At 41.1% G+C, this 121,896-nt stretch overlaps 2 protein-coding genes across 4 annotated transcripts; one reads left to right on the top strand and one right to left on the bottom strand.

Moving 5' to 3' along the window:
- Positions 1–52,787: 52,787 nt before the first annotated feature.
- On the top strand, positions 52,788–95,263 carry slc24a5 (solute carrier family 24 member 5). Its single transcript, XM_059952814.1, has 9 exons — positions 52,788–52,991; positions 53,147–53,326; positions 65,950–66,033; positions 68,856–68,959; positions 71,299–71,399; positions 74,570–74,853; positions 83,755–83,961; positions 89,210–89,311; positions 91,242–95,263. The coding sequence occupies exons 1-9, from the start codon at positions 52,826–52,828 to the stop codon at positions 91,556–91,558; spliced, it is 1,545 nt and encodes a 514-aa protein (XP_059808797.1). The 5' UTR covers positions 52,788–52,825; the 3' UTR covers positions 91,559–95,263.
- Positions 95,264–95,407: 144 nt separating this feature from the next.
- myef2 (myelin expression factor 2) lies at positions 95,408–119,103 on the bottom strand. Of its 3 annotated transcripts, none has more exons than XM_059952813.1 (18): positions 118,927–119,103; positions 116,005–116,210; positions 106,872–106,924; positions 106,425–106,432; positions 104,703–104,796; positions 101,439–101,633; positions 101,201–101,354; positions 100,023–100,072; positions 99,876–99,936; positions 99,637–99,738; positions 99,496–99,546; positions 99,313–99,411; positions 99,109–99,240; positions 98,477–98,572; positions 98,254–98,367; positions 96,082–96,302; positions 95,940–95,991; positions 95,408–95,848 (listed from the first exon to the last, which is right to left on the bottom strand). In XM_059952813.1, exons 1-18 carry the CDS (start codon positions 119,010–119,012, stop codon positions 95,685–95,687), a joined length of 1,938 nt encoding a protein of 645 aa, XP_059808796.1. In that variant the 5' UTR covers positions 119,013–119,103; the 3' UTR covers positions 95,408–95,684. The 3 variants fall into 3 exon arrangements, with proteins under 3 accessions (XP_059808796.1, XP_059808794.1, XP_059808795.1); XM_059952811.1 differs by adding an exon at positions 97,337–97,420 and having other exon boundaries at positions 106,425–106,924; positions 118,927–119,097; XM_059952812.1 differs by lacking the exons at positions 116,005–116,210; positions 118,927–119,103 and adding exons at positions 97,337–97,420; positions 107,681–108,284 and having other exon boundaries at positions 106,425–106,924.
- Between the last annotated feature and the right edge of the window lie 2,793 nt (positions 119,104–121,896).

Raw genomic sequence — 121,896 nt, forward strand, 5'->3', positions numbered from 1 at the left:
AAAAGCTATCTATGAATTCACCAACAATACCACTGTTGCTGGCTGAATCTCGGGTGGTGACGAGGAGGCTTACAGGAGTGAGCTAGATCAGCTGGATGAGTGGTGTTGCAAAACAACTGTGAACTCAGCACCAGCAAGAGCAAGGAATTGATTGTGGACTTCAGGAAGGGAAGTCAGGAGAACACACACCAGCCCTCATCAAGGGGTTAATGGTAGAAGGAGTGAGCATCGTCAAGCTCCTGTGTGTCAGCATCTTAAAGGATTTATCACCTTGATGCAATCACGGAGAAGGCATGCCAGCAGCTCAATTTCATTAGAAGTTTGAGGAGATTTGTGATGCCATCAAAGACTCAAACAAATCTCCATGGATGTAGAGCAGGGACCATTCTGACTGGCTGCATCACAGATCGCTATGCAGGTGCCAATGTGCAGGGTCAAAAGAGAATACAGGGGGTTGCAGATTGGCTGAGCTCCAGCACAGCATATTTCATAGCCCCTGAGGAACCTGGAATCTTAATTGCTGGTGCTAATGTGAGAGCACCCTTCAGGAGGGCAAATCCATGGTAAAATCCTGGCATAGGTGGCATACCTGGCTGAGTAATGAAGACCTGTGTTTCAGACATCTTTAACCTCTCACTTCAGCAGGTTGCGGTACCTACCTCAATCATACCAGTGCCCAAGAAGAACGTGGTAACCGACCTCACTGACTATCATTCAGGAGCACTTACAACCACCGTGACCAAGTGCTTTTAGAGGCAGACCATAAAGCACAATCAACTTCTGACTGAGAAATGACCTGGATCTGCTCCAATTTTCCTACCATCACAAGAGGTCAACAGCAGGTGCCATTTCATTGGCCTTTCACTCAGCTCTGAACAGCTGGACAATGAAGATGTGTAGGTACCTCAAGATTCTCTTCATTGACGACAGCTCCACAGTCAACACTATCACCTTATCAAATATAATCAATAAGCTCCGATATCTGGGCCTTGGAACCTCACTGTGCAACTGGATCCTCCATTTCCTCACTGGCAGACCCCAGTCAGTCTGGATTAGCAACAACATCCTGTCCACTCTCACCATTAACATAGGGGCTATGCTGTGTGCGTAGTCCCCTGCTCTACTCACTTTATACTTACTAATGTGTATTTAAGTACATACTGAGGTTTGCTGCTGCCACCACTTTGTTCAAACTTGGCCAAATCAAAGGTGGTGGAAAAATCGGCATATAGGAGACAGATTGGAAATCTGGTCGAATGGTGCCTCCACAACAACCTCTCACTCAACGTCATCAAAACCAAGGAGTTGATTATTGGCTACGGGAGGAAGAAGCTGGAGGTCCACGAGCCAGTCTTCATTGGGGGACCGGAGATGGGGAGGGTCAATATCTTTAAATTCCTTGGGTATTAACAAATCAGAGGATTCGTCTTAGGACAAGCTCAAGAAGGCTCTACAGAGCCTCTATTTTTGTAGAGGTTCACGTATATTCAACATGTTACCAAAAACTTTGTCAAAAATCTCATTGTATCATGGCCTGATATGGAAATACCAATGCCCATCAACAGAAAAGCCTACAGAAGGTGGCGGATATGGTCCAGCCCATCACAAATAAAGCCTTCCCCACCAGACGATACACTTCCAGGGACACCTCCACAAGAACGCATCAGCCATCAAAGACCAGACATTCCAGGCCATGCTCTCTTCCTGCTGATACCATCGGGTAGGAGGTTCAGAAGCCCGAGGTCCCACACCACCAGGTTCAGGAACAGTTATTACCCCCCTCAACCAGCAGGAAGGAGGTACAGGAGCCTCAGGTCCCACACCACCAGGTTCAGGAACAGTTATTACCCTACAACTATCCGGGCATGGATAACTTCATTCACTACTATTCTGAACTCATTCTATGACCTATAAACTCACTTTACACCTCATGTTCTTAGTATTAATTTTATTTTGCACTGTTTGTCATCTTTAGCACATTGGTGTAACTTTCACTTGTTTAAATTTTCACAAGATTCGACTGTATTTCTGTAAGTGCCTGAAAGGTACGCACTTTGATAATAAAGTTGCTTTGGATGCTCCCCACCATCAGGGTCATCTTCAAGATGCAGTGTCTCAGGAAGAAGACATGCATCATTAAAGACCCTCACACTTCACGTTTTATGAACAGCTTTCTCCCTTCTGCCATAAGATTTCTGAAAGGCCCACGAATCCATAAAGCCTGCCTCATTATTCAACTTCTGCACTGCTTATAAACACGAGAATGTAACACACAAAATGCTGTAGGAACTCAGCAGGTCAGGCAGCATCTGGGGAAATGAATAAACTGTCAACGTTTTGGGCCGAGACCCTTCTTCAGGATTGAAAAGGAAGGGGGAAGATGCCAGAATAAAAAGATGGGAGGAGGGAAAGGAGGCTAGCTAGAAGGTGATAGGTGAAGGCAGGTGGGAGGGAAAGGTCAAGGGCTGGAGAAGGAGTCTGATAGGAGAGGAGAGTGGACCATGGGAGAAGGAGACCCAGGGGGAAGTTACAGGCAGGTGAGGAGAGGTAGAAGGTTAGAGTGGGGAATTGCGGGGGGGTGGGAGAGAAAGTTTTTTTACTGAAAGGAGAAGTCAATATTCATTTCATCAGGTTGGAGGTTACCCAGATGAAATAGGAGGTGTTGCTCCTCCACCCTGAGGGTGGCCTCACCTTGGCACAAGGCCGACATGGCAAAACGGGAATAGGAATTGGAATTAAAATGTTTGGTTACCCGGAAGTCCCACTTGTGGAGGGATGGTGCTGAGGTGCTCGACGAAGCGGTCCCCAAATTTACGGTAGGCCTCACCACTGGGGAGGAGGCCGCACCGGCAGCACCGGACACAATAGACGATCCCAGCAGATTCGCAAAGTGTTGCCTCACCTGGAAGGAGTGCTTGGGGCCCTGAATGGAGGTGTGAGAGGAGGGAAATCGGCAAGTGTAGCACTTTGCAGCTTGCAGGGGTAAATGTGGGGAGGGGCCAGTGGACAAGGGAATCTCAGAGGGAGTGATCACTGCAGAAAGTGAAGGTGGCGGAAGGGGGGATGGTAAAGATTCATTTAGTGGTAGGATCCTTTTGAAGATGGCAGAGGTTGTGGTGGATAATACGTTACCTCTGTTTATTTATTTCTCTAACTTATGGTCATTTTTATGTGCTGCTGCTGCTGTACCCATCCACTTCAAGGTTCGACTTGTTGTGAGCTCGAGATGCTCTTCCTCACATCATCGTTATAATGTGCGGTTATTTCAGTTACTGTCACCTTGAACCAGTCTAACCACATGAATGGCATGGCGATAGAGCTAACAGTACCATGGGAGACCCGATGCCAAGAGGCCCACGAGAGGAAGCTTGCGAGGTACGAAGACCTGGTAGCGGACTGCGGACGGCAGGGCTGGCAGACGTGGAACTTCCCTGTCAAAGTGGGGCAAGAGGGGCTTCCCGCCTTGTCATGCTGGAAGAGGATGGCAGCTGTGGAGATACAAGGGAGAACCAGGAAAAGAGCCGTTAACACCGTGGCTCACGCAGCAGAGAGAGCGTCCAGTTGGCTTTGGCTGCGAAGGGACGATAGTAGCTGGAAGTCTGGCCGTCGGGGGTAGAAGACTGATCACCTTTTGTTGTCCCGTCATCCCGAGGATGTTCCGGGTTAGGGGATGAAACATCCGGAGACGGGTGGACCTGGCTGATGCCTCGACGGTCCAGCAGCAGAAACATCACAGCTGTTTAAGGTAATGCTGATTAGATATTTGCATTAATGAGGTAATAAAGTATATATTAGTGATAATAAACCTAATTCTGAACTTTTTTTTAGTTTTTTTTTTAAAAAGCTATCTGGTTGTTCACATTCTGCTTTCACTGGAGCCTCCTATCCATTGCTGAGGCACCTGAAAAGATCTTTTACCATGCTCTTCCAAGACCCTGCAAGATCCACATAAATTAAACAAAATTTCCACAAAAAAAAAGTAGTGGATACGGCCCATCCATCACGGGTAAAGCCCTCCCCACCACTGAGCACATCCACACAGCGCCTTGTTGCAGGAAAGCAACATCCGTCAGTAGGGATCCCCACCACCCATGTAATGCCCTCTTCTCACTGCTGTCATCAAGAAGGTATGGCAGCCTCAGGACCTGCACCACCAGGTTCAGGAACAGTTATTACCCCTCAGTCATCAGACTCCTGAACCAAAGGGGATAAAATCACTCGATTTCACTTGCCCCATCACTGAAATGTTCCCAAAACCTATGGGCTCACTTTCAAGGACTCCTCATCTCATGTTCTCGATATTTAGTGTTTATTTTTTATTTTTCTAACTTTTTGTATTTCAACAGATTGTTGTCTTTCGCACACTGGTTGAACAATCACGTTGATGTGGTCTTCCATTGATTCTATTAGTTATTATTCCTTAATGGATTTATTGAGTATGCCCGCAAGAAAATTAATCTCAAGGCTGCATATGGTGACGTACATGAATTTGGTTAACAAATTTACTTTGAACTTACAAAATTTAGATAAGACAATTAAGCTTGAGAAGTCAGTGGAACAAATTAGGCTTTTAGATGTTGGGAAAGGAACCACGTTGCATTGTTTTTGGGTCCAGTTGATGGATGGCTCTCTCCAAAACTGATTAGAGATTGACAGAAACAGCCTTACTGGCCAACAACAAAGGCGTAACGTGGGACGTAGAAGAAAAGGTTTCATGATTGGAAAACAATGATTTAATTCAGATTTCAACATGCATGCTCCTTAAACAATCACTTCAGTCATTTCATTAATCTCAGCTCCAGAACTTTGGGTAGACTGGAGCTTCAATTTTGATCAGCTCAATTACTCCGACATAGAAATCCTTTCATCTGTGAGGAACGAACAGGAAAATGTCTAATTTTAACTGTTTGAAACTCATGAGCCCCATTATTGAGGTGTGTTGCCTCTAATATGAGCTGTTTTCTTTTCCCCCAAACTTGATCAGTGTGAGGCCTTTCCCAACCGTGAAGGGGTTAATCTGCAATTAACTCTTGCAGCAAAGTGGCATTAACTCTGGGAAGCAACCAGGAAATTTGCGTTGGGAAATTTAGAACAAAGCTCGGACTGTTGGGCAGCTACATACCGCCATCTGCAGGCTCCCATTCCAACTGCAATAGATTTTAAATTGATTAAACCTGGTTTAAAACTTCTATTTCCTTATTAACGCAATTAGCCTTTCAAGACTTGTGGTCAATATTTGCATCCAGCAGAAAAGGCAACATTTACCTTTCACACATTGTAAGCTTCAGGTGTGCAATGCAGGGAGATATCGGATTTACCTTCAGGTGTACAGCCTGTAGTGATTGCAAGGTACAAGGTATACAAATCTCCCCATTCATGTATCATAATACATATCCCAAGAGGTACAGAGGGGAAGAGGCAATTGGACACCAGCTTCAAAGGCAACATGAACACAATGCAACAACATAGTTTTTAGTGGCCCAACATCCACCATTTTGGTAGAAGACAACTAATTAAGACAGATAGATTTTATGCCAGAGGGAACACAAGAAGTTGGAAACATTTGCAAATGCAAGGCTGGAGCTTTGAAATTCTTCAAAAATACATTGTTATTATAAAGGCTATACCAGACAGCCAAGTTATTCATAATAATTAAACCATCATTCTAAGCCGTAGCTAAAGAAGCAATCACAAAACATTTTCAGTCTAACTCTGCCAGACATTTTTTTTATTGCATGGAACTTTGATATTCTCACCCTCGGGCCTTCATCCTATTCTCTCCTTCACAGCTATTTTTCCATCCTAGGAAACTGCTCCAATTATTCAGGAAAATTGATCCAGGATCATCATTGACCCCTTTGGTGAGAACCGATTGTTCACTTGAATAAGGTAAAGGCTAATCCCCACATTAATCCCCCTTTCTCCAAGGTATCCCCAAATTGCGTTATTTACATAAAAAGTTAAACAGTCTCAAAACTGAAAATACTCAGCTACTGAACCCTTACAGGCCTCTAGAGCAGAGAAACCCCTTGATTTTAACCTTGTGTGGCCAATCCTTGGTCTTGAGGCTGATGCTTAGTTCGAGGCCACACTGCAAGAGAAAACCATCTCTGCATCCATGCTTTCAAACTTTCTAAGCATTTAATATATTTCAATGACTCTTCCAAACCTGAAGAACATCAGCCTGTTCTATTCAATCTCTCCTCATAAGCCCCCTCTCTCTAGTGCATTTATATCAAACTCACTTTATAGGTGCAGATCCTTCCTAAAATAATCAGTCTCAGACTGAGGTTTAATATCACCGGCAAATGTCATGAAATTTGTTGTCTTCGTGGCAGCAGTACAATGCAGTACAGGTGTCCCCCGCTTTACGAATGTTCACTTTATGCCACTTCGCTTTTACAAAAGACCTACATTAGTAACCTGTTTTCGCATTAAAAAGAGGACTTCCACTTTTACGAAAATTTTTCCCATGTAAATTAATGGTTCCTCACTTTACTCCATTTTGGCTTAAGAAAAGTTTCATAGGAATGCTCTACCTTTGTAAAGGGTGTGTGTGAGTGTGTGTGTGTGTGTGTAAATTAAATTGTTAAATTAAGTAAGTGGTACAAAGTAACACTTTGGGGTTCTAATGCTTTTCTGTCAATCATTCTTTGGGGTTTCCTTCTATTTTGTGGATGATGTCTGTGAAGAATAATAATTTCAGGTTGTATACTGTATACGTTCTCTGATATTAAATGGAAACATTGAAAATAGAAATTCAAAAGTAGTGAGGCAGTGTTCCTGGGACAAAAGAAACTATAGACAGCAGATCTATAGTCTCACTAAGTCCCATTTAATTAAGAGGCATAATTTTAAGCTGATTGGAGAGAAGCATAGGGATGCCAGAGGTAAGTTTTGCTTTATGCAGAGAGTGGTGCAAATGTGGAACATACTACCAGGGGTGATGGAAGAGGTCTAGTTTTGGTCTAGTTTTGTTATCTTGGCAAACATATATAAACCTTTGCAAACCTCAGCTCTCAATAAAAGCAAAAGGCAAGGAATTTGTTACTCCCAGAGACAAATCACATGGAGGAAAAAATGGAGGGTTATGCAGGGAGCAAAGGGTTTTAGAGTAGGTTAAAAGATCAGAACAACATAGTGAGCAGAAGGGCCTGAACTGTGCTGTTATATTCTTAATTACAACAGGGCTTCTACATTTTACAAAGGCTTGCAATGACAATTAACATTGTACTGACCTTCCTAATTGTCCTCTGTATAGACATGTCAACTTTGTAATTTATTGTCAAGACATCTGATGCTCTCTAAACAAAATATTTCCTCCCTTCCAAAGGGGGATACCTCCACAATTCCATGTGTCCAGTTACTTAAGCTCTCTATTACTCCTCAACCTCTGTGGTTTCCTCACTGCGTTATTTCCTGGTCTAGTTTTGTAATCTTGGCAAACCCCAGTCCTCAAGCCAAACAAAAGGCAAGGAATCTGTCACTCTAAGAGACGAATCACACATTATGAAGATTCCGTTACATAGAGCAGAGGAGTTATCCCTGGTGTCCTTACCATTATTTATACTTCATCCGACACTAAAACAGATTTTTATCATTGTGGGTCCTTGCCACGCAAAAATCCCTGCATTAAAACCGTGACTACATTTCAGATTGGTATAAAGTGGACTGGGGCATCCCAAAAAGCAGTGCAAAGTGCACCATAATGAAGGTCTTTGTTTCTGTATCACAGCTGACAGAGTGATCAATTTGCAGGCTGCTTTGTTTATTGACGTGAACAGCCAAGTTCCTAACATACATGATTCCTGCATCAGGTGCAGACTATTAGTCAAAACTCAATTTCAAACCATTTCCAGAGGTCAAAGGGCTGAGTCGCAGACACTCACTTCCATTAGTGTGGATTGACCCCACTATTTAAATTTAATTATTTAGACACACGTTGTAACTTTCTCCCCTTGGTGTTGCTTCCACAGGCTTTTAGCTGCGCTGTGTTAATGCAGGACATCCACTTGTGTATTGCCTTCTCTCTTGGCTATATTTCCATTTGAACTGATCATTCCGGGCAAACTAACCACACTGTACAAATTTTATATACATTAGGATTATAGAAACATTCAACAATATATACTCAGCTTGCTTATCTACAAAATTGTATTCCTTTAAACCACAAAGTTTCTTTTTTTTTCTTTTTAATTATAAGCAGATGGTGCTTTGATTGTAAAACAGCTACAGTGAGATCAGTAAAGATATTTGCATTGACGATCATGGTGCATCCAGGAACAGAGGCCTGGAGCTATAGACACCGGTCAGAACGTATCTAATTTGCAAAAATATTGCCACGGTTGTTAAAACTCTTTTATAAGTGGTAACATCCCTTGATAAAAAAAAACTTGAAATTACCTGCTACACTCTTTAACTAATGGCCCGAGTCACAAGACATAGATACAGGCAGCTTTGAAATCGATCATTTCTGTTGGTATAATTTCAATCGCAGGTCATTAAGCACAAAGAAGAGCAAGCAGCCTCCTGTTTACGGTTAAAAGAGGAATTTCACTCCAAGTAATCATCTTTGATCATTGGCAGATGCTTTGTTTGTTCATTTGGCTGATGACTTTATTTAATTTCCCTGCTTGCAGCTGAAGAACTTCAGAAAATAAAATTTTTAAATGGTAAATCTACAGAGGGAACAATTAAATCTGAAAATCTGATCAAAACCTCATCAGCATTCCTTGTAAATTAGCCGTTTATACAATACGTGGCTATATTTTAAATTTGCTTTAGTTTTGGAAAGTCCAAAATAATTATATCTCTTAGTGTATCAGAAAAAGATGATGGATCAGAAAGCTGTAAATCAATATCTGCACGGGATTATATTCTTTAATTACATTACTCCTGGATGAATCATAAAATTGTGATTAGCTTAAAAGCCCACTGTATATTGAATGATAATATTGCTTAGAAATTCAATTCTAGGTTTATTTGTTCTGTGCTTTAAAAAGGACATCATCTTGACAAAGTTTGAGGCATTTTGGCTTTCAAACATGAAAATTTATGGGCTCAAACCCCCATTTCAGGACCTGAACAGTTAGCCTAGGCAATCATTTCTGTGCATCAGTGGGGGATTTCTGCACTATTCAGAACTGAGATGAGATGAAGTAAGTGGCCTGTATAATAACAATGATGTATTTTACTATGAAATAACATGGATAGCAAAACAATTGCACAGAAATTGCTGAGCAATTTAGCCCTGCTCCCTTTGTGAGTTTTTTTTTTCCTTGACACCCAATCGTGACCTTCAACAGCAGAACACAGAAAGGACATGAATTGCAGACCTTCCCCCATGGTTACCAACTAAAAATACTAGAAACACGGAACATTCATGCCAAACTGAATTTTAAAAACGCTTAAGTCCAAATTCAGATAACAGACTTTTATAAGGTGTCACTCTAGTAGCTTTTAATTATTTATCATTTTTAAATAATACAAGAGCACAAATAAATGGCTGCAGGAGTAAATCAGCTGGCCCGTCAAGCCTGCCCCATTATTTGGCATAATCATGGCTGGCGGATCTGTGGAATTCATTGCCACAGATGGTTGTGGAAGCCACATCATTGGACATATCTAATGCAATGGCTGATGGGCTCTTGATTAATAAGGGCATCACAGGTGCCAAGGAGAATGGGGTTGAGAGGGATGATAAATCAGCCAATGTGGAATGGTGGAACACATTTGATGGGCAAATAGACTAATTCAACTCCCGTATCTCATGGCAGAGCTATGTTGGCTTCAGCTCTTCAGTGGCAGTTACCCATAATCTTCAATTTCTCAATATTTGAAATATCTATTCATCTCTACCTCGAATATATCTATTGATCTAGCCTCCATCCCCTTTAGAATTAGAGAATTCCAGAGATTCACTCCACTCAGAGCACCAGAGTTTCAAATGTCCACCAGTGAGGACATCCCAACATCTATCCTGTCATCACCTTTAGCTCTTAGATGCTTGAATAAGGTCACCTATAATTCTTTGAAAGCCCAAGGAATACAAACACAAAGTTGTGAACCTCTTTTGGTAGGACAATCCTCTCTTTCCAAGAATAGCCTGGTGAATCTCCTTTGGACTGCCTCATATCTTTTTTCCTCAAGCAAGCAGACCTGAACCGTGCACAGTTTTCCAGGCGTGACCTCACCGACACGCTATAAAACTGTAACAACAAAATCAAAAATTAATTGCATCGTCATGTGAACAAAGATGCAATGAAAAACGTACTTGCACCATCACATGCACATAGCATCAACAATGCAGTCACAAGAAAAGATAAATAACACAGGAATTTTTTTTAACAAAAAAGAACATAATTAGAACGAAAGAAGTCCATTGTAGTCAAAGTGGTCGCAGTGTTGCTATGCTTACTGATTAAGTTCCAGCCCTTTGGCAATAATGACCAAATGCAGTTTGCTTTCTTTATTGGCAACTTGGAAACCTTACATTTCACTCCCTCATTCCAAACGCTAATGGAAGTAATGAATGATTAAGGGCCAAGTATCAATCCCAGAGGAACTGCACAAGTTGCATCCCTCCAGACCTGCAGAGGACCTATTTACTCGTGCTCTGTTTTCTATGTGACAATCAGGCTAGCACACATCCCCCCCCCCGTACCTTGGGCTCCTAGCTTATGCACCAGATTCCTGTGTGGCATCTTATAAAAATAATCCTTTGGAAATCTAAAGACATCCACGGACTCCATTCCATCAACTGTTCACCACATCCTTAAGGAATTCAAGAAAATTTGTCGAGCAGGACTTGCTTTCAAAAAAAATAATGTTGACTCAGTTTATGTCCAGCTTTCTGATATGACTAGTTATTTCCTCCTCGATTATTGTTTCTAGCATGTTGCCAACATTGGATGTTAAATGGCTTATCGTTTCCTGCCTTCTGTCTCCTTTCTCTTTGAGCAAGGAAGTGACATTGGCTGATTTCCCAATCATCTGGTACCCGGCCAGAATTTAACAAGTTTTAAAAAAAATCTTCAACCAATTGATGTGATATCTCTGCAGCCACTTCCTTTTGAAGAAAGAACTTTGGGTGCAGGCCACTGGATCCAGCAATTTGTCCAGTGTTGAAACACGCTCACCCCTGAGAGTCTTTCTGATACTTTATCCCTCATGTTTGGAATTTTTACAATTTCCTCCCTGTTATTTGAAATTAGCCCATCTGTTATCTTAGGGATATTTGTAGTGAACTCTACACTGATGACTGATGCAGTAAATCGATCCAGCGTTGTTTTGCTTTCTGTTATTAACCCACTGGCTTCATTCTCTTGATGTCCAAGACCTAAAAACTAACTCCTTTCTACACCTACCAGTTTGGTTAGACAGTCAATATGCTCTGCAGATTAAAAACTCCTGAGATTATTTCAATTCCCTTGAAACACACCTTAGATATTACCCCTTTCAAGGTCACATTTTGAGGGCATATACTCTACTATAACCCATGTCATCTTTCCCCAGTTGTGTGTGATTTCAACCCAGACTGATTCTGCATTCCTATCCATTGCCCCTGTAATCATCACTTAACATTTTTCTAATACCTTCTTTGACTAATGTAAGGTTACCGCTCACTCATCCCATTCCCCACCTCTGTATTGGCATATTCTTGGAATATCATGTAATCTAGAAGACTGCGCACCCAATCCTCGTCGTATTGGTATAATCACTATTAATAGATCACCCTCACAATTTGCATCTACGCTGACAGCACGTCAACAGTATTGAAAGTATTATGAACGTTCAAATAAAGACTAGTAAAGCTTTGATTTTTTTAACAACTTTCAGTAACTTTGATTTTCTCCATAGTTTCCTTTATATTTTCTGTTAAGCAATCTTTTCTTTTTTTAAAAAAAAATCACACAATTACAATGTTATTCCCTTCTCTTTTGACTTCTGCACACAATTCTCTATTGAATCTTCAACTGGCTTCCAGGTATTTATGCTCACTGATTGCATGAATAGGCCAACTCCTATTTTGCCCACTCAAGCCCCAGACTGTCTAAAAGATTAAATGGATATCTAATTACCAAAGGCATGAAAAGCATTGTTCCTTTCCTGCTGACTGCAAAGTCTGGGTCAATACTTTGAAACTCCAGCTGGCTGTCCCAAAAGACATTAAAAATTCTATGTCAATACCATACAGGTCTGAGGAATCCCATTTCAAAGTTCAAAGTAAATTTATTATCAAAGTTCCATGCCCTACCTTGAGACTCATTTCCTTACAGGCATTCACAGTTGAACGAGAAGTACAATAGAATCAACAAAACGCTACACACAAAATCTTACAAACCACCGAAGTGCAAAATAAGACAAACTGTGCGAATAAAAATAAATAAATAATACGGAGGAAACAAGCTGCAGAATCCTTGAAAGTGAGCCCATCAGTTGTGGAATCAGTTATCCACACTGGTTCAGGAGCCAGAAGGTTGGAGAGTAATAGCTGTTCCTGAAATGTTCCTCATCCTCCTTCCCAATGGCGACCGTGAGACGAGATTGTGGCTTGGATGATGGAGGTCCGTGATGACGGATGCTGTTTTCTTGTGGCAATGTTCTTCGTAGATGTGCTCAGTGAGGGGAAGAGCTTTTCCTGTCACAATCAAGAGAAAGTCCGCAGAGGCTGGAAACCTGTGATGGACTGGGCTGTGTCCACTCCATCTGATAGGCTTTTCTATTCATGGGCATTGGTGCCTCCATACCAAGTCAAGTCAAGTTTTGTCATTTAACCATTACATTACATGTATACCACCAAAAGTGTTTCTCTGGACCAGGGTGCAAAGCACAGTAGTGCACATAACACACATTAACTTAGGAATGTAAGAATTAAATCTACAGATGAATTATACATAAAGTATATAAATTAAATATTGGGTGTATAGTACAATATTAAATGGTTGTACTGGCACCTGCATACAACCCTCCCTCAGCTGATATCTTCCAGATAGACCACAAAACTGATTATTTAATTTCTTTTATGTCTGTTTGTCATCTTAGATGTGTTTCTGGAACTGTTAGAGCCTGTGATTTACAGTTTGCTGTCTCCAACCAGATTCCAGAAAGCAAGCACAAGCTCGAGCTCGATCCCTTGAGGAATCGAGACAGAGAAACTTCGAGATAGGGCTTGAACTGCTTCAACTCCATTTTGCCGATTAAGGGGTTGAGGAAGATTGAAACATCAAAGCTAATGCGATAGGCGAGCAAGGGTTCACGCCAACTGCGTGCTCTTTGATCGCGGATGGGATCCCTCTGCTGCCTAAGAAGGAGCCTGTGTGGCCAATCGTTGTGCCTGGAAGGTAGGCCTCTGCATTCGAGCGGTGTCTCTCTCTTCTTTCAATGATGTCAGAGGATGATACTGAAGTTCTGCACTTATTCATTCGGACTACGGTCTACTTCAAGCTTATTGTTTTGACACTCGGTGTTTTTGTCTGTTCTTTCTCGTTTTTTTGCTTGTGGGGAGGAATTTTTGTGGGCGATGTTCTTGTTGCATTTTGTGAGGCGGGGTGACATTCTTGTTGCATTTTGTGCGGGGTGAGGGGTCTTTGAGGGTTTGACGACGGACGGTGTTGCCGTTCTCCTTGTGTGGCTGGTGGGCTTGTTGTTTCTCTTTGAACTGACTTCCATGGTTTTCTCTGTTTTGTGGCTATCTGAAGAAGCCAGATCTCTGAGTTGTATATGGCACACATACTTTAATAATAAATGGAAGCTTGAACCTTTGAAACTTTACGCATTGGAATCTCCTGTCTGATGGTAAAATGTCAAAGAGGATGCTGGATAATGATACGATCTTGATAAAACTAGGGGCCCTGTATATGCTGTGCTCATGATAAAGGTCTCTGATGGATGGTAGGGAGGCCCCTATGATGCTCTTAGCCATTCTCAGTCCTTTGTAGGGACTTCCGGTCGATGCTCTGTTGCTCCCTACCGGATGGAGAAGCAGCTTGGCGGGTTGCTCTCAATGGTGCTCCTGTAAAATTCATTTATGATGAGGGGGTGGGACTGGAGCCCCACTTGCCTCAGTCTCCTGAGGAAGTGGAGGTGCTGTTGTGCCTTCTTGTTCAGGGAGGTGATACTGAGGGGCCAGGTGAGGTAGTCTGCAAAGTGAACTCCCAGGAACATGGTGTACTTAACTCTCTCTATGGAGAAGCCATGTAGGCGCATCTGCACCTTCCTAAAGTCCAGAACCATTTCCTTGGGCTGTTGTTCTCACACCAATCCACTTCTTCTCTGTACTCTGAATCATCATTGTTGTCGATAAGGCCAGCCACTGTTCTGCGCATCAAACTGGGCGTAAAAGACATTCAGCCTGTTGGGGAGTGAGGTGTCCTGATTGCTGATGGTCAGGACAGACTTGTAGTCTGTAGACCGTGATGCAACCAGTCAGGATACCCTCCACCGTGCATCTACAGACGCATATCAAAGTTTTGGCATAGCCAAAATATTTTCCTCTCAATCAGTTCCATCAAAAACAATTGTATTTTTGTTGCACATTGTAAGGAAGGATTGGATAGGCTAGGTCTTTATTCCCTGCAACACAGATTGCTGGGAGATTTGATAGAGCTGAACAAAATTATGAGGCGTATAGATAAGGAAATGCAAGCAGGCTTTTTCCACTGAGGTTGAGCAGGACTATAAAGTAGAGGTCATAGGTTAAGGGTAAAAGGTAAAAATTTACAGAGAACATGAGGGGAATCTTCTTCACTCAGGGGGTCGTGAGAGTGTGGAATGAGTGGCTAGCATAAGTGGTGCATGCGAGCTCGATTTCAATGTTTAAGAGAAATTTAGATAGGTTCATGGATGATCGGGGTATGGAGGGCTATGGTCCCAGAGCAGGTTGATGGAAGGGGGCAATTTAAATGGTTTGGCACAGGTTAGATGGACTGAAGGGCCTTTTTCTGAGCTTTGCTTTGCTATGAATCTATAACTCTATTTCCCTTCTAAAAAAAATAATTCCCTGGACTATTCAGTGCATCCAAAAGGCACCCCACACATGTTTGGGCAAATCGGAGTAGTCCTCTCAACCCCGTCAGTAGCTTGCTAAGTCTGTTCTGAGCTGATTTCACTTCTGCCCATGCTCCTTGAACTTGAGGCTTGAAGGCAGCAACGATCCCTATAGTGATGAACAGAATGGGAGGGGACGTAGGCTGTTCCAGGAACAAGGACATTAACTGTGGAATGGCTCTGTCAATCAATAGCAGAATGTGTATTGCGGTGAATGGAGGCCCAAAAGGTTGGCATATTGAAAAGCCATCTGTAAATGATTTGAGGGGGAAATGTTCTTATTTCTCCCCAAGGACTACACAACATAAATTATATTTATACATTCCATGGAAGTAGAATTATTAATATGGAGACAGTTGAAGGATTACTGAGTACTTAGCACACACTGATTACAAATAACTTTATCATGATAAAGGATTTTTCATTTCAGAAAATGAATTATTAAATACTCCTCTGCTCAACAAAGTAGATTAACATATCTTATGAACTACGAACAGTTTAAGGAAGAACATACAACACCTACACAGAGCTGCTTCTTTCAATATAATGCTTTGTTATTTTCCCCGAGTTATTTCCAGTCCTTCATGTACACTCAGTGGCCACTTTATTAGATACACCTTCACACCAGCTTGCCAATGCAAATATCTAATCAGCCAATCATGTGGCAGCCATTCAATTCATAAAAACATGCAGGAATTGTCAAGAGGTTCGGTTACCATTCAGACCAAACATCAGAATGGGGAAGAAATGTGATCTAAGTGACTTTGACTGTAGAATGTTTATTGGTGCCAGATGGGGTGGTTTGAGTATCTCAGAAACTGCTGATCTCTTGAGATTTTCATAAACAACAATCTCTGGAGCTTACAGAGAATGGTGCAAAAAAACAAAAAAAAAACAATTAAGTTCTGTGGGCAAAAACACCTTGTTAATGAGAGAGGTCAGAGGAGAATGGCCAGACTGGTTCAAGCTGACAGGAATGGAACAGTGACTCAAATAACCACATTTTACAACAGTGGTGCACAGAAGAGCATTTCTGAATGCACTACATGTCAAACCTTGAAGTAAGTGAGCTACAGCAGCAGAAGACCATGAACGTACACCAAATGGCCACCATATTAGATACAGGAGGACCCTAATAAAAAGGGCAGTGAATGTTCAATTGACCTGTTAAGTACAATCATTATAGTTGAATCAAATATGATAGGCATTTGGTGTCAGCAATACTAGGTGTCACTGGGTGGAACACTCAGAATTCTATTTCAAAGCAGTGCATAACGTACATAAGCCAGAGCAGCAGAATTAGGCCATTTGGCCCACCGAGTCTGTTCAAGTCATCACAGTAACCAATCAATGCCACCTCCAATATGCAGGAATTTCTCATGATGTCCTACTGGCCTCTTAACCTAGGTTATGCATTTAATTTTAATTAAAGTTGGCATATCCCAGAGGACCGCTGGAATAAGATATGGAAAGTCGTATTCCGAATGCATTCACATGTAGAACAAAATAACTCAACAGACAGTGAAAAAATTTATAAAAAACTGATTATAAAAAGGAACTTGAAACCACTGGGTGGCACAGTAACGTAGTGGTTGGCACAACAGTGCCAACAATCACCTTATTCAATCCCTGTCGCTGTCTGTAAGGAGTTTGTATGTTTGCACTGTGACCGTGTGGGTTTCCTCCGGGTGATTCAGTTTCCTCCCACATTTCAAAGACCTCCAGGTTTGGGTTACTAAGTCGTGAGGATGTTATGTGGTGTAGTGACACCTGCCCCCAGCACAATCCTTGGGCTGCATTCGTTATTGACACAAATGACCCATTTCTCCGAGCTGTTTCAATGTATATGTGACAAGTAAAGCTCACCTAGAATTTATGAGTTAATTTAGAATTGTTCAGAAATAATACTTGATTTTAATATGACCCATTAAGAAAGTTAAGGTTACTACAGTACTATGTAAAATTCTTAGGCACTTATGTATAGCTAGGGTGCTTAAGACTTTTGCAGAGTAGTGTACTTATTACTATGGAGTGAAGAGTGAATTTATAAATCTGGTGGGAATAAAGGATGTTGGGAATGCCACGGGAGGGATTTGGGAAGTGTGGCAGAGGAGGAGTTTCAGGGTCAGGGAGTGGCGCAGGTGCAGACTCACCCAGACCTGAGACTCCAGGCAAGGTCACTTGATTCCAAACAACTGGTTTATCGATCATTACAAAATGTCTCTCTGCTGCTTCCCTCTCCCTAAACATGGTTCCCCTCTCCCTGCCCCCTTCCCACTCTCAGTCCATAACAGAGACCCATATCAGAATCAGGTCTATCATCACTCACGTAAGTCATGAAATTTGTTTTTTTTTGTGGTAGTAGTATAGTGCAATACATAAAATTACTACAGTACTGAGCAAAAATCTGAGATGCCCGAGCTAAATATAGTGCCTATAAAAATTATTCACTCCCTTGGAAGCTTTCATGTTTTATTGTTTTACAACATTGAATCACAGTGGATTTAACTTGGCCGTTTTGACACTGATCAACAGAAAAAGACTATTTCGTGTCAAAGCGAAAACAGATCTCCACAAAGCAAACTAAATGAAATACAAATATAAAACAAAAAATAATTGATTGCATTAAGTATTCACCTCCTTTAATATGACATACCAAATTATCACTGGTGCAGCCAATTGTCTTTAGAAGTCATATAATTAGTTAGAGATCTGTTCTTGGATACCTGTGTGCAGTCAAGGTGTTTTAATTGATTGTAGTAAAAATACACCTGTATCTGGAAGGTCCAACTGCTGGTGAGTCAGTATCCTGGCAAAAACTACACCATGAAGACAAAAGAACACTCCAAGCAACTCCGCAACAAGATTATTGAAAAGCACAAGTCAGGAGATGGATACAAGAACATTTCCAAGTCACTGAATATCCCTTGGAGTACAGTTAAATCAGTCATCAAGAAATGGAAAGATTATGCCACAACTGCAAATCTGCCTAGAGCAGGCCATCCTCAAAAACTCAGTGACCCTACAAGAAGGGACTAGTGAGAGAGGCCACCAAGAGACCTATGACAGCTCTGGAGGAGTTGCAAGCTTCAGTGGTTGAAATGGTAGAGACTGCACGTACAACTGTTGCCCAGGTGCTTCACCAGTCACAGCTTTATAGGAGGGTGGCAAAGAGAAAGCCACTGTTGAAAAAAACTCATATGGAATGTCAGCTAGAGTTTGCCAGAAGGCATGTGGGAGAATCTGAAGTCAGCTGAAAGAAGGTTTCATGGTTTGGTGAAAACAAAACTGAGATCCTAGGCTATCTGACTAAATGCTATGCTTGGTGTAAGCCGAATACCGCACATCAAAAACACACCATCCCTAACATGAAGCATGGTGGTGGCTGCATTGTGCTGGGGGATGCTTCACTGCAGCAGGCCCTGGAAGGCCTGTGAAGGTGGAGGGTAAAACAAACACAACAAAGTACAGGGAAATCCTGGAGGAAAATCTGATGCAGTCTGCAAGAGAACTGCGACAACAAATCTGATGTCCTGAAGTGGCCAAGTCAGAGTCCAGGCCTCAATTCAATTGAGAATTTGTGATTGGACTTGAAAATAGCTGTTCACTCACAATCCCCAAGCAATTTGGCTGAGCTTGAGCCGTTTTGTAAAGAAGAATGGGGAAAAACTTCAGTGTCCATGTGTGCAAAGTTGATAGAGATCTATCCACACCCTACCAAAGGTGCATCTACTAAATACTGACTTGAATGGGGGGGGGGGGGAATGTTTAGGTAATGAATTATTTTGTGTCTTATATTTGTAATTAATCTAGATCATTTTGTAGAGATCTGTTTTCACTTTGACACGAAGAAATCTTTTTCTATTGATCAGTGTCAAAAAATCCAAATTAAGTCCACTGTGATACAATGTTGTAAAACAATAAAACATAAAAACTTCCAAGGGGGGATGAATACTTTTTATAGGCACTATATATGTGCCTAAGATTTTTGCACAGTACCATATGAGACTTATTGGAAACATTGATACTTTTTCATGTAAATCTGTCAACCTATTGCTGCGACAGAATATCCAATTTTCAGCGGACCATTCCAAGTAAAATGGAAGTATTCCTGATCGAAGAGTGGAGATAAAGTTAGCTAGTCATCCCATACACACTGACCATCTTGTGACCCATGTTAGAAGTAACTTTGTATGATGCTATTCCAGTGTGTTGAATTTATATTTGTAGTGCTCAATTAACGTTAGCAGACAATTAAGCCAAACATGACTAATAATGTGAGAATTTCAACCACATTATTTCTTCTTGTTTCTACCTGATATTAACCTCTCCAACATGATACACTTGATAGATAAAAGAACTAACCAAAGAATGAAACAAAAATCAAAAGATAGTCAGTGGGTCTGACACCTTTCCCCTTCCTTTCCAGTCCTGAACAAGGGTCTCGGCCCTAAATGTTGACTGTTCATTTCCATAGATGCTGCCTGACCTGCAGAGTTCCTCCAGCATTTTGTGCGTGTTGCTCTGAATTTCCAGCATCTGCAGACTTTCTCATGTTTATTGAAAGATATAGAATACAATTTTCTGTACAGTTTTCTTATTTCCCAATAGATCCATTCCTAAACAGAAAACTCATAAAACTCCCTCCTTAAAAGTAAGTTAATTACTGGGGCACAGATATCTAACCTGTATGTCGACCCATCCAATTACCCAACAGGAAATGATATGCGTAGGCCCGTAAATCAAAGAGTTTATAATGCTAGTCACATCTGAAAAGGGTTGACTAAACAGGAAAGCCCGTACACGAGCCCAATGACTCTAACGTCCCACAACAATTCAGGAAGCATGGCCCAAAGGTCCAATTTGCTCACCAGTCTGAGATGGATCTGATTAGCATCAGTACCCCTGGGTTAAGAAAACTTGGCCATTCTGCATTATTTTCCATGCTTCTGATTAAGTGTGCATGCACGAACATCAGGTTCATTACTGACCCGTTTTTAAAGCTCCCCTCACATTTTCTCCTCGTTCGGTTCTGATGCATGTGGTCAGGGCCAGACATCCGAGGAACCAAAAGCAACTGACGCGCAAGGAGTCAAGGGTGAGACAGGCAAGATAAAGCAGATGCTCAAAACTTTGGAACGACAAGCACAAAGTGCTGGAGGAACCCTGCAAGTCATGCGCCGTTGATGGCAGGGATTAAACAGCTGACATTGCGGGCTGAGACCCTTCATCAAGGGTGGTAAGGAAGGGGGGTAGAAGGTAGAATATGAAGGTGGGGGAGGGGAAGGAGTGTAAGCTGGCAGGTGATAGATGAAACCACGTGAGGGGGAAGGTGGGTGGAGCGGAGAGGTAGTGGTCATGAGGTAGAGAGAAGAGGAAATTATTAAGGTCACCATTGATTTTCTCTACTGCTTGAACAATGACATACATATGTATGAATATGTCCAGTTTTAGCTTTACGTAATGAGCACCGCAATTCTAACCTTCTGCTGCAGGTCTACACTGAAAGTACTGGGAATGAACATCCTGCACCCAGCCAACAACAGGAACATATTGAATACTTGTCAATAAGGGCACCATGGTAACCTGGCAGTTAGCACAACGCTATTACAGCTCAGGGTGTCAGAGTTCAGAGTTCAATCCAGCACCATCTGTAAGGTGCCTCTGTACGTCCTCCCTGTGGAATGCGTGGGCTTACACTGGGTGGTCTGGTTTCCTTTCACTGCCCAAAGGCGTGCCAGGTAGGTTGTAAATGAAAGGTGAGGGTTAGATGAGGTTGACAGAGTGCTAGGACCATACACGCTTTTTCACTAAATCAGTGCATGCACGCGTACACAGCAACGTTTGAGGGTCATCATAGAGAGACAGACTGAGCCAGCTCCATCATGAGACCAACACTTTCCACCGCTGAGGGAGTCTTCAACAGGCATTACTTCAAGAAGGTGGCATCCTTCATTAAGGACCCAGGACATCCCCTATTCTCATTACTGCCATCAACAATGCAATCTAGATTCAATCTGCATATCAACTAACCAGTGAGCTCAAGACCCTGGCTTTGTTGTGTTTGGTTTTTCATGGATTCTATTGCATTTCTTTGTTTTGTGGGTGTCTGCAAGAAGTTTAGTCTCAAAGTTGTATCTAGTATACATACTCTGATAATAAGTTTGAACATTGAACTCTGAACTCCATACTCAATGCTTTAGGAACAGCTTTTTCTCCTCCACCATCAGATTTCTGAATGACCCTTGAATACTATCTTGTTATTATCATTTTGCACCATTTTTTGTAACTTATATTTTCTTAAGCCTTACACTGCACAGCTGTCAAAGTGTTGCAAGGACATGACAGTGAAAACATACCCAAGTGCAGAACACAAGCATGGAGACAGAGTCAGGAGGCATTATTAACATAGCGAGCGTGGAGTCAGAATCCAGGAGCGATGCTTGACCTAGAACTGGGGTTACTCACACCAGGATCAACAAACAAACTGGCAGCTCCTTGTTGTGCTCACAGGGTTCTTATCCTGCATTTGCTGATGGAAAGCAGGTGTTTGTAGTTAGTGGAACCTGAGAATGATTGGGAACTAAACGAGGTGATTGAGGCCCAACTCCTGAGGTAAACAGCCAGGTGGGTGATTGCCAGAAGGGACCACAACAAAAAGAACAATATCATGACATATGCCGGTGATAATAAAGCTGATTCTGATAATCCTTCCAAAATCACCTCATGAATACAGTGGGTTCTGGTTAATTGGGACACATCCGGACCAGTACATTCTGGCTCAATTAAGCAGCTGGTTTTGAGGAAACAGTTAAAAAATGACTACTGAGTAAAAAATTAGAACATTATCAATACTACTACACTGCTATAAAACTGTATATTCATTCCTAACAGTAATCAATGGAGGAATAATGCCGCCGTATTCTTTTGATTGGCTGTACATTAACAAAATTGGCTCAGACACCTAGTGCAGATAATGGACAGCCTTCATGCAATGGTTTTGATGATTGTATCTTCCAAAACTTTGTTTTCATCATAACTTTCAAGATGATTGTCGATACCTTCAAGTCCTTCGTAGTGCCTAACTTGCTGAAATGGTGAAATTGTTTCATTTTCACTTCTGGCCATTTGAGGCAACTCTGAGCCCGAATGCTTGTAAGTGCAGTGAGGAAAAAAGTTCTGAATTGTCTTACTGTTTATTTAATTGCTGACTTATTTAACAATACATCTCAAAATATATCCTTCCAGCCCTTTGAGCCATGCTGCCCCAACAACCCCACAACCTTGAATAACCCTAACCTAATGATGAGACAATTTGAAATGACCAACCTACCCAGTATGTATTTGGACTGTGAGAGGAAACCTGAGCACTTGGGGAAAACCACACATTCCACAGGGAGGACATACAGAGACTCCTTACAGAACAGCGCTAGAACTGAACTCCGAACTCCAGAACTCCCTGAGCTGTAACAGCATCGCACTAACTGCTACGCCACCATGGTATTTTTGATCACAAGCACACACAACTGATGGTATTTAAAAACTGCTCACTTTAAGCACAATGTAGTGGCTAACGGCCGCACAAGTGCACAACCACTGCTAGGTAGAAACTGTTCGGCAACAGTCTCCTATCCCAATTGAGCGGCATAGTCCCGAACAAAATGAAAGGAATCCTGGCTATTCTCTTGATTAATTTTTGTTCCCAAAGAGATGTCCCAGATAAGTGGTTGCTCCAATTAACCAATGGCCCAATTAACCAGAATCTGCTGTATTTTATATTTGGTAAGAAGTTTCTCAAATTACACACGATGACCTGGATAAACCTGCAAAAACTGCTTAATTGATCTACAGATTGAATTCAGATTGTATCATAATTAACTTAGTTTCTTATGTGTATTCCTACCTCCTTGCCTGAGCTTATGCAGATCATAATCCCAGCAACGTAGACCATTTCTGGCACAGTTCTATAAGAAAAGATCCTTCTCACAGTTACAGGAGAGATTGAACAAGGTAAAGCAATATACAGCTTTAAAGAAAGCCCTGATGATTATGATAATTCTCCCGCAATCCAACTACAATGGAGGAATCAACAACAGCTGACAATCTTACCCACCGGCACGCCTTTGGGTTGTGGAAGGAAACTCGTGTGGTCAAAGGGAGAACTTGCAAGCTCCACATAGACATCACCAGAAGTCAGCAGTGAACCTGGATCACTGGAGCGGTGGGAAAGAAACTGTCACTGTTCTACCTTTGTAATCGCCATCTAATCACTATCGCCATAGACAAAGATGGTTTAGAGGGGATACAATAGTGGAATAGAGGAGAGTTCTGCTGATAGCTGTTATAAGATTACACACACAGTGTGCTGGAGGAGCTCAGCAGGTCAGGCAGTATCTATGGATGGGAATAACCAGTCAATGTTTCAAGCCAGGACTATTCATCAGCCCTGTCCTGCTGAGTTTCTTCAGCACACTGTGCGTATTGCTCCAGATCTCCAGCATCCGCAGCACCACTTGTGTGTGTGTGTCATAAGACTATGCCCTCCCAATGGAACATTGCAAGCACTGTCCTAAAGTATTACAAATTCCACTTTGTGTTTTTTTCTTCTTTCCTCTCTCTGAAACTGGTCTTGTTTTCTGATGCAGCTGTGAAAGATGCACTCAGTGGCCATTTTATAAAGTACAGTAATAAAGTGGCCTGAGTTATTTCTGTATGTTTGCCATCTTCCACTGACGTAGGTCACCCACTGCAAGGTTTGACATGGTGTGTGTTCAGAGATGCTCCTTGCATACCACTTTGTAATGTGTAATTATTTGAATTACTGTCGCCTTCCTGTCAGCTTCCTGGCCATTCTCCTCTGACCTCTCTCAATTAACAAGGCATTTTGACCCACAGAACAGCCACTCAATGAATTTTTATTTTGTTTTTCACACCATTCTCTATAAACTCTGGAGACTGTTGTGCAGGAGATCAACAGTTTCTGAGATACTCAAACCACCCTGTCTGGCACCAACAATCATTCCACAGTCAAAGTCATTTAGATCACATTTCTTCCCCATTCAGATGTTTGGTCTGAACAACTGAACCCCTTGACCATGTCTGTATACGTTTATGCATTGAATTGCTGCCACATGATTGGATATTTGCATTAATGAGCAGGTGTACCTAATAAGGGGCCACTGAGCATATTTATCCATCCCAACAATAATTTTTAATTATTCATAGATGTATGGTTCTGCTTATGTACAATGTTCCCAATATCTGGTACCAAAGATAAAACACCTTAACATGTAAAATGGTTATTTCAGCTGAAGCAGATTTTTAACAACCTTATGGACATAAAGTGAATTTGTACTGATAAAGACCAATTCCAAGCACAAGAGTCAATTATACAGAACACAACACATCTTCCTTAAAAAGTGAAGTCACTCCAACAAATTGCATTAAACAATGCACTGAAATACAGAAGCAAAATAACGATTCTTAAATCATGACATCATATTCACTGATGTTTTTCCTAACACTTATAACCAAATCCAATTTTAAATGACATTATGCAGTTTCTGATATTTAGCCACCAAGGACAATTTTTTTTAAACAGTAGGCTGATGTGTTCTAGCTTTGTACTGAAATTTACTCTACCACTCTTCTTGGCATGCAGAATGGTAACTGACAAGCTTTTTCCTGAAGCAATGACATGACACATAGCTCCCAGATGTAAACACTCACACAACATGACAAGATAAAATGGAGAATCAAGAGAGACTGCAGGAGCTGGAAATCTGGAGCAGCGCACACACGCACATGGACACACAACACTGGAAGAACTCAGCAGGTCAAGCAACATCTATGGAACAAAAAAAATGAGCAGTCACGATGAAGGGTCTCGGCTGAAACATCAACTGCAAGCTTCCCTCCAAAGTCGCTGCCTGACCTGCAATGTTCACAAAGCGTTTCGCGTGCATTGATGACAAGATAAAATACTTAACAAAGGAAAAGAGCAAGCAATGATAGAATCATACCCAGTTCAACCTAATACAGTCTCGGTGACATGTTCCTGTCCATAGAAGAATGGCTGTGAAGATTCAGGTCATTAACAATTTTATATTTAACCAAGGTATAAACCCTCAATTCCATGGATGTCTAAAAATCTACAGGTATTATTTAATATCTTCAGTATCTCAGCACCTGCTGTTCTTTGGAATTTATTATTTTAATGAATCAATCCTCTGATGAAAAAATTTCTCCTCATTTGATTCAATTTCTCACCTTTTTCCTGTGATGATTGTTACTGAGTATATTTGAAGCAGAGGATGACCGAATAGAAGGGTGTTTCTTTAAGACAGAGATGAGGAGGAATTTTATTTGCCAGAGGGTGGTGGATCTGTGGAATTCATTGCCACAGATGACTGTGGAGGTCAAGTCATTGGGTATATTTAAAGCAGAGGTTGGTAGCTTCTTTATTATTAAGGACATTGTACGTTATGAGAAGACAGGAGAATGGGGTTGAAAGGGAAAATAAATCAGCCACGATACAATGATGGAGTAGACATGATAGGACAAATGACCTAACCCTGCTCCTGCGTCTTATGGTGACCCTCAGTTATGAATGCTTCACTAGCACAAAAGCCTCAGCACCTTCCTCGACAAGCCAAAAAAACAGAAAGCGCCATTAGCTAATTCAAGTTAGCACATCCTGTTATTGAAACACTGTGTCCCTACATGTACAATTCAGACCAGGCACATTAGGTTGATGCCTGGGAGAAGGGGTTGAGTTACGAAGAATAGTTGGCCTTGTTGGGTGTACAACCACTGGAGATTAGAAGAATGAGATCCAATCTTAGCACAGAGCAAAAGGTTGAAGGGAATTGAGGAGATGGATGTTGAGAGAGTCTCAATGGAACTGAGAGGGCTGGAATTTAGACTCAAGGAGTACTGTTTCAGAATAAGTGACTTAGACAGGAGAATGTTTTCACCCGCTCAAAATCTGGTGACTATTTGAAGTTCTGTGCCCCCTCCCCCGAGGAGATGTGGATGTTGAATCACTGAAAAGATTGAGATTTGAGATGGACGGTTTTGGATTGTAGAAGATTCAAGGCTTCTGCGGATTGGGTAGGAGAGTGGAAATGAGGCCCAGATCGAACCAGCATTCATCCCATTGCATAGCAGAGCAGACCTGGGGGGAACACATGGCCTACTCCAGCTCCTGTTTCTTAAGATCAATGCGAATCTACACAAATGGAAGACACCTGAACAACCAGATGATAGAGTAAAAGACTGACTGCATCAGAATTTTCCAGGTGCACATAGAACCTTCAAAAAAGTGTCACGTATGTCATCCTGAAGCCAGATTCTTACAAGTAAATCACCATCTGACTGGAGAAATTACAAAGACCTTTTATTTAATATAATCACACAAAGCTTTAAATTCGATGCGTTAGCAGCTGAGCATTGAAAAACCACTCAGACTCTAGACTATCAACGGGTATCACGAGTGACCTAATATAGCGAAAATAAATTCAAAATACCACAAACGAGAGCCGTCATCATCATGATGTGGGCGATCATGGTCTTTCCATGACCACGGCTGTTCTTGCCAAATTTTTCTACAGAAGTGGCTTGCCACTGCCTTCTTCTGGGCAGAGCCCTAACAAGATGGCTGACTGCAGCCATTATCTCTTCGGAGACTGTCTGCCTGGTGTCAGTGGGTTCGGGTATTTGATCCTCCACAATATTCCACATGGGAGTTAAACCGGAGGTAGCGGTGCTGTTGTTTTATGAGGTCGAGTTGTGAGCTCGACATCAACCCGGCACGGATGGAGAGCGCGCTCGCGAGCGGTCTGTCACTGGATCGAACTCGGGAACCTCCGTTCTCGAGCCCGGCGCTGATCTCACTGCGCCACCAGCCGACCATTCTATCGTGGTAGCATAACCAGGACCCGTGATACGCACCAGCTGCCCATACGACCATCCACCACCTTCTCCCGTGGCTTCACGTGACCCTGATTTGCGGGGTGGGTGGTGCTAAGCAGGTGCTTCACCTTGCCCAGGGTGGCCTGCAGGCTGGCAGAGCAAAGGATCACCTTACACCTCCTTTAGTAGAGATGTATCTCAATCCCGCCTACCAAAGGCAAGAGCAGTGTCACAAAATAATACAGTACAATCCAGATCCAAACTAAATACATTTACTGATAAGATATGCATTCCTCTAGTTTCCTCCTGCATTCCAAAGACACATGGTTAGGATCAGTGAGTCGTGGGCATGCTCTGCTGGCGCTGCATACTAAACGGTTCTTGCGGGCTGCCCAGTACAACACTCCCCGCTTTGTTTTGACTCAAAAACGATGCATTTTGCTGCATGTTTCAAAGTATGTGACGAATATAGATGGCACTAGCGAGCATTGCGACCAAGGGCGACATCCTCCAGACGGTTCATGAAATACTTCTTTCAATCTTTGACAAATAAAGCTAATCTTTATCTTTTGCAGCCAGCTTATGTCCCAATATTGGGTCTAACAGTTGAACAGCTGAAGCACAGGGGTTGCAGACAAGAATTCTAAAATACTTGCAGCAAATTGATACTTCATTCATCACTCCTTTGTGCTGATTCTATGATCTAAAGACTCAACTTCAAGGACTTTTTACAACTCGTTCTCGGTATTATTTTCATCTGCGCACTTTTTTCTTCTTTAGTACATTAGTGCTTGTCAGTCTTCGTCCATAGTTTTTAATAAAATGCTTTAGTATTTTTATTTTTCTGTAAATGCCTGCAAGGTAATCAAATCTCAAGGTAGTATATGGCCACATATATGTGCTTTGATAATAAATTTACTTTGAACATTTAAGCTGACACAGAGTGGAGCTGAACCTAGTATTTCAGAATAACTCATCAATTTTACATATACACTAGGATATTAAGTGCTGAAGTTTCAATAGAGTGTGGCTGTGAGCCACCAACAGGTTTGCTACTGTGAAGCAAGTGGGATGTGGATATAATGGAACAGTCTGAGGATTCAACAGGAGGGGAGACAGAGGATTAAAAGCCTCTTTAGTTCTGGATACCATCCACCTACAGTACTGTGAGAAGTCTTAGGCACATATATATATAGCCAGGGTGCCTAAGACTTTTGCACATTACTGTATTCATCAATGTGGAGTGGAGAATGAGTCTGTAAATCTGCCGGGTGCAAAGGATGTAGTGAATGTGAGGGTAGAGTGCCACAGTAGGGTTGTGAGGCAGGTGGCACAGAAGGAGTGCCAGGGGCGGGGTGTGGGGGGGGGGGGGGTGCGGGTGCAGACACACCCAGGCCCGAGACACCAGGCAAGGTCACGTGACTCCAAACAATTGGTTTGTTCATCATTACAGAGTGCCTCTCTGATGCTTTTAGCTCCTTCCTCTTCTCCTTCTCCTTTCCCCAACTGTGATTCCCTCTCCCCCTGCCTCCTTCCCACTCTCAGTCCACAATAGAAACCCGTATCAGAATCAGATTTATCGTCACTCTCATATGTCAAACTTGTTTTAATTCTGTAGCAGCAGTATAGTGCAATACATAAAGTTACTACAGTATTGTGCAAGCGTCTTAGGCACCATATATATATATCTAAAACTTTTGCACAGTACTGCACTGTATTTACAGTATTTGTGTTTGTTTATTGAGATACTGTATGGAGTGAGCCATCCGGCCCTTTGAGTTGCGTTGCCACCAATCCCCTGATTTATTGCTAGCCTAATCTCAGGACAATTTACAATGACCAATTAACCTACCAATTGGTATGTCTTTGAACTGTGTGAGGGAACCAGAGCACCCGGAGGAAACCCACACAGTCACGAAGAGAACGTACAAACTCCTTACAGGCAGTGGCGGGAATTGCATGCGGGCTGCCTGCACCGTAAAGCGTCGCGCTAACCGTGCCACCTGATCAGATGTGGCAGTAGACAACTATGAAACAGCGGTGGCGTAGCAACTCGGGTAACACTATTACAGCGCTAGCTGTGAGATTGGGATTCGGTTCCTGCTGCTGCCTGTAAGGAGTTTGCTTCCCTGTGGGCTTCCTCCGGGTGATCCAGTTCCCTCCGACAGTCCAAAGACATATGGTTAGGGTTCATGAGTGGTGGGCTTAATACAGCAACACTTGCAGGCTGCACCCAGCAAAATCCTCACTGATTTGATGCAAATGGCACATTTCACTCTTCGTGTCATAGTACGCATGACAAATATAACTAATCCTTATCTTTTATCTTGATCAGGAGCCCCAAATTAGGCAAACACGAGAAAATCTACCAATGCTGGAAATCCAAAGCAACACGCTCAAATTCTCTGTAACTTCTGCCATGTCCAACGGGAACCCACCACCAAGCACATCTTTCCCTCTCCCCCACTTTCTGCAGGGATCACTCCCTACGCGACTCCCTTGTCCACTTGTCGGTCCCCACTGAGCTTGCTCCTGGCACTTACCCTTGCAAGCAGAACAAATGCCAAGCCTGCTCCTGCACCTCCTCCCTCACTACCATTAAGGTCCCCAAACAATCCTTCCACATGAGGCAACACTTCACCTGTGAGTCCATTGGGGGTCATCTGTTATATCTGGCGCTCCTGGCGTGACTTCCTGTATATTGGTGAGACCCGTCGTAGATTGGGAGACCGCGTCGCCGAGCAACTACACTCCATCCACCTCAAAAAGTGGGATCTCCCAGATGCCCCCGCCCCCCATTTCAATTCTACTTCCCATTCCCATTTTAATATGTCAGTCCATGGCCTCTTCTACTGCTGCAATGAGGCCACACTCAGTTTGGAGGAGCAGCAACTTATATTCCATAACTTATATTCCATCTGGGTAGCCTCCAAACTGATGACATGAACATCAATATCTTGAACTTCCTGTAATGGCTACCCACCCCCCCCCCCTCACCATCGTCCATTCCTATTTCCCTCCCTCACCATATCTCCTTACCTCCCCATCACCTCCCTCTGGTGCTCCCCCACTCTCATCCTTTTCTTCCATGGTTTTCCATTGTAGTGTAGCAAAATTTGCTGATGACACTAAACTGAGTGGAAAAGCAAATTGTACAGAGGATATGGAGAGTCTGCAGAGGGATATAGATAGGTTAACTAATTGGGCCAAGGTCTGGCAGATGGAATACAATGCTGGTAAATGCGAGATCATCCACTTTGGAAGGAATAATAGAAGAGCAGATTATTATTTAAATGGTGAAAGATTTAAGAATGCTGTTGTGCAGAGGGACTTGGGAGTGTTTGTGCATAAATCGCAAAAAGTTGGCTTGCAGGTGCAACAGGTTATTAAGAAGGCAAACGGAATGTTGGCCTTCATGGCTAAAGGGATTGAATTCAAGAGCAGGGAGGTCAGGCAGCAACTATACAGGGTATTGGTGAGGCCGCACCTGGAGTACAGTGGGCAGTTCTGGTCTCCATACTTGAGGAAGGATATACTGGCTTTGGAGGCAATGCAGAGGAGGTTCACCAGGTTGATTCCAGAGATGAAGGGGTTAACCTATGAGGAGAGTTTGGGTCACCTGGGACTATACTCTCTGGAATTCAGAAGAATGAGAGGGGATCTTATAGAAACATACAAAACTTTGAAAGGGATAGATAAGACTGAAGTAGGAAAGTTGTTTCCATTGGTAGGTGAGACTAGAACTAGAGGACATTGCTTCAGGATTCAGGGGAGAAGATTTAGGATGGAGATGAGGAGAAACTGTTTTTCCCAGTGAGTGGTGAATCTGTGGAATTCTCAGCCCAGGGAAGCAGTTGAGGCTTCTTCACTAAGTATATTTAAGACACAGTTAGATAGATTTTTTACATAGTAGGGGAATTAAGGGTTACAGGGAAAAGGCAAGTAAATGGAGCTGAGTTTATGGACAGATCAGCCATGATTTTATTGAATGGTGGGGCAGGTTCGATAGGCCAGATGGCCTACTCCTGCTCCTATTTCTTATGTTCTGACCTCTTCTATCAGACTCCCCTTCTCCAGCCCTTTATCTCTTTCACCAGTGAATTTCCCAGCTCTTTGTTTTACCCCCTTCCCCTCTCTCATCTAAAACCTGCCACCTTGTAGTTCTTCCTCCCCTCTCCCACCTTCTTAGTCTGACTTCTCTCTTTCCCTTCCAGTCCTGATGAAGGGACTCGGCCCAAAATGTCAACTGTTTATTCATTTCCATAGATGCTGCCTGGCCTGCTGAGTTCTTCCAGCATTTTGTATGTGTTGCTCCAAATTAGGCAAGATTGATAAGCATATCTCATTCGATTTCATCTCCTTCGTTTATGTTTCTTACAACTGAGGCTATTTGGCCCATTGAATCTGTGCCAGCATTCCGAGCAGCCCCGTTCCCTGTTTATTTCCTGATCATCTCCAGTCGAGTTTATCCTACCTAATTGCACATCTTGCGGATGTGGGCACAAGTCAAAATGCCCAGAGAAAACCTGTATGGCCTCAGAGAGAAGGTACAACCCCCACATGGAGAGTGGTGAATGTCTCATTAAAATTCAGGCCTTTGGAGCTATGAAGCGACAATTGCGCCACCCCGTCGCAAAAGTAAGCCCAAAAGCTGCAAAAATGTGAAAAATCTGTGTAAAGGTTGCAAACGGTAGGGCAGCAATAACATCTCATAAGATACTGGTGGAACCCAACAGGTCAGGCAGCATCTTGGGAGAGAAGCATTTTGGGTCATCTAGAGTACTGTGTAAAACTTGGGCATATATTTTAAAAATTCTGTAAAGTGAAGATGCTTTCAAAAATACTGAAATGAAAAGTTTCTAAATATCAAAAAAAAAGCTATAGAGAAGTAAACAGTAAAAAAACTAAATAAAAATTTGTATGACCATCTTTGCCTTTAAATCTGCATCAATTCTCCTTGGTACACTGTTGTGCAGTTTTAACAGAAAGTCAGCTGATAGGTTGTTCCAAGCATCTTGGGGAACTTGCCACTGTTCTTCTGCAGACTTTGGCTGTCTCACTTGCTTCTGTCTTTCTAGGTAATCCCAGGCAGCTTTGATGATGGTGAGGTCTGGGCTCTACGGAGGCCAAACCACCTGAAACCATATAAAAAACCTAGTGTGCCTGGAAGTTCGGCACAGCACTGCCGATCAATTGTCCAGATGAAGGGTTTTGACTCAAAATGTTGACTGTCCATTTGCCTGCTGGTTTCCCCTGACGTCTTGTGTGTTGCTCCAGATTCCAGAGGGATCATGTGATCTCTCAAAAATTGAAGAGATTTGGAAGATGCTGAAAATACAGAGTGACACACACAAAATGCTGTCTGACCTGCTGAGTTCCTAAGGCACTTATGGGCAGGGATAAAGAGTCAACATTTTGGGCCAAAATCTGCAGTCTCCCGTGTCAGCAATAACATTCCAGATCTTTTACTTCTTTACTAGAACTCCAGATAACTGAACACCGGAAAAAGAAGAATTGTCCAGGAGGTGTATGACATCTTGCCCAACCTGCATAGCTGGGGGAAGGTTGATGCCCCTGACTGTCTGTTGTATTCCAGGAGAGGAACCTTGGAGCACATCCTGAACTGCTGCCTGAAAGTGCTTTTTGGAGAGAGCCAATACCACTGAAGACATGAACAGGTATTGAAGACCTTCGCAGAAGCAATCTTCTTAAGAAGCAGTAAAAAAACAAAAGAGCTCAACCCTGCAGCTGAACCAACACCTTTGGGAGAGCTGGAGGGCAATCAGAAGCATGAGTAAAGCCACCCAGAGGGGTTCTGGCACCCGGCTCACAACTGGCAGATCAGGACTGAACCTGGAGAAGCAGTTAGAGTTCCCACAAGCACATTGAGAAGACCACCTCGAGAGTAGACGTCCTCCTGGTCGCAGAGGCAGCAAAGTACGTCATCCTGCTTGATGCACCATCAATAACTCTCTGAGACGTGAAGGCGAGATATCGGCTTTTATCGACTGGAAGAAAGTTGACCACCATACTACATCCTGGAAACTGAGGGCCAGGCTCAGGCCTCAATCGCCTTTATACCGGGGTCAGTGGGAGGGGCCACAGGAGCAGTCAGCGGGGGTGGGGGGGCGTATCCAGACAGGTATATGTAGTTCACCACACTGCTGGAGCTGATAGTGCCGTGGGAGGAGGGCCATGAGAGGAAGTTTGCCAGATACGTGGCAGGGATGAAAGGCAAAGTACATGCCCGCTGAAGTAGGCTGCTGGGGATTCATTGAACAGTCTCTTCACAGAGCCCTCAGCACATTGGGTACCGCTGGTACAAGGAGAGAGAGCAGCATTGGTAGCGTCGCCAAGGCAGCAGAGAAAGCCAAAAAGGTAGATGAAGAGAGCAAGTTCATGGGGATCTGCAGCAAATGCTGACAGAACACAGGTCATGGATTGATCAACTGAGTGAGGGTGCCTGATGTTGAAAGACCTGAAACACCTGATGACCCCAGGTTACGTCACTGATGATGTGTTCAGAGCATTGTGAGATGGCTTCCTCAAAAAAAACCTTTGCAAAGGTGTTAGCATTGAACCAGCCAAGAAATGACTAAACTTAACATATAAATGGGAACAAAAAAAATCTACATTTGAAAGCTTATGGGAGAGGAAAACAAATATATCAAAAGACACACTTTACAAAGCCATTAACTTTTCCATTTAACTCTGCGAAGGAATGGAAGTAGCAATTATTCAAATCGTAGCTCACAGCCACAACAAACCTCACCGGTTGGCTTCTAATTTACAAAAAGAAAACGATACTGAATCACTTCAGCTATTTTTATAAGTACAAGCAATAACCCATGAGGAGAAGTTCTAGCGCTATTCTGGAAAGAAATGATTACTCATGCAACTCAGCAAACTTGAGTCGTTGCATTCAACAATGGATGGCCTTTCAGTAAGGTAGCAACCAAATGAATGGTTACAAATCATTAGTTCATTCAGAGATTGCACCTCTATAAATTAAATGACCCAGTTGCATCATTGTAAATTCTGTATAACAGCACAGGGCTTTTTTCCCTGACACACACAAGCTGGAGCAAGTACAAGAGTTGACTCAAAACTCTTGCCCTACGTACTAAAGCTGTGCTGGAGCCACGTAAAAAAAGTATCTGACCAGTGCTCCCGCTGGACACCTCGTGATTAATTAGATCATTCACACAGATGTGGAAGGCAAGCTGTAGGAAGGAGGGTGGTTCACTGGATCGTTGTCAGGGACACAACTAAAGACAGCTGTCATTCACAGATCATCAGGACAAGTATAAAATTAGATTATGGTCGGTCATCACATGCCATTATTTATCCCCCAAGGCCCACATCCTTTGAAAATACATCCTGAGCACTGATATTTAATTTTGCAAAGGTATTCTAAATAAACCAGTCGCACTGATGAAGAGTCTCAGCTCGAAACGTCGACTGTTCACTCTTTTCCATAGATGCTACCTGGCCTGCCCATTTTTCTCCTGCATTTTGTGTGTGTTGCAAGAGGTAAACCCTTTAAATATTGGTCAATATAGTAGAAGAACTACTCTGCTCATTTTCAAAGGTTGTCATGGGATTGCTTACATTTCAATTCAGTATCTCGTCTAAAAATCAGCGCAATCAGCAGAAGAACACCTCTGAATGCTACATGGATGGTTTAACCATGACTACGCCCTCATACTCTGGAGATAAGCTCAAATCCCATAAACATTAGACTTAGAGACAGTTTTCTCTACCACTGTTACCACTGCTAGCACTTTCCCTAATGTACATCATGATGCACTCTTAATCTAATTAATTGCAGGAATATTTCCATTAATCATTATTTGACCTGGTAAGTAAATCACAGAGAATATGATTTCAAACATTATTCGAGCATAGTGGATTAACTGCTGCCTCAAGATTCACTAATCAATGAGGTTGCTGTTTCAGCACACCCTTATCCATACCATTAGGTCTTTTAACCATCAATGAGCGCTGAACCTCAAGTGAGAAATGCAAGTCAGATGTTTTCTGGATTTCATCCAAGACCCTGTCCCAGTGTTAACAGCTTAAACCTTTCAATGCAGGCACAGTAAGGTCATGTGCATATTTTAATGGACTCTTTTGTCTAGCTAATTTGTCTTTGTGTATTATAACACTGTTATAAACCAAACCATCAAATGATTCAAAGTACATTTATTATCAAATTATGTATGCAGTATACAGCCCTGAGATTTGTCTTCCCCACAGACAGCCACAAAACCAAGAAAACTACGGAATGCGTTCACAGAAGAAAACATCAATCCTCAGCACAAAAGAAAAGCAGGACGCACAAATGGCAATGAGAAAGGCTGAGCAAAACCACAAAGTCTAAACAGTCCAGGTTCCATTCAGCTCAGCATTCGTCTTCTGCAGGCCCGATTCGACCCGATTCAAAGTTGCCCAAAATAACAAAATCACAACAGAAAAAGGAGCAAATAAGATCCAATCCACAAACTGCAGACCCGGACCTTTGACCTGGACAGCGTCGAGGGTGAGGGAGAGAGACCATTTGAAAGCCAGGGCCTTCCCGCGGGAGCAGTGAGCGAGAGGGAGAGAGAGTCCGTCACACACAGATACCTTCCTTTGCAGATCGCAAGGAAGTAAACATCATTGGGAACTGGGCTAGGGTTTGATGATGCTCAAAGTTCAAAGCACATTTATTGTCAAAGTACATACAACATTGAGATTCATCTCCTCACAGGCAGCAACAAAACAACGAACCCATTAAAACAAAACGAACCCATGAAACCTCGTGTTTGAGGATGTTTATGCTACTGAAGGCATGCCTTCTTCAAACCACTTTAGCTTTGCTTCATATTTTTCCTTATCTTTCCAATTTCTGGACTCTGATCTGCTTTCAAAAGTCTATTTATTCTTCATCTTGATCTCGCATTCATCTGTTATCCACTTTTATTAATACGCTCGGTATTTCTACGTGACACCACACAGATTTTAAGGCAGATTTAAAATCTGCAGCATCAAGCAGAAATATTGATGTGCAGATTATAAGGGAAATGTAATTTTCAGCTTATATACTGATGCAGATCATTCTAATTAAACTCTGCAAGACAGAGTGAGCATTTGGATCAGCCTTGTTGAAAGTGGGCCTGTCATTTTTCCACACTGCATATTGCTTCATGTCGTGCTAATAGCTATTTTAAAAGATGAGAACGCTTTCCTAAAAAAAAAGAACCTGCTTCTCGCTGCTCTATGTACATGAGATGAGGTAAAGGAACCTGCGAGAAGCTCTTAATGCAAAAGCCCCCAGCTGCATCAAATTGTGCTGCCATATTTGTTTTAATGGAAAGATGATATTAGTCACATATCACCATTGTTTAGACATATAGCATTGCTACAGGTGAGGGTTTAAAGATTAGTTTTATTTGTACATCAAAACATGCGGGAAATAGGTCATTTCCATCAACAACCAACACGATCAGAGTATGAGCTGCGGGCAGCTCGCAAGTGCTGGCACGCTTCCAGCGCCAACAGAACACGCTCTCAGCTCACAAATCCTAACCCATGTATCTTTGTGACTGATCATTCAAATTCTATAGCCTTTACTTTCTCCCCATGTCCTGCTAATTAAACATCCAACATCATTTTAAATAGTCTTAATGATTTGACTTCAGCTGTTTGGTGTGATGGAGAAGTCCACAGATTCACCAACTGGAGAAGCTAACAGCTTAGCATGGACTAGATGGACCAAAGTTTCTGTGTTGTGGAGCTCTCCAGCTCTACTCTGGGAGAAGGATATTTCTCCGCTTTTCAGTTGTAAGTAGCTCATCTGTTATTCTTACAGTGCAACCTTTGGTCTGGATGCCCCAAGAAATGGGAATATCCTTTCAACATTTACTCTTTCTGTGACTCCCCAGGCCACTCATCTCTCCTCAATTGTTCCTCCCTGGTCCCTATACCTCTTGCATCACAGTGGCCTAAACAGTCCCTTGAGTGAGGTAGAGGTTCCGGTGCACATCCTCCAACCTGGTCTACTGCCCACACGGCCCCCTCTACATCGCCAAAACCAAGCACGAGGTTAGCTATTTCAGAGGACCTATGCTCAGTCTGCAATGGCCATCTCGAGCTCCCAGCTTCATTCCATCTCAACTCCCCTTCCAATTCACACACTGGCCTGTCCATCTCGCTGATGAAGAGTCAACTGTTTATTCCTCTCCAGAGCTGCTGCCTTACCTACTGAGCTCTTCCAGCATTCTGTGTGTGTTGCTTTAGATTTCCAATCTAAAAAAGATGGTGGTTTAGCTTTACCTAACTTTAGATTTTACTATTGGGTGAATAATATTTGTAACTTAATGTATTGGAAATTAGATTTGGATTCACCACTGTGCCCGCAGTGGGTAAATTTGGAATGTAACGAGGTAAAGGGATATTCTCTATTCTCTGTTCTTGGTTCTTTTCTTCCTGCTGATTTAGTTAAATTCAATAAACAGATATCTAATCCTGTTATCAAACATACATTACAAATTTGGTTTCAATTTCTTAAGTTTTTTACTCTGAAAAACTTAGTTCTTGATAGCCCTATCTTACTTAATTTTTTTTTCAAACCTTCCTGGACAGATCAAGCTTTTAGCATATGGAAAAGGAAAGGTATAAAATGTTTTCGTGATCTTTTTTTTGAAGGTACTTTGATGTCCTTTGACCAACTTTCCAACAAATTTAAATTACCTAAATCTAATTTTTTCAGATATCTAAATTTTTTACATAAAGTTCTACCATCTTTTCCCAATTCAACTTCAGTAGATTTCTCAGATTTGATTTTTACCTTAAACCCTTGTCAGAAGGGATTAGTAGCTTTTATTTATAATATGATTATGAAGATACAACCAGAAATATCAGATAGAATTAAACAAGAATGGGAAAAAGAACTTCGATATAATATTTCAACAGATAAATGGGAAAAAATTTTACAGATGGTTAATTCCTCTTCTATATGTGCTAAACATGCTTTAATACAATTTAAAATTGTACATAGAGCTTATATGTCTAAAGATAAGCTTGCTCGATTCTACTCTTATATTAACCCTCAATGTGACAGGTGTCATCTAGAAGTGGCTTCATTGACCCACATGTTTTGGTCATGTCCCACTTTACATAACTATTGGAAGGACATATTTGTTACCATTTCCTCAATTTGGAATATCAATTTACAACCTCATTTTATTACTGCAATTTTTGGTATACCAAATGAGGATGGTATTCAGTTTTCCCCTTCAATCAGACGAATGATTGCTTTTGTAACATTAATGGCCAGAAGGTCCATATTACAAAACTGGAAAGAAGTAAATCCTCCTACCACGTCTCAGTGGCTTTCCCAAACTATTTCATATCTAAGTTTGGAAAAAATCAGAAGCACTATTTTTGACTCATCAGTCAAATTTGAAGAAACTTGGGGACCGTTTATTCGACATTTTCATATGAATTAATCTGACCTTTTCCAGACCTTCTTTCTGCTTATTCTTGTTCAGGTATGGAGTTCCGGAGTTTTTTTTGACACTATCACATACCTATAAACTGTTATTATTGCCCATGTTAGTTTAGTTTAGTGTTTTTTTTTCAATATACATTTTCTTTTACTTATTTTCAATTTTTTTTTCTTTTTTGATGATTATTTTTGTTTTTTTTTCATATATTGTTATACAGACTTGATTGATTAATGTACTTTTTTCTGTTGATGTTTAATAGGATATTATTATCTTATTACCAATGTAATTTCAAGTCTATTGTATTCATAACCTATTCATTATTATGTTATGTTTTTCTTTATATATATATGAAACTCAATAAAAAGATTGAAAAAGAAAAAAAAGAAAAAGATTTCCAGCATCTACACAATCATTTGTATTTATCTCATGTTCCACATGGGCAGTCAACTAGCCAATAGCATGAACATTGAGTTTTCCACTTTTAGATAATCCTCTCCTCCATTGGCTTGTTACCCCTGCCCCACCCTCCTCTCTCCTTATTCTTCCATTTTTGTCCCTAATCCCTAAAAATGGACTCTACACCCCCTCAACCCCTATCACCAATCATCATCCACCACTTCCTCCTCGATCCATCAACCCATTGTACGAACGTAGTTCATGAATCCAGTTCCAACGGCCAACCACCTCTCCTTTAATGGTTCCCATTCTCTCCTCCTTTACTTAAGAGTCCAGCACTTCCTGCCTACCTCCTTCCAGTGGCACTCTGCCTCTCCCCCCTTCCTTCACCCACCCCAATCTATCAGTCACCCGACTCCATCGCACTCCCCTCCCCTACCTGGCATACCTGTCTGACAGCCCTCCTCGGTCTCACCATTCTCCTTCTCCTCCTTACACAGGCCACTTCGTTTCTCCACACTCAACCCTGAGGCATAGTTTCAACCCGAAACATCAAACATTCCTTCACTCTTTCCCACTCCCTCCAACCCTCAGAAGCGCTGTGCGATCTGCTGAGTTCTTCCAGCAGATTGTAAGCCAACATTATTGCTTTGACATGCAGACATCATTAATTTAAATGAATATATTATTGAAAATGCTTACCTGACACAACTTCTGAGGGTTGATTGATAAGTTTGTGGCCTAAGGTAGAATGAGTCAATTGTAGAAAACCTAGCACATTTATTTTTCAGTATTGTCCCCTCCCACATGGACACACTTCATCCAGTGGTCGTGGAGCATACTGATCCCTCCTTTGCTGAAGTGGTCCACAGCAGGAGTGATTGATAAGTTCATGGCCTAAGGTAGAGGGAGATATTAACTTCAAATTTTCTGCATTATCACTCAAAGAGTTGAACTGCACGTGCATGTAACGAGAGCGTCTTGGACCTCCAGGTGGTTCACAGCAGGGGTGATTGATAATTTCATGGCCTAAGGTAGAAAGAGATGAGTTATACAGCTCTCGTTACATGCACGTGCCGTTCAACTCTTTGAGTGAAAATGCAGGAAGTTTGAAGTTAATAACTCATCTCCTTCTACCTTAGGCCATGAACTAATCAATCACCCCTGCTCTGGACCACTTCTGGAGGTCCAAGATGCCAACTTCTACAAAGAAGGGATCCGTATGCTCCACGACCGCTGGACTAAGTGTGTAAATGTAGGAGGGGACTATGTTGAAAAATAAATGTGCTAGGTTTTCTAAAATTGACTCCTTCTACCTTAGGCCACGAACTTACCAGTCACCCCTCGTACTGAGAGTCTGATGCTTCTGATGGCACAAGCAGACCATGGAACTAAAAATGTGTGTTTTTGCTGGAGTTCATTATCAGGCGATGACAGAAAGAACAACCAGAACATACATTCTCTGATTAATTACCTTATTACCTGAATTCAGAGAGAAAACGGCCCTTTTAAGTGGCTCCATTGAGGCTTAAAATTTTCCAGTTGTTGAATAATCCAGGGGGCAAGCGATCTCACACAGGAAAGTCCTCAGCTCAGGAAGGGAATGTCCTTTTGGCATAAGAAATGTCTAAATAGGCTGCAAGGAAGAAATTATATAACAGAATTATGTCACATTGTCTTCACAAAGGGCAATTTCACAGAAATAAATCGCAACGCTGAAGCAGATAAAAGAGGACTGAAGCTTGAAATGGATTACTACAGGCTGTTCTGAAGTTTTTAAATATATTTTTATTGTACAATTTGATATTTTGCAGCATTGCACCGTGTGAATAGTTGTAGCATTAATAAGTTAACTAGTGATTTGTTACATCTTTCAACAGACAATACATTTTCAGGGTTTATTTATATCTAGGTTGCAAAGCCATTCATTGTCCTGATAAGGTAGGACTTCATTCTTAATTATTGCCTTTACAGTGCCAAGGGTCAATCACTTAGTGTGGAACTGTGTCGTGGATCAGTTAAGGGTTGACAGATTTCCTTCTCCAAGAAAAAGTGAGCATGTTGGAAGCTCACAATGATCCATGCTGTAAGAAGAAGTCAACAAGCAAATAGATCCAGAAGATTCTGGCTTCAAAAGTCGCAACAGCTAAATATATATATTTATTTTATTTAAAGATGCAGGGCAGAACAGGCCCTTCAAGCCCAATGAACAGCATCACCTAGCAACCCATCTATCTGTGTGTGTGTGTGACATCCGTCGGTCTCCAGAGGCCGTGGATCTGCGCCTGGGGAGTTTTGATTCAGCTGCTGATGGCGGCGCAGCGTCTGTTGTGGCTGTACCGGCCCACACGGGAGCGACAGCCCCGGTCGCAGCGATTGCATTTGAAGACGCTCTCCTCCAAAGTTGCCGTGTTGTTGTCTTTTCGGCGAGCGCGCTCTTCCTCGGCGGCGAGCCTCAGTTTCTCTTCTCCTCGCACCAGCCCTCTGTGTAGTTCTCGTCTCCAGCGTGAGCGATCGTTCGCGACGTCCAGGTCCATTGACCTCATGTCCCTTTTGCAGACGTCTTTGAAACGAAGTTGAGGACGTCCTCGTGCTCTCCTGCCAGTGGTCAGTTCCCCGTACAGTAGGTCTTTCGGAATCCTGCATGCGATGTACGTGTCCCAGCCAGCGGAGGCGGCGTTGTTGTTGAAGGGTGAAGAGGCTGGGTAACTGGGCGCGGGTAAGGACTTCGGTGTTGCTGACCCGGTCGGTCCATTTGATGCCCAGAACGCGTCTCGGGCTGTGAAGGTGGAAGGCGTTGAGACGTCGCTCCCGCCTGGAGTAGAGGCTCTGGGTCTCGCTGCCGTAGGGCGGTGTGCTGAGGACGCATGCCCTGTAGACCGCAATTCTGGTGTTCGTAATTAGCTTTCTGTTCTCCCAGACTCTCTTGGTCAGCCTGGCGAATGTGGTGGCTGCTCGTCCGATCCGCCTGTTGATCTCGGAGTCCAGGGAGAGGCTGTCAGTGATGGTGGAGCCCAGGTGTGTGAATTTGTGGACTACCTCCAGCTCGTAATTGTTGATGTTGATGACGGGGGGGGGTTGTTCAACGCCTTGGCCCATCACGTTGGTCTTCTTCAGACTGATGGTTAGGCTGTATTCCTGGCAGGCTCTTGAGAGGTTGTCCATAAGTCGCTGCAGTTGCTCTTCAGAGTGTGTTGCCAACACTGCGTCGTCTGCAAACAGCATGTCTCTGACAACTACTTCACAGACCTTGGATTTTGTCCTCAGCCGGGACAGACTGAACAGCCTTCCGTCCGATCTGGTATGATGGTAAACTCCATCGGCTGAAGCTCCAAACGCATGTTTCAGCACGATTGCGAAGAAGATGCCAAATAGGGTGGGAGCAAGCACACAGCCCTGCTTCACACCGCTGCGGATGTTGAAAGCCTCCGAAGAAGAGACAACCAATCCTGGCGATTTTAAACAAGCCGTCTCTACTAACAAGGTCGAATGCCTTTGTGACGTCGATGAAAGCGACGTAGAGTGGCTTGTCTTTGCTCTCGGCATTTCTCTTGCAGCCGTCGAAGAGAGAAGATCATGTCGATTGTGGAACGTTCCGACCTGAAACCGCTCTGAGATTCGGGGTATACCCTTTCAGCGATTTTCTGTAGTCTGCCCAGGACCAAGCGGGCGAAGACCTTCCCAACGATGTTCAGCAGCGAGATTCCTCTGTAGTTGTTACAATCGCTTCTGTCCCCCTTGTTCTTATAGAGGGTGACAATGTTGCAGTCTCTCATGTCTTGCCGCACCGTTCCCTCCTCCCAGCACTGACAGAGTAGTTCCAGCCGGTGGTTGAGCAGAACTCCCTTTGCACACTTGATGACCTCTGGTGGGATGTCATCCAACCCTGGATGGCAACATTCTGGTGTAATGTCTATTGTCTATTTGTAGTGCAATAATTGTGTTTGCCACTGTTTTGTATATATTGTATAGCACCGATATTTGTAATAAAGGATTTTGTAATAAAAAAAAGGTGCCTTTCCAGTGTCGATGGCTCTGCTCAGCTCTTCAGCAGTCGACAGTATGTCCAGCTCCTCCACGACCGGTAGGCATTCCACGGTGGCTAACGCGTTGTCCGAGATATCATTTTCCCTGGAGTAGAGTTTGGAGTAGTGCTCCACCCATCTCTCCATCTGCTTGCTTTTGTCTTTGATGACCTCGCCTGTCCTGGATTTCAGTGGAGCTGTCTTGCTCTGGGTTGGACCGATGGCTTTCTTGATCCCCTCATACATTCCGCGAATGTTGCCTGTGTCGACTGATAACTGGATGCTTTTGCATAGTTGTAGCCAGTAGCCATTTGCACAGCGTCTGGCTGTCTTCTGTGCGTTGTTCCTAGCTGTCCTCAACGCTTGCAACGCTGCCTGAGCGGGTTGGTGTTTGTGCTTCAACAGTGTAACGCGCTTCTCCTCGATGGCCGCATAGAGCTCATTCGCGCTTGCCTCGAACCAATCCTGTGTCTTGCTCCGTTTCCTCCCGAAGGTCTTCAACGCAGTGCTGTGGATGGTGTCCCTGAGAGAATCCCATCTCTGATGAACAGCCCCTCCTGGAGGGTCTGCAAGGAGGGCATCCTCCAGTGACTTGATGAATACCTCCGCTTTGGTTAAGTTTTGGATCGTAGTGGCATTGATACGCTGTTTGCCTAGAGGCTTGGCGCAGTGCACCTTCTTCGGTTGAAGTCTGAGTTTGCAGCAAAGGGTCCCCGATTCTGGAAGCCATGTCTCTTGGAGCACTGCGGTGTCCACTTGAAGACGAAGCAGTTCGTTGTTAATCGCTGCTGTTTTGCGGGTGTCAGTGATCTCGCGAAGTTCGTCTGATAGACCGGTTGTCATAGTCCGTACGTTCCAACATCCGAGTCTGAATGCTGGCTTCTTGCCTTGTTTCCTTGTTCTTTTGCTTGGTGCAGTGTTTACAGACCACGATTCAGGATACTTGTATCCCTAAGCCCCACGCACCCAGTGAAGCGGGCGGACTGTGGCGGGACAGCACCTTATTGACTGGGGGCTGCCCAGCTTGAGGCGGGCGGTAGCTGTTCAGTGAGGCACGATGGCCTCTCCCTCCGTCGAAAGCAACCCCTGGCGTCTTGTTCTACGCTGATCGAGCGCAAGCTTATAACCGGTAGACTGCTGCTTTCCGTGTTTTGCCGCTGCAGTGAGGCGACGCTGGAGTGTCTTCCCCAGGTTACAGGCCTGGGCAAGGTTTTATGAGAGATCAGCAGTTGCCCATGCAGCAAGTCTCCCCTCTCCACACCACCGATGCTGTCCAAGGGAGGGGCAGGGGCCGATACAGCTTGACACCGACGTCATCACAGGAATTGCCAGAACGAGGTTGAATGTAGCATCGGACTGCCTTAGGGACTCTGGCTCTGTATTTATCCTCAGGGCTTACTCCTGAAGCCTTTCCCATGAGTGGGTATGGCCGCAAGGCAGCAGAGGTTTAAAATCAGAGTTTTCCTTCTCTTAGATGGACTGCCCTCCCAGGCTGACGAGATCCATCTACCCGAAACCCATCTATCTGACGCTGGTCTAAACACAGGACAATTGACAATGAACATTAACCTAAGAACAGGGGTGCCTTTAGACTGTGGGAGGAAAACTACAGGTGTGTAGTTGTGGAGAGAAAGTACAAACTCCTTACAGATGGTGCAGGAATTGAACTCTGAACTCTGACACCCCAAATTATAATGGCATCACACTTGGAATGACTTCAGTTTGCTAATCCGTTACCTTAATCATTACACTACCACAGACCCTCATTTAAGGCACTACACTCACCAGGGTACCACTAACAATAAACCCAACCAAGGGACAGTTTATCAAAACCACAACAGATTGGGTTATTTGAGAGATATCTGACATTCACTGTTGAAAGAAGAATGATTCCACAGAAGGATGAAGTCTACAATTCGTCAATCGTTTTAGTATACGAGTCAGCATGATTCTTTAGTCAAAGTAAAATGTATTATAAATTTTGCTGCCTCAAAATTCAATTTATTGCAGACATTTACCGGAAAATAAAGTAATACAATAGAATTTATGAAAAACTGTACATAAACAAAGACTGACTATCAGCGAGCAGAAGACAAGTGGCACACATTTTAAGAATAATACAGGCTGTGTAGTCCTTATCTGAAGTGCTGGGGGCTGGAAGTGTCAAATGTCTTTAAAATTTCATTGAACGTAGAAAGCTTTGCGGTTAATTTACTCTCCAGTTTTCCAAGTCTGTCGTTCATAAGATTCGCAATTGCTTCTAAAGTTACCGGTTCTTTCACTGTTTCGATTCCTTTGCTTTAGACATTTCAGGGAGTTGAAAATGATTCAAACGGTTGAAAAAAATTTCATATGTTTAAACCCCTTTAGAATAGGCATAAAAAGATCAATTAGGGGGTGTTTGGAGGTGAAAAAAAAGTAAAAGGATTGGAGCAAAGCCTAAAACCGCTTCACTCCATAAGCACCATCTTGAGATCCCTGGAAATGCCTTAGTGTCCAGTGAGGGCATACCTTATTCTGACTGTCGAATGCCGCTTCCATTGTGATTGGTTAGTTTAGAAGTTGTAGCTGCTTTTCCCATTGGACAGCTGCCTGGTGTCCAGTTTGAAATACCTTGGCTATATAAAAATAGCAGGTGGAAGGGGCTTGACTTCTTCACGTAATGGTTGGGAAAGATGCACATGATGATTGAGAAGGTATACTCTACGTTCACTTTTAACCAAGCATGTTTATTGAATATTCAGATTTGTAATGTCTGTAACTTGGGGAACATGAATGTTAGGTCAAATTTTTACCGTTTGTAAATAAACTATTAATATACCTACTCAAAGTTAGTGCATTTCCTATCTCACTTGCCAGACCCCCAAACATGATAGAACATTACACTTAATTTTTTTTTCAGATTTTGGAATATATAATGAGATATCTTGGGATTATCATCAGTTTTTGTACTACTGAGTTTTTGTCTTGTGCTTGTTCATCACACAAATGTACTTAACGGTAAAAATTATTGCATACCTTTAATACAGTGAGAATATAATGTGTGCAGGGTAACAAAAGCAACATCAGGAGAATATCTGCTGTTGAACAGCAACAAACAACTGCAGGTTTTCAGTCTCCACCCACGATGACATGTTTTGATCAAACCGTTACATTACATGGTATTTGTATTTTACTTTCTTTTAGGCTTATGTACAGTATAAATACAATCAGCATTGTTTATCTGCTCTGTTTTCATCAGTGGTGCCTTAAAAATGTAATGCCATTATGTAAGGTCTATTAAAAAAAGACTATCAGCATTGTAGACTTGTTCTGGTGTTAGACTTGTTCTGGTGTTGGACTTTCATGATCAGCAGACACTTCAAAAAATTAATGCAAGCCTTTTCTTAAGTTTTGGCAACCAGTGCCTGCTGAATATTCACAATTACCTTCAATTTTCAGTCCGTCATGACAGATCTTTGTTTCATGATCAGCATACCATTAAGCGACAAATTGATGATACATGATCAAAATCTTTATTTTTCCCCTTATTCAGTGTTTTCTTCTATTTTTCACTAACTTCTGTTCATTACGTATGTGAGGCCACATCTCAGAACTGTCTGCAGTGTGCGGAGACCTGTGCATCGCCTGGGAACCTTCCCGGCATCTTGTGGAATTTTCCATTTGCGACATCACGTCAGTGCTCAGAGGAAGAAAATTCGGATTTTGGAAATTCAGATAATTCTGAGAGTGAGAAAGTAATTGCAGAAGAACATCTGAAATGATTATGAAGGCTGTTTCCAGTGATCAATATCCACATTTTTGTAATGATTGCTTTCCCCTCTACCCAATCCCAGTACATATTTATTCAATAATAATCAGTTGGACAGGACAAGACAAATTATTTCATTGCTCTGTTATTATTTTGTGTTAATTCTGGGTAAAAAGAAAATTGGAAGGCATTTGGATTTGGACAAGGATTGAGATGGGATCATTGTCAGCAAAAAGAGCCAGAAATGCCTCACGCCAGCCACACCTCGCGAGTTTCCATTCACACCCAGTGCTGCAGCTGTGCATCAGCCTGGCTTGGTTTTACGTGCACATGTGTTATCCACAGGACCTGAGTGGAAGCCAGAATGGTAGAAAGCAAGAGAAACTGACACTGGAAAAATTAAGAGACGTGGGAACTAGGCAGGGAAAGAGATGGGGAAAACAGAAGCTAGGCTGGGCAAGTAGGAAAAGAGGCAACCAAAGCAGGTTAGGAGGCGTGAGTTGAGAGATGAGTGGATAACAAAGGATAAAGAGATTTTTAAGATATTATATTTATATGTCACATGTATATCAAAAATACAGTAAAATACAGGATTTTGCATCAATGTTCAACACAGTCTGAGATGTGCAAGTGTTGCTATGCATCCAGCTACATAACATGCCCATAACTTGTTAACCCTAACTCATATGTCTTTGGAAAGTAGGAGGAAACCTATGTGTTCTTGAGAAGTATTTACATCCTCCTTACAGAGAGGAGCAGGAATCCATCCTTGATCTTACCACTGCTGCTGTAAAGCATTACATTGACTGTGCTGAACCGCTGACGGCAAAGCCTGGGAGCCATGAATTGGAGGGGGACTTGGAAACAGATCAGCAGAAATGTAAAATAGGATAAGGAGGAGGGAGAGGAACTCAGAACAGGTGAGAGTGGGTGGGGAAAATCAAGGAGAGATGTTCAGCAATCTTCTAGATATTGGCAGTGCTGAGGCCCATTCTCTAGGAAGTTCACATCCCAAAGGCACATGGGAGGGGTGGGTTCACTGCTTGGAGTGTGGCTGGATCGCCCAATACCTTCATTGTCAATCAAATGAAGACTGTGCTAATGCACTGTAAGTGTGGTAAATTCTTCAAGGTCCATCCTGCTGAGAGGTTGCTTCTCAGATACCAAAGTGAGACATGTTTTCCAGGGTTTCACCATAGACTGTGGGCCAAGGGCCTGTTCCTGTGGTAGGACCATGTCCAAAACTGGGTCTGTAACCTTCTATAACAGTGATTCCAGAGCTTCCAATACTTCTTAAATGTTCCAATTATCCCTCCTCCACCAACCCCTAGTATCTCATGTTTGGGATTCCAACCAACCTTCAGGTTAGTAAAAAAAAACCTTTCAGATCCCTCAAACACAAGAGATTCTGCAGATGCTGGAAATCCAGAGCAACACGCAAAAAATGCTGGGGGAGATCAGCAGGTCAGGCAACTTCTACAGAAATAAATAAACGGTCAACACTTTGGTCCAAGACCCTTCTTCAGGAACTGTTCAGGACTCCTTTTAAACCTTTTACCCCTTACTTTAAATCTACACCCTCTGGTTTAAGAGTCATAGTCATACAACATGGAAACAGACCCCTCATTATGCATAAGTACCAGGGATTCCCAACTTTTTTTATGCCAGGGAGCAATACCATTAACCAATGGGTCCATAGACCCCAGGTTAGGAATCCCAAAAACTATTCTCTCTACATTCCCATCTACTTCACCCACAATCTATTGGTCACTGATCCCATGAGGGCTAACTGACCAACCAACACACACATCTTTGGGAGGTGAGGGGAAACTCAAGCATCTGGAGCTAACCTACACTGTCAGAAAGAACTCCATACTGAAGTTTATTAGTAGGCATTTTTTTGCCTGATTCAGTGAGAGTCTCAATGATGCTTTGAAGTTCATTCACACAGTCAGAAGGTAGTTGCAAACTGTAGTTTATTGATGGAGATTGAAGAGGTTCTGCATCTAGAGTAGAAATACGTTAAGTTTTAACCTCCCGTCAAGACGGTGTGGAGCTGCGATGTCCATCAATGCCATGGCTCAAAGTTAGCTGTTTTTTTTTAGGTTTGTAGGGATGGTTTTGGGACTAACACGGGAAGATAGGAGACAGGTTAGGGTTTATGGATGGGGACGAAGGGGTGTTTAAGGTTAGGGGCCTAGCAGTTCGGAATGCTACCCTGTCGATAGATGCCGAGTCAGCAGATGTTGAAGAGGAAGACCAGCGATCGTTGTGGTCAATCACTGAAATCAGCGGACCCTGTGGATGTGGGCTAGTGACATCCTCTCCCTGTGTCAGTCATGGCCGAGGCCCTGGCAAGTCCAGAGATCAAGGCCCGAAGGTCAAAAGTTCCATGAATGGTGAGCCCTGGGGTCACTACCGCGAGGTCAGCAAATTGCAGAGTTTGAAGTCCAGGGATCGGCTTCTCTGGAGATTGGTGCTTGAAGCCCAAAGAGTGAAGGCAGTAAGTCAGATGGTCAAGGCCGGAGCACTTAAGCCCTGGGTCAATGTGTCTAGAGGTCAAGGTTTGCAAGTCTGAGATAGGGACTGAAGGTAAGCCCAGTGTCAGCAAGTCTGAGACTGCGGGGGCAGAGGCAGTGGTGGTACTGGAGGCCCAGAGGCTGCCTATCCTGAGGTTAGAGGACCGTCTATGTGTGGGTTGTGGGTGACTGGGTGGACAGATGGAAAAGAAGGGCTTATGTTGTCCTGCCGAACACAGTGAGGTTGCTGTGTTGGTGCTGGCAACACTTGTGGACTTCTCCCAGCACATTCTCTGGTTGTGCAGTTGTGTTGGTTGTCATTGCAAATGATGCACTTCACTGTATGTTTCAATGTACATGTGATAAATAAATTAATCGGAAATGAAGGTTGAACAGGTCCTTGTTCTTTCAGAAGTGGAAGGACAAGTGGGCTAGTGTCAGTGCCCTCTCCCAGGTCAATATCAAACCTTTGATCACATCCAACCTGCCCCAGAGGGCAGCCCATTGCCCAGCACAAGGCTCCTGAAACAAGGACACAATTCAAGCTGCACTATGGAAACCAATTTCTAAGAGGACAAGAAATATGCTTAAAGTTTCCTTGAAAATAGAACTGTCTTCAACTCGTGTCACAGCACAATGTGGAAAGGTAACATTTGGAACTCTCAACTCTCCACCACACAAAACTGGGAAGACCATTCACAAATAACATGGCACAACATCAAACCTACTCACCCAAGCCATCAATCATGACCTGTAGGGGTCTGTGGATCCTGCAGAAAAGTCTTCAATCACCTGAGAACCCACAGAACTGGAATGGGAGTCAACCACCCTCAACGAGGATGTCCAAGGAGGTAATTATTGATGGCCAAGTCACTGGCAATGCTCACAGCAAAGGTATGGTGTTCATAATAACATGATTATTAGCAACTGGAAGAGGTAGTGTTATAAATTTCTCAAATTTTAATTTTCAAAAACACAAGAGATTCTGTAGATGCTAGAAACACAGCGCAACCCACACAAAATGCTGGAAGATCTCAGGCAGGTAAGGCAGCATCTATGGAGATGAATTCACAGTCAATGTATCTGGCTGAGACCTTTCCTAATGAATGGTCTCAACTTAAATGTTTCAAATACTTTGCCAGGATTGAGAGAAAACAGTGCTTTTCTTAAGTGGGATGAATGTTACAGCAACATTCCGTTTTTATTTCTAGAAAATAATGTTAATTATGTATAATTTATAATAAATTATTGCATTGTTTTATTAATGTAAATACTGTATTTAGCATTGCAAATTCTAGTTTGTCTTTATTATACTGCAATTTATATACCAATAAACAATAATAATGGTCCAGTTACTCTTTCAATAGTAATGTTAAAGAATTGTTACAGAATATTAGGGGGAAATTATTTAAAAACCCAATTGTAGAAATTAGATTCCTCCCCTAATCAAATATACCACATGGAAACATGCATGAAATGCTGGAGCAACTCAGCAGGTCAGGCAGCAACTAAGGAAATAAAGAAGCAGTCCACATTTTGGGCTGGGATCCTTCTTTGGGACAGGAAAGGAAAGGGGAAGATGGCAACAGTGTGGGGTGAGGGGAAGGAGGCTAACTGGAAGATGATAGGTCAAGCCGTGGATTGGAAGAGTAAAGGGCTGGAGAAGAAGGAATCTGATAGGACCGGAGAGTGGACCAAAAGAGAAAGAGAAGAGGAAGGGAACCCCGGGAGGTGATAAGCAGTTCAGAAGAGTGGGGAATAGAAGAAGAGAAGGGGAGGTGTGATTTTTTTTTTGTTACACAAAGGAGAAATCGATGCATACCATCAGGTTGGAGGCCGTCCAGATAGAATACAAGGTGTTGCTCCTCCAGCCCAAGGGTGGCCTCACTGTGGCACAAGAGGAGGCCACGGACAAATGTGTCAGAACAGGAATGGGAATCGGAATCCAAATGTTTGGCCTCCGGGAAATTCTGCTTTACACAGATTGAGCAGAAGGTCCTCGATGAACGGGTTGCCCAATTTACGACGGACCTCACTAACGTAAAGGAGGCTGCATTGGGAGCCCTGGATACAATGGATGACCCCAGCAGATTCTCAGGTGAAGTGTTGCTTCAGCTGGAAGGACTGTCTGGGGCCTGGAATGGAGGTGAGGGAGAAAGTGAATGGGCAGGTGTAGCACTTTGGCCGCTTGCAGGAATAAAAAGTTGCAGATAAGGATGTGTTGGATGCAGAGGCTCCTGAAGTGGTAGTTAAGGACAGGAGAAACTATCACTGTTAAGGAAGTTGGAAGATGGGGGTGAGTGCCCATTTTTGGGAAATAGAGGGAGATGCGGGTGAAGGCAGTTTCAATGGGAAACCCCATTCTCTGAAGAAGGAGGACATCTCTGATGTCCTGGAAAGGAAAGAGGCATCCTGGGACAGATGCAGTGAAGACAAAGGAACTGAGAAAAAGGAATAGCATTGTTACGTGGGAGAGGGTGGGAAGAGGTATGGTCAAGATAACGATGGATGTTGGTTGGTTTATATAATATGTCAGTGGACAGTTTGACTTCAGAGAAGGAGACAGAGAGGTGGAGATAGCAGTGGAAGGTGTCAGAAATGGGCCAAGTGAATTTGGAAGTTGGAGGCAAAGATGTTGAAATTGACCGGCTCATCGTGGGTACATTCAGCAGCACGGAGGCAAGAGTCAATGTAGCGGAGGAAGGGGCTGGGGAGGCTTGGAACTTGGACTGTTCCACGTAGCCGTCAAAAAGGCGGGCCGGTGACCATGGCTACTCCCAGAGTCTTGAGAAAGTGGGAGAAGCCGAAGGGAAAACTGTTGAGGGTGAGGACCGGTTCTGCAAGATGGAGGAGGGTAATGGTGGAGGGGAACTACTGTTCGGTTCTTTTACTGCGAAAGAAGCAGAGAGCTCCAAGGCTTTCTTGATGGGGGATAGGAGTGCATAGGGACTGTATGTCCATGGTGAAAGTGAGGCGGTCAGGGCCAGGGAACTGAAAATTACTGAGGAGTTTGAGAGCAAGAGAAGTATCGCGGAAATAGGTGGGAAGGGACTGAACCAAGGTTCGGTGTTAAGGCTTGAGTGTACAGAATAGTACACAAGGCCATTTTTTAAACTTGCAGATAGTTTCAGTGAAAGCCCCATTATTTTCACCGTCACGAGAAATAATTGTGATGCATTTTTTTAAGTGGCTATAGGAAAAGCTTTTTATCGAATTCAATCACACAAAACCAACTTTCCTCAAAGCATAGATATGTTGGCATCTGCAAAACTTCTTTTTCCCTCAGGGCCTTTCTTTAATCTACTAAATTCAATAAAGGCTCTGATTTTACTCTGCTTTAGACATTTCTTGTTCACGTAATTAAAACATCCAACATTCCATGCTATCTAAGGAAATGTAACATTCCTCCTTCCCCAGGGAACCACTCCCCTTTTCCACCTCAAAACCTTCTCTCTCGTCAATGATTTAATTGGCTTTTTAGCTACTTCACTCAGATGATTAGTTAATGCAGCTCGTGACCATGTCATCTGAGCTCCAATGCCTTCCAATTAAAAGTCAGTTGTGATAAATGTTTGAACCCATGTCAGTGCCTGGAACTCATTAGTTACCATTAAACTATGAAAATGTTGTGATAGTTTGAGGGTTGCCGGTCAAGTCGTTGAAAGTCCCGTCAGATTAATAATGAGTTCGGCAGGAATTCTGAAGTCTAGGAAAAGACGAAGCGAAGTGATCTTCTTTGTAGTTGGAATTTTCCTAGTTGTCTACGGAGTAACTCATCTCATTCACAAAGTAGCCGCCTCATTATCCAGTCGGGGAAACAGTCAACGAATTCGCCGGGCCGTCGCGGGTCAGTTCCTTCTGATTGTCTTCACAAGACAGCTGATTGTTTATGCGGTTTTAATAAATTCTTGTGTGTGCTGATCTCTCCGCTGTGTGGGATGCATTGTTCAAAATTAACTTAAACAAATACCAATGTTCTGATTCTTTTCTGACTTTACGCAGATAACTCAACCAAATGTGTAATATCTCCATCATCGGAGTTCCCCGAAGGATTTTTTACACTGGAAGAGAGAAGAGAGGGAGGCATAATTATTCACTTTATCATCATTCTTTACATGCTGCTGGCTATAGACATAGTTTGTGAAGACTATTTCCTACCTTCCTTGGAGACTATCAGTGAACGTAAGTGCAAATGTTAACTCCACGGCCTAATCACTTACACCTGCACCTCCTTCTGGGCTACGAAGTTCAACTTCCTGTTGACACATGTTTGATGCCACTGGAGTACATTAGTTTAGCGACGAGTGTGAAGCGCCATTATTTTTGTCCTGGTTACTTCTGACTTGAGTTGCAAAAGTACCTGATTATTTGCTAACCTATTTGCGGTAATATTACCTTGTGTGTAAGATGTATGTATTGTGTGTGCACCTTGCTTGGCAGTATACATATCAAAGTAGATTTATTATCAAAGCGAATATATGTCACAATATACAAAGCTGAGATTTATTTTCTTGCGGGCATACTCATAGAATAATAACTATAATAGAATCAATGAAAGACCGCATCAACTTAAAGCGTTCAACTAGTGTGCAAAAAACAACAAACTGCAAATAGAAAGTAATAATAAATATTGAGAACATGAGGTGAAGAGTCCTTGAAAGTAATTCCATGGGTTGTGGGAACATTTGAATAACGGGGCAAGTGAAGTCATCCCCTCTGGCTCAAGAGCCTGATGAATACCCAGTTGAATACACACACATATATATATGGCTGAATGACAATAAACTTAAATTAATGAGGCTGGAAAACTAATCTGGATGTGTGGACTAAAGATTCTGGATATGCTGGTTCAAATCCCACCGGCAGTCCAAACGTGGTGTTTATAAACTTGGAATAATAGAATTGGTAGAAAAATTACTTGGATTCTTGCTTAAAAAGCTAATTCACTTTCAAATGCTCTGTTGGGCAGGAAGTCTGTTGTCCTTATGTGGGCCTTTGGTAAGCTGCTTGGCGGGCAAACGTGTTGGCCACACCCATCATTACAGGTGGGGAATCTTGACTACCCAGTAGTAAAGGCCTGGGGAGTTTGTGTAAAATGTGACACTAAAATAGTTGCATTGATTTAACAAATAGTCGTATGGCCATTTGACAAACGATCATGGTTAAAGAAGTTCAAAGTAAAATTATTATCAAAGTATACACGTCACCATATCTCTCCCATTATGCCACAGGCATTTAGGACAAAAATGAAGTTCCTCCATCCCTGGTGGTGATCAGGACTTCCTTCACTGTGTCAGTAGCTCAGTTTTCACTGCTGTCAGTCAGGCAAGTTCAGGAGTACTGTTGCAAGTATTCCACTCAAGTGTAGAAGGATTCTTCATTGTAAAAGTTTTGCTTTAGCCCTGATCTGAATCCCCGAACCTGGAGGACCGATGGACCACTCTTGATCTGGCCTTTACCCTTTGACCTGTTTGGCATGGGTGACCCTACCAACAGCCAAAGCATGAAGCCCTGACTCCAGCCAACGTGCCTCTCCAGGTCATTGAGGTTTGCCTCCAAACCCTATGACAAGTTTGTGGTCCTCTTGGAATATACTGCCTTGAAATTAGTTTTATTACAGGTGGGGGATTTGGGGTCTGATGTTCTTGTTGGTTTTTCTGTGTGGGTGACCTGGTGGCTTTTGCGTATGAGGGAGGGGGTTCGGGGGTTTGATGTTATTGTCGCTGCTCTTTTCTGCGAGGGAGGGGGTTGTGGGTTTGATGTTTCAGCCGCCGTCCCTCTCACAAAGATTAACATTTCACCCACCTGGAACTCTAGTCAGCAGCAAGAAAGAAAACACAGAAAACTGAAGGAGTGCAAAACACTCCACAGTCCAATAATCACATAAATCTTCGAACTTCGAAAACATCCTACCGCCGGAACCAAACATTCCTTCCGTGAAGAGCGACCACCAGCCACCTACCTGCAGCCTTCTGAGTGCTGCCCACCCAGCTGTTGACCCGTAACCTCCATGGTGAGCGATCGCTGACTTCCTCTGCATCCGCCTCGATGCTTCAGTCTTCCTCAGGGCTTCGAAATGGATTTCCATTATGGCTCCATACCCCGTCTCTGGTCTTCTTCATGAGACAGCTCTTAGTCCTCTCAGACAGCAGAGCCCAGGATCATTCAATCAAACTCCAAACTACACGCCCCAGGCTCCAACGGTTTCCGAAACACAATCGAGATGAGGGACAAACATAAGGTGTAGAAAAAGTGAAGAAATTTAGCTATCTGGAATGTGTCACCAGAGGAATCGTTGTTCACTGATGCCAGCGAGACTGGAAATCAAGGGATGGATACCCTGCACCATCAGACCCCTGGATAATCTTCACTCACCTCTACTAAACTGATTCCACAATCTACGGACTCACTTTCAAGAATTCTGCAATTCATAGGCTTAGCTTTATTTATGATGTGTAGATTGTTTTTTGTACAATGATTGTCCGTCTTTATGGGTAGTTTCCCATTATTTATTTATTTATTTATTTGTTTTAATGTGAATGCCTGCAAGAAAATGAATCTCAAGGTAGTATATGGTGATATGTACATATTTTCATAATTTACTTCAAACTTTGAAACATACAGTGAAATGCATTTATTGTGTCAATGACTAATACAGCGAAGATTGTGCTGGGGGCAGCTGACATGTATGCCCACAACTCACTGACCCTAACCATACGTCTTTGATGTAAATGGCAGAAGCTCCAGGCTTGGAGGCTTCTGAAGATCGCAAAATCAAACATTATTTAAACAGTTAAAATATTATTGGAAATGTTAAAAATCACTTAAACAATTCAAACCATGAAAGGAGATTGGACTACAGAGTAAGGTTATATTGTTTGAGCTACCTGTTTCCCCCTTCAGCAGTCTCTGTATAAATGAATGAAATTGGTTTTTTGCTGCATTGCGTCCAGCAGCTCTCCAGGGGAATTTTGTGATTCACTGCTGGACTCCAGTGCTAGAATACAGGTGGGAAAACAGAACATAGCAGCAGGTTTTCCATTTTCACATTGGAGCTGTAAACATCCAGAGTCTTGGGACTGAAAGCAATATTGTAAGATTATTGAGTTTTGAGCAAGAGACCATATCCAAAGCATTGGCCCACCAGTTATTTCAGCAGATGCTGAGCAACCATGAGTATTCCCAGTAATCTCAAAATTCTAAGTAAATTTGTTATCAAAGTATGTATAATGTGTACAACCTTGAACTTTTTCTGCTTGCAAGCACCCACAAAACAAGAGACCCGAAAAAACTTTTTTTAAAAAAAGACCAACCCACAGGGAACCAGTGAATGTGTCACCATATATAGCCCAGAGACAGACCCAACCAGGACAGGGGGAGAAAACACACTGTGCAAGCAACAGCATTCAGAACAAAAGTGCATCCATAGACACGAAGCCTGGAGCCGCCAGAGCAGGCCCACAGCCTCAGCCTCCGTTCATCGCACAGTGGGGCAAATTGGTGCTGAGCTAACAGGTACAGAGTCTGGAGGAGCTGGAGCAGTCTCTCAGCCTTGGCTTTCGCTCAAAGGACGGAACGAACGTCATGGAGCAGCTAGCAAACTTCCCTGCGTTCAAATCGTCCTAACGCTGGGTCGTTACTTGCAGTAGGATGAATGCCCTGTCACTTCGGTATGCTCCGGGCCTGGATGCACAGCAACGCTTGCTTTCCTTAGGATACTGAAGAACGCTGGTCTACCTGAGCAGATGCTGGTGACTTCTTACCGCTGCACCATAGAGAGCACCTTAACATACTGCATCTCTGTGTGGTATCTCAGTTGTACAGCAGCTGGTAGGAAAGCACTTCAGCGGGTCGTCTCTAGCACACAGAAGGTCATCGGGACACAGCTCCCAGCCCTGGAGGACACCTACAGCTCATGCTGCCTAAGGAAAGCTACAAGCATCTGTGCAGACAATACACAACCATGCAATCATCTGTTTGAACTTCTTCCATCTGGCAGACGTTATAAGATTTTCTATGCCCGCACTTCCAGACTGGAAAATAGCTTTTTCCCCAGAGCTATAATTGCTCTGAACCAAGTGATCAAGCATCATCCATAAATTTGTTATATTGCTACTCTTACTACTGGTTTTATGGCTGCCATGCATCTGAGTTGCGCTTTTGTACTGCTGGACATTGCTTGTACTGGCTGGTTACTTATTGTTTATTTATTTTATTTGTTTTATAGCATTGAGTATGAGATTTACAAACTCATTTTCACTGTATTGGCGTGTGACAAATTGTACTGTGCAATGACAATAAAGATATTTCTATTTCTATTTCTGTTTCTATTCTGGCCTATACCCAATCATTCCAAATCAGCCCAGTGCTTAGTCCGATTAAACCCTGCATAGTTTACATCGGCAGGCTCCAAAACGCCTCCACTTCAACTTTACTTTGCACGCCCTGACTCCATCTTGACCTCACTCCAACTTTGCATCGCACCCACACGCCTCAACCCTCGAGTCAGCCTTTCCTTCACTCGCCTCTTTGTATGCCGTGATTGTTTACCACATTTTCCACAGTAAGCATCGTCAATGAAATATTTAGTTCTACTCCTTGCTTTATGAACTGCCAGTAAGCCGCTGCCCATCTTCAGTAGCGCCATCTTAAACTGGAAGGTTTCACCACAAGGTTAGCGAGCCTGTGGAATTCATTATCTCAGAGTGTGGTGGAGACCGAGTCACCGTATGTTTAAAGAGGAATCTAATAGGTTCTTTACTAGCAAGAACGTCATGGGGAGAATGCAGGAGCATGTGGTCAAGAGGGAAAATGTCAGCCAAGATCAAATGGCAGAACAGACTTGATGGGCCAAATGGCCTAATACTGCTCCAATAACTTGTGGACTGATTTTATTTGTTCATATCGCCTATGGGAATTTGATTTAAAACCTTTAATAACTTTTTAAAGTACATTGTGGTAAACTATCACTGCAAGAAGTGAAGAAGCAAGCGAAGGCAAAGTGAATTTGCAGGATGGGCCCTACAGGTTCGCTGCAAAAGCGACACACTTGGAGTTGCAGCCACGTTGGTTGGAGTGAATGATTTGGAGGGGAGAAGACGGGGCAGAGGAATTCTGATAACCATCCAACCAACCCAGGTGTGAGGGTGAACCACTCCAAACGCCGAGAAGAAGTGGAGACATTGAGAATGGCTTCTTCAGCAGTGAAATCCAAGTCCGAAGCAAATTGATAAGTAGCATGTTCAAGGCCTGGAGTGACTCACCACAGTTAGGCCCACATCCTAATGCGAGGCACAATCCATTGTTTGGACAATCTAAATGCTGGCCCATATAGACTGGAAAGGCAGGGTGTCAAGATTCTAATGAAGTTCGATCTCTCTGGGCACCTGATGCACCATCAATAACTCATTCTGAGACGTAAAGGCGAGATATCGGCTTTTATTGACTGGAAGAAGGAACAAACAGTGAGTGACCACCATACGACATCCTGGAGACTGAGAGGCCGGGCTCAGGCCTTGATCGCCTTTATACAGGGGTCTGTGGGAGGAGCCACAGGAGCAGTCAGCAGAGGGGCGCGTCCAGACAGGCACGTGTAGTTCACCACAGTACCGAGCCAATTTGGAGAGGTTAAGATCGGCTCCTTTAGCAGCAAAATCTAGGCCCAGAGTGATTTGCCGACAGTGGGGCCTTGGTCCTAGTGTGAGGTACGGACAATTTAAATGCCAGCCCAGATAGTCTGAAGGTTTCTCTCTCAATGACACTAGAGCTGTGAGACTGCACTTGGCTGCTGTGCTTCGTGTCAGCGAACTTTGTGGCGATTTGCCCTGCCTTGGGCCTACTCCAGATTGCTCTGGGTATTTGGATCCAAGGACTCAATATGGCTCAGAATGCTGTTGCTTGCTTCTAGTGTTTGCACGATTTGTTTTTTTCTTTCTCTGTGGGCATTGGGGTGGTTGGTCTTTTCTTTAACTGGGTTCCTTGCTTTGCAACTGCCTGTAAGCAAACAAATCTCATGGTTGTATTTTTTTATACATTCTTTGATAATAAATGTACTTTGAAACTACTGAATCTCCTACAGACGTTGGTTTAGAGTCTTAACGTCCTCCAATTAAAGCAACAGTTACCCAAGCTCAAAGCTCTCTCTAGAATGTGTCCTTTTAACCCTTTTTCACCCTCTTTTCAAAAGAAAGTATTTTGCAACCAGCTTGGGCACATGCTATTTTAAAAAAAAAACCACAATCTGCAAAGCAAAGATGCTTTCAAAAATAATGAAAAATTTCTAAATATCAGAATTACTATAAAGAGCAGTAAACAGTTTTGAAAAAAAAACTAAATCAAATCAGTATTTGGTGTGACCACCTTTTGCCTTTAAAACTGCATCATTTCTCTAAGGTATGTGCAGTCTCTGAGGTCGCATGCAGTTTTAAAAGAAAATCGGCTAGTAGGTTGTTCCAAGCATCTTGGAGAACTTGCCACAGTTCTTCTGCAGTCTTTGGCTGTCAAGCTTGCTTCTGTCTCTCCAGATAATCCCAGACAGCCCCCATGTTGTTGAGATCGGGGCTCTGTGGAGGCTATACCATCTGTAGCTTAACTCCTTGTTCTTTTCACTGAAGACAGTTCTTTATGACTTTGCCTGTGCGTCTGAGGACATTGGCCTGCTGCAGAGTGAAATTGAGATTGATGAGACACCTCATCCATCACACAGTTCCATCAGGGTAACTACACACACAAAATGCTGGAGGAACACAGCAGGTCAGGCAGCATCTATAAGGAGAAGCAGTGTCGACGTTTCTGGCCAAGACATCAGTCCTGACGGAGGGTCTCGGCCCGAAACGTCGACGGAGCTTCTCCTTTTAGATGCTGCCTGACCTGCTGTGTTCCACCGGCATTTTGTGTGTATTGTTGTTTGAATTTCCAGCATCTGCAGATTTCCTCGTGTTTGCTCCATCAGGGAAAATCTGCCTGTGCTCCTCAGCATTGAGAATTCCATACATCCTGACCAGATCACCAACTCCATTTGCAGAAATGCAGACCCAAACCTGTGGGGGAACCTCTGCTGTTAGTTACAGGCACTCATCCGTGTAGCACTCGCCTGCTCTTTGAAGGACAAACTGCCTCCTGCTTGAGGCAAAAATGTCAAATTTTGACTCACCAGTCCAGACCATTTGCTGCCTTTGTTCGGTATCCCAGTCCATTTTTTTGTGCATGGGTGAGTCTCTTGGCTTTGTTTCCTCTTTTGGAGGAATGGCTTTTAGGCAGCAACTCTTCCACGAAGACAACTTCTGACAAGACCTCTCTGGACTGCAGAGGGGTGTACTTGGGTTCCAGCGGTTTCTGAGTTCAGAGCTGATGGCAGCACTGGACTTGGTCCAATTTAGAAGGGACGTCAGTTTGATGTATCTCTCATCTGCTGCAGTTGGTTTCCGTGGCCAGCCATTATATTTCTGGTCCTCAACCTTCTGTTTCTTTGTACTTCTTCAGAATGGATTGGACAGCACGTCTTGAAACTTTGGTTTGCCATGAAATTTCTGCTTGGGGGAAAACATATTGTTGATGCAGAATGACCACCTTGTGTCTTGTTGCTTTGCTCACTCTTGCCATGATGTAAGAATTAATGATCTGCTGATTAAGCTGGTGCATCTGCCACACCCTCACCTTTTGGGTTGGTTGTTCTTCACCTAATTTGATCCTTTCTACAACCGTTGATCAGCTTAGTTCGTACAACTCATTATCAACAGTTGTAGAAAGCAAAGGTGTAGCTGTGGATACTCGTGTGGATCCCACCTATGCTTAATGTTTTGTCAGCTATGTGGCTCAGTCTATGTTCCAAGGAAACTCTAGTATCACTCCCCAACTTTTCCTACACTACATCAATGACAGCATTGGTGCTGCTTCCCACATCTATGCGGAGCTCATCAACTTTGGATCCAGCATTCCCCCTTCCTTCAAATTTACCTGGTCCATTTCCAACACCTCCTTACCCTTTCTCAATCTTTGTGTCCCTCTCTCCGGAGATAGCTCATCTACTGATATCTTTTATAAACCCATGGACTCTCACAGCTAACTGGACTATACCACTTCCCAAACTGTAACTTGTAAGAGTGCCATCTCCTTCTCTCAATTCCTCCATCTCAGCCGCATCTGCTCTCAGGATGAGGCTTTTCATTCTGGACCTAATGAGATGTCCTCCTTCAAAGATTTTCCTTCCTCCACCATCAACACATCTTACCTGCATCTCTTCTGTTTCACGCGCATCTGGCCTCACCCCATTCACCCCACTAAGGATAAAGTTCCTCTTGCACTCACCCACCAGCCTCTGCATCTAGTACATAATTCTCCATTATTTCCACCATCTTGAACGGTATCCCATCACCAAACACATCTTTCCCTCCCCCCCTTCACCACTTTCTGTTTTCCGCATTCATCCTTTGCCCATTCATCCCTCCCCACTGATCTCCTTCCTGGCACTTATCCTTCCAAGTAGAACAAATGCTACACCTCCTCTCTCACTACCATTCTGAGCTCCAAACAGTCCTTCCAGGTGAGGTGACATTTCACCTGTGGGTCTCTTGGGGTAATTTACAGTGTCCAGTTGTGGTATTTTGATGATATCTGACGTAGATTAGGAGGCCACATTGCCAAGAACCTACGCTCTGCAAGAAAAAAAGCAGTATTTCCCAATGCCACCCACTTTAATTCTACTTCCCATTCTGACTGGTCAGTCCATGGCCTCCTCTACTGTTGCAATGAGGCCACACTTGGGCTGGAGGGACAACACCTTGTATTCCGTCTGAGTCGCCTCCAACCTGAAAGCAATGTGTACCTATTTCCTGAACTTCCAGTAATAGCACCCTCCCCCCCCACCCAGTCATTCACCATTCCCCTTTCCCCCTCACGCCTTATCCACCCATCACCTCCCTCTGGTGCTTCTCCCTCTTCCATTTCTTCCATGGCCTTCCTATCAGATTCCCCCTTCTTCAGCCCTGTATCTCTTTCACCAATCAACTACTCAGCTCTTCACCCAGTTTTACCACCTTGTACTTTTCTTCCCCCCACCCCCCACCACCTTACTGACTTCTCACCCCTTCAGTTCTGATGAAGGCTCTCGGCCTGAAACGTCTGACTGTTTATTCTTTTCCATAGACGCCGCCTGACATGCTGAGTTCCTCCAGCATTTTGTGCGTGTCGCTATTAGTTAATCTGTTACTTCTCTTAAAGAAATACAATTTCTTTGTAACATTTAACTTTTTTGGAAAATGAATGTTTAGAAATCTAAAATTTGCTTTTTTTTCTATTGACACGCTAATGCAGAAGACAAAAAATAAACATCAAAAACAAAATTTATATTTTTAAAAAAAATTTAGGCTGCCTAAACGTTAGCACAGTACCGTGCTTTAAATTGATCTGGTGTTTTTAAAAAAAATCTTTTAAATATGTAGCTTTGTTGTCTAGCCATTAATTCCAGTGATGCTCCTTGCAATATCTGAAACCAAATTTGGCATTTTACCACAGAAATGTCCTAGACTCCTCCATGAACTTGGGGGTCTCGGAGTGTGCTCTGTTGCCTACGTTCCAGCTACACTTGGTTCAATGACAAAGCAGGGGTTTGTTGAAATGCCCAGTGGTCACACAGGAAATTGTTCGTACTGATTGAGGCACAGTTAAAATGTTTTTGCAGAAATGGCAAGCAACTTCAACAGAAAGGAACAGCTACAAGGGAAACAGATAAAATTAATTACAAAATTGTATAATTCCTTGATTTAATATTAATAGCTTTAGCATGCTTTTTAATAATTAAAATTTAATTGTGTCACTGAATTTTTATAAACGTTTGAATTAAAGAACAATTGGTTGCATCCAAGCCATCATTGACAGGCAGCAAAACTTGTGACTTATGCTAGTTGTAAATTTTCTGCTGTTTTGTAGAAGGGGCTTGCTAACCTGGCCCCCTTTATAACATTATGCCACATCACCTTAAATGCCTTTGCTATATACAGTAAGGATGGCATTGAAGAGTGAATCAATGATACAAGGGTTTCTGCAGAGGGAACTCCAGAGTAGCACACACAAAAGGTTGGAGGAACTCAGCAGGTCAGGCAGCACCTATGGGGAGGAATAAGGAGTTGATGTTTCGGGCTGAGACTCTTCACCAGGATTGAATAGAAAATGGGAGGAAGCCAGAATAAGTTAAGTCGCTTTTATTGCCATTTCAACCATAACTGCCGGTACAGTAAAAATGAAACAACCTTCCTCCAGGACCATGGTGCTATATGAAACAACACAAAACTACACTAGACTTCAGAGCTACACGGGACTACATAAAGTGCACAAAACAGTGCAAGACAATACAATAATTAATAAACAAGACAATAGACACAGTAAAGGGCAAATTACAATATATTAATTGATGTAAATGTAAACGATGTTTTAGCAGGAATTGAGAAAAAAATGAGCAAAAATTGCAAAGGGAGTGGAGGTGTGTGTGTGTGTGTCAGACCAGCTCTGGGTGTTGAGGAGTCTGATAGCTTAGAGGAAGGAACTGTTGCACAGTCTGGTCGTGAGAGCCCAAATGCTTCAGTACCTTTTGCCAGATGGCAGGAGGGAGAAGAGTTTATATGAGGGGTGCGTGGGGTCCTTCACAATGCTGTTAGCTTTGGTGGTGGGAGGGAGAGGAAGGAGTACAAGCTAGAAGATGATGGGTGAAACCAGGCGAGGGGAAAGATAGGTGGATGGGGACCATTGATATTACTTCTGAGCTTCCGGTAATTACTTCTCCTCCCCCTCTAGTTTTCCATTCAGCTCCCCTCTACCCCTTCTCTTCACCTATCTATTACTTCCCTCAGGTGCCCCTCCTTCCATTTCTCCATGGTCTACTCTTCCCTCCTTTCAGAGTCCGATGTATTCAGCCCTTTATCTCTTCCACCTATCACCTCCCAGCTTTTCACTTCATGCTCCCTCCCCCACCTTCCCTCTCAACTATCACCTTTTAGCTTGTACTTCCTCCTCTCCCCACCACCTCACTCTGGCATCTTTTCCCCCTTCCTTTCCAGTCCTGAAGAAGGGTCTCGACCCTAAATGTCTGCTTTTTATTCCTCTCCGGGACACAGCTTATCTACATCAGTGTGTATATTGGTAACTTTTAAATTGGCAATATCTTTTATCCAGATGTCTGGTTAAAGTAAACTGAATCAAGAGAAAGAAACTCATTTTTGAATCTCAACTTTTGTAGCTTAGAATGTTTAGGATTTCCCTTCTGAATAGCGTATAATTATAAAGTTGTTTTTCCAAAAATTATGCATCTCAATTGAATTTTGTGCATGGTCTCTCTCAAATAGCTTGCACCAATTTAAGATTTACAGATCACTGGAGTTGAATGCCCAAAAATTTAACTTTTAGATCTTGCGTTTTTTTTTATTGTTTGCCTTCAGGGGATGTGAAGCTTTACATCTTGTGAAGAAAGATTTCAATGCAGTTTTTGTTCCCTTTCTTATGTCAACTATGCGCAGCATTCTCAGCTAGCCAAAATTTTCTTCTTTGGAGTACTTGGAATTAGTGTTTGAACTCTTCAAGAAACCAAATAGATTCCAATAAAAATGCGTTTACCAAAAGTTTTGATGTTATTCAGCATGCAGACTGCTGACTACTGAGGCTGAGTTGAAACTGAAATGTCAGTTTTGCTTTGAATTAAAACGTGGCTGCAGAATTTCATAATCCTTGTTTTAGAATGCACTTGTACTTAACTAGGACCTCTGGGATGATCACGATGTTTTGAGTTGCTGTTCTGTGGTGCATAAAACTCTCATTGTAATACAGTGTAAAGCTTAGTATAGCAAGAATCGAAGGTCTGCTGTATCTGCCCACCACCCCCTGACTGAGGTGGAGGCTATCAGCAGCAGCGCACCAGTCCTCTGTCCTTGGCCTGTCTTTTGAGTTGTCCCCAGATGTAGCCCATCTTTGCCTATCCTTCCTCTCTTGGGGGTGAGCTCTTCAGAACTCCTGTTGGTGTTTCTGTCCCTCTGAGTTTTGAAAGGATGGGGCTGCAAGCCCCATGTCCAACTCTCCTCCTTTTGCAGCCCAGCTGGGGATTGTCCATGACAGGGTTCTGGTGTATCACAGTTCAAAGTAAATTTTACTATCAGTGCACATACTGTACATGTCACCACATCCCCTAATGTCACACCAGTCCTAAGAACTTTCCACAGGGGCACAATTGAGAGCATCCTGACTGGCTGCATCACTGCCTGGTATGGGAACTGTACCTCCCTCAATCGCAGGACTCGGCAGAGAGTGGTGCGGAAGGCCCAACACACTTGTACATGTGATCTTCCCACTGTTCAGGACATTTACAAAGACAAGTGTGTAAAAAGGGCCCGAAGGATCATTGGGGATTCGAGTCACCCCAACCACAAACTGTTCCAGCTGCTACCATCCGGGAAATGGTACCACAGCATAAAAGCCAGGACCTGCAGGTTCCGGGACAGTTTCTTCCACCAGGCTGATTATTTCATGCTGACACAACTGTATTTCTATGTTCTATTGAATGTCCTGTTGTACATACTATTTATTATAAATTACTATAAATTGCACATTTAGATAGATGCAACAGAAAGATTTTTACTCGTGTATATGAAGGATGTAAGTAATAAAGTCAATTCAATTCAATACAACCCTGGGATTATTTTTCTGCGGGCACGCTTAACAGATCTCTACCTCCTGGTACTTGATTATTGTATACAATCTTTCTGTGATGACTCATTTAAATCATCCTTGAATTCTAATAATATAACAGTATTTGTAATTGTCAGGTCTTGGTCTTACTCAGGATGTTGCTGGAGCAACATTTATGGCAGCCGGAAGCTCTGCTCCTGAACTAGTCACATCTTTTCTCGGTAAGACCTATTATCCTTTTTTTTTAAATATTACTCATTAATATTAATTGGAACACAATGAGATGATGAGTCTATGAGGACCCTGAGGACTTGTGGAAACTGTGTGGTGGTTTCTTTCGAACTTAGAATCTTTTAATATCTTTGGACTATTTTTACCTTGCCCATGGTCTGTTTTTTTTTTATCAAGTTATGCTATTGTTTGCACTGTTGTAACTATATGTTGTAACTATGTGGTTTTGTGCAGGTCTTGTAGCTTTAGCTTTTGGTCTTGTTTTGTCTGGTGGATTTGGAGCTCCTTTCTGGGATCACGCTAAGATGGTAGCGCGATATTAATACACAGCAGCCTCTCCGGACTCTGGATTGGGGATTGCCAAACGTTATGTGGATTTTCTGCTGTAGTCTATTTTGTCATGTGCTTTGTTGATATCACTCTGGAGGAACGTTGTCTCATTTTTTAACTGCATTGCATTTGTGGTTTTTAAATTACAATAAACCATCTGAATCTGAATAATTGGAACATGCAAAAAAACGTGTTTCTATTATACTCTCTGGTCACTTCCATCAGTCTGGGTTTGACTTCAGTGTTAACTGAATACCTTGAATCATCTATATTTAATGTTAGCATTATCAACTTTATCTTTAAAGGATTGTGAAAATATTTTTAAAACAATTTTACCATTATTTGAAGTTACTTGCACTCAAAGCATCAGTTGTGTCCTCAAGGTAGCCGATAAGCATTAGCCCATTGTGTTGAGTGGAACTTCAATTACAACAAACTAGGTGTTGCTTTTTTTCTTTCATTGTGTGTCTCTGGGCCCTGATTGGTGACTGGGGTTGCAAGGCATTTAAGGCCTAGGTTGGTGTTTTGGGCTGGAGATCCAGGAGAAAGTTGGGCCCCTTGGCTGTTTAGGAGATGTTGGAGTGGGGTTGGAAATGTGAAAGTGATTGAGAGTCCAATATTGGCATTTAGATTTTATTGGGATGGTGTGACTGTGACAGGAGGAGGAGCAGAAATTGTAGGCTAGAGTTTTGGCTTAATTCAATGTTGAGGGCAGCTGAGGTAAGTGCAGCTTTAAAGATGTAGTAAAAATATTTTGTTTATCTTAAGGCCTCCCAAATTAGCAGTACAAAAGTCTAGCCATTAACCTTCACCAGGGTCAGTCCAGTGTTGGCAAGAAGTCAGTGTCCAAATGAAAATGTTTCACTTATTTAGCAATACAGTGTAGAATAGGCCCTTCCAGTCCTTTGAGCCTCACCACCCCAACAACCTACCAATTTAACCCTGGCCTAATCACAGGACAATTGTAAATGATCAACTAACCGACTAACAGGCATATTTTTGGACTGTCAAAGGAAGCTGGAGGACCACAGGGCTCGGTATTGGGACCACAGCTGTTTACAATTTATGTCAACGATTTAGATGAAGGCATTGAGAATAACATCAGCAAATTTGCTGATGATACTAAGCTGGGTGGCAGTGTGACATGTGATGAGGATGTTAGGAGAATTCAGGGTGACTTGGATGAGTGGGCAGATACTTGGCAGATGATGTTTAATGTGAATAAGTGTGAGGTTATCCACTTTGGGAGTAAGAACAGGAAGGCAGATTATTATCTGAACAGTGTAGAGTTAGGTAAGGGAGAAATACAAAGAGATCCAGGAGTCCTTGTTCATCAGTCACTGAAGGTGAATGAGCAAGTGCAGCAGGCAGTGAAGAAGGCTAATGGAATGTTGGCCTTTATTACAAAGTTGAATTGAGTACAAGAGCAAGGAAATCCTCTTGCATTTGTACAGGGCCCTGGTGAGAATACACCTGGAGTATTGTGTACAGTTTTGGTCTCCAGGGTTAAGGAAGGACATCCTGTCTGTAGAGGAAGTGCAGCGTAGATTCACAAGGTTAATTCCTGGGATGTCTGGACTGTCTTACGCAGAGAAGTTAGAGAGATTGGGCTTGTACACGCTGGAATTAAGGAGATTGAGAGGGGATCTGATTGCAACATATTATTAAGGGATTGGACAAGATTGAGGCAGGAAATATGTTCCAGATGCTGGGAGAGTCCAGTACCAGGGGCATGGTTTGAGAATAAGGGGTAGGTCATTTAGGACAAAGTTAAGGAAAAACTTCTTCTCCCAGAGAGTTGTGGGGGTCTGGAATGCACTGCCTCAGAAGGTAGTGGAGGCCAATTCTCTAGATGCTTTCAAGAAGGAGCTAGATAGGCATCTTATGGATAGGGGAATCGAGGGATATGGAGACAAGGCAGGAACCAGGTATTGATAGTAGATGATCAGCCATGATCTCAAAATGGTGGTGCAGGCTCAAAGGGCCGAATGGTCTACTTCTGCACCTATTGTCTATTGACCCAAAGAAAACCCAAGTATTCCACGTGGAGGACGTATAGACTTCTTACAGATGATATCAGAATTGAACTCCAAGGTCCCAAGCTGTAATAGCATTGTGCTATCCACTACACTACTGTAAAAAATCACTTAGAAATGGATGCTCTCATGGCTCACTCATTGGGGGGGGGGGGGACAATTACGTAAAAGTTGACTAAAATCAGTATTGCAGGTTTGAATTTCCAGGCAACTTTGTGTAAAATGCTGGCACTCTTGTGAAGGTGCCAACAATCATTGTTAGATAATGAGTACACATCTCCTTGATGTCACCTTTCAATTTAGGAATTATTTTTGTAAAACTATCTTGACCAGCATACTTTCAGATTGTCCCAAATTAAACCTTGCAGTTCTGGTTACATTCTGCACGTTAATAGAATACTAAATTGGGAAATCTTGCCGTTTGATCTCTCACTCTTTGTACCTAGGTGTCTTTGTGACAAAGGGAGATATTGGAATTAGTACGATAGTTGGATCTGCAGTTTACAATTTGCTTGGGATCTGTGCTGCATGTGGGCTGTTGTCCACCATGGTACGTAAATACAATAATGTCACTGACAATACTGAGGTGAGATTAAACTATTTTCTTGTCAGAATTTGAAATTTGCATTAATTCTATTGATAATCACTTATTTAATATTTGTAATGTGGAAAAATATTGCAGGAAATTTCGAAGAGCTGTTTTTAAATGACAAAATTAAATATAGTGATGTACCAGGCAAAGATCTAACGCTTAGTCAGAGAGATGGGTTTTAAAATGGATTCCAAAAGAGTAATGAGAAAGCAAGATCGAGGGGAAACTCTGAGCCTTTTTGAGGCATAGCCACTAATAGTAGAACTAATAGATCTGGGGCTGATTGACAGGACAGAATTGTTCTGCAAGGCTGGAGATTAGATATGAAGAGGGGTGAGGTCATGAAGGGATTTGAAATCAAAGGTAAGGATTTTAAAATAGAAATGCTGATTGGCCAGAAGCCATTGCCGGTCTGTATCCATGGCGATGGTAGAACGAGAGGCTGGGGACAAAATTATTGGAACAGTAGGTTCTGGAAGAAAAGGGTGTGATGAGGTTTTCAATAAGAGGAGCTTGAGGTCCTGGTGACATTAGAGGAAGTAAATTGTAGTGATGTTGTCATTATGTGGGGGAGAGGGTCAAATATACTACCGAGTTATTGAATTGAACTGCTTCTGGAATGTGTGTCAGATTTAAATGTTCAGTAAATGTTGTCAGTTTTTGTTTGCCAGAAATCTCTGCTCACTTGCCAGGTTGGAGGTGTGGACAGAGAGCCTGAAGAGAAAGTGGTGAGGTAGAGTTGGTTGTCATCAGATAATGTGTTTAAAAAAAAAAACAAAAAAACTTTTACTGTTCGCTGATTATCACTGGAGTGGTGTAGAAGGTGAGTAGGAGAAGCATTAGGAAAGACCCTCACAGGGCACCAGAGCCAAATGTGCAGGCATGGATGAATTGGGGGAGTAGATGCACTGGCTACACCTGGAGCAGTGAGCTTGGCCACACTCAGCTGGACAATAGCGTTGATGGCATAGTCAATCAGATCAATGACTGCGGAGGCAATAAGGTGGGAGAAATTGCCTTTAATTGCTTTCTAAATGATCAGAACAGTGTCATGATTAACTCTAGAGAAGATTCGTTGTTTGATTTCTGTTTCTAACCAAGATTTTCAAACGCTATGGGAACCCTTTCTGAACTACTTTAAAAAAAACTTTGAATTGTTATTAAAATATTGATCTGGGCTATTATTATAAAACACTACATGGTACTTTTTTTTTACCAACCAGCTTTGTCTTGGTAGGGGGTGTAGATTTTGCTTATAATATAATTAACCATACTATTGTATTTCATCATTCAATTTATTTTACTTGATTGATCATCAATATGGTATACCGTGATTTATATATATTTCATTTTGTGCTATCTTATTTTGATTTATAATAAGTATCCTTATGAATTCTGTATATGTGTATTTGAAATTCAATAAAAATATTGGAAAAATAAAGGAATACAATCAATTGCTAAGCATGGAAACAATAGAACAGTGACTTCGTAAAGTCTTGACACTAGAAGACTTGTAAACCTGTTCAAACATCTGAAAAGAACAGCATGAATTTTGTGTCTTCAACATAAAGAGGAACAATGGGGTCTGGGGATGGGTGGTGGTCTAAGGATAGTAGAATTAATTCTTTTCTTTTTTAAAAGAGGAGATGTAGACTTGGAGGGGGAGCAGAACCTGAGAAAAGATGATGCAAGAGAGACAACGGAGGGCTATATGGGAAGGAGCAGTGGATACAGGCTCAATTTCAACATTTAAGAGAAATGTTAATAGAAATGTAGAAGGATGGGAAGGAAATGGCTGTGGTCTGGGTGCAGTTTGGTAGAATGAGGCAGGATAATAGCTTTGCACAGATTAGACCGGCCAAACGGCCTGTTTTTGCACTGTAGTGTCCTCCCTCTAGGGAAGGGTTAGATTCAACTCGCAATCGGTTTATAAGGTCAGTAGGACATCATGGGTCAAAAGCTGTGCATTGTGCTGTAGTGTTCCGTGTTCCACGTTAACAAGGGGTGTGTGGGAATGGGGTTAAATGAGCTTGGTTATACATCTTTCACAATCAGTGAGTGTGTATGTTTTTTTAAAATTATGCCAAATGTCATAACTTCTCAAAGAAATTTGCTCTTAAGCTCTTGGACTTGACTAAAAGCCCAATCATGGAAATGAATTGAAGAAAGTTTAAAGTGGTCATTAACATCAATAATGAATTTGTTAACTATCGTGCAGTCTTGAGGGAAAAAGGCCCTTTCATCAGAGTTGTGTAGGCATGTGAAATATTTCCCATTAATTTTGAAAACTTTTCCAGGTTTGCAAGTTGACTTGTTGGCCACTGCTGAGGGATTGCATAGCTTATGCCATCAGTGTTGTAGCATTAATTGCTATTATCTTCGATAATGTGATACACTGGTAAGGCTTTTCAATCTATTATTAAACTTAATTTTAATATAATTTCTCTATTTAATCACTAAAAATGTAGCTGTAATGCTGATCTACGTTCAAATTAGGAAGTCAGAGGAATGCCTCATGGACACAACAAGCCCCTCAGCTCAGCTAGGCAACACTGCCCAAAATGCCCACCCAGCTAGATCCAGTTTCCTGCATTTGGCCCATATTCATCGAAGTCAGGGCTTCCCAACATTTTTTTTAATGCCATGGACCATTACCTTTAAGCAAGGGGTCTGCAGACCTCGGGGTGGGAGACCCTGCTCTAAGTGTTGTCTCTCCACTCACCTGTCCATGTGGTTCTTAAGCGACAGCATTGTACCAATTCTTCTGGCACCTTGACTCATGTACTCGCTTGGTTCTGCATGTGGAAAAACTTGCCCCTCGGGTCTCTTTTTAAATCTTGACCTCTCTTCCTAAATCTATACCCATGTGTTTTAGTCTCTCTTAACCTTATCTACGCCTCACATAATTTCAAATATTTCTATCAGATTGACTCTCATTCTCCTAAATTCCGAGGAATAACGATCTAGCCTGGCTGTCCTCTCCCTATAACTCAATATCTCACCAATCAAAGTTCCTCAAACTTGCTCGATTCATCTTTCACCCTAAGAGGAACATGCTGTTATTGGCTACTTGTAATCTCACTTTTTTTTAAAAAACCTCATTCTTGCCATTCTTTCCTTTTCTTTCAAATAGGCTCACCCAATCAATCTCTGCTAGATCCTACCTAATTCGCCCTGAAATTAGCCTTGCTCCAGTGTAAGATCCTAACCTGTGGACAAGTCTGATCCCAAAATAAATTGGATGTTTTTTTTTAATCTTTGTCTTACCAACCATCTTCAACCCAGGCCCTTTCTGGTGAATCGGCCAAAATGAAATGCTCAGTGTCTAAAGGCTGATTTATACTTGTGCGTCACATCTACGCCATGGGTGTCACGTACCCTATGCCATGCCTACGCTGTACCCTACGCAGTAGGGTGACGTGCACCTCTCCAGAGTAGTTACTCACGTGTAGTGGCGATACGGACCGCAACACCTGTAGTTAGTCCACTTGGTAGCATCGCATTTCCTCCTACACATTTCCGGTTGCTTCTTCTCCGCCGTATTTGTAGGCTTCGCATACACTGATGCGAAGTAGATGAACCAAATCATCAAATCTACCTGCTGGCATGTGAAAATGTTTGAAATACATGTCCTCGTCCATGTCTCTCACAAAGAAACTCAACCCAGTGGCACAGAAACCACACCGCCAACTAGTGTTTTGGCGCACATCAATGCGTGCTCGCTATGGCGTAGAGCGACACAGAAGTGAAAATCAGAGCTATGGCGCAGGTTGTGGTGTAGCCTGTATGCACAAGTATAAATCAGCCTCCTGAGAGTAACCTGTTGCATTCAAAGCCGTGGCCTCTCTAGAAAACTTCAGGAATTTCATGCACAAATCAGCCTTGTGTACTGTATTGGTGCTGTATAACATTCCGGTCTATTTTGCTTCATGTAAACCTCTAACTAATACCAATATTTTATTTTACCAAGATAAAACTTTACACCACTTGATGAAGTCTTAATTAGTTACTGAACTAAGTTACCACCTTCTTAAGACCCAATTTCAAAGTTGACTTGGATGAGTCTTATTCAAAGACAGTGAATAAGATGAGAACAGTTTTGATTTTGGAACAAAAGCTATTAAATTCACAAAGGGATAAGATGAATGATGTGGAAAAGTATGAGTTTCAGTAGTGCAGCTTTAGAAATTCCTCCAAGCCTAGGGGTATGGGGGAGCTTTAATCTATATCCAGCTGGGCTCTCTGGATCATATTTCCTCATGTCAACAAAAGCATGTTCTAATTAGAATGAACATTCCTCCCTTTCATCTTTAAAGAACTGCATCTAAAATTCAGTAGTTGCTTGTAAATGTTTAAGCCCTTGATACTAAATAATTGCAACAAAGAGATGGATTTTTAATTTAATAAATGTAATCATCTTTTACTCCCTTCCTGTTTGACATCCCACATTTTATTCAGCTAATTAGATTTTTAACAATGTGCAGGATCAAACCTATGAGATTCTCCCACCTTTCCCCATAATCTGGCCAGGAATATCTTCCTTCCCCCTCCAATAAAATCTCAGTTCATTTGTTTAGAGAGAACAGGTCCTTCTGGCCTGTCGAGCTCGGCCGCCGGCAACCATCTATTTAACTCTAGCCTAATCACAGACAATTTACAATGACCTATTAATCCACTAACACACACACACACACACACAAAATGCTGGGGGAACTCAGCAGACAAGGCAGCATCTGTGGAAAAGGGCATTGTCAGCGTTTCGGGCCAAAATCCTTCGGCTGGATGGAATGGTTTTGTCCCGAAATGTCGACAATACTCTTTTGTATAGATGCTGCCTGGCCTGCTGAGTTCTTCCAGCATTTTGTGTGTGTTGCTTGGATTTCCAGCATCTGCAGATTTGATCTCGTCTGTACCCTACTAACTAGTACATCCTTGGGAGGAAACTGGGCCACCCAAAAGAAACCCACGCACTTGTGGGAAGGACATGCAAACTTCCTACAGAGGACACTCCAAACTCTGATGCCCTGAACTGTAATAGTGTCACACTAATTGACAAGGCAGATAAAATCTTCTCTGAGTTTGAATTTGGTTGAAAGTGGAATGAGAACCTGGCTTATCTATTTTTGTTTCATACTGTTAGAAACTCTTTAAGCTTGAGAATGAACACAAATGTGATCACACTTTTGGTCATTATAATAAATATTGAATATCACCTGTACAGGTCAAAGGGGCAGAACAGTAGAGTGGCAGTTGGCTTAATGCTATTTGCAACACCAGCGACCCAGGTTCAATTCCCGCTTCTGTCTGTAAGAAGTTTGTACCTTCTCCCCATGATCATGCAGGGTTCCTCTGGGTGCTCTGGTTTCCTCCCACATCCCAAAGTTGTACAGGTCTGTAAGCTAATTGGTCACGTGGGTGTAGTTGGGTCACAGAGGCCTTTTACTGTGCTGGATATCTAAATAAATAAAATTAATAAATAAAAATTTAATTAACATCGTAGTATCGTTCTCAATGGAAACAGTGCTTGAGCTAATGTGCCGACTTGAATGTTGTCTCTTTTTTTTTAAGGTATGAATGTGCTTCTCTGTTATTGATCTATGCAGCTTATGTCGTGGTCATGTGCTTTGACATGAAACTTAATCAGTTCATAACAAGAATGTTTAGCCCGTGCTGTGCTTGCCTGGCACAAGTGATGGAAGAAAGCAATGAGCAAGAGGCGCTAATGGGCTGGCAGGGAAAAGATGGGCCGCTCATATATCGGCGTTCTCGATCGGATAGTGGGATCTTTCAGGACGATTCTGGCTATTCCCAACACTCTCTTAGTTTACATGGGCTCTCGGAGATTACTGAAGGTAAGGTCAGGATGAGCATTTGGATGAATTAGTAATCTCTAACATCTCTACGTCTACTTGAATAAGAAACATTTTATCAATGAGAAAGAAGTGTTCCACTTTTTGTGGATGGTGTCTAATTCAATCAAAGGAATTTGCATATAAATGTGCATTGATATCTATGCAATGTTAAACACCTACCTTTCTAATCATTTGACACACCCTCCACTCCTCTCCCCTGAAGAGTTTGTGTAAGACTTCACAAGTATTGGATTTTGTGGACTCTGCTAGACATAGCTGAGATTTTGGAAAACACTTAACATGCTTTCCATAGAATACCGAATATCCTTGCTATTCAAGGTGATGATTCCATTGTTTTCAAACAACTGGCCAATTGCACTAAAATTTAACTCTTACTTTGAATGACCCAGACACCTGTGTTTTTTTTAGTGTGTTTTTTTTATTGTTACACAGATCATGCTCTACCTAGAACAGGTGAGATAAAATGAACTTATTGAGCCAACAATAGTTTCTTTATGATCTGCATTTTGCAGGATTCATCAGTTCAACTGGTTATTCTTGATCCCTTGAAGGAATGATTTTTAAAAGGAGTCCTACTCTGCACAGAAACAGGTCATTTGCCCTATCTAGTCCATGATGAACTGTTAATCTGCCTGATCCCATCGATCTGCACCCAGACCATAGCCCTCCATTCCCCTTTCTTAATTTCTCTTAACTGTTGAAATCCAAACCACATCCACCACTTCTGCTGGCAGCTCGTGCCACACTCTAATCTCCCTCTGAGTGAAGAAATCCCCCTCGTGTTTCCGTGAATCATTTCACCTTTCACCCTTAACCCATGACCTCTAGTTCTAGTCTCACCCAAACTCGGTGGGGAAAAGCCTGCTGGCATTTACCCTGTCTATGCCCCTCATAATTTTGTGTACCTCTCTCAAATCTCCCCTCAGACTTCTACGTTCCAGGGAATAAACTCCTAACCTATTCAAACTTTCCCTGTAATTCAGGCCCTCTAAGTCCTGGCAACATCCTTGTAAATTTTCTCTACTCTCTCAATCGTATTGACTCCTTTCCTTAGGTAAGTGACGAAAACTGAGCACACTCCAAATCAGACCTCACAAATGTCTTGTACAATTTCAACATACCATATTTCCAGCTATCTTTAGTGGACAGTCAATATTCAGTTCCGATTTAATAATCTCTATTTTCTAAACTTTGCAGAGTATCCAATCCATTTATAAGGCATTAAAATTCAACATAATGTATTTGTTTTGAAAGTTAGGTTTCCAGTTAAGATGGTGCTATCGAACGTGTGCAACAGCTCACTGGTAGTTAAGAAATCTGACTAAAATCATCACTCAAAAAGCCTTTTTCTGATGTAAATTGTGTTTAAATTATCTCTGCAAACAGTGCAGGGGTGAGCAAAGGCCGTGTGAGCTTGGGGGATGAGTTGAGATGGAGTTCAGATGCCCATAAAACTGACTCAGGTGTGAGGTTGGGTCGCTCTGGGTGCCAAGCTGATTTGAAGAGCTTGAGAGTGACTTCAGGCTGGACAGCGAAATCTGGGCTCGGAGTGAGTCACTGGGCATCGGGGTCTAGGCCCTGAGCCCTTCACAGTGGCCAGGTCCAACTGCGAGGCACGATCCACAATTTAGACAATTTAAACACTGGCCCAGATCACAGGTAAGAGCTTTTTTCTTTCTCTCGCTCTCCATGATGTTCACTCCTCTGTCCAGGGTGCTGGAGCCTTTTGCTGTTCAGTTGTTTGGTCAATTTGAACGTCGACCCAGATAGACTGAAAAGACAGGGTGTTGGGATTTGAGGCAAGCCAATTTCACTCGTTCTCTGCAATGGTCACTCCTCTCTCTGAGGCTATGAAGACTGCTTGTGCCCGCTAATATGATGAACTGATAAGCAGGGCTTCGGGCCTGCTCAGTGGCTCAGATCTGAGGACTCAATTTGGTTCCGAATGTTGTTCGCTTCGATTGTTTGTGTGATTTGTGTCTTTTTTTCTTTTTCTTGCACATCAGGAGTTGGTCTTTTAAAAAATTCTTTAATCGGGTTCTTTCGGCTTTTTTGCTTTGTGGCTACCTGCGAGTGAACAAATCTCCAAGATTGCAGGAATTTATACATTCTTTGACAATAAATGAACTTTGAATGTTTGAGTCTTTGAATCTTTTATGGAACTTTTGAACAATCTGGTAGGAAACAAGGTTGGGCCTAGATATGCAAGTTTGTAGGTTGGCAAACAGAAACAGAAACTGTGTGTAAGGTAGGGTAAAATCCTCAATCCCAAGGGTCTACCAAAGAAGAAAAGTAAAATGTTTATCTTATTTTGTATATTTTCAGAATTGTTGCAGAGAATAATTTTGAACAACTGTGGTGGATAATGAGCACTACATAAATGTTGGAGGAATTTGATTTTGTGAAGAGTTTAGATATGAAAACTGGTGTAAACCACTCACACTGATAGGAACGAGAGTGGGGAAAAGTGCTGGAGGAACAGTCAATGATTCATGCTGAGAACCTTTTGTAAGGACTGGAAAGAAAGGTGGAAGAAGCCAGAATAAGAGGGTACATTCCCAAACCAAAAGTCGTGTGAACCAGGAGGGACGTCGTCTGCTGAAGGTGTGAGATATGCCAACTAGTGGTGCCGCAGCAACAACCTGGCACTCAACATTAGTAAGACAAAAGAGCTGATTGTGGACTTCAGGAAGGGTAAGACGAAGGAACACATACTAATCATAGAGGGATCAGAAGTGGAGAGAGTGAGCAGCTTCAAGTTCCTGGGTGTCAAGATCTCTGAGGATCTAACCTGGTCCCAACATATTGATGTAGTTATAAAGAAGGCAAGACAGCTGCTATACTTTGGAGTTTGAAGAGATTTAGCATGTCAACAAATACACTCAAAAACTTCCATAGTTGTACCGTGGAGAACATTCTGACAGGCTGCATCACTATCTGGTATGGATGGGCTACTGCACGGGACCAAAAGAAGCTGCAGAAGGTTGTAAATCCAGTTGGCTCCATCTTGGGTACTAGCCTACAATACACAGGACATCTATAGGGAGTGCCTCAGAAAGGCAGCGTCCATTGTTAAGGAACTCCAGCACCCAGGGCATGCCCTTTTCTCACTGTTACCATCAGGAAGGAGATATAGAAGCCTGAAGGCACACACTCAGCAATTCAGGAACAGCTTCTTCCCCCCTGCCATCTGATTCTTAAATGGACATTGAAGCCTTGGACACTAACTCACATTTTTTAATATACACTATTTCTGTTTTTGCACATTTAAAAAAAAATATATTCAATATATGTAATTGATCTGCTTGTTTATTATGTTTTATTTAATTTATTATTCTTACTTTTTCTCTCTCTGCTAGATGATGTATTGCATTGAACTGCTGCTGCTAAGTTCACAAACTTCACGTCACTTGCCGGTGATAATAAACCTGATTCTGATCTGTGGTGTGGGGGGTGGGGGGAGGAAATGGGAAGAAATATAATAACAATGGACCGGAAAGGGGTACAAAACAATGTCATCAAACTGGCTGCCTCACCGTCTGGTGTGGGGGGTGGGGTTACTGCACAGGATCAAAATAAGCTGCGGAGTTGTCAACTTAGTCAGGTCCATCATGGGCACTAGCCTCCTTAGCATCCAGGACAAAATCTAGGAGCGATGCCTCAAAAAGGTGGCGTCTATCATTCAGGGATCCTCATCACCTAGGACATGCCCTCTTCTCATGCCAACCATCAGGAAGGAAGTACAGGAGCCCGAAGGCACACATTCAACAATTCAGGAACAGCTTCTTTTTCCCCGCTGCCATCCAATTTCTGAATTGACTTTGAGCCCATGACCGCTACCTCACTACTTTCCTATTTCTATTTTTGCGCTACTTATTTAATTTAAATTTTAATGTTTACTATAACTCGTTTTCTATCATGTATTGCATTGCAGCTGCAAAGATGCCAAATTTTGTGACATATGCCAGTGATATTAAATCTTATTTTCCAGTTTACAATTTTTTATCCAGCCAGTGAAATTATATCATTGTAGTATTTGCAGTAATTTTTAAAAAATTATGACTGTTGTAATTAAGTGTCGAGTGCTATCACTGACCTTCAGAACTCAAGTGGTGATTAAGCAAGATTACTGATGCACTCAGAAAAAGGGAGAGTGAAAGGTATGATAATTTTACTGAAACGTCTGCCCAGTTTGGTTCCATAAATTCATCCAAAAGGATTCCAGATCAGAGATCTTGTCACTTAGGTAACAGAATGAAGACATTAAGATGTGGAAAGTTAAGGCAGCTGATCAAAGAACCTTGCTGAGAATTGGGAAGTGAAAGTGATAGGAAATGCTGCAAATGTTTAGCAGTTCAGATCGCATCTGCTGAGAGAACTGAAGTTGAAACTTTGGTTCTGTCAAAGCTTGCCAGAAACTGTGGATTTAAACTACAATTCAGATTGCCAGGTTATCTCTATTTCCCATTGCTCTCCTTTCCCTTGAACCTGCCACTGAGCTATCTGTTTCTCATTAATTCTGAGCGCCGACTCTTCTCAATGCTTCTGAGAGTAAAAACTACATCTTTGATTTAGCTGTATCATCTATTGAAATTCATATTTTCTGTTTTCTTTTGTATAAAATGAAAGCTCCAGCTTGAATATAATGATCAGTGATTTATGTAGGTTGACCTGGTGTTCCTGGCTGCCTGGGTGTTGTTTCTGAGAAATCTTAAATCCCTCTTGGATGGTAACAACTCATTTGCAATTCAACTTGATATGCACATAAACCAGAATGATGAGCTTCAAAACATAGAAATCTTTAAAATTTGCCAGAAGCAGACAGATGCTGGAAATCCAGAGCAGCGCACAGAATGCTGGAGGGATGCAGCAGGCCAGGCAGCATCTACGGAGGAGAATAAACAGTGGATGTTTCAGGCTGAGATCCTTCATCGATATGCCAGATTTTTTTTACTGACTTTTATAGGACTGTAAAACCATGATATATAGGAGCAGAACTGGGTCATTTAGCCCATCAAATCTGCTCTACCATTTCATCATGGCTGATGCATTTCCCTCTCAGCCCCATTCTCCTGCCTTCTCACCATAACCCTTCATGCCCTGACTAATCAAGAATCTATCAACCTCTAGCTCCACAGCCACCTGTGGCAATGAATTCCACAGGTTCACCACTCTCTGGCTAAAGAGATTCCTCTAAATGGCCACTCTTCTACTCTGAGCTGTGTCCTCAGGGCTTAAATTTCCCTACCTTAGGAAACATGCTCTCTGCATCCACTCTATTGAGGCCCTTTTGTAGATGTCATACTTCCCTAGAAGAGATCCCAATTATCCAGAAATCTGAACCCTTGCTCCCTGCACCAGTTCCTCAGCCCCCCATTCACTTGCCAAATCATCCTATTCTTTCCCTTAAAGGTGTGTAGTATCTTTAATAATCTTGTCTTTGAGAAACTTAAGTGAAGTGAAGGAGAGGATATATTAATGATTTTAGGCTAATCACTAAATTGCCTTTTACTTTAAATATCCAGTTTAAAGAATGGAAGCACATTTTAAAGAAGCTTTGATTAAAACAAACAGCATAGGATTGACGAAGGGTCTCAGCCCAAAATGTCGACAGCGCTTCTCCCTATAGATGCTGCCTGACCTGCTGTGTTCCACCAGCATTTTGTGTGTGAAGCATAGGATTGAACTTGGCTGTGATATCTTTCCATCACAGCCTATTGCATTTGGTCATCTGTTGAGGTGTTGGAAAGTTCTCAACAACAAGCTTGAGTCTTCATCTTTGAAAATTGGCTGTAATTTGTATCCTGAACAATGAAGGCAGGCAATAAAATTGGGAAGAGGGGGAAAGAACGTCAGAGATTTAACAGTGGTTGAGGTTGGTGGACTTTTGTTTTGCAAGTAAATGGAAGCAAAGCAGGTAAATAGTTAAAAATCAACCATAATCTAACTGATTAGCAGAACAGACTCAAGGAATTTGCCTGTTCCAATGCATGGGATTTTTCATCAATGGAAGGTTCATACACAAAATGTTCATTTGTGCTTTGAACAATACTCATCATCTGAAAAAGTGGGGACATTTTCTGTTTAGGCAATAACAAATTTTACACTACACCTGTACATGAATCATCATGGCCTTACGTTTATGGTATCAGTATTTTTGACAGTACAAAGGCAATGTTAATTTTTTGGGAAATATTGGAATTATTTAATCAAATTCTGCAATTAAAAATAGAAAATGCTGGAAACACTCAGCAAGTTGGAATTACTGTGGAAAGAGGAATGAGTACCACTTTGGGTCTGAGACCCTTCATCAATGTTGACCGACCTACTTGAGTATTTCCAACATTCTGTCTATATTTGGAGTAAGCTTTGTGGTGCACAGATGTGACCGTTCTTTTCCCATCCTGCTCACCCACCCTGGAACATCTAGTGATCAAAAGTCATCCATTTTATCTGCCAAGGGAGTTTTCTACCATCATTCTAGTAGGGGTGTTCATTCCACCTCGGGCCAATGTCAGATGGGCTTTGGAGTTGAAACAGTGGACCCTGATGCCTTCCTTATCATTGTAGGGGATTTCAACCAGGCCAGCTTGAAGAAGTCTCTCAATGACTAGTACCAACATATCACCTGTGGAACCAGAGGAGTCAACACATTTGACCACTGTTATACCACCCTCAAGAGCACTTACTGTGCCATCCCAAGCCTGCACTTTGGAAGGTCCGATTACCTGGCTGTACTTTTACTCCAGGTGTACAGGCAGAGACTATAAAGATCACAATGCCAGTGATGAGCACCAAGAAGTTAGGGTCACAGGTTGCAGAGAAACGATTACAAGACTGCTTTGAGATGGTGAACTCGGCATTATACATGGATTCATATTCAATCTAAATTAATATGCCACCGTTGTCACAGACTTGACCAAGATCTGTATGGATGACTGTGCCTTCGAGGACATACCCAAATAAAAAGCCATGGATTAACCAAGAGATTCATAGTCTGCTGTGGGCTAGATCTGAGGCATTCAAGACTGGTGACCCAGAACTATACGAACAATCCTGGTACAACTTACAGAAGGCTATTTAAGGAGCACAAAAACGACTCCAGTTGAAGTTGCAGACTGAATCAAATGTCTATTAGCTCTGGCAGGGTTTGCAGGCCTTTACTTCCTATAAGGCAAGACCTAATGTTATGAATGGCTGTGATGCTTCACTCCCAGATGAGCTTGATGCCTTTTAAGCATGTTTTGAACTTGCACAAATCGCCACAGCGTCTGGTGACCCTGTGATCTCTGTCTTAGAGGCCAATGTCAGAACATCTTTCAAGAGGGTGAACCCTTGCGGGGCCCTGATGGTGTGCTATGTAGGGAAACAAAAACCTGTGCCAACCAACTGGTGAGAGTACTCAAGGACATCTTCAGTCTCTCACAGCTGAAGTCAGAGCTTCACACCAGCTTCAAAAGGGCAACAATCACACCAGATCACAAGAAGAGCAGGGTCATCTGCCTCAGATTATCATCCAGTTACACTCACATCTACTGTGATGAAGTGCCCTGCAAGGTTGATCATGGCCAAAATCAACTCCTGCCTAAACAAGGACCTGGAACTGTAGCAATTTTCTTATCGCCACAACAGATGCAATCTCACTGGCTCTCCACTCTGCCTTTGATCACCTGGACAACAGTAATGCCTATGTCAGGCTGCTGGTTATTGATTACAGCTCAGTATTCAACACAATCATACTCTCAGTACTGACCAACAAGCTCCAAAAGCTGGGCCTCTGTACCTCCATCTGCAACTGGATCTTTGACTTCCTCACTGGGAGACCACAATCAGTGTGGATCAGAAATAACATCTCCTTGCTGACAATAACACTGGCACACCTCAGGGGTGTGTGCTTAGCCCAGTGCTCTACTCTCTCTACCCACAACTGTGCGGCTAGGCACAGCTCAAACACCATCTATAAATTTTCTGAAGGCACAATTATTGTTGGCAGAACTTCAGATGGTGACAAGGTGGCATAAAGGTAGATCTGCTTATTGAGCGGTATCTCAACAACAACCTTGCATTCTTCCTCAGTAAGACCAAGGAATTGATTGTAGCCTTCAGGAAGAGGAAGTCAAGAAAACACACAGCAGGACTCATTGAGGGATCAGCATTAGAAAGAGTCAGCAGTATCAAGTTACAGGGTGTCAACATCTCTGAAGATCTATCCTGGGCCCAACATATTGATGCATTTACTAAGAGGACATGACAGTGGCTATATTTCATATTCAGACTTTAAGGAGACTTAGAATGTCACCAAAGACTCTCGCAAATTTCTACAGATGTACCGTGGGAGCATTCTTACTGTCTGCATCACCATCTGTTATAAGGGCCACTGCGTACGATTGGAAAAAGCTGCAGAATGTTGTGGACTCGGCCAGCTCCATCATGGGCACTGGCCTCCTCAGCATTCAGGCCATCTTCAAAAAGTGATGCCTCAAAAAAAGTGGCATCCACCATTGAGGACCCTCATCACCCAGGATGCATCCACTCCTCATTGCTACCATCAAGGAAGAGATACAGGAGCCCAAAGACACACACTCAACACTTTGGAAACGGCTCCATCCCTTCCCCCATCAGATTTCTGAATGGACGATGAGCCCATCAGCACTTCCTTACGATTTTTCTTTACTCTTTCTGCACTACTTATTTAATTTTTTTCATTTATGTTTCTTACCGTAATTTAGTTGTTTCACAATGTACTGCTGCCACAACTAATTTCTTGACATATGCCAGTGAGATTAAGTCTGATTCTGATGTATTTTATTAATTTTACATACAAATTTGATTCAAAAAATTATTTTAAATAACCAAAACATGTTTTTATTTTTGACATAGATCCATCAAATGTGTTTGCAATGCCTGAATCGGATGTGAAGAGAATTATCTGGGTGCTGTCTCTTCCCATCACCACCCTACTATTCGTAACTATCCCAGATTGTCGCAGGCATCAGTGGAGAAAATGGTTCCTGCTAACTTTCTTCATGTGTGCTGTGTGGATTTCTGGATTTACATATATATTAGTTTGGATGGTAACCATCGTGGGTAAGAAGAATTGCGTTTTTTAGAATCTCCTTTTGTTTTTGAATAAATGAAGTAGTCCATGGAATGCAAATTTGTTTTCTATACAAATCTGTTCCTATTGACTTTGTGTTTTGCATTAATCTAATCCACATCAGTTTTACTAGAACTAATTATGTGAACTAATATAACTGTTATAGGTTCATTGAGAAAGCCACTGACTTTGCAATACATAACAATGATTAATTAGGGGTTTGCAATGTGTTATAAAAATAACTTCATAATATTAGGTCGTGAGTGAACCAATGAGAGCCAATGTCACCTTCAACCTATTCATGTTAGCATCAGCAGAAGCGACTACCACACCGTACTTGTGGAGGTGAAGTCTTGCCTTTGTACCGAGGGCATCCTACATACTGTTGCATGGCATAACAAACGTGCTAAATGAGATGGAACCAGGTCAGATGTATCAGAATCAGGTTTAACATCACTGGCATATGTTATGAAATTTGCCAGCAGCACATTGCAAATCATATTAATTTTTAAAACTATAAATTACCAGTATATACAAAAAATTTTGAAAGTAATGCAAAAGGAGAGAAAATAATTCCAAGGTAGTGTTGATGGGTTCATTGTCCATGCAGAAATCTATGGCAGAATGGAAGAAGCTGTTCCTGAAACTGTGTGTCTTCATGCTCCTGTACTTTCTCCCTGATGGTAGCAATGAGAAGCAGGCATGTCCTGGGTGATGGGGTCCTAAATGATGGATGCCACTTTTTTGAGGCATCGCCTTTTGAAGGTGTCCTCGATGCTGGTGAGGCTAGTATCCATGATAGATCTGGCTGAGTTTACAACTTTCTGCAGCGTTTTCTGATCCTGTGCATTGGCCCCTTCATACCAGATGGTGATGCAATCAATTAAAATGCCACCTATAAAATTGCTAAGGACACATCGTTCATAGAGTTTCAGATGGAGGTGAGAAGGTATACAGGAGTGAGGTAGATCAGTAGGTTGAGCATTTGTGAGTGCTGTAGACAATTACTAGAGGCAGAAAGATGCATTAGCAGAATTTGCAGCCTCTGAAGCCACTATATTCCACACGCTACCATTACCACAAAGCCATGGTACCACACTTGGTTCCAACAGAGTGCAACGTAACCACAGTGTATTTAAAAATAAGTCTGTGAAACTACATTGCTGGATTGATCTATGTTTAATAGCTAAATGAGAATCAGTGGTTAAAATTAAATGATTGCACATAGAATATAACAGCACAGTATATGCCCTTTGGCCCATGATGTGCCAAACTTTTAATCTACTCTAAGGTCAATCTGACCCTTCCCTCATACATAGCCCTCCAGTTTTCTATCATCCATGAGCCTAAGAGTCTACTAAATGTCCCTCATGTATCTGCTTTACAACCACCCTTCGCACAGCATTCTACACACCGACCACTCTGTTTAAAGAGTCTTCTCTGACATCCCCAATCACCTTAAAATTACACCCCCTCATATTAGCCATTTCCACCCTGGGGAAGTGTCTGGCTCTCCTCTCAATCTATGCCTTTTTAGCATCTTGTACATGTCTATCACATCACCCTCTGCTCCAAAGGGAGAGGCCCTTGCTTGCTCAACCTATCCTCATAATCCAGGCAGCATCCTGGTAAATCTCCTCTGAACCCACTCTAAAGCATCCATACCTATCCTTTAATGAAGCAACCAGAACTGAACAGCAAGTGTGACCTACCAGGGTTTCAGACACCTGAAACATTGCCTTGTGACTCTTAAACACTGATGCCTAACTAATGAAAGCCAACAGACCAAACATCATCTTAACAATCTTGTCGACATTTGTGGCGACTTTGAGGGATCTCTGCACATGGACCTCCAAGATCCCTCTGTTCCTCAACAGTGCTAAGAATCCTGTAATTATACCTGTATCCCACTTTCAAATTTGCACATATAATGGAACAGATTAAGGTCCAAAAACTATGATATCTATTCAGACACTTGATAAGTGATGAGGCGATTGCCTCAAATAAGGCGATTCTTGGAACATTCCTCATTCTCAGGTTCACCAAGGTGACTCATATGCACAGGCTGAAGCATTTGCAGCAGTGGACAAGAGCAGTGCAGTGTTCCTCAGTGCCCAGTCTCTCTATATTTGTTTAAATCTCTCTTGGGATTTTAACTCACATCCTCGGACATAGTGTTGAGTGGCATGAGCCAAGCAATCTCTGCTGTGAGAATGTCTAAAATTATAACCACCTAGTTTAGAGATGGGAGCACAAATACTTAAGTATTAGATATAACAGAAACAGGACAAAGGAGCAATTAACTGAACGGTACAGTAGTGGTGAAGTGCAGATGTTTTGTATTTCCAATGACCCAGGTTTATTGATGCCGTTTTGTGCTGTCATATGAAATGTCTCCCCCTGTGGCTCTATGGGTTTTATCTCTTTATCTATTTCTCCCTACATCCCCAAGTTATGCTTGGTTGTTAGCTGGCTATTATAATTTACTAATATTTCAGGTGGCTGACAGAATTGGGAGGGGTTGAGTGTTAAAGGGTTTGTGTGTAAATTTTTTTCATATGTACAAGGAGGAATGGGATTGCTCTGAGAGAGGGAGGAAAGAATTAATTGATTAATTGCCACAGTAGCCTAGCAGTTAGCACGACACTATTAAAGCTTGGAACATCAGAATTTGGAGTTCAATTCCAGTGTTCTCTGTAAGGAGTCTCAATACTTCCTTACCATGAAACCTGTAGGATTTCTCCCACAGCCCAAAGGTGTACTTGGTAGGTTGATTGGGCATTGGAAATTGTCCCATGATTGGGTTAGGGTTTAATTGGGGTTGTCGGGGGGGGGGGGGGGGGGGGGGGGAGGGGTTGCTGTGGCAGCATGGCTCAAAGGGCTGGAAGATCCTACTCAGTACTGTATCACTAACTAAATAAAACTCATGGGCCAAATGGTTTCCATCCATATTCGAGAAGATGAATTGGTAGATTATACAGTCATTAACACATTGCTCTTTGCAGGAGCTGCTTGTATACTGTTTTCTCTGTTACAACAGTGACCATACTTCAAAAGCAAGGTGTCAGTTATAAAGTACTTCAACTATCCTCAATGGGATTTAAAACTTTTCTTTGCTTCAAATCATGCCAAACCAGATTAGACCTCATTTTTTAAATATAAACTAACTACGCCCTATTTTGTAAAAATTAATGACCATGTTTCTGCAGAATACTTTTATCATTATTTCCCTCATTTGTGTGTGTGTATATATTTTTTTTTAAAAAGCAGCATCGCCCGGTGGCCACATATTTCAGTTTGACTTCCCCATTCCCATCCTGCCACGAGGCCAAAATTAGGTTGGAGGAGCAACACTTCATATTCCATCTGTGTAGCCTCCAACTTGATGGCATGACTACTGATTTCTCCAGCTTCCAATAATTTCTCCCCCACCCTTTCTATTCCCCATTCATGTTATACCCTCTCTCTCATTCTCTTCTCCACTTTTTTCCCTTGGTCTACTGTTTTATCCTATGAGATTCCTTGTTTTTAGTCTTTACCACCTATCCTCTCCCAGCTTCTGACTTAATTTGCTCACCCACCCACCTTCCTCATCAATCACCTTTTAGCTTGTACTCTTTCCTCACCACTTTATTCTAGCTTTTGCCCCCCTCCTTCCAGTCCTCAAGAAGGGTCTTGGCACAAAATGTCAACTCTTTATTACCTTCCATAGATGTTGCCTGGCTTGATGAGTTCCTCCAGTATTTTGTGTATGATACTATTTAAATTGACTTCTTGTTTGCAAGAATATTATTGACAAAAGGGTCAGAATTTCTTGGAATAAAATAATACCATTTGAGCAATATATTATGCAAGTAATGCAAAGATTTAAACATTAGAAAGACAGACATTATTACATATAACACAAGATTTCCTTCATGCCAGCTTTCAAATCAACCCAGTTATGGCACAAATTGTTTTCCTGTTTGTTCTTAAACAATTTTACATTCTTCTGAAAAAATTGGACTGCCCCCTCATTTGTAAAGCTGACACTTGTGCCTTTGTTGAATCATTTTAGATTTGTTAAAAGGCTTGCATGAAAATACTGTAAAAAATTATCCAATTATTGTACTGAATATGCACTTATAAATGCAGTATGTCTTGTAGATTACAATTTATTTTACAATTGAACAATCAAACCTTGATGTAAATATATATTTTATTACAGGGCTAAACTATTAAATACGTTAATTTCTCATCCAGGCTTTGCTAACTTCATTGGTTCCAATTGGGGTGAATAAACAGGGCAGAATAAGACTTGGAATTCCTCCAATCTCAGTTAATTTGAATAGCAAAGGCATTCAGAAGAGGATTTAAAACAAGGAATTGATGTTTAGCACGGTGGTGATTGAGGAATTCCTTCTGAGATCTCAGTTGGTGTGAAGTATTGAGTATGGCCTGAGATTGCCAAAGATATTATATAAATAGTAAAGGTTACTGTATTTTTGAGATACAGCGCAAAACAGCACCTTCTGGCCCAACGAACCGCACCTGCCAGCAAACAACCTATTTAACTTCAGCCTAATCTCAGGACAACTTACCTGTTAGTAGATTAATTGGTCAATGTATGCTTTTGGGATGTGGGAAGAAACCGGAATACTTGAAGGAAACCCACCCATTCTCATCAAGGAACATACAGACAACATTGGAATTGAACTTTAAACTACACCCTGGGCTGTTACAGTGTCGCACCAACTGCTATCCTACCGTAGCGCCCTATTGTTGTGACAAGAATTTCTCTAAATCTTTACAGATTCAAGACTGTTTAATGTCATTTCCAGTACACAAGTGTAAAGGAGAACAAAATAATTGTTACTCCAGATCAAATGCAGCACAAAAACACCAATAAGAACAATAAAAAACAATATAAATACATCAGCTAGCTTATATACATTGATTTTATGTCCATAAAGTGACACTAGGCACAGGGTTGTTTGTACATAAGGTGACTCCAACAGGAAATGATAAAATGCTGTGGGTTGTGGAGGGGTGGAGGTGTTGATCAGCCTTACTGCTTGGGAAAAATAATTGTTTTTGACTCTGGTGGTCCTGGTGTGTATATTATGAGGTCTGCTCCCTGTTGGAAATGGGGCAAATAGTATTTCATTGTATAACTTTATAATGTTGTACAATTTAATAAAATATTTTGTAAGTGGCTTTAACTCTGACAATCTAACATTGTTCAAACAATTAATGCAGGAGAAACTCTGGGCATTCCTGAAACAGTGATGGGTCTAACATTGCTGGCAGCAGGCACCAGCATTCCAGACACTGTGGCTAGCGTTCTTGTTACCAGAGCAGGTATGAATGAATTTTAAATATAAAACTGCATTTAGTGTCTTAATGTACTAACTTCATACACTGACTAGTGTCCTTGTTCTTGCACTCTTTAACTTGTTGTTTATGGAAAAGTGGAACCATTTTAAAAAGAGTAAATGAGAAGTTTATAATAAGATCGAATAGTCTGGAAAATCTAGCAAAGTTATGCCCTTTAGTGAGGCAAATGTGTTGTTCTGAATCCATGTTATGTGACTTCAGCCCCAGAACTATGCAGCTGATTTTTTTTTTGCCGACCTCTAATTGCCCCCCCCCCCCCAAAAAGACACCAACTTTATGGTCTACGAATAAGTGCCAATACCACTTTGCAGGTTAATCCAGATTTTCATGAATGAATAAAGAATGATTGCTAGATTTTTGATGCAGTGTTGCTCTCCAATGAGTGCTTTCTGTGTTATTGAATAGCCTTGTATTCAACTACATCAGCTATTCCTGACTGTTTTCAGTTATCCACAATCCTTGCTGTAGACAACACCCTTAAAGATGGGATAATTGTAGTTATTCTCATGCCTGACGCGCTGTTATCTACCAAAGCATTAAAGCTGGTGTGTGTGTAGATATATACATCTAAAGCAAGCTTCTTGCAGGCAAAGGAAAGGTGGAACTTTATTTAATGTCACAATTCAATAGCTTAAGTTATTTAAACAACTAAATTAATGTACTTGAGCAAGCTTATTTCTCTCCAATTAAAAGTTTGCTGAATAGCAACACATGCACATACAAAATAAACTCATTCACTCACATACTGGGGGGGGGGGGGGGAAGTTCCCTAATAAACCACCAACAATAAAAACAAGTACTAATATAGTATTCCAAAAATGAAACTTTGATCTTGATTGTTACTGTTGAAAGGCTAATTACTTCATTCAAAACTTGTTTTTTTTTGTGTGACATGTTTGCAGCACAAAGGGTGAAGAAACCTTGGAGAAAAATTAACTGCATTAATCATAAATTGACTTTTCATCTTAAAGGTTTCCTTATGACCTAGTACTGAAAGACTACATGTATTATTTTTGTTAACTGATCATAGGAATAATAGATCAATATATTTACTAACTGTTCTGTTGGAAATACAAAGTATCAGCAAAGCTCTGCCTAATGCAACTAGATGGATTCGAGAATATTAAATGCAAAGTGCTCCTGCACCTGAGATACAGAACTTCCTCACTGACTCAATGTCATTCACTTCCAATTTAAGTTACACCATAATTTCTTGGATAGCTTTTAAATTCTTATCTGAATTTTGTATGAATTACTCCCATTTTCTTGGTACTCAAACATTTTTTAAAAAACCCAGGTGTGTCACTTTTCAGTCTGCAATCATTAGTAAGTTCTACACTATGATACAAGTGGTACACGAACCCATTCAGCGCAGCTATATTCATGTCATAGAACTAATCCAGCCCCATCTGGTTCAATGTTATAAAAACAGTTCAAGAAACTTCACTGATGTTTAAATGAGAAAACTATTGTTAATGTAGAGACTTCTGCTATTTCATTTTCTTAAATAGGTTTTAATATATTCAGTAATTATGGTATGAAATTCACAATCAATATGTTGAAAGACAGCATGGCAGCTGTGATCACCTTTACCACCCAGCAGCCAGCTATTGTTTGCTACCTTGTTCCATACCCAATCTGACCACGTCAAGAATCCAAGCCATATCTGCTCCATAACTACCAACTTGACCCCCTCAGTTACTGTTATTCTACTTGCCCATTCTTTTCTTATTATCTTCTACAGAATCACAAGTTTATTAAAAGCCTTTTCTTCATTTTAGCCATTTATCTGATTACACTAACATTTTTGATATTACATGTGCTGCACTTAAGAAAATTTTACATCTTATTGTATTCACTATAATGAATAAAATTTTCTCTTCCTTACCCCCAGGTAAAGGAGATATGGCTATGTCGAACATTGTGGGCTCCAATGTATTTGATCTTCTCTGTTTAGGTGCACCTTGGTTTATTAAAGCTGGATTTGTTGATTTATCGCCTGTAGAAGTCAATAGCAGTGGCATGATCTATACAACAGCTTCTCTTCTCCTCTCTATCATATTCGTACTTGCAGCAATTTGTATTAATGGATGGAAACTGGATAAGAAACTTGGAGCAAGCTGTCTTTTTGCTTATTTCATTTTTCTCATTATCTCAGTTCTAAATGGGCTAGGAATACTAGGAAATGTTCTTTCCAGGACATGCAATTAATTGAGCGACAATCAAGGTACACACCACCAAAACTTCAACCCACTCATTTGGACTCATTGGGTATTACTTCCAGAGCCAAAACTGCTGCAATATCATGGTGTAGCAGGAAAGTACCAGTTTCAAGAATTGTTTTCCATGCCATGCTTATTGCAAATATGAACAAAAATGGCACTTAATCACCAGGAAAGAGGACCAAAGTCTTTGGCTAAAGGGAGGCTTTAGAAGCAAGTGTTTAGAGGTGGGGAATGCCTTCATAGAGTTATGGACATTCTGAGGGAATTAGTTCATTTCAATATTCTTTCAAATATGCATTTATTCTATTCAACTCAACTGCAATGTCTTTAAACTACCACCCCTATCTTCCACTAACCATTCTTCCAAATCCCAGTCCTAAAATACTTCTCAAATGTTTGCATCCAATTATGGCTCTTGTTACGAATGTGCCACAACTGAGGGGCCGAAGGGTACAAAGTTGCCCCCTCCTTTTTGAGAATCGCAAGATCGCTGGGACCCAGGAAATGAGAGAGAGACACGCAGAATCCACAAGGTTTGGAATGTGTCCTGGCCTCAGCGAAACAAAACCGCTGATAATGGCTATTGTCTCTTGGAGACGGAATTGTGTATTGAGTACTGTACTATTCATTGAAGCCCCTCAGGGGACGACCAGAGTGGGCTGGTTGAGGGATTGCATCATCCCAACCTGACTGACATCTGAGACCCCGTGAGCAAGGATAAAAGAGGGTCTGGGGAACAACCCCTTCAGACGCACCAGGAGAAACACTAGAAATCCCGTGACAGCGTTTAATAGCGACAGCCGGTGGGGGGCTCGTGTGCGTCCTTCCCTTGCCTGGGATTGGCAGGCTCACCATGGAAGAACGGCTTAGCTAAAGGAGTGGCCACAAGTGAACGGCCACACCAACAAGACTCAGACGGACCAAAATCATAAAAGGAATTGGCAAGTTTTTCTCCCAAAACTCACTCTCTCTTTCCAACCATTGCAAACCCAGTGTCCCCAAAGGCTGCAGCCTGCATGAACTGAGTGACTTTTACATTTCCATCGGACAATACATTATCCCCTAGACAACGATAGAGCTTATTTCTTATTATTATACCCGCACTTTTAGATTTAGTATTGACGACGTATATTATCTGTATATTTGCATTGATATTATTTGTGTATTTTTACTAATAAATACTGTTTAAAAATCGTATCATCAGACTTCAATGGACCTCTCCATCTTTGCTGGTAAGTGACCCAGTTACGGGGTTCGTAACACTCTAATTAAAGTTATAACTTCTAACCACAATGTACCATCTACTTTCTTCTGTTGAAGTTGCACCCTTGCTAAACCAGACCTCCCACCTCGTTTGTCCAGAACTGCATCTGCTTTCACTTCGATAGTCTTACCTTTCCAGGTAATATTGTAATCACTTCTTCCACCCATTTTTGCTACATGCTACCCTTATTCTTAAACATCAATTCTCAATCCCAAAACAGTATTGATTTCTCTCACTATTGCTCTCACCTTGGATGAGCCAAGATCTACTACCAGGGGACTCTGAAAAGTTGGTTACTATTACTGCTGCAAACTAATTCCAACCCTCTGCACGCTACTTAGCCTGAGCTGCAGGTTTGTAATATTGAGCTTCAAACTGCATTGGACCCCACCATAAATCTTTTTTATTTCAAAGTGTAATAATGCTAGTCTAAACTCCTGCCTCACCCAACTGACCTCTCCAATAATCCTGCCACCCTCCTACATTCCATAAACAATCTTTTATTCTAACACTCACAGGCACTATGTAATAATCTATATTGACTCTTTGCTGACAAACTTATTCAATCCTCATTCTCATTAATCATTCTCATACCCAAAATAATCTGTTCCTCCTTCTAATTCCTTAAGCAATCTTCCTTTACCTGAAACCTGCACAGTGCCAAATTTCTCCAACGCAGCATCTCCAATGGCAAACTGACATTGTTCATGTAACTATGGGTCAGTTAGTTTCATTTCACTTCTGTGAAAGACCTGGGAAAAGTTTTTGTAGTTAAATGAAAGTTGTTTAAACCTTACACAGGCTGGCTTTAACCCAAATGGATGTACAGTAAATTAAATAATAAATCTGAGATACATTTGGAATTTTCAGACATGGTGCCTAACTTTTAGAAAACTGCCCAGTCATGTGCAATTCTAAAATCACTGTCAGTGATGGTAGTAGCTTCTATTATGTATTTGTTAACCAACCACACTGTTTGGTTAAATGTTTTTAAGTTATTTAAAGATTTTAACACATTCCCAACAAAGTAAAAGCCAATTATATACAAGATGATCAGGTTATTTATTTCATATTTATTGTTATTTTACAGCCTAAATAACTTGGTTATATAACACATGAAACTGCTTTTTAAAAAAATAAAAAAAACACTTACCCAACTTTAAGATTCGCACTCTCCAGATTTAAGCACCATTCATGTCATCAGGAGAATATTGTCCCTTAAATTTTATTATCAGGATAATTGGTTTAATATGCTTGACACAAGAGATTAGAAGACAGCCTATAGCTAAATCAGACCAGCTGCTGTGCACTAGAAGTTAACCCAAATTTGGAAGGCTAATGTAGGCAAGTTCGTCAAAGTAGGATAACAAAAATGCAGGATTTTTAATTAATTATGGAAACCGTTCTATTGGTTCCAATTTCCATGAAACACTAAACTCAGTACTGTTATCTAGAGATAAGCTGATAAAATTCAAAGTGAGCAGTCTTTCCTGGAAGCAAACAAGCAAGAGAGCAAAATTTCATTAAGTACCTGTATCAACTCCCAAGTTACCTTCTGAAAGTTTCTAAGTATTTTTAGGCATACTTAAGCACTAAACTTTTACACTGTACTTACCATTGACATATAGAAGCTATTATTAAAAATGTGTTATTCCCCTCAAGTTCAATCGGATGCAGTGTTACAAGATCTCTTTGCTCATCTAGTACAGGTTAATGCATGCATAATTTACAGTCAAATATGTATTTCAATTTTATGAGATTGAATAGGAAAAGATCTTCTTGAATTAAAAAATTCTTAGTGGACTTAAGTACATGAGAACTATATTCCTACTGAATAATGCTTCAAAGACGTTGCAAGGTTTTCACCAAATTACAGCAATGCTGTTACAATAACAAAAAATTTGATGCTGCAATGAAATACCCAGTATTCAGTTTGTAGAGCACCAAACCGTAATTTCATGGTTTTATGGGAATAAAATGAATGTGGTGTACAGATCAGAACTATAGCACAAAATTCAGTTACATTATTGAAGATTAAGAATTGGTGCTTCAACAAAATAGAAGGAATTGTACAGATCTGTGCAAAAGTCTTAGGCACATATATGTAGCTAGGATGCCTAAGAAATTGCACAGTACTGTGGTAATTTTATGTATTGCACTGTACTGCTGCCACCAAAAAAAACCCAACAAATTTCATGACATACGTGAGTGATGATTTTACTGTGGGTCTTGATTGAGGACTGAGTGTGGGAAAAGGACAGGGAGAGAGGAGGCACCAGACAGATATTCTGTAATGATCAATAAACCAAATGTTGGAATTATATAACCTTGCTTGGTGTCACCCATGCCACCCCCATCTCTGCTACCTATCTCACCCCTCCCACAGTGATCCACCCTTGCCATTCTCACTGCCCTACGTTGACAAATATGGTACAGTGGAAAAGTCTTAGGCACCCTAGCTATATATGTGGCTAAGAATTTTGCACATGATAGTATAAAGGCTTTCACTCCTTTTGTCAAGTGGTAGTTCTACAAAAGCCCTCCCTTCTTGTCATGACATTGTAAACGAAATTCATTGGACAACATTTTATTAAAAAGTTTATCCATTCAAACAGAAGTGAATAATATGTTACCTAAATTACTATATACATAAAAAAATCAGTCTGATAACAAAAATTACATAAACGTACAAGTCGATATCCAGTTTTAAGTTGGCAATCTTTCAATATTGCAAGTTAACTCACATAACATGTAAGCTTCCACTAAAGCTGTTGGAAATCACTTCAGTACAAAACGCAGCAAAACAATAAGGTTAATCAGGCATGCTGTATCTTTCTGTACAGACCACTCACGCATTACGATCCATGCGTACATCTATCTCTCTCCCATTAATTTTTGTGCCATTCATCATTCTGCACGCTTTCTCTGCCACTTCCGGAGAATCAAAGCGTACAATCCCACAACCCTTGGACTTGCCATTTTCCATTTTTATTTCAGCAAATATTACGTGACCTAAAAGGCAACGCAAGAAGAAAAATTACTTTTGCATACTCCCAGCTGGAACATTAGGTCAAAATAACAAGACTTATGTTTAAACACTCACCACATTGACTAAACTTTTCCTTTAGTTTCTGCCATGTCAGGTCATATGGAAGCTGAAAAATAACGAGTTTTTAAAAAATGATTCTTATTTGAGCAACATTTTCAAGATGCAAAAGTTTTAATGAAAGAAAAACAGCACCTACATTTCTTGCAAAAATCTGACAGCCTCGAAAACTACTTCCACCGTCTCTTAAACCACTTCCTGCTGTTCCAGTATTCATACTTCCAAATCCACGATCATTATCCATGCTCCTATCGATCCCACCTACCAATCCTGTTCCCATTCGATCGAGACTGGAACCCATACGATCCATAGCCATTGCCATGCCTCCAGCCATGTTATTCATAGCAGCCATGCCAGCACCTATGATATTCAGATTAAGAACAAAATGCTTATCAGTAGCATGTTTCACAATTTCAAATATGAGATATCAAGTTCCTACTTTCAGTCGTAGGGCAGAGATGAAATTAGAACATGGATCGATACTGCAAAAGAACAGGCCTTTAGGTACAGAACGTCTGTTTTGACCAAGATCAATATCATGTCCTGTCTCTACCACCATCCCTAGGATCATTCCAGGCACATGCAACTGTGTAAAGCCCTGGACATTATCCTTAGGTGGGGGCTCTAGCATTTGATATTTTTACTCCATGGAAGAGACTCTGACCATCCACCCACCCTTTCATTTCCTCTCACGAATTTATAGACTATAAACTTCTATCAGGTCTAAAATGTGTGCTTGAGTGAGAAGCCCAAGGGTTCGGCCCTCACTCCTAACTTAAACATACATCTTCATTGCAGCACAATCAGGAGCAGGGATTTGTTGTGAGTGCCAATTTTCAGAAGAGAGAGTTAAATTTATCTCCAGTCTGCCATTCTCGGGGGGGGGGGGGGGCGAATAGACTAAAAAGCCTGAAATACTGAAAAGAGTTTAAAAAAATCTATAAATACTTTGGGATACCACAGTACCAACAGAGTTCCATTTTCTCCAACAGGCTCTAGCATTTCTAATGCTGCAATATCAGTCACTTTCATAGCCCAACACTGAAATCCATTATGGCCCACATTTAGATTAATTCACATAAGCAAGAATTCTATGCAGGATATTCTGAACAGTAAAAACAAATGCTTTGTAACAAATGGCCACTGTGCAATGAATTCTAGTAACTGTCCCCAATGTTTTTGTCTCCATTCGCATTCGCATGAAAGCACACTTGCCAACGTATTCTAAAATGCAACTTCAGTATCCTAACAAATGTTCAGCAGTACACTGACATGACTGACATCAAAACAAACAAGTTCTCATAAGAAATAAAGCAAAAAATTTCTTTATTATCGACCTTTGAATTTTAGGTTTGAAGGCTTAGGTAAACATTTGAACCAGTACATTAACCTACCTAATGCAGAAGCAATTACACCCATACCAGTGGCCCCCATTCCACCTCCCATGCTTCCTCCAATACCTCCACCTATTCCACCTCCTAAAGAAAAAGGGAATGGAAAGAAATATTTGCCAATTATGAACAACACATTCCAACAGCAAAATTTTACAATTCTGAACAATGAACAGATTTATCATCAGGCCAACCAATTAGACAAATATTCACAATTACCTTCACTCAAAAAAATTAAAGTGATGAGTGTTATTACAATTAAATCAGAAAAGCAAACCTCTCTAAATATGCAACAGATGAATCCTACCAAATTGTGCAGAGTATCTCCCCCAGGGGACACTTGCTTGAAACATTTCATCGGCATAAGCAGACAGCATGGGTGAAAAAAAATCCACTCCAAAGGTGTTTAGTAAAATGAGGGAAGTATACAGCTTCTCCAATTAGTGCACAAGAAGAGGAAAGCGGGGAGAGTGAATATATTAACAAAATTTTTATTTTTATTTTACAAGATTTTGCAATTAAATGCATTTTAACCAATTAGTGATATCCATTTTTATTCTAAAGACTGGTGAATTCAGCAACATGAGTATTGTTAATACTAAGACACAGAACACACCACACTGGTTATTCAAAATACAACAGATTCTGCAGATGTTGTAAATCTTGAGCAACACATACACAAAATGCTGGAGGAACTCAGCAAGTCAGGCAGCATCTATGGCAGGGAAAAGATAGTCGACGTTTCGAGTCGAGACCCCTCATCTGGATTCGTGAACGAAGTCATTAATGCCACAAACCTGAAGAAGGGTCTTGGCCCAAAACATCAGCTGTTTATTCCCCTCCAGAGGTGCTGTCTGATTTACTGAGTTGCTCATCTTTCAAGATCCACATCACGCATCAAGTTGTTTTTCCTTTCTTACCCATTCCACTAAATGAATCACCAAAACCACGTTTCATAGGTATTTCACTTCTTCCAAATTCTTGATCAAAACTACCTCCTATAGCAGAAGATGCCATTCCTGCACGATACACATCTGCAACAAAGATAAAAATGCAATATTCAAGATTGGCAAAGCAAAAACCTAATTCAAAATAAATTCTAATGTTTTCAAAGTTATAGATTTGCACGTTTAATTTTTCTACCAAAATCGGTCAGTTCTCTTCCTTCAGTTAACGTCACAGAAATAGCTTGACGGAATCTGGGAGATTTTTCACATTTCAACCATGAGGAATGACTCGCTAAGGAGATGAATAATCAAGGATCAACATTATTCACCATAAAGGTACATTTACATCTATTAGAAATTTGCAGTGGTGTGTTGGTCAGGGCAAGACATGCAACAAAATCAATTATAAATACACAATTATATAAAAAATAAAGTTAAAGGTTAAATTACAGATATGGAATAAATGTGCATAAGAACAAATACCAGCATGAATTTAAAATATTAACAGCACTATAAAAACTGATTTAAAGTGTTTACAGTGCAGTGCAGTGACGAGGGTAGTAGATAGAGGGAGCTGGGGGGGGGGGGGGGGGGAGGGGAGGTGGTGAAGGCTAATTAAAAAGACTGACCAGATTAACTGTTTAGGCAAGAAACATTTAACATCTTAAATGAAGTTTTGTTTTAACCGCCCTACAGCTCTTTCCAGAAGGGAGCTTTTGCAAAAGGCAATTTTCAGTGTAGGTAGTGTGATCATATTTTAAGTCCAGAAGATGGAATATAACTACAGTGTTATGGAATGTATTATGACAGAAAGATAAAGCTCTTTACCTCCCATAGTACTTCCCATTGCAGCTATACTGCTGCTTATTCCACCAATGGCACTCATACTGCCTCCCACTCCTCCCATGTTTCCCAGTCCTGGGGCCAGATTTCCTCTGAAGTCTTCCATTGTGCCTATACCTGCAATATGAATTCAAAGTCACCAAATGAATCACACATGATAAAGCCTCAAAGCAGTAAGTAAAATATTACCTGCCATTCGACCCAGATTACCCATGCCTCCATCACCAAAGCTTCCCATGTTGTTCATTACGTCCATTCCACTGCTAAAACCAATGGGACCACTCATTCCTTTAGGCGTGGAAAGAAAAAGGTTTATAATTAAAAAGAAAGAAAGAGTACTGAAAACTTAGCTTTTAAGCAAGCAAAACTTACCTCCACTCATTCTGTTCATTCCCCTATAGGCTGGTCCATCTATTCCAATTCCTAAGACAAATGCAAGGGGTGTAGTGGTTAAGTTTATGATACGTAATTTTCCTCTCTCATTTAGAATTATGTAAGAAACAAGTGTCATACCTCCAGCTGTCATGCTGCCCATTGCATTATTCATAGGCATTTGATTTGCAGCAATTGGTCGCCCTCCAGGTCCAAGTCCCATTCCAATACCACCAAGCCCACCTGAATCCAAACAAAACAGCAGGATTGAAACCACTAACTAGTATATCATTATGCAAAACAACAAGTTTTATCATAATTATACAGTTGTAGCAAGCATCTAAACAGATGAGACTTTTGGTCTCATGTGTTGTACTTACGAGGCAATTGAGGCTTCTTGTCAACAGAACGTAAGTCATCATATGGAACAGACCTATCGTCCTTTATGAAAGGGAAGGAACTTGGTTAGGAAATGCAAAACTAAGATTCTCAGGTACGTAGTAATAATAACAAGACAAAATTCTTACCATTTTCACGTGCATTGGTCTATCAAACAAAAGCTGTCCATTGAACATAGCTATAAACAAGTTAAGAAAACTAATAGGAAGAGAGTTCCAAATTTGAATAAAGGATTTCTTAGCTCCTTCTGGCAGACTTAATTTCAAAGGATTGTGTCAACTACAAACAGTAAGTATGCAGACTGGAATGTAAACTTCAATTAACTTATTTAAATTTAATATTGTAGAAGAACCAAAGTCTCTGTATCTTGTCTATTAAAGCTATTATTTTCAGATTTTCTACTTAGTAGCTTTAAGTATGTGGTTCCATGCGCCTTATAGCCATCATGCACAAAATCTTGAATCCACAACTCTGACGCAAATACAAACGGAATTTTTAAAAAAAACAGAAAATACCTTGGGACTTTCAGGATTAAAAATTGAATTCATTTTCATACAACAAAGTAATTGACGGTAACTAACAAAAGAAAACAGCGAGCAGCAAAATAGAAATTGCCCAAATACTCCTGTGAGGGAATGCAATGATTCCGTAATCAGGCAGTATACATTATTATAAGTGTAAAACAAATGCTGCTTAGTTTGCACTGCGCTGCCATTAGTTTCACAAATAGCAACTTACTCCGATTTTCATGAAGTTGCTGCATTCACACAGTAATTGTCCATTAAATTCAATGAAAGCCTTAGTAATTAATGGTACAGGTACTTTAATGCTGTGAATTATCTTTCCAATAACATAATCATTAACCACAAAGTGAATAATTATCAAAGGAGTAAGAGTTTGTATCTTAATCTACCTGTGTGAAATGGTTTTTAAGTGATCTCCTTCTCTCTAAATCTAATTTTATTTCCATACACCCAAGTGGACAAACTCCCAAACTCCCAAATGCTTAATTCCCAAATATTACTGGTGAAGTTGACAAAAATTTGTCCTAGTGGATAACAGAGGTAAGGCTGTGTGCACTATGCAGTTAACTGCAACATTGCCGTAATCTTGTGAATAAATCAGAGCTCAATCATGTAGGAAAGTAAGTGAGACCCTGCTGCAGCATACCCCAAGTCTATCTTCACTCCATGTTTGAACATCAAAATGACAACGGAAAACATTCCTTAAATTCCATAGGTTTAAAGTCTTTAAAAAAAACCTGGTAAATCAAATTCCAAACCTACAACCGCAAGTAAAAGGATACAAATAGCTTGAACGGCCTCAAGTGGCTGTTCGAATATTACAGTCCCTATTCCACGGCTCTTGCCATCTTTGTCTTCTTTGATATCTGCACGTTTTACAGTCCCAGCCATGGAAAATACTTCTTTCAATTTCTTCCAACCCACTTTGAAGTCAAGCTGTACAGAAACAGAATGGGAGTTCAAAACAGCATACTAATTTTTAGTATTTCTTCTTAGTCTTCCAAGAAATGAAACACTTACATTAGCAACAAATACAGTTGGTAAAAGTCTTCCAGCCTGTAGAGCGGTGAGGACTTCAGGAGGTATATTTGGGTTGTTGACAAGATTAGGCGGTAAATTAACAATTGGTGAACTAATATCCGGCCTGGATCCGCCAGGGTACGAACCACCCCCTGCACGTTGCATAGCCCTGCGAGCATGCTCTCCATCAGCATCCTACACAAAACAAAAGCATTTGTCAAAAAAGATTTTGGGAAGTTTATACAAATGCATATTCCAAGAAAAATTAGACCAGCTCGGACATTTCATCTGTGCTGCTAATGAACATTGACTTAGAGATTACACACACATAGTCACTTTGTGATGCCAAAATTCATCTCCATTATTCAATTGAAAAGCAAGACAAATGTTTGAAAGGTGATCAGAATAATAAAACTATGAACAAAGGAAGCATAGAAATGACAAAATGGTAGGTTTGGTGACAATTTTGAAAGAAAATGGGTCAATGTTTGGCTCCACATTCCCCCCCCCCCAAATGTTTCAACACAGGTTGGATGATATTGGCTATCGTGCTCCTTACAGAAAGGATAAGTTCAGTGTAATGCAACAGTTGGGAATCAAAGTCTTAACCTGCAAATCCAATTTAAATTCTATAATGGTACAATGCAACAAGTCAGCATGCTAATTTTCACTAATGCAAACTGAGTTTTGCTATAAAAATTATATTTGGATATATTTTTCAAGCTGTGCATAATCATATTGCACCATCTCTGAAATAATTGATCCCTGATACATGTCCACATTTTTTAATAAAAGAATTTGAAGATTACTTCTTCAGATAACTGCAAAGGTGATGTCAAATTTGTTTCTTAACCAAATTCTAAGTAGGTGGGAATTTATTAAAATTTGAATGAAGCCTTATAACTCTCTGTACAAGCAACTCACAAATTGTGCACTCTGATGCCATTTCTAACTGCATATCAAGCACTAGACCTCAAAACTGGCTGTGAACTATCTCAATTGAGGTCGAAAATGGTAAAGTACAGGAGGCCCCCGCTTTTCAAACGTTCGATTTACGACAACTCGCTGTTACGAAAGACTTACGTTAGTACCTGTTTTTGCTAACCAAAGAGGATTTTCGCTTTTACGAAAAAAAGGCGCCTGCTTTATATGTGTGTTTACCCTGAGAAAGACTGCAATGACCATGAAGCCTTGTGTGAGCATTTGTTTGCGCAAGCGTGTACGTGCCGATTTTTTTCTCCAAATCGATTTTGGCTCGCTGCCTTCCCGAGTTTGATAAGTGAAACTACACCATACATATACATACAACTACACCTACAATATTTCTGCTTTATATAGGGCATAGATTTATCATATCATTCCTGCTTTTACTATATGTTAGTGTGATTTTAGGTCTTATTGTGTTAATTGCTTTGATTTGGTAGGTTATTTTTTCGTGTCTGGGAACGCTCAAAAATTTTTCCCATATAAATTCGTGGTAACTGCTTCTTCGCTTTACGACATTTCGGCTTACAAAACGGTCTCATAGGAACACTGTACCTTCGGATTGCGGGGGAAACCTGTATATGTTCTTGACCATACTGTATAAATAAAACAAATTTTAAATTCCCCCCCCCCCCATTTTCCCCAATACTATTTAAATTGTTGCCATGTTTTATGATAAAGAAAATTCAGATTTGATTCTTTAAGAACTACTGTCAAAGTATATTATCAAATATGTATATGTAATCATATACCACCCTGAGATTCATTTTCTTGCAGGCATTTACAGTAAAATACTATAGGATTTATGAAAAACTATAAACAAAGGTTGACCATTGTGCAAAAGGAGACAAACTGTGCTGAGAAAAAATAAATCTACAAACGAGTTATAGAGATAGAAAATCTCTGAAAAGATTTCACAGCTGATAAAGGCCCTAAAAAGTCTCAAAATTATAAGTCACATAATATTTCTGTTCATAGTTCGTATAAGTCGATGAAATTGGCATGGCAACCAAATTTTGAAGTAGCAACCTAAATTCACAACATGAAAAAGTGCTTGTAAGAAGTCTGTAAAGAAAAAGGAAAACAAGGAAAAGCAAAATGCTAGCAGAATTTCATTCTTTCCCCTGCTCTCGAACATGAATGCAGTTCTCTCATTAAAGATTTCTTTTCTACTTTGTAAAGAATTTAAATGGTGGTACAAAATTTAGTTCACATAGAATGAGTTCTTTTCACTCCTAGGCTTTGTATTTAAATCAATAGTTTTAACACTCAAAATCACCTAGAAATATAACCTTCAAATTAACAATTGCTTAACTTTTTTTTTTGACTAAATCAAAGAACCTACCATAGTATTGGGAGAGCTCCATAAATTTAAATTATATATGTAATTACTGCAAATGAACAGATTAAAACTGATTTCTTTTGACAAAAAGGCCAGATACAACTTGTAATAGAAGTATTTATTTCCATTGCTTGTCTTTCACTTCTTTCTATCATGTTATTCATCACAAATAAACAAGCACAATACTGTAAAAATTCATGTGTTTTGTCCAAAGTGATTATCGGATTTTATTGACCATTTACCTACTCCAAAATAAAACATTTTTATATTTACCCTAGAAAGTGCATTAATAATTTTTAATCACTCAGTAAGTCGTCCTTCAATCTTTCGTATAAAAAAAAGCCAATTGCTTATTAGATGTTCCCAGAGTCAAAACCTCTCTGATCTGGCCAAAACAAAATAGTTACACAAACAATTTTTAAACTTGCCATGATGTTTGAAACTGTTCTTTAAAGAAGAGCAGCCCGGTCAACATGCACCTTTCCAGTCTCAGTAAATCTGATGTTGTCCAAACCACTACTTTCCATGCCCTGTTCATCCATCATCACCTTTGTGCTCATTCTTCACTGGAAGTCAGTTTGGACTATTTTAAAACTTGCACCCTCAATTTCAAATCTGTCCAAGGCTTGGGCCTTTGAGATCTCTAATCTTCTTCAGCACTAAAGCCCACAAGAATCTCTAATACTCCAAAGCCGGCCTTAAATTTCCCCAAATCTAAGTGCTGTACTACCAATGACCACATGGTCAGATGTTAAAGCTCCAAGTTTTACACCTTCCTATCTTTCCTTCCTCTCAAGGTATCCCTAAAACTCAATTCTTTGCTCAACTGCCCAAAATTTCTTAGTATCAAAATTTGCAAAAGAGTAAAGTTTCTTTGCTGAGCACTGATAAAGAATGCTGCTTAAATACAAGCGATCTGGCAAGAAACTATTACTCACCTCTCTTATGGTGAGTGGTCTTCCACCAAGATCATATTTGTTCATAACATCTAAAGCCTTCGAAACTAAATCCTCCGATTTGAATTCCACAACACTGTAGATTTTAATCAGAAAATATATTAAAATATATTAAAAAGGGTGCAAAGAGATCATCAAATTAAGCTTCTAATGGGATTCAATTCAAGTAATTTGCTTGCCAGATATACCATAGCATAACTTCTAGTTAGTCTGCAGCCTTCCCATTTTCAATTAAGCCACTGTTTAAAATTCCAATTTATATGTAAAAGATTTGACAGCAGTTACATAAATATATTAAGCCAGAGTTCTTAAGATTATACAAGTAATATCCTGATCAATGGGCGAGAACAGTCAATATATTTTAATTGACAGGTTGAGTACCCCTTAACCGAAATTCCAAAATCAAAAAACCTGATATAAGAATTTTTTTTAAATACCGACATGATGTCACAAATGAGTTAATTCCACAATTCCCAAACACTGGACAGTTTGGAGAAGTGACCTCACATATGTAATGGACAGAAGTTAATGAAAAATAGAAAAACACTGTATAAAGCAAAAAAAATCTCAATTGTGTATTGAAAGAGTGGAACAATCAGTGACAGAGTGAACAGATGCCATTTAATGGGATATGCTGACTGTTAAACAAGCAAAGATCTATCGCGATGAACTGAAATTTGAAGCTAATTGTTTTGTGCATACAATTATTAAAAATACTATATAAAACTACCCCTCCCCCAAAATGGGCTTTTCAGAACGGGTGGCAATTTGAAATTAATGGCAGATATGAAGCCAGCACTGGAACCTGGTAATACATGTGGTCGGGGGGGGGGGGGGGGGGGGATGTGGGGAGCAGTCATTCAACTCTGACAGTCTGTGTGGAGGACCCAGCTCTATCATGCCAGACTGTGCTCCCACTGTGGACTGTTCATTCTGTGAGCTTTAGACCAACTATACATAAACTTTTCATGTGATATAAATCGATTATGTCTTTAGAATTGGCCCCATCTCCAAGATATTTCATTACATAGATGCAAATAATCCAAAAAAAATATGAAATCTGAAACACTTCTGCCACCAACCCCCCCCCCACCCCCCCCACCACCAAAGCATTTCAGATAAGGGTTGCTCAACCTGCATATGTAAATGTATCAAACAGGTTTTCCAAATGTTAATGGATTTCATGTTTTTATTAATAAGATAAACAAGAGTGTGTATTATCAACAACATAACAGTTGCATTCTTCACAGGATGCCTGGATATTTACGACATTGTAACCTGTTGTAAAAATATAAACATTTGGCATCTAGAAGGCCAAGTTCCCAGAATGTGTGATATTCACACTTGTCATGTTTTGACACTCAAGTCCTTCATATTCAACAGCAATCTGTAAATTATTGACTCACCAAGACCACCCACTAGCCATTGGGATCATTTATAGCTAGTTTTAATGAGTCAAATCCCACCAGTATTGAAAACCATAAATAAGGTGTGAAGCTACCCCATCAGAATTGGGAGTGCATCCACCACTTTGAAAGCCAAGATAAAAGCGATCACCAAAACAATGAAATAGAATACCTAGAATTTAGCGAAAAGCTAAGGAGTTCAAATGCACAGTTCTACACCATTGGTTTGGGAAAATACTTAACACACCAGGAAACACAACATCATGACAGCCAAGCAATTGAACAGCAAACTACTTACCCACAGCCCTTGATTCAGATGACAAATAATGGAAAATATGGGGAGGGGGAAAGAAAGAAAATATTTTAGCATATATGATGACCAGATGTTGCTTCTATTTTATATCTTACATGTAGGAAAAAGGATTTTAAAAAAATGATATTTTCCCATAATACAGACTCTTGCTGCAACTACCTCCTATATTTTATGGTTACAGTTCTGTAAAAGCAATACATTACAACTTGTTTATAGTAACACCAGTCCAATCAATTAAATGTAAATATCCACTGCAGGCCTCCAGATTAAACCACTCAACACAACCAAACTCCAGCATAAAGCTGAGTTGGCAATAAATACAAGGGCATCCTAGCTAACACCTTAAAATTTGAGCTACCTGTGCTAATCAGTAAGTAAAAATTAAAACTGCTGAGGACCTTATGAACCCCCAAGCAGATTTTTCCCACTTACCCTTGACTTTCCTTCAGCATCCTTAAAGAGTTCCACGTATATAACATCACCAACTACATGAGATATACAGAGGGGAAATACCAAAAACAATGCATTTAAAAGACCACACACTTACTTCACTGTTGCCACTTAAACAACACTACAGAGGAGCAACCCATTATTCACCAACAATCAACACCAGACCAGCACACCTCCTAATCATTACAATGCATAACAATTTTAAAAAGTGAAATCAACTTTTGCCCCAAAGATTTGTCACCTGCATCATCCGAATCAAATTCGAACAACATTTTCCATCATATAGCAGCAAATTAAACAGATTTGGCCTGTATGATATGGTTGGTGAACAAATAACAGACATTGTTACGACCATTTAATAAACAATCTGACATTGCTAAAGCAAGTTACATTTCCTGTCAATGCCAACATTGTGGCAGTCAAAATACACTGTTTTAAGGTGACAAAGCTTACAACCCTCGATGTGTTAAGTCACAAATACAGAAACACAATACTGCAATTAAAATGCTTATTGCACAACACACAAAAGCAATAATTCAGCCATATCATGGCATAAAATCCAAATCCAAGACATTGAGCTTCACAATTGAACTGTGTGTCACCTTACAACAGATGCAGAAATCAAAGTTACAGACATTGTTCTCAGCACAAATGCATTTTAAGCTCAGTTATTGGCTCAGTAATAAAGGCGTTCAAGAGAGAAACTTGGAACCAAAGTCCAACATAATTAAAAAGTCGAGAAAGGATGCAAAACAACTTCCTTTTTTCCCCTATGACATAAAGGCAAGTACCAGTCATTTTCCATATTTTCTCTTCCAGTTCCAATTTCCTTACACCAGAAAAAGCCCAGAAAGCCATCTGCACAATAAGGAAATTTCACTTCACTGTATTTATAAATTACAATGCTCAACTATCCCTTATAGGACTTCAATAATCATCACGGCCTGAACTAAAACCAAAATGATACAATTGAATGCTAAGCAAAACAAATCCTTATTTGGAAGGCCTTTATGCTGATGGTTAGTCTCTATCATGCTTACACAGCACTACTAATCAGTCTCAAATTGCTCTTGGTCATTCAACCACTCTAAATAGGTTTCACAAAAAAATGCACTGATTTGAAACATTATACTCGTACTCATCCATAATAAAATTATTTAATGATTTACCACCTTACAGAGAAGTTCTTGTGTGCAGCAAGCTGTAACTAAGTCTTTTTTATAACATTAGATCACCTACCTTGAATACAGAGAACAATATTTACAAATACCACTCAACTTACAAAATAAAATTTTAAACCATTATCATTCTGCAAGGGAAATATCTTAAGAGCTTTATGCCATGCTTTCTTTGATTAGGTGTTCAGTCAACAGCTGTATGTGTTTAATTAACATGTGATGTATGCTTACAGTATGTATGCAGTATGCAGTTCGAAAATAAGGGCACAAATAGCTTTAAACAGTTGAAGGAAGAAATAAAATGAAGCTTTCCTGAGTAGCTTAAATTTGCAAATTACTATTCACTTAAGGATCTGATTTCCAGAAATATTCATAATACAAATCTGAAAGATTGCTGTAAAATTAGCCATCGAATGAAGAAAACAATTGTATTATTCTAAATGGAAATACAGAAGCTGGTGGGGTTAGTGATCTCAAGGAAGTTTAGGTCAGGCTGTAGCAGACTTTAAACCAGATGGAAAGCTGGGTAGACAATGGGCAAATGGAATTAATACTGACAAGTGCAAAGTGATGCATATGGGATATTGTAAGGAAAGAGTTAATTGTGATTTCTCCTTGGTACATGACATAATAAAATGGAAGTTTGAAGACAAAATGGTGTCAGTTTTGAATAGTCCAGTGCACATCACTAAGATTAGACAATAAATAATGTTTTCCTCCTTACAGACTGGTTGCCTCAGTTTTCTTAAATTATGGGTCTGGACTGAAACTCATTAAGTGCTAAGTTGGTGCAGCTGGTACCACCAAGGGATGGAAAAGTATTGGGGTGATAATTATGCTATACTTTGAAGGAACCTTAAAGGATATAAAAAAGGGAAAATTTTTGTACAGGAGTGAGTGTTTGGTCTTAAGCTAGGTAACGACCAGTGGAAGTGCTGACATAAGGCCAAGTATGTTGAGAGGGTTAGTGTATGTCCAGTCAGAGAGAGAAAACAAGTATTGTGCAAGATTGTGGGATTTGTGGCTCAGATTGAATTTGCAGAGATCGGCTTGTTTAGTGGATGATAAGCATTATTTTGATTTCTGTACTGCTACTACTGTAGACCTGAGGTTTTCATTCTGTATTGCATTTGTGCTAGTTCTAATGAAGTGTTTTCTTGTGGCGTAAAGTACATGTCCAATATCCCGTTTGTTTGTGATTGTACATGCAAATACCCTGAGCTGAATGAGAAAAGAATACAGTGAATATTAAAATAATTTTTGTTACAGAAATGAAATGAGGTGCTACGGAACACTGACGAACAGATGAGTCTTGGGTTCTAGTCCACAGCTCCCTGAAAGATAAGGTAGTGAAAGCACTCAGCATACTTGCCTTCATAGATCAGAAGTTGAGTTGTCATTTAAATTTTTTTTTATTTAGAAATACAACAATGTAACAGGCCCTTCAGCCCAACGAGCCCACACTGCCAAATTATATCCATTTGAACAATTAATCTCCTAATCTGTTATCTTTAGAACATGAGAGGAAACCACAGTACCCTTGAGGAAATCCTTGATGTAACAGGAAGAATGCATAAACTCCTAATGGTTGAACCAGGGTCACTGGCACCATTCTAGAGTTACACTAACATGCCACCCCCAAAACGCTGGTGAGACTGCACTTGCTATACTGCAGAATTCAGGTCACCATACTACAGAAAGTATTATGGTTGTATTGAAGGGATTGGATTGGCTGGATTTGTTTTCCCTAGAGAGGGGAAAGTTGATGGGTGACCTGACAGAGCCATGTAAAATCTTAAGAGGCATGCAGTAGATAGAATATTTTTCTCATGATAGGGAAAACATGAGGGCAGAGTTTAAAGGTGAGAGGAGTTTTAAAGGGGTTTGAGAGGAAAGTATTCTTTACAAAGAGATGTATATCTGCAGGGCACTGCTAAACACAGTGGTGAAACTAGACACATGTGCTATATTTGAGGCATTTAGACAAGCTCAAGTAGACAATGTGCAGGAAACAGTCCTAACACAGGCAAATGTAGATGGGCTAAATGACTGCCATAAACATGATGGGCCAAAGCGCTCATATTTGTGCTGTATAAATACAGCACACAAGAATTTGAAAATTGATACAGATATCAGTAACAAGGGTACAAAGACTTAAGTAGCTCTAGCTGGTAAGAGCTACTAAAATGGTGCATGAAAATAAGTATACAAGGGATACTAGAATCAGTATAAATATTTACCATGAAATTATGAAAAAAGCCATCATAGAACATCAAGTAATACACCCTTTACACTTCCAAAGATGCCAGTTTAAACTGTACATCTACCTGCACATAGCCTAAAATGTCTTGTGAAAGTATTCAGCCCCCAATCCAAGGTTCACATAAATGAGTATTACAACCAGGGATTTTGATCAATTTTAACTGAGAATTTTTATTTGTGAATCACAGGTTCTTTTTCACAGTACATCCCCAAAACAGGGAAAAGTACAAAACAAAAAAAAATTAAAATTCAAAAACTGAAATGTCAGCAGTTCAAAAGTATTCATCCCTCTTCAGTACTTAGTTGAACCACCTTCTGCAGCTATTTCAGCCAGTAAACTTTTTTGAAAAAGTGCCTATTAGTTTTACACAATGTGATAGGGCAAGATTTGCCAATTAATCCTTGCAAAATTGCTCAAGCTGTGCCAGGTTAGTGTTAGGGTGCAGCGGTGGACAGGAATCTTGAGGTCTTGCCAGAGACGATCGATTGCATTAAGGTCAGGACTCTGGATTTTTCTTCATTTGAAGCCACCCTATGGTTGCTTCAGCAGTGTGCTTTGGGTCATTGTCCTGCTGAAAGACAAACTTCCTTTTTAATTTAAGCTTTCTGGTGGAGGCTAACAGGTTTTTAATCCAGGATCTTTCTTTCATACTTCCATCAATCCTGACCAAATTTCCAGTGCTTGCTGCTGAAAAGCATCCCCAAAGCATGATACTACCTCCACCATTCTTTAAAGTAAGGCTGATGCGCAGCATTAGATTTACGCCATATGTACTGTTTAGTGTTGAGGCCAAAAGTTCCACTTTACTTTCATCCAACCACAAGACCTTCTTCCACATCTTTACAGTATCTTAAGTGACTGCGCAGGGATACACTTTTTTTCTAGCTTTTTCCTCCTCTTTTGTGCAAAGCCTTAGAGATTATGAAGCCATAAACTCCATTTCCAATTCCAGACACTGACTTCTGCAGCCCTTTCAGGATGACTGTTGGCGTCAAAGTGCCTCACTTACAAGTGCCATTCTTCTCTGATGAAGAAATTTAGATGGGCAGCCTGATCTAAGCAGCGTGACTGTGGTTTCCACTTTTTCAGTGGACTGCACTGAGCTCTGAGGTATGATCCATGCTTTTGAGATGGTTTTGTACTCTTCCCCAGATTTGAGCCGATTACAATTTCCCTGACTTGTCATAAATGCTCTTTTGTCTTCATTTTGATTTGATCGGTTGAAAATCAACCACACTGTTGGACCATACAAAGAGAGGGAATATTTATCCTTATGACTTCATTGAAAACAAGTGATCTTCCAATTTGTTAATCAACAAATTGGGTGAGTTAGTAAAATATACAGTATTACACCTGTGGAAAGTTAGAGTAGTAGTTACAAAAGGGAGGAACACCTTTTCAGCCTCACAATTTTAGTTTTTAATATTTAGTAAAGTGTTGACAGATTTTGGAATTTTTCTTTTGATTGGGCATAATGCACAATGTATATCAGTTCCAAAAATCCTACTTTAATGCATTTTAAATTTAGAAAATGAAACAGTAAAATGTGAAAATGGTTGTGGGGACTGAATACTTTTTCTAGACACTGTATATCCCTCAATTCCCTGTCCATTCATGGCCTGCCAAAATGCCTCTTAAACATGGCTATCATATCTGAAGCAAAGTGGATCCCAAAGGAGGTATTGGAAATGAAAGTAAAGAAATACGCGTGAAGAGTTTTTCAGAAATATTTACAGTAGAAAAGCACGCCACAACTTGAACACTCAATAATAGTGAAGTGAGAACAGAAGCCTGAAGGAAACAGGGAAACTATAAGCAAATTATGGCACCAAAAGATGGAAAAACAGAGTCAAATGCTTTCCAGTGTGGAATTTTACAAGAAATAACTTAAACAGAGATCTGTAATTTGCCTATTGCCGCTATAGGTGTACAGCAGATGCAATCTTACTGACTCTCCACTCAGCCCTGAATCACCTGGACAATAGCAGCACCTATGTGAGGCTGCTGTTTATCAACTATAGGTCACCATTCAACACCATCACACCCTCATTACTAATCAACAAGCTCCAAAACTTGGGCCTCTGTATCTATCTGCAACTGGATCCTTGACTTTCCCTTTGGGAAACCACAGTTAGCACAGACCAAAAATAACATCTCCTCGCTGACAATTAACACCAGTGCAATTCAAGGACGTCCACTTTGCCCACTGCTCTGCTCTCACTACACCCATGACTTTGCAGATAGGTATAGTTCAAATGCCATCTATAAATTTGCCAATGACATAATCATCGTTGCCAATGACATTGCCAATGACATAATCATAGTAATCAGAATTTCAGACGGTGTCGAAGAGCCACACAGGAGTGAGATAACTCAACTGGTTGAGTCATGTCACAATAATGACTTTGCACTCAACAACAGTAAGACCAAGACATTGATTGTGGACTTCAAGAGGGGAAAGTCAAGGGAACACACATTGGTCCTCTTTGATAGATAACAGTGGAAAGGGTGAGTATTTTCAAGTTCCTGGGTGTCAACATCTCTGAAGATCCATCCTGTGCCCAACATATTGAAGCAATTACAAAGGCAGCATGATAGAGGCTATATTTCAATAGGAGTTTGAGGAAACTTGGAATGTCTCCAAAGACTCTCATAATAAATTTCTACAGGTGTACTGTGGAGAGCATTCTAACTTGTTGCATCATTATCTATTATAGTGGCCACTGCACAGAATCGGAAAAGGATGTGGTGAGTTGCAAACTCACCCAGTTTTGTCACGGGCACTAACCTCCCCAGCATCGAGGACATCATCAAAAAGCAATGCCTCAAAATGGCAGTATTGTCACTAAGGACCCCCATCACCCAGAACATGCTCTCTTCTCATTGCAACCATCAAGGAGGACATACAAGAGCCTGATAACAAACAAACACTCCAAATTTTAGGAACAACTTTTTCCCCACTACCATCAAATTTACAAATGAACAGTGAACCCACGTACACTACCTCACATTCCCCCCCCCCCTTTGTTTTGCTCTTTTTGCATTACCTATTTTATATATATTCCATTTTCTTGTTGTAATTTTTAGTTTTTTTAATTCTGTATTGCAATGTACTGCTGTCACAAACAACATATTTCACAATACATGCCATATTAAACCTGATTCAGATGGTAGCTACCGACACCATCCACACCCGTCCACCCAAAAATCATTTTGCTAACCTCTTTCATAAGGAACAGTTAGCTAAAGTTTATGAAATCATAAGCAATCTTATTAAATTGGCAAAGCTTCAGTGAAGGTTAGAACGATGTGCAGAACTTGTATTTACCAACCTAGTTGATGAAAGCCCTAAAAATCAAATCTTATTTAGTCAAAAATAGAACAGTTATTGCAGATAATGAAGGTGGAATTAAGAAAATGACTAGGATTTTTGTGTAAATCTTCTGTTCTCAAGACTGCCAGTGTCAGCCACTTGCCCCCAAAAACCATTCTATTTCAGCAAGTGTGGCACCAGAAGCCATCACCATGAAGAACCAGTTATAGGCACACCAAACAGCATTGCAGAGGTTGTTTCAGTGCAAACTCAGACTTATCCCAGTCTGCAAGCTGGAAAGTCTTCACAAGTTTGTGCTGTTGTGCTTAGGTCTGTGAGATGTCTCTTGGAACATTAAAAGCTACACCAACGGTCAACTCTGTCTAATCTGACTGTAAGTAAGAAGAATAAGAATAAGTCACCTAAGATTCTCGCTCCACCTTTCAATAGGATCATAACTGTCATAGTCAGTTTATAGTGACAGGATGAGAAGTTGTCTCTAATAAAACACTGGGCATTAAACATAAATTCAAAGGGACAGAAATAATACTAAAGCTATACTGGTGCTATGCACCACAACTTAAGAATATAACAGAAAATGATGGAGGAACTCAGCAGTCCAGGCAGCATCTATGGAAAAGAGTAAACAGTCTAAGTTTCAGGCCGAGGCCCTACATCAGGACTGATTTGTACGTGTTGCTTTGGATTTCCAGCATCTGCAGATTTTCTCGTGTTTATGAATATAACAGCCTTGGAGCAAGTGCAAGTGGTTGACTAAAATTATACCCAACTTCCAAATTGCACAAATTAGCATTAAATTCCATAGAACTGAAAAATAATTGAAAACAGAGATGGGATATAATTACTGCTTTTTACCCTAGGCCAAGCTGCTGGAACAACTGCATACTATCCATATCTTCCATTTCCATTGCTGCTAATTTTTTTGCATGTTTATTATTCTAATGATAACTGCACTTCAAAGCTTGGCTGGATAGAATTTTCAAAAATACGTGGTGTAGCAGACATGCATGTCCACTTTCCTTCTCATGAGCAAAGTTACATTTTGGGGCTTCTGTGACTATCAAATCTGTCATTTTCTGCAACTTTATATATAGTTCACTTTAAAGAGGTCATACTTGACAGTGTCAATGACTCATAACCGATCTCATCCAATCCATCAGATCAATTATCCAAGTTATCAGTAAAGATTTTAATGATTTTACTTGAATCTAATTTTCATTTCATTAAGAATATTTAAATCCAAATTACACACAGTTGCTTGTTGAAAAGAATGAGAAAAAGCCTAAATTTGAGAAACTAATGGCCTGAAAAATTGAAATAAGAGTTAAAATATTCTTGGTTTCAGCATTCTGACTGCCTGCAAAATGCTAACTTCTCTGGGAGAGGGCAAAGGCACAAACGCAGTCAGCTGAGAAATATTATAGTCTCTATTAGCAATCTTCTCTAACATAAAGTATCAAACCTATCCAAAATTTAATCAACAGTAATGTGCCAATTTTGATTACTGCTCCTGAAAAAGATGTTAAGACTTCTTTTGCTACTCCTATTTTTCTTAGAACTTCTAATGTAATCTATATGCCAATGTCCCCTGCCAAATTCCCACTCAAAAAAAAGCTGTCTTTTAGAAACTTCACAACATAAACTGAGGCTGAAGCTACAAGTTCAATCCCTTGGATATAATTACAATGACCTTAGCTTCAATTTCCAAATTAGCTGACATTTCAATAATTATCTCAACAATCAACTTGAATTACAAAAGCTCAAGGAGTTTGCTTTTCAATTCCACCACAGACACAAAATGTCTTATGCTGCAGCCTTCGTTGATAGCAGGCAAGAATAGCTGTATACTGAACTATGTTTCTGAGTCTAAGTATAAAAGAATCAGCGACAAACTTCAGGTTGGACTACAGCTCATAAATGGTCAATGTATTCCTGCTTGTGCAATACAGGATATTGGAGCAATTAATGCACATAAAGCAAGCATATGGAGCTCTTGAAACAGCTTTTCTCATTTTTCCCCACTATAGGACAATAATTTCTATTTTATGCACAGTTGATCTTACTGTTAGAACTAACTACAAAAGTCACTTGTTTCAGAGGAAAAGATCAGTTTTCTGACCTTTTGTGCAGTTGCCTTTGAAACTGCTATGTTACACAGCTTAATTCTATGGTTTCACTACCACTGTTTATAACATCTATATAGAGTATGTTACTTTAATTCTAGCTTTTCAAGTAGCTTGCAGTTACTAGTAATCAGTAAACTAAAACAAGCACAACCTCAATGTCTGAAAGATATAAATAACTGGAATAGTTATTCAGATGAAAATTTATCCATGTTACCTTTCTCTCGCATGAGGTCTTTAATCACTTGCCACTTTGTATCATAAGGAATGTTGCTAATAAAAACTCGGTTACGGTTATAAGCTTTCTTGTCACCATTTGTCGTCTTATCTTTTGAGTATGGATGATATCTGTTGGACTTCTTATTTATTACAGGCTTGTCCTTCAAACTTGATGTTTCCTCTTTTGAAGGCTCATCTTCTTCACTGTGTTAAAGAAAAATGCATCAGCACACAAAATACTCAAATGTTGTCAAAAGTCACTTTTCTTCAAATTACCAACCCAATAATGAACAAGTTTTAATGGGAATTAAGTGAGGTAACAACAAAGTTTTATGTTAAAATTTGCCTCAAAAATATTCATACACAAGTATCCATTTTCCAGAAGCCAAATGGCTGTACATTCTGTCAAAGGGTCCTGGACCAGCAACGTTAACAGGTTACCCTTTCACAGATGCTGCCTAACCTTCTAAATTTTCAAGCACATTTTGGTTTCATTTAATTACCCCTTACTTGTTGTTACCCAGATTTTCAATGCCAAGCAAATTGGGAAACAATACCAAGCAAGTTGCAGAGTTTTGGACTGACAGGTCTCTGGAGTCCTTATGGTCTTAAAACAAGTGACTAGAGTATCACAGGTAAAGGAAATAGCAAGCCTAGTTGCACACTGTTCATTCTGCCATAGACACAGGATAAGGACACAGCCAATAAGAGAAGAACACAGAACTAAATTAAAGAAAGCATCACAAACAAAATGCTGGAGGAACTCAGCAGGCCAGGCAGCATCAATGCAGTAAACAGTCGACATTTTGGGCCAAGACTCTTCATCAGGACTGGGAAAAAATATGAGAACTCAAAAGGTGGGGGGAAGGGAAGGAAAGGAAAGGAAGTAGTACAAGGTGGTATGTGTTAGGTAAAACCAGGATGGGGGAGGGGTGAAGTAAAGAGTTGGGAAATTGATTGGTTAAAGAGATAAAGGACTGCAGAAGGGGGAGCCTGATAGGAGAGGATAGAAGACCATGGAAGAAAGGGAAAGGGAAATGATGGAGGGGAGGAATTATCAAAAGTTCGAGAAATCAATGTTCATGCCATCGGGTTGGAGGCTACCCAGACGGAACATAAGATGTTGTTCCTCCAATCTGAGTGTGGCCTCATCTCAGCAGTAGAGGCGGTCATGGACTTTAATGCCATCGTTGGAGGCTACCCAGACGGAATACAAGTTGTTGCTCCTCCAACCTGAGTGTAGCCTCTAAATTCAACTTCCCTGTTACACACAGTATAAGCAGTTTTATTACATCACTGACCAACAATTAGCAAGATGTCTGGTCCACAAGCATTTTGCTTTTTAATAGATGAAATAGCACCAAAAAATTTAAGAAAAATGTTGGATAAGCAATGCTTATATCAACTGAAAGAGCAAAAGTTTCCTATATAAAATCCTGAGAAGTCTTGACAGGGTGGATGTGATGAGGACATTTTCTCTTTGAGGAGAATCTACAAATAGGGGTTGCTGTTTAAAAATGAATGGTTGCCATTTAAAACAGATGAGAACTCACTGCCTTTCCAAAGGACTCAAGTCTCTGAAATTCATCCTCAAAATACTGAATATTTTTAAAACAGAGACAGGTAGATTCTTGATCAGTGGGTTGGTGGAATATTAACATTAGGTTGAAATACCAACTCGAGGTTACAATCAAATCAACCGTGGTCTATGAAGGTGCTGAAATGCAAATTCTGCAGATGAAAAGCAGAATATTTCTTGAATAATACAGAAATCTGCTGGGTGGTATTTCATTGAAACTGTATTTCCAAGTTCTCAGGATTACAATTGCTAATACCTAAAAGCCACATACATCACTGGTGAGTAAACAACTGCAGATAAGTATTTAGCTTTCTGGTGTTTTGCAAACAGCCCTTACATTTTGGTAATAAGTTGAATCTCTTCCATACACTACAACTAAGCATATTCCCTCTACTGTTGTGATGTACTCATGCAAACACAGATTGAATACTGTTTTTCCAATGTTCTGGATTAACTAAATTGTAAATAGTTTACACAATAATAAGTGGGCAACTTTGTCAGCCATATAGTGGCATAATTACTGCAATTTTCCTACGTAACAAACGTGAGATTAAAATAATTAACCGAAAACCAAAAAAAAAACTGGAATCATTACTGTGTATTGTTCGATCCACGATGAGTATTCCATAATTAACCAGCCAAAATCCACGTCTTAGGAGCCGTTTTTAAACGTTGAATCTCTCAATAAATAACACCGCAAAAACAAAGGCACCCTGAACAATCAGGAGCAAGGTATCCAGCATTTTCTATTTCATTCACGCTTAAGTACGCAATCTGGAGGCAAAACAATAACAAAAGAAAATCGACGATGCAACACACACAAAATGCTGGAGGAACTCAGCAGACCAGATAGCACCCATGGAAATAAACAGTCGACGTTTCTTCTTCAAAGAGAAGTCTCGGCCCGAAATATCAACTGCTTTATTCCTCTCCATAGATGCTGACTGACCTGCTGAGTTCCTCCAGCATTTCACGTGGGTTGCTTTGAATTTCCAGCATTTGCAGAGTTCCTCGTGTTCAGAAAAACGCAAATACGGTTTGAACGTAACGGGGCTCATGAAAGAAAAATAGTGGAGTCAAGATCCAAGGGATTTTTGACACCATATTGCAACAGAATTTGTATCAAGAGCATACGACAAAGTGAATTATCAAATCGCGAAAACGCCGGCTGTTAAGCCAGGAGTGAACCTTGGGCCTCCAATAAAACAGTTCAGATGGGGAGGGATGAGCGAAGGCGTGCCCCATTTCAGCACAAAAGGATGGACACCCTCGGCCAGAGGTTGGGGGCCCGTCCGCAGGCTGCGCGTCGCCACTGAAACACCTCAACTGGGAGTTCATTACGTTTTATCTGGCGTCTCGCTCTCTTCATGCTGGGTATCTTCGACGTGCTGGATCTCCTGTGGTTCTTCTTTGATCTCCTCCATCATGTTTTCCTCCGGACGGAGCCGCACACTCTCCGAAACGACGGGCCGGGCCGTCCCGTTCCCAGCACTCCGCGAAGCGCCGCGCAAATCCCGCCCTCCGCCGGCGCACGTAATATCGCGAGTCGTGCCTCGCTTTCCACGTGCCCGCCCTTTCGGCTCAGCGAGGGCTCGTACCTTTTATTCACACACTGCATTTCCTCTTACTTTACTGCTCCATTTTGTTACTAAAGTCTTGACATAAAAAAGTACTGGGCTGTGAGCTGCGGTAGCATTTACGCATGGTAATTCACAAACAACTAATGACTTGGAAACAGGTGTCTGTGCATCTGTGCATCTTTGCTTTGCAGATGATTTATTTTTGAATTACAGGAATGATTGCAGTCAATCAGTGAAAGATTCAGAAAACTTAACAGATCACCTCTTGCACTACCATGGATTCAATTGTTCAATTTAAAATCAGAGAATGCATACAACCTGAAATTCTTAATCTTTGCAGACATCCACGAAATGAGACCCCATAGTTTCAATGACAGAAATATCAGAACCCTGAAGCTCGCTCCTCTCCCCCATTGCACAAGTAGCAACAGAAGCTTGCAAGCAGAAACTTGCTGTACGTTCCCAAGCCAGCAAAGAAAAAGCACAATATTATTACTTTGGGCACTTAATGAGATCCTTGCGACTGATGCAAACTAGTGGATTTTTGAATATCTGGTTGCAACTTGGTTAAAAATAATTGAAAATCGTCTCTTCACAACATCAAGATGGTTACAAGCTTTTGATAGCAGGTGAAGAGCTTGACTAAAATAACATTCACAATTGAGAACAACTTTGCTTTCTCCCAGAGCTGTGGAAACCTATTCTGAATATCATTAGTTGTCCAGAAATTTTGCTTACTTCATTTGGAATTTGTGTGAGCTGTTATATAACTCTGCAGCTCAATAAGACATTCTTGTAATGTGGTATCAACAGCATTCACGTTCACCCCAAATGGATCCACCACCCAATCTGGAATATGTATTTCCAGCAGATCTCTGAACCGAAATTCCATATCAGTGTGCAGTTGATTCATATGATCAAGATATACACTCAGATCTTATCCTGCAATTCTATTTTAAGAGACACCAGTGAAGGAAATTGCCCAATTTTTCTGCTGAAAACTGAGTTTTCCAAGGAAAGCAGTAACAGCCTCTGAAAGATATGAGATCAGTTTTCCCCTTGTAACTGTTTGTTTAATAAATTCCATTTTTCAAACATATCTGCCAGGTAAAATATGTCGGACTTAGCAGTGACAATTTGTTTTCCAAGCTGCTTATCATTTAGTAATGCGACAACACTATCCCAAGTGCAACAAAACAACGAAAACAATTACCTTTTGATAATCATCATACCCCTCTATACATTGATCTCCATTCAAAATCTTCTTCATTTTCCTCACAAAGTTGCCAAAAAAGATGACCTTGAAGTGCATTTGATTTGATGAAGTTGACAGCCATTATTACAGGAACAAGGGTGTCATGCAAACTAAATGCAGCTAAACGCTGATAGTGGATGACATGAATCATGCAAAAAACACCAGGCACAGCAATTTTTAAATGAGCAATGGATCCTCTGTGTCTTCCTACCATCGATGCAACAACATCAGTTGCAGAAGCCATTGTATTTTCCAGCTGAATATTGTTTTCCAAGAAACATCTCCTGACTTCTTCAAAAATAGTTTCAACTTTGGTACTTATCTTAAAATATTGGGCAAAAGCATGTCCTCACTGGCCTGACCATATGTCATCAGAAGGGCTTCATGGTCACATAATGTCCTTTCATCGATTTGCAGGGCAAACTTCTTAACTTGCACTTGTGCAACTAGTTGTTTTTCAACATCATCTGACATTTCATCAATGTACCTTGATGAGTTATTAAGGGGATAGTTTGAATAGTTTCATATGCACTCTAATTCATATCAGCAGAAGTTACAATAGAAGGTGCAAGCAAGACCGATGATTCACCTGTCGTATGTGGATTGCCAGCTTTTGCAATTAAATTTCAAAACATTTGATTTACTTTTGGCCCTGATAGGAAATGATCATGTACAATGTCCTAGGTATGTTACTCAAAATGGGGTCTTTGGTTTGTTACGAGTATGAATGCTTCTTTGTCTGATAAATGTTTCTCTCGCCATTGTTTCGCTTTAGAATGGCTGATATGGTAATTGTATTCATTTGTTAATCAATGGGGAATGTTATTGTGTTTTGTGAGGCTGGGAACTTGAGGGGAGGGGTTGCGCGGGCTGGGAGTGTGAAGGGAGTCGGGAGAAAGATGCCGAGGAAGGTGGACGTGCGCTCGGAAGACCACCGGGGGTGGAAGACATGGAAGTCAGAGGCAAGCGACAAAGGGTCGAATGGTTCGATGGTTGAGCTCCAATGAGTGCACTAAACCGACTGAACTTTGATAAGTTGGCGCCTTTTGTTTTTTTCCTTATATATATATTGTATTGCCTAATACTCTTTTAATTTTAGTAAACTCTTTAAAGTGTATGTCATAACGGTATTTGTTGTGGATTTGATACTGTTGGCGGGCGCGAGGCATAAACTCAATTCTCACAGCACCTGCGTGTACGGGAGGTGGGTTGGTGAGTGGCTGGATCTCCGTTTCCCCTAGACCGGGGGTCGGCAACCCGCGGCTCCGGAGCCACATGTGGCTCTTTTACGTCTGTGCTGTGGCTCCCTGTTGCTTTGGGAAATAATTGGTCAGTATTTAATTAAAATGTATTTTATGTTAGTTTGTTAGTTTTTGAAATGTAATTCTAAATTTGAAGATTATGGTGATCTTGTACAATCTAATTAAGACGTTGTGGCGACCCATTTCCTGACACATCCGAACCGGCTCACAATTA

Source organism: Hypanus sabinus, chromosome 28 (genome assembly GCF_030144855.1).
Source record: "Hypanus sabinus isolate sHypSab1 chromosome 28, sHypSab1.hap1, whole genome shotgun sequence".
NCBI classification, from domain to species: Eukaryota; Metazoa; Chordata; class Chondrichthyes; order Myliobatiformes; family Dasyatidae; genus Hypanus; species Hypanus sabinus.

Excerpts from the sequence above, each read along its gene's own strand:
- myef2 (XM_059952813.1), bottom strand. The coding sequence starts at position 119,012 with ATGATGGAGGAGATCAAAGAAGAACCACAGGAGATCCAGCACGTCGAA. Across the intron at positions 100,073-101,200 it reads TGAGGCCGTTCAAGCTATTT|CTATGTTCAATGGACAGCTT; the intron begins GTATCCTTTTAC and ends ACTTGTTTATAG. Across the intron at positions 99,547-99,636 it reads GGGCAGCATGACAGCTGGAG|GAATTGGAATAGATGGACCA; the intron begins GTATGACACTTG and ends CATTTGTCTTAG.
- slc24a5 (XM_059952814.1), top strand. The coding sequence starts at position 52,826 with ATGAGTTCGGCAGGAATTCTGAAGTCTAGGAAAAGACGAAGCGAAGTG. Across the intron at positions 66,034-68,855 it reads ACTAGTCACATCTTTTCTCG|GTGTCTTTGTGACAAAGGGA; the intron begins GTAAGACCTATT and ends CTTTGTACCTAG. Across the intron at positions 74,854-83,754 it reads GCTCTCGGAGATTACTGAAG|ATCCATCAAATGTGTTTGCA; the intron begins GTAAGGTCAGGA and ends TTTTTGACATAG.